Below are 144,179 nucleotides of genomic sequence, written 5' to 3'. Positions count from 1 at the left end.
TTTAAGAAACGTAAGATGGATTCCATCTGGCCTGGATGATTTACTGACTCTCAGAAGCAAGGTTTTACAAGCAAATACACTGCAGCAAGAATAGGCAGGTATGTATTAGTATATATGGACACTGAGACATGGGGAAAGGGTAGTGGTCAGACCATAGAAGATTATAGAATTAAGAAATAGGACTTCCTTCACAAATCTTTCTGGGGGCCAAGGCTTCCCCAAATTTTGGAGAGGGAGTTGTTGCTCATGTGGTGGGAGGCAGTTTCAGGTGAGGGTGGAAAGTTAACCTTCCAACTCATTCTAAGGTGACTGGGGGACAATTATTATCATTACTATTATTTATCAGTAGTAGTAATCCTAGTATATAATTTATATTTAACTGCCCAGAGCCTATGGGAATGGGATGGTATGCAAATATTAAACTGTTGAAAAACAGCTACAGCTTGGCCAACCCTCCGTATGAAGCATGGGTCTCATTTGCCTTGGAAATGGGGCTGCAGATAGCCCTAGGATTGCCCCTAGGAGCATTAAACGTAGTGCATTGCTACCATTGCATTGCATTGAACAAGAATGGGTCCCCCTACATTCAGCACCTTTTTGACCCACCCTTGACCCTAAATCTGTAGCTCCTCTGTGGTGCACATCTTTTTTGACTGGGTATTAAGTTTTGCCATCATCTTCTGTCCTAAAGCGATATGCACATGTGAATGGGTTGGAAATCTTCCAGAACACACCACTGGGAACTCAGATAAAAATGCGTATGATCCAAATTATCATCTGGTGTAAATGTGCATGGCTCTGTTTACAATTCTTCACCCCTGCTTTACATTGATGAATTTAGAAGCAATTAAATTATACAGCATTGGAACTATCATTGGTAAGCGATTTCAGGCATTGTAGAAAATGAGTCTAGAAGAAGAAGGGCAGTTTGAATATAAGAATCACAAAGGGGCTATCAAGGATGTTTTTTTTTTTTTTAATGAGGCATAGGTTTTGCGTTCAAAATCCACACAGCTTAAGGGTTTTTAACCTAGTCTAATACTGAGTCTGCAAAAAGATGATCAGCTTATTTTTATTATTGAAATTCATCATTAGTACTAAAATTGGCCTTTTTGTGGGAGGAGGATGGAATCCTCAAATTTCTGACATTTACTATGTAATAGTTTCTCTTAGCTAATATTCAACCAGAGGTATCACTTTAAATCTTATTTGTTTGCTGTGCTATCTTTGAAAGACATTGAGCATACTCAAGGTTACTCCATGAATCACTTGTGTCAACTGCTATATAAATAATACAGCTGCATTTTTAAAAAGACTTAAACAAAACCCTACTTGTCTCTGGAGCCATACTCTGAAAGGCTCTCTGAATGTATTTGCCTTGTGTTTAGAGGTGGGGAGGAATTATGATCATACAGTCCAGAACAAGGCCTTGAATCATCATTTCAACAGGACTTTCCATTTGAATTTTATGTAGTACTTTGCAGTGACTAGACATCTGATCAAGAAATATTTATGTAAGAGTAAATTCTAATCAGAAAAACCAGGGAGTGAAATCAAGTGTGGTCCAGAAAAGCCAAGACAATGGTACCAATCAGTGAACTGCCAACCTTGGTTAACCTGTGCAGTTGTCTTCAAAATTTTAAAGTCTATTTTGCCCCTTATTTTCTTTGTTGCACGAGCATGAAAATCAACCGATTCATCTAGATATTGTTGGCACTACTCAGATCAATGCATCCTCACTCTTTGCCACATGCAGGTGCCCCATGGCTGCAGGCTACAGGTGAGCATTGAGGGTCTCCCTTTTGGGTTGCAGGTACCCAGGTATCACCACCCAAATTTCCCCTGCTGCTGTCATGATCATGCACCCCCTGCCTAAATCTCCATTGCCCTGACACCTAAAGGAACTCTCTCACCATTCTAGCCTGCTGTATTCCCTGGCTTTACCTCTCAAAGACATTTTGGATAGGAAACCAGAGTATGGAGGCTAGAGCATCTTTAGCCAGTCTACCCTACTATAGTCTATGGCTTCTCTCTCAAAAATGCATTCTTGGGATAATAACCATGGACTACAGCAGCCCGGAGTAACAAAAACTGCCCAAGCTCTCTTATTTCTCATGGAGTAATGGGAGCTTGCATAGCCAAATCCCATGGAATGAGCATCACAGCAGAGATAAGGCTTACACCATCATCCCACCAGGATCCTGCTGAAGATCTTTCTGGAAAGGAAAGACAAGAGAAGGAGTCTGTGTGAGGTGAGAGAGTCTTGCCTGTTTATGGGATGAATGTCTCTGCATCAAAGACCATGTGTGTGTTTATGCAAGTGTGCATGCATGGGGGGGAAAGCCCAGACCCAACCCACTGCTGACTCTGCCCACCTGATGCCCAGCATGACACGAGGCCCTCGGAGGCCTTTGGAGACTGAAATGTTTGCTTTCCACAAATACTTAATCTCCAGTGAGGGCTCCACTCTCTGACCACGTTAGGACAGATCAGACAGAATCACTTCTTGGTTCATAGCCTAGTGACTAGGCTATGCTCAAAGCAGCCATTCTAAGCCCTTATCTACTGAGTGAGACCGTCCAAACCTGGAGCAATATCTGGCTCAGGAGTCTCTAGAGCAGGGGTCTCAAACTCAACTTACCTGGGGGCTGCTGGAAGTAGAGGCTGGGGGAGGCTGGGCCGCATCAAGTATTCCACCACCGCGGTGGTGGTGGTGGGCCGCTCATCCTGCGTCGCTCCCGGAGGCCGGCCCGGGCGCCGCCAGAGCTTTGAAGGCCGCAGGGCCCCTCCCCCGTGCCCCGCCCATCCCGGCAATTGGCCCGCGGGCCGCGAGTTTGAGACCCCTGCTCTAGAACCATCCTAGAGTTCATGGTGCACCTCATCCAGACCTGCTCACTGTACATCACACCCCAGAACTTGTGTAATACAGATTCATGTGTTAAGGAGCTAATTTGTTTCAGATCCTATTCTAGTGAAAAGAATTGGACTTGATTGCTCATTTCCCATGCCTTTGATCTTCTTGAGGAATTCATATTAATGACACAAGTTTATATTATTTTGTTAAATGATACAGGATTTAAGGCTCAATAGTGCTTTGATGTTGTTTGCTTGTGGTCTAAGCCCCTGCATATTCTATAAATGGAGACAGTTTCTGAATAGTTATGTTTTGCGTTTGTTTTCCTACTGAAATAAAGTTAACAAGCAACTCATAGCACAGGGTGGAACTGCAGATGTTAACGTTGTAAATAATCCTAAAAGACAAGAAAAATATTGCTTCTGACAAAAGAAGGAGAGATAGCGAGGAAACCCTTTTATACACTGAAGAGCCCTGAGTGTTGGACCACATTGCTTGCTTCACTGTTTTACTAAACTTGTTGATAATGAAAAATATCAGCCCCAATAATAGTTTCCTTAAAGCATGCCCTTTAACCCCTGGGTGGGTTTTTGATGTTGTTGTTCCTTTTCATTGTTGGCATGGCAACCAAGAGGCACTTACTGACAGATCAATGCGTGGCTACATCAACATAACATTTTCAGTCAAGTTCCCAGGAGCTTTCCTCCTAAATGTGTCATTTTGATTCAGATAACTAAATCAGGCTAAGCACTGCAATGATAATGGATGACTTGCCTCATTAGCTGGCTCCTGCTGTTTTACCCTGACAGGAAGTACCAGAGTGAATGTCTTGGCTCTTAGGAGAGAGAAATGGTTTCCATTATTTATTATTTTGGTGTGTTATTTTATCACGCCTTTCCCATTCAGCTGGCTAAATTGGTGCTCAAAAGACAGAATAGCAGAGAGAATGGGAAGCAGGGAGAGAAATACAATATGAACCTGGTGAAATTTTACTAACAGGAAATAGGGCTTAATGGATTGGCAAATATATTCAATGATGATGTGATTGTGTTCCAAGAAATAATCCATTAACCCGATCAGTCTACAGCTCACCGTTTAACCCAGCTTTGTTTCTGGCCACTTCTAAAAATTCTGTAGTTACACTCATATCCGAAGCAGCATCATTCTCCAGCAGGTCCAGATGTTTAAGGCTGTAGTCCCATAAAAGACTACTTGAGAGTAAGTTCCACTGTAGGAATGAGTGGACATGCACAGGTTTGCACTGCAATTCATGTATTAGATTAATTTATGCTCAGCACAGATGTTACATGAGTAATAAACCTTTACTTTAAAGCCACACAATCCACAGGTGTACCTAAAGAAGCCAAATACAAGAGGTGAGGCCATACCTTGTTCATTATTCCACAGTAGGAATACTTCAGTCTTGAAGGCACATCTGGTTGTAAAGGAGGCCCTATCTGTCCCTCTAGGATTCTCTACCATTCTCCTAGACCCACTCCCTTTCACCAAGCTACCAACAATTTAATGGTTCCTCAGTTGTTGCACTATTTCCCTCCATTCTGTTAGATGGAAATGCCTCTCCTCTCCTCTTTAGTCTTCTCCTCTCTTCAGATTAGTTATTGACAAATTTAAGAGATTTAAGCTAAACTGTGCTGGAATTTTCAGTAGTTTTACTTTTGCACCTGGCCCAGTCTATTTCTGGAACATGGCCTTCAAAACATTCTCCTGATAACCATGGGGCAAGTGTTTATTAATGATAACAAAAAGCTGTATCCTTAAAAGAATCTTCACATGGAAACCATCAAACAACCAGTATTTTGGCATATGTTCAGAAGATGATGACTTACCATGTAGTTAGCATATTTCATCTAATGTATAGTAAAGGTCTCCAGATACACTCTGCGATAAACACTGTTCTTCCAAACTTTAAGTTAGATGATTATCATAAACCTATTGAATCATTGTACGTTTCTAAATATTTTTAAGATGTTTGCTCATATACATTTTCAGCCTTCTTTAAGATAATCATGTTATATTCTTACAAGTACCCAAGATGCTAGCATGGAAAGGTGGCAAACCTATAAGAAAGAGGGGTCAAGAGAAAGGTAGAGCAAAGCCAATTAGGTAGCAAATCTAGGGCTGCCCCACTCACCCACCCATCTAGTGTCAACACAAGTAAGGACTATTGAAGAACAGGACAGTATAGGGGAAATTGCTAGAGATTGACACAGTGATACATGTAGAGCTGCTCACAGAAGCAGCAGTCCAGAGTGACATACAGAGAGAGAATGCAGGGCCACGGTCTGGCAATCATCCACCCACCCAACAGAGCAGTATATATATGGTTACTTTTCTATACCATATTGGTGGGCATCTCACTGGATATCATCATCATCATCATCATCATCATCATCATTATTCTCTATTTTAATCTCCATTTGGAGTGTTCAAACAATCTTTACATATTATCTAACAACCTTTACAACAGCCTTAGAAAGTCGGTCATTATTATTATCTCCATATATTCAAAGGGGGCTATGTATGCAAAATCCATGACTTTCCTATGGCCAGCTAATGAATTCATGGCAAAGAAGTGATCTGAATGTAGAATATCTCGACTCACATTCCCAACCACTGTGTTACTGAACTCATAACGACAGGCCTTTCTTCTGCTCATGTAACCTGCTTAAACTAGGGAAACTCACAGGAATATGACTTCAGTTGCATATATCCCAAAAACAGCTTTTTTGTAGTCCTCTCAAGGTTTCTGAGTGGGGATGGGTGAATCTTCAGGCTCAATCTTGTCAGTTCTTGCCAGAAAAGGTCTACATAAGTTTGCAAATATTTTTTCTCCTCACAGAAATTGTATATTGCTTCCATGAACATTTTTTCTAAACGTACACATTATTTATTCAATTTTAGACACATTTTTCCCATTGAGAAAAGTGGTGTTTCAAATTTTATTTATTTATTAAAAACTTTTGTATGCCATCCTATTATATAAAAACTCAGGATGGCTTACAATATTTAAAAGTACAATTAAAACAACAATTTCAATAATGAAACAGAACAAAACAATAAACCAAACAGAGCAAATAGCCACATTTGTTGTACACAACTTTTTATGTGTGTTCCTCCCACCCAACCTCATTGCAAGCCTTAGGAAAAAATTGCCATGCAAGTCTTTTTTTTTTTCAATTTACTTTTTTTTTTTCGCTTTATATCCTGCCTTTTTCCTACAAAGGGCTCAAGGCAGCTTACATCTCCTCCTCCATTTTATCCCCACAACAACAACCCTGTGAGGTAGGTTGGGCTGAGAGTCTGTGACTGGCCCAAAGTCACCCAGTTGGCTCCATGGCTGAGCGGGGACTCGAACCCAGATTGCCTGAGTCCCAGTCCCATGCTCTTAACCACTACACCACGCTGGCTCTCCAATTCTTGGGGGGAAAATGTGTACAAAATGGGTCTGTTGGGAAAGTTTGCACAAAACAGCATATATTCATTGGAAACAGGACAAAGGCACTCTAAGGTGAAATTTCTTGCAAAAAATACACATATTTGACAAAAGTGCCACACTAGAATGAACTATACATTGAAAAAATGAGAAACAAAAATTGACTTATTAATCCATTGTTAGGGTTAAAAGATGAGATAACTTCCAAGGACCAGATCCAAAGACAAAACTCCCTGAACAAATTATCAGGTCGCTTCCCACTGAATGGGTTCAGGTAACATGATAATCCAACTCAAGTGCTGAGTTTAGGTTGAATATGGGTTAAATCATGGATGTTTTCTGAACCCAACTATGCTAACAAATCATGAAGTTATAAACATGAAAAGAAGTCCATGAAAAGTCCATGAAAAGAAGCACACAGTTTATTGCTGGATTGTGAACGGCGTGTTCATCATTATTTGTTTTTTAGGCTGGGTTCAGACACCATGATAATCCATGGTTTAAGAACAACCTACACTTCAGGAACAATGCTCAAGCCACACTCAACCCTTCATATTTGAACCATTTATCTTTGAACCTTTCTCTGGTCTGAATGAGCTCCCACCACCCCCCATGAAAGTGGGTATAACCAGAGTGGGCTATAGGCCAGTTTGCTGAGATTTTTTCCCAGTTGGTTCATGCATGGCAATTTTGGAACAGGTCAAGGACCACACAGTTCCCTTTGTTCTAGAGCTAGGGAAGTTCCAGGTGGCTGTTCCGGGCTGACTGATCTATAGCATCCAGGAACTCTGAATCAATCCTATAGCACAAGGATGGGCAATGCATGGCCTACAGCCCTGCACCCCTTTGTCATCCTTGTCACACCCCTGCCCTCCACCATGCCCCTGAATTTTATACCAATCTATCACAAACAAAATGGTTCTCTATAGCAGTTATGGATTTCTAAAAGGGTTGAATTTAACTGGCACAGAAATATTTTTTCTCCTGGAGAATGCAGTGTTAGAAAAACTCACTCTTGCATCTAAAGTTTCATAAATCTTGTAGACTGTGAATGATCTCAGTTAAAATTATGGGAGGAATAAAATATGAATGAATAGCCCAAAGAGGACTAGTCCAAGGGGAGGTGGGGAGTGTTCTGAATCTGTTTATCAAAAGAGACAGAATTATTATAATAATGATTTAATAGGTATGACTCATGTCCCTGAATATTCAGCCATTTAAAAACTGTCTCCAGTACTTAGAATCAGCATGATAAGCCATTTTGTGCAGTGATCACAGGTATTTGATTCTAGGTGCTGTGATCTTTTGAAACAACTTTGAATGCTGTTAACACTCCACTTTAAAGCACTTGCTGAAGGGAGAGATTGGAAGGAAGCTCTGTTGCCAGTGCTGTCATTACCCTACCAAACAGGTGAAGGAAAATGTAACGTGGCATTTTCTGCCTGTGTTTCTATTTCACATTGTTTGCCACGTCCTTTAAGTACTAGTTACAAGCACGTATACAGGAAACATTATGCATAAGGATTCTGATGAGCATGACAGAATATACAAATAAAATGCAATACAACTGATTGGTGCGAAAAGCTGAGCCAGTCACACTGTGCCAGAAAGAGCAATGCTTGCCAACACCTTGGCCAGCCTTTTGGCATGTCGATGCCTTTACTCTGTGCTTCAGTTAACACAGTGTCAAGGCCTTCTTAGAAATCTTAGTCTTTCCATCCTTGTCTTGTCTTTTCTGGCTATCCTGGACTGGAGCTACACCAACATTTTATTGCCCGCTTGCGTCCTGGAGTACATAATGCTGTTTGTTTCCTGTCTCTGTTGTGTTGCCCCTCTCCTTTTATTCCAGAATTTTCCAGACCAGTTTTATTATGACTTTTCTCTTCTTGAGTATCTTGGACCAAAAGGTCCAAACATACAGCAATTAATACAGCAATTTCTGCCTGATTGCATTGACCACCAATACACTTCTGAGCACAATTTGAGATGCTGGTTTTAACCTATAAAGCCTGACACAGTTGGGGACTCAACACCTGCTGGAATGGCTCTTCCAACCTCCATCTACCCAGTCCCAATCTGTATCTGGGACTTCCTCTGCCTGCCATCTCCAAGAAAGGCCCAGAAAAGGGCAACAAGGAGAAGGGCCTTTTCAGTGGTGGCTCCCCAATTTGGAATGATCTCTCTGTTGAGGGCTGCCAGGCAACAACATTATAATCTTTTTGGCATCAGGTCAAAATTGCCCTCTGTTCCATGGCATTTAATGGGTTATGTTTGCTTTTTTAATTATAGTTTTTAAGATAAATGTTAAACTATATTTTGTATACTGCATTCTATTGTATTTGTATCTTTATTTTACCTTTTTTGTATTTTGATTAATTGGTGTGAAGCACTCAGAAAGATTCGGCTACTGAGTGGCATAGAAATTGATTGATTATGTTGCGGTTTGATTGTGGGGTATGTCATTATCAAGTCAAGTCAAGTTTTGTTGTGTTTATCCATAGGCCATTAGGAGATTTACAAAAGGGATAATAAGAAATTAAGAAAATTCTTTAAGAACAAATGTTAAAATTGGAAAAAAAAATAAAAGTAAAATACAAAATTAGTTTGATTGCTATCAGATAGCAACCCCCTTTGATGCCACACTTGATCTAATCTTCAGAGTGCCAATGAGGACAGAGACTCTAAAGGTACATAAGCATCATTGTCTGATAACATAAAAACATTCTTCTCAGATTCCAAATATGCATCAGTGGCAGATAAAATTCCAGCTGAAAATTTGTCCCTTGAAGCTGTATAAGGATAACACACAATGAGGAAAATTCTCAAATACAAGAGAACCATAAATACACAGACAATGTTCTGTTGAAGTGTGAGAATAACAACCAGCCAAAACAGCTGTTTGTATGGTTTGAAAGTGCAAAGCAGTGAAGGACCCTCCTAGCTTATAATTGGGGAAATTGGCTAAATAGTTAGCTCTAGAGTGCTCAAATCTGATTAATTTATACCAAGGAAGTGCTTTGGATTTTAAAATTAAAAAGCGATATGCCAATGAGTCTGAATCATAGATTCATTTCCTAAGTTGACGGCATACATTTGGGGCATACCATTCCATTTTATAAGCTAACTGAAAAACATTTTGGGTGCACTACCTCTGCTAAAAGCACAGAGGCCAAACATGGTTAAGATTACCTTTGGCGATTTTTCTTTGGATGCTTCCATCCACAGCACACAATGCGCAGCTACCAGGGACACTCCCTTCCCTGTGGTGAGCCCCAGTCTGTGTAGTGCGCCTTTCCCAGGAGATCCACCTGGTGTCTTCTCTATATACTTCTCGGTGCCACGTTAACAGCTTCTTCTTTAATCAAGCACTTAAATCTCTAATCTGCTGCTTGATCATTAATTCCACTACCAGCTTCTCAATGTTTCGAACATTCTGAATATTTCTCATGCCTAATGTATTGTTTTTGTTAATGCCTGGGGAATGTAGGAGTTGCAGGATGTTTTTCTGTCTAAACTTGCATTGAGTGCATCCTTAAAATCAGAGCGCGCGCTCTCTCTCTCTCTCTCTCTCTCTCTCTCTCTCTCTCTCTCTCTCTCTCTTTCTCTCTTTCTTTCACACTCATCATTCTGCCTTGACCATGTAAGTTTACAGTCTGTACAATCTCATCTCGCATTTAGTGTTAAACCTGGCCAGAATTCACAAGCAAGGGTAAAAGTAAGAATACAAAACAATGGAGCAAAAAGTTATCTAAATATTTTGCAGTGTCAAAGGAAAGTTTGATTTGGATGTTGGTCCTTAACTTTAGCCAGTTTCACCCAGTGTTCAGTTCCTTTGCCCAGTTTTCATACTAGCAATGTGTATGTGACCTTTTCTTCACTCTCCTTCAGAACAGGAACCAAGGCCAAGATATAAAACTAACTGAAAGATTTGGTTTCATTTTTATCATCTTTCCTCCATATTCCTCACATACACTTCAAACAATATAACAGTGCACAGAGTTAGAGAGAAAAGAGAAAATAAACCACTGATATAGATGGTAAAGCAAGGAAATACTTGTTTCATCAACTTACTTAATGAATACGCATGCCTTTATAATAGCCCATATCTGAGCATTCTGCGTGGCCCACAATATAAAAACAACACAACATTCTAAAATCAATAACATTAAATCAACATATTCAAATCGTATTAACAACATAATCCACATGTAAAGATAATATATCAAAATTAAAATATAATACAAAACATTAAATAAACAATGTTAACTAAAATTGACTAAAACCAAACATGGGGTCAATTTTAAAATCCATTGTTAAAATAAAATAAAAAAAAACCCCGATCAGGAAGTAACCGAGCCATGTGCAACCGTGGCTAGACTTTGTCTCTAAGGAATGGCCATAATTGGCAAATTAGCCCCAATTGGAAAAAGGTGCTCCTGGCCGCTGAGTCCATCTGAGACTCAAGGGAGAGTTTTGGCTCCAGGAGCACCCCCAAGTGTGGATCCTGTGTTTTAGGGGGACCATCACCCCATCCAGGGTGTGGGCCATTCAACCCATCTGACTGACCACCCACCAACAGTACTTCTCTCTTGTCGGACTGAGATTCATTTTATTGGCCCTCACCCAATCCATTATCAAGCTCAGGCACCCGTTCAGGGCAGATACCACCTCACCTGGATTTGATGTGAATAAAAGGTATAGCTGAGGAGCATCAGCATATTGCTGTGATTTCCGCCCAAACCTCCAGATTGACCTCCCCCAGCCGTTTCATGTGGATGCAAAAGAGCATGAGGGACATGGGGTCATGCTGCCCTTGTCTCTATCCCAACAAAGGTCATCCACAGGGCAACCAAGGTAGTCTATGTCCCCAACCCAGGCCTGAAACCCAATTGAAAAGGATCCAGATTATCCATTTCATCCAGAAGTGCTGCTTGGCCACCTGGAGCTGCTTGGCCACCATCAGCTCTAACACCTTGCTCAGAAAAGGGAGGTTCACCACAGGTATATAATTGGTAACAACCAATTGTTGTTCAGATCCAACTTTTTAAGAAGTAGTCTGCCTCTCTGCCTCTTAATGAGGCATTGATAGCCTCCTGGATTCAGGTGCGAACCGCTCCTTAAATATTCCAATTTACCATGAAGCACAAGGGTCAGGTAGGCAAGTACTAGGATGAGCAGCACCATCCACATCATCAGGCTGCAGAAACTGAAATTCATCCAGCAAAACAAGACCAAGGAATGGCACACTGGTAACTTCCCTTATAGAATCTAGCACAATTGTAGAGTCCAAATCACAATGGATCTGAACAATTTTATCTTTGAAGCACTGAGCAAATTTGTTACAATGAACTACTGAGGGTTCAATAATTTCTTTCAATGGTTATAATTTCAGCCCTCAAACTGCTTGGAATAGCTCAGTTGGATGGCACTGTAAAGCCACAATGGAGGAGGCAAAATATTATCTTCTTCTTTGCCGTGAAATAGGCTCAATAATGTGCTCTAAGCTGTGTTCGACCAGATTCATCACAAGATTTACTCCACCTGCATTCTAGCCATCTTCTCTCTCTCTCTCTCTCTCTCTCTCTCTCTCTCTCTCTTCATTGCCCTAAGTTGTGGTGTATAACAGGGGGCAGATCAAACTAGATAAACACATATTTCCATATTCAGTATTAGGTGGATCCAAGAGTGGCAGTAGCCCTTTCTGGGTGTTCTTCTTTCTGGTTTCCTTGGATGCCTGGAGAGAAAAGTATCCCAGCACTGCCCTCTTCATGGTTCTGGATAAAGTGTAGGACCTCCATGAGTACAGAAGTCTCTCCTATTCAGACCATCAGCTCTGCAGATGCAGAAGCATGTGAGCAGTGCCGTGGTGCTCCTCTCCTCGTGAGTTCAGTAAAACCAAGAAGAATGCTTTAGGACATCTGGGTTCACATAAGGGAAGAATAAGTGGTCAGAAATGGTCTGAAACTTACCAGATCATATGGTGGCCTACACATGGTCCACTGTGTATACATGGGCCTCCTTTCTACATATACAATGAAACTGTAAGGGGAGAACTTATGTAATGAGCACAAATTCAGGCTTGAGCTGGTGCAGTATAGCCGTGTTCCCTAACCATGTGTTAAGTTCACAACAACTTTGGGGAATGCACAAGTAGGGCTATACATTTTATATACAATGTTTCAAGCTTTCTCATTCTCCCCCTTCCCCTTCACATTACAGTTGCATTATTTTCATATTCAGCGCGCGCGCGCGCGCGCGCTCTCTCTCTCTCTCTCTCTCTCTCTCTCTCCCTTCCGCCCCCTCTCTCTGAAAGTTAAATATTTAATTCTGTAGCTCAATATCTAGGGGGAGGAGATGGCTGATAGGACATTGCTTGGTAACAACTTTTGAGAATCAACAAACATTGTACTAGCAAAAATTGACTGCCTTAACAAAGGAAGAATTATTATTCCTTTACCTATAAATTGTACTGAAATTTTTTTCTTCACCATTTATAAGCCCACACATTGCACTTAAATATAAATCCATGCTGAATGTTCCAGACTTACTGATTATACAAATATCAATATGATGATAGTTGGAAGAGAAGTCTGCAGTTGCATTGAGGGGCTGAGTTATATGAAATACATAGATACATAGAAACTAAGGCATCATCTATTTGAGATTATTATAATGCCATTTAGCCTAACATTCTTTATCAAACAAAATGTATAAGTAATAGTATTACCAAATCAAATACCTATTGGGAAATTAGTCTGTATCATTTTTTAAACAGAATGCTTGACATCATTTAAATTCTTGTAAGAATTCTTGTTTCCTTGAATTTTTGTAAGCAGAATGCAGGCCTTGATCCTACTCTGACCTCACTGGCTTCACTTGCCTATCCCAAAGCCTGTTATTTAGATACTGCAGCACTAGCTTCATTGGCATCTGTCTTATCCAAGCTAGTTTTAACGTTTGGACACTACCCATGACATTTTGACTCAGTTTGCACAGTTGTCGCAGCCTACTATGACTTGTTTATGACAGAATAGTTTGTGTCATGTGTCAGCATATGCTCAGCCTTAGTTGAATATTCAAGTCACAGCTATGGCTTGTCATATCATCTGAAACCAAGTGCTGTGTATTATGTGAGACCTAAACAACCCCCACATAACTCTAGAACAAGCCATGGGTTATGTGAGGGCTGTTTAACCCTCTCACAACCCATGGTGGCTGTATTTGGATGATATGAGAAGCAGCAACCATGACCTAAATGTAAGAAATCGCAGCAAGCACACACCTGCAGGCACCACAGCCCACCATGACTTAAAGAAGTGCTGCTTATTTGATCATGTGAACCAAGCCAATGTATCTAATTAAAGGATATTCCAAAAGAGCATATGCAGGGTTCTGATGCATTGGTGATTTCTCAGCTCCTTTTCTAATGCAGACCTTGTCCTTATTCTCCAAAAGCAATTCCTTGTCATGCGCGCGTGCTCGGATGAGATTCCCAGGCGCACATGATTCCCAGGCGCACAGATCAAGGGCTCTGGTGGGAACAATGGCTTAGGCTTAGAGGAAGGGGAGTTGATAGTTGTCCCAGTAGCAGCTCAGAGTTCTCACTCTGATATTGGAGTTGTTGAGACTAGTGAGATTCCAGATGGCCAACTCCCCCCGGTGAGCCGGCCCGAGCCAGCACTGGATCAAAGCACTTCAAGGACAACCACTGAGCCCCCTCCCATTCCTGATGGTGGGAAAGAAGCAGATGGAGAACAGGCTGGGGAGGGTTTCTCTGGAGATTTGGATGCTCGGGCCTGTCAACACACTCACTGGCTTGGCCAATTGGAAACACGATGGGAGGAACGGTGGTGTGCCTGCGTCCATAGCGCACCTCCCCCCAGAGACCAGCCCCGAATGGTTCATAAGGAAAGCTTGGGGTGACGAGGGTCACACTTTCTACTTTGAGTGTGTTTTGGAATGTGTGAATACTTTGTAGCTGTATGGAATAAAGACTCTTTTAACAATTATTGCAGTGCTTGCCTTCGTTGGGAAGAGATGCCTAGCTCAAGGCACTCCTGTAGATTAGCATGTCTTCTAGAGCAGCATGAGATGAGCTAAGTGGGATAAGGTGTGTGTGTGTGTGTGTGCACAACTGGCACATTAACATGGCAACACTTTCTTCTCATGCACGCCGGAAACAGCCCTCACCTCAGCATGTAAGAGGAACTGCACAGGTTGCTCACCAGACATGTCTTGGTTGCTGGCTCTCCATCTGTCTAGTGAGCCTAGGTACTCTTGCCTGGAATCTTTCTATGCATGTAACAAGCAATTCTGAATGCACCAGCAGAATGAACCTGGCTACACATGTAGTTCTCTTTATACCAGCCAACATTTTCGATACGTATTAAAGTTAAAGTGGGAAAATGCTTTTGGCCAACAAATCTGACATGTAATGCATAAAATGAATAAATCCCATCAGCCCCAGACAGCATAGCCAAATGCTGAGCAGTGGAAGTAGTGGCAAAAGCACCTGGATGACCTCAACTTGCCTGCCCCTGTGTAAGTGGAAGCAACCAAAGTTCTAGGCACCAAATTTATAAAACTGAGCAGCAAAACTTTATTATTTTGATTTATGCCCCTCTCTTACAACAAGTCGGGCTGCTTCTAAACAAGACTTCTAACACGTTATCCCTGATCTCTTTCACAGGACTTTTATGTTTGGACTAGGGTTCAAAAATTGCTCCCATTCATACCATTACCATAATTATTCCACTCCTTCTTGAACCAGTTATTTCATTCATTAAAAAGCCAATAGCTAAATTAAAAAATGGTTTGATGTTGGCTTCATTCTGGATAGAGAAATATTGCTTCCAATAATCTGCATGACAACAACATCTTTATGGAAGACCACAGCAGACAGATACCCTGTCCTTCCCCCCAGAATATATATTTTTATTCAATTTATATCCTGCCTTTTTCCTACAAAGGGCTCAAGGCAGCTTACATCTCCTCCATCTTATCCCCACAACAACAACCCTGTGAGGTAAGTTGGGCTGAGAGCCTGTGACTGGCCCAAAGTCACCCAGTTGGCTCCATGGCTGAGCGGGGACTAAAACCCAGATTGTCTGAGTCCCAGTCCCATGCTCTTAACCACTACACCACACTGGCTCTCTATAACTGAATTGATATTCTGATCAATTCATTTTTAAAAACTATGCATCAGCTTCAGCTGGTTTCATTTGACTTCAGCTGCTTTCCTTTTAGTGTGTGTTCAAATTTGTCAAGGATGTAGAAGCAAATCAGACCACTTCCATCAGAAATGGAGCTCCTTTCACAAATGGCCAAGACAACAGTCCAGCTCTATCAAGAGGATGGCTTTGTGGGTCTCAAATGCCCACACAGCAATGAAGTCCCACCTCAGAGTAGTTTTTCCACATTATTCATTCTCTCTTCACTTCCCAAATACATTCCTTTTTACACTTTTCCTATTTATCTGCATTGTTTGGAAAGATAATTTTTCATTAAAACCTTCCCCAGGTGCTAAGATTGTCTGATTGTTCAGTTACTCTCCAAGCATACTTCACAAGATCCTGCAGGATTTGGGAAAGTAAATCCAAAATGTCTTCTTTTAATCCCCCCACCCCACCCCACCCCGAGCTATCGGTTAAGTGCAGAAGGGCTTAAGAGCTCCTTAAGCACTTGGACAGCCTAAAGGAGTCAGCTAAGGTTTGGGATCTAATGAAACCCTATCAGTAACTCTTTGGGGGAGAGAACGTAGAAAAGAGGCCTCTTATGAGACAATCTCCTCTCCACCCCTCTCCAGTCCATCACAGAAAGAAATCAAAAGCTACTGAAATCTATATATAATCCACAGTATATTCAAACATTTGGATATAGAAAAATAATTTCCAAAAGAATATTTGAAAAAATCAAAAGCACCATAAAAGTTGTAAGTAGAAATCATGGAAATGGGTTATCAGTTATACAAGAAAAGGATCAGCACTTTTAAGCTGATGGAAAAGATGGCAAAGGAATTATTTGGTAGATATGTGCAAAATAATGAAAATACTTTTTTACTGTTTTACATAAGACTAGATGGAAAGAATTCAGATTTTTCAGTGTTCCAAAATATCCAATGACATTTCCTGCCTCATTTTAAGGGCAGCAGCAAAGGTATTGTTCTTTTCTTGACTCATACGAAAGTTTTAACATTGCTGACTGTTTTTTCTTCTCCCGTTTCACCTTCCTGATGCTTCTAGAACATTTGCCCCTCCTAGTTGTGTCATCATAACTTTCACCCACGTTGACTTTCAATGATTCTTCCTTTCTCTCTCTCCACACACAGCAGGGATTCGACCACTCTGTGCCCTTTATTTTCTACCGACTTTCATTACTGGGAAGGTTTATGTAGAAGTGGTCACTTTTTACTTTATTTACCATCAAACTTGTTCACCATGATATTGACTTCTACCTTTTAACTTACCTGGTACCTTGAGGACATGGGCTTTTTGCACAATAAGGCAACTGATAAATATTTACATAATAATAAAATAAGAAGAGCAAGATTTTTTTGATTCTATGAGCTGTGAAGATCGGAAAATGTGCTCATTTGGATCTATTTAGACATCTGCTTCTGTCATTGAAAAAGTCTGAGAAGTGGCAAATGTAGATGGAATGTATATGTGTCAATATGACTAACTGAAACATGATGTGCTACTTTGTGTAGTAAACAAAAGCTGGTAATATTTGTGGATTGGATGGGCTCTACCAAAAGAATATTGGGGAGGTTATTAAAGTTCAAGAGGTAGAGTAGTCAACTTTCTCACTGTCCAAAAGACAGGATAGTTTTATGAAGCAACGCCAAGGCTTTATGTCCTTCAGTCTGTCCTTCAGGAGCAGCACTGGAGAAAGCTGAACCTGAATTCCCCAATCAAGCTGTCGATGGGACTGCTCTTGCTGCAAGTACAGACCTTTATGGCCTTATGTCCCCATTTCCCAGGAAGGTGGGTTAGAGAACTTGTGAAGCGGACAGCATTCTAAGATCCACTGCAAGAGGCAGACACTGTCTTTTCCTCTCAGCTTGGGGAGAGCAATAAACATGCCACTCACCCAAGCATGTTGGGAGGCCTACAGAGCATTCCCTTGTCTATTTGTACATAAGGGAAGACATAGCTATGGGGACTTCTTTTGTCTGTTTATACTCTGCATTCTTATTGTGTCATTGTATTCAATAAACTGTCTTTCAGCTTCAGTTCCATTTCTTCCAAAGTATCCTCAGATCTAAAGTGAGCTGCCTTGGCTGGACCAAACCCGTGGGATAAAAACAACTGTCAACATGTCTGGATGGGGAGACTGTCTGACTTCTACTTCTTAAAATCTTGTCAATGACATGTGGTTTCTTTTTTTGATGGTTGCCATGTCCTCTATGCTAATACATACCTCCACATCATATTTCTTTTCTTCTGTTTATGCAGAATGCTTTTGCAAAAATCTCTTTTTCTACCATGACCATCCTTCTAGTGTGGAGATAACAACAAAGCAATCCAATCAAGAGATGGGTACCAGGTGGGAAATATCTATGAAAAATCCATGAAGATGCTATATTAAAAGAAAGGAAGGAGGAAAAATTATGCTACATCTATGGAGATGTTGATACCATTTTGCCTTATTTGACTTCAAAACTATGAAATTCACATAGCTCACATTTTTGCAAGTGTGTTTTGTAAAAAAAAAACCCAATACTTTTCCATGCCAATCAAACTTCCCTGTTTGAATGGTTTTCTTGTTCCATTATTTGGCACAAACAAACTTACTTCTAGAGTGTCTTATTCACATTTATGAATATTTATACAATAATCACATGTTATTCCAACTCCTCTCTCAGTTCTCAAGATTTCTCTGTGCTTAGCTACATGCCATGTGATTAGTTATCCTTTTCATTTCCATTTGAAGTACAGAGTGCAGCACTGGCATTTCTAGTTGCTGCCACACAATCGTTTTTGTTTTATTTTTTTCCTTTCTTTCTTGGAAAGAAAAGATAATTGTTTCAGTGGCTTTTTAAAAAAAAAGTATAATTATTATTCCATTCTGCTTTTGCCCCAGACAGGTCTCTAGGGCTACCATGAGGGGATAGTGACATTTGGCAAATCATCAGAAAGTTCTCCAACACAAATTCAGCTACAATAGATGGGAGCTAGGAATGAGGGCTCTCTTAACAGCAGCTTTTGATGCAAATTTACCTAATTTTCACATTCCTGAACCACTATGCAACATGAAATTTTGCTTTCATTCAGTATTTGTACTTCTTTGAATTTTGCCGGAAAGTCATCCATGCAAAAACAGCATACAAAATGTATTGATTAGAGAAGATGGCCTTCAAATTGTTTTTATTATTATTACATTTCTAAACCACTCATAGCTGAAGGTCTCTGCTTTACAATAATAATCATAGAATCATATGCTCAAGTCACCCATCCAGATTCTAACTAGGCCTGACCCTGCTTAACTTCCAAGATTAGGCAGGATCAGGCACTTCAGGCTATATGGAAGCTATGCTTGCAAAAATATATCTTAGGCAGATATGGATACAAAATTCCATATATTAGGACAAAAGTGCCCAAAAATGCTTATGGATTTCCATGTGAACTTTTTAAAAATTCCCAGTGTTTGGGACAAATTGAACATAAGGCTGGAGAAAGCCTCAAAGCTCATGATGAACTAAATATAAGATTGGAAAAATGAAAAACAGAGGAACCCCATCTGGCAGTTTTATTTGTCTCTAAGAACTACTCAGGACAAGCTTAATGCAATGGCCCTAGAAGTAGTTTAAATAAGGGTCATTTAAATGTTTGCCGTAAACTTGGTGTAAAGTAGGTAATAAATAACTGGATTGGTCGCTGATCACTTTTTTGCTGTTATAGTTATTTTTCTCCATTTTGTAATGGTAGGCCAAATGTTTCAGCAGCATTGTGAAAGTATCTTGCCTTGTTAGTTCTCTATATCTCTCAATATATGCCATATAACAGGTGTATCAATTTCATATAAAGAGAAACTGAGTCTCACTACTTTCCTATGTATTCTAAACGAATTCAGAACGTACAAAAATGGGTAACTGCTGTCTTTGTAAGCTCACTGTGCTGGAAGATAAAGTAATGTGTGGATCCTTTGTTAGGCAATAATTGGATGCAGCCACTCAGCTAGACAATAAGGAATGTTAGTAGCTTCACATAGTGAATAATTAAAATCTCTACTTGTCATTTAAATGCAACTGAGAAATGCTTTCCTACTGCCATTGCCCTCTTATTGGGCAATCTTTTATGAGTGGTAACTTCCTTACTGTTCGCAGCACTTTTAGGCCACCCTGTGAGGAACTGTTCCATATGACACAGACAGTGCAATGTAATTCACAGGGTGAAAGTAAGTTAGGTCTTGAAGAGATGCAGGGCTGTTACTGCCTGCATCTTTATCCTTGGTTTCTTGCAATGCCCAGGCAAGGCTTCTCTGAACTGCCACCCTCCAAATGTGTTGGACTACACCTCCCACCATTCCCAGCAAACAAGGCTGGTGACGATGCTGGCTGTGGGTGATGAGACTTGCTCTCCAACATATCTGTAGGGTGCCTTGTTGGGAAAACTGCACTAGTAAACAACGTGTGATGTGTGTTTCTACTCTTCCATCACATTTCCCTGGCTGTGTGGGGCAGGGAAAGAGACATCACGATAGCATGGCTTGTGTTCAGTTCTACAAGGTATTGCTGGAGATGCAAAATGTCACTGCTACTTTATGTCTGACCCTTATGGTCAACCAAGAATCCATCAATGTAGCTTAAAGGACATCATAGTTTGTAGTAGCCCGACTCCCTCCGTGTTAAGAAGTACCTTCATAGCATGATATTATATATATCTGAAGAATAAAGGACTGAATCCAGCAAAAGTCTTTTGTGGATGGAAAGGCTCCTTCCATGAGCAAGAGCCACTTGATCCAGTGGAGGTTTTCCACTGGTTGGACAGAGGTCAAGGTGATCTTTGCTAATTCTCTGTGCCCTGCAGTCTTCTATGTCCCAGGGGAACAAAAAGATTCTCCCAGGAGTTTTGGGAGCTTCCTAGGCACTAGGAGTTGAGGAGGAAAAGATAGGTTAAAAACTGCCTCCCCCTGGACCACTCACACACACACTTTTTTGCCATTCTGAGCAAATTTCTGCTTAGGGAAGCTTCTGCTGGATCCTATTCATCCTGTTATTCTTGGAAAAGCTGAAGTAGCGCTGCTGAGCAGGTCCTCACAGTTTCAGTACAATTCTTTAAACTGTTTAACAAGGATGTAGGGCCATTTGAAGAAATGTTGTTATATAAACAGTCTGCCTCCTGAAGTGATACGTCCCAGAAAATGCTTTGCCACATGATTTAGCTGTATGTGCAAACTGGTCCTGACGGAGTGTGAACATAATGAGTTCTAACCTGCAATCCAATAATCTGCACTATTTTACAATTGAGAATCTGTCTTTAACATGCCACACTATTTTCATCTAGAAATAAATTTGTTTTAAGTTAATTTTATCTTGTATGTGTGTTTTAAATTTTTCTTAACTTTTGTTAACTGCCTAGACAGCCTCAGCTATTGGGCAGGATAAAAATGGAAGGAAAGAAAGAAAATAAAGGTTCTTTTTATTGGCCTTCAGAAATAGTTCCAAGAGATGTTCAGTTTCATGTTCTTTGAAAATGTATCCTTTATAATATTTTCAACAAAGCAGCTATACAGAGATGCAAATGACTCCCTGTGCTATCCAGCAATATCGGGATCATCCAAGCTACTTAGTGATATCATTAAACAAACCGTTGGTGTCAGCAAGCCAGTGAATAAGTTCAATGTGTGAATCCTGAAGCATGAGCTCACAAAAGCTCAACAACATGACCTATCACTGTCTCCAGATGTCACATCTTAAGGAACATCTTGAACCACTTCTTCCCACTTAATAATGGTCTTCTACTTCATGGTCTAAATCCTTTGAGCATTCTCTTCAAACTTATGCCTATTTATCCACTAGTATTGTCCTCATAGATGGGTGTGCATGATAGATAGATAGATAGATAGATAGATAGATAGATAGATAGATAGATAGATCACATCAGAAGATTCTCATCCCCATGCAAGCTCTCATCCTTTGAAGAGGATATTCTGCCATGCCATGTTCACAAAGAGTTTTCATCCAGAACATTCTCGGCCAGATTCACAGGATCTGTAGAGACCTAGGCCATTATTCAGTGTGTCAGGATGAAGAAACTGAGCTAAAATGTTACACAAAGGTTTACAACATGGGGATATCAACATTTCCATGAGCTGGTCAAGACCTTAATAGTCTTTCTGTCCTTCTTTCATTAGAAATAGTTACATTGCTTCAAAACTGGCTGCCATTCCCTTTTAAATTGTGGTCCAGAATTTTTCAGGAAATTGTGTTTTCTGGTGATGACGATGCCACCCAGCAGTAAGGAATTTTTATTCCCTTGGACATTATTTGTCAGGGCCCTGCATGCTAATACTGGGCATCAATGGAGTGGGCAAAGAGTGAGGACCAAGGGTGGTAGTTATCTCAAGCAGTTATTGTAAAACTGCGAGAAGGTGATTTGAGTAGTCTGGGCATTCGCACAAGCTTTATGCATCTGTGTGTGTGCTCCATCTTTCTCTTCTCTCTCTGCCACCCCACTTTTCCTTCTTTCTTGGCCTGAATATGAAAGGAAAGCTTGGAAAAGCCTCTGTCTCCATACTCCATGCTCCTTGGTTGTCTCCACTCTGTAGCGATCCAGACTTTGGTGCTGCTCCTGCTGATAATCACAACCGAATCACCACTTGGGGCTGAGGTACAGCATTTCTTTCTAGTTCTAAAAAAGAAACGGAACCAACCTGTGACCACCTTGTCAACACATAACACCACACACACACACACACACACACACACACACAGTCCTGCAACCTTCTCTTGCCATGCAGAGTCCATGCTTTTGCCATCCTTACCACCTCTGTGAGAGACGAGCAATCCTGAAAAGAGGGGGATTCCACATAGTACTAACCTATTCCCCTCATACATCATCACCATCATCCTCACCACCACTATCACTGGCCTAATCCTATTTACCTCAGGATTAGGTAAATTACCTCATCATAGCGGAAATTGATTCCTCTGCCCATGCCACCCCCCGCCCTCACGAACTAAGCCTGGCCTAATGTTGCAGCCCTACACAACATATTGGGAAAAGCAGAGAACTGACCATCTGCAAACTTCATATGGTGAACTAATTAAATCTACCCAATATGCTGACCTTTGAGCATTCAGAGTTTCTCTCTCATATGCTGATTTTATTGGATTTTTAAACTTTTTGATTAAACATAAGTTCTCCATAGTCAATGTTGATACTGGCATAGAAAAGTCTGAAAAGCAATTCAAGAGTTTAAAGCATCTTTAAATGATGACCTAGCAAACATCAATCCTTAAAGTGTCACAATGAATGTGGAAATACGATGATTTGACAAGGAATTGATATTTAATTAAATAAATGATTATTAAGTGATTAAAACTTTTTTTCCTTTCCAAAACAATGACATATGTCTGGTGACATTTTCAAGGAAAAGAGGACTTCACATAAGTAATTAAAAACATTCAAATAAAATAGCTAAGCTTAGGAAGTAGAGGCTACTGCCACAACATTAGTTGACAGCACAATCCTAAGCATGTTTAAGTACTTATACCTTCTAAGTGTGCTAGTGTGTAACTGAGCTAGAAATTCCAAATTCACTTTTACTTTCACTTTTTTGGGCAAAACTAGGGAACTCTATGAAGGGACACATATACAGTCTGAACCTATGCAAAGGAAAGCTTCAACACTATATGCAACTACCTGAGATTCAATAGGACTTACTTCTGAGTAGGGTTGCCCAAAAATTTCATATATGTTCACACGACATGCAAACCTGTCCTATTTACAACCTAAAAGGTGTCAGCGTAGAAGGAGGGACAGATGGTTGACAGCTGTCCCACCTTCTGGTTCTACCCCCAGCTGGAGGGTTCCAGGTAGCCTTGTCAACCACCCCCCGGGCCTGATGGTGCTGCTGCTTAATGCCAGGTTGGTCCACAACAAATCATCCCTCATCCACAACTTGATTGTGGATGAGAGGGCCAACCTGGCTTGTATAACAGAGACCTGGGGGGTGGGGATGTCTTCCTTTCCCAAATGTGCCCGCCTGGATATCTGGTTCAGCACCATCCACGCCTGGAGGGAAGGGGAAGGGGGTTGCTTTGGTTTACCGAGCCTCCGTCTCCCTCACGGGGCTTCCAGTCCCCTCAAGGCCAGGTCTAGAGTGCATCTACTTGGTGTTGGGTGACCGAGACAGATTGGGGATTCTGTTGGTGTACCGTGCACCCTTCTGCCCAACAGACTCCCTGCCTGAGCTGACAGGGATCATCTTGGATTTGGTGTTGAGGACTCCCAGCATGTTGGTCCTGGGGGACTTCAGTCTCCATACCGAGACGGTTCTGACCGGGGTGGCTCAGGACTTCATGGCCTCCATGGCGGCCATGGGGCTGTCTCAACATGTTGTTGGCCCAACCCATGAACGTGGACACATTCTGGACCTGGTTTTCTCGATGGGGAAAGAAGAGGGTGATCTGAGGGTGAGGAATTTGTGTCTGACACCCCTGTCATGGTCAGATCACTTCCTTGTGAGGTTTGTGCTCGAGAGCGGCCTTTCCCTCAATTTTAATTGTTGACTTATTTATTGATTTTAACAATTCTGGCCAGGATGTTTCCGATTTTATATAATTGTACTATGATATGTACTTTTTATGTTGTAAGCCGCCCCGAAGCTTCAGCGAATGGGGGCAGCATAAAAGTATGCTAAATAAATAATAAATAAAATAAAACACAATTGCAAGCAGGAAAACATGTTCTGCAAAGATACTTTTAAATTATGGGAGCTGCATTCACAGGAAGACCAAATAGCAGTCAAAGCCTTGGATATAGAACAGTAGAAGTGTTGTTGGGAGTAAGAATGTTGGCCGTTTGGGGCGATCATTCCCATGGACTGCTGGCTGCATCCCAGATGACTGGGAACTGGAATGGGAACCAAATTGCAGTGAGATTGCGGAAGATGGGCTAGGTCAAGATTCTGAGGCAGAGGAGGCAGAGGTGATTATCCCAAGGTCAATGCTTCACGGAACCAGCCAGTTTCTGGGAACACCAAGACAAACATCCAGTGGGAGGACTCTCTGAGGATGAGGAATTAGCAGGTGCAGGCCAGGCCAGCCCCATGGTGAGGCGTCAGCAGAGGCAGGAGGCCCAACTGAATGAGCAGCACATTGAGAGGAGACCTGTTCGCCTTCAGAGAGCTCTTCTTGAGGGAATGGGGCCCAGGCTTGTTCCTAAGTAGAGTTTCTGGAGGTAAGCACTCAATTGGGTTCAAAAAACCACCCTGTGCATGCTCAGAGATCCGTTCTGGGTGATCTGGTGCCTCTTCCCTTACATGCCCTCAGGCCCCTTAAGATCTGCAGGAGAGGCTTTGCTCCGGGAGCCCTCTTTAAAGGATATAAAAAGAACAACTACCCAGAGCAGGGCCTTCTCGGCGGTGGCACCCAGATTATGCTCCCTGGAGTGGTGTGCCTGGTGCTGAGTTTATATTCTTTTTGGGGCCAGGTCAAAACCTTTTTATTTAATCACTATTTTAAAAAATTAGTATTATAATTGTGTCCAACAGTCGCTTCGATTTTGTCCTTTATGTAATTTTTTATTGAATTATGTTATCTATACTTGTGATTTTATTGTATTTCAATCTTATGGATTGTTCGCCATCCAGTGATGCCAAGGCATAAGGGGCAGCATACAAAAGTTTTAAATAAATAAATAAATTTGTATATGGGACCCATAAAGAAAGCTTCACAAGGAAAATGGTGTGTGGCTGGTGATTGCTCAAAGGAGAACCTTGGCTCACAACAGAGGTCGTGGATAGGACATTTTGGAGAGCTTTCATTCCTAGGGTTGCTATAAATCAGAGACAACTTGATGGCACGTAGCAGAAGCAACATAGACCCCTTACATGATGTCTGAAAAGGCACATTCCCACCCAGTCGGAACATAATTATTCTGAATGTGTCATCTTTTTGCTCTTGTTGTAAAGATGGCTAAGATAATGGATGTTAAGTTCCCTGGATAGTTATGAAACTTCCATGTTATTTCGATGATTGTCATCATGTATTTTCTCTTTGTGTCTACTCAGGCAGGGAGGAAGTTGTGGTGGTGGCTGCTGCTGTTGTTAAATTGTTTTTAAAGCTATTTTCTAGTTCTCTGGCAAGTTTGGAGAATGACAGCTGTTTACATTATATTTAATAGGGACAATGACACATGTATTCTTTCTTTCGTTTTGCTTCAGGGCATTTGGAATTACTCCTGAAGCATAAATTAGGAGAAGGACAATGTCAATTTTCATGAGTTTCCAGATACGCTTTACTTTCAAGAATAGTTTTTGATATTATATATTTTTACTCTACTTCCCCCACCCTGCCCCTGTTCCACCAGCTTTGTAGGTGTTTGAACTACATATATTATAGTCACTTTTAGAGGGTTTGTTATTCTACACCAGATATTTCTGATTTTTATTATTTATTTTTGTTTGGTATACTAATAGGTTTATACCAATACATGATAGAATTACTATTCTCAAGAGACTGGTTCTGATTTGATTGGCTGCCACTGTATATTGAATAGGCAATGAGGGATTTTTGCAACCTGATTATGTCTGGCAAGATATTCCTTATTTAATAAGATAAGCTATTAAAAGTTTATTTACCTTTGAATTTTCAAAACTTATAAATAGGATTAAAGGAAAGCAGGTATGTCTATGGTCTTGCCTTCAAAATATACTTTTGAGAATTATGGACAGTAATTAAGTAGTCTTAAATGGAACCATTTCAGCTGAGGTTTGGGCAGTGTTTTGGCATGGAAACAGCTTTGGTCTTGCTGCACAATGATTTGCATCAAGAGAAAGACAGAGGAGTGTAAACCCTGTTGATACACCTGGCTCCCTTAACAGTTTTCAATATGATGGACCATAATATCCTGCTGGGGAGGCTGTCTGAGCTGGGACTCCTTTGAGCAGCTCCACTCCTACCTGGAGGGTTGGTTCCAGGAGGTGGTGTTTGAGGAATATCACGCTGCCCCATGGATTCTTCAGCCTGCTATTCAGTCCCTACGTGAAAGTGTCAAGTGGGGCCATCTGGAGTTTTGGAGTTTGTTGCCCTCAATATGCTGATGAGAGCAATATTCCTTCTCCTGTTCATTTCCATCGGGCGAGAGTGTTGATAACTTACTTACACAAATGAGAAAGGAGTGCCAAAACATCATACAGCACAATCCACAATGACTGAAATTGGACCTAAGATGAATGGATCTGAGACAAAATTCCAGAACATGCTGTTCACCTGATTATTGATCAGGAACATTATGTATGCCTCCATTTTATATAAAGCGGAAACCATTATTCTTTTCCTGGCCACCTTGTTTCTCTAAATAACAGGAAATATGTAAACTATGTTCATGCAAATATGCCAATCCATTATTTTGCTACACATACAAACAGGCAGATGATATCAATAGTCATTATCAAATAACATGTATGACTAGTAGTGGGCATTTCTCACAATATGAATAAGTTCTCACACTGATTTGTTTTCAGCCCATTACTTGCTCTATACCTTTCTTTCAGGCACCTTTTCTTCTTCATTCTCTACCTTCATCTTGGAACTCCTTCTTCAGAGTCGGTCTCATGATTTTTCTTCTCTCTGGAGCCTGTATGAAGGTTTCATGTCAACCAAAGAGATACCCTTCTTCTCTTTCCTCAGAAACCACACAATTGTTTCCTGAGCAATTAAAATAGTTATGAACATTCTTTGTCATCACATCAGCCTAGTCCACCAGTTTCAAATGTTCACGGTCTCATGTGCAATACAAGTCTACGGGCTTCAGCGATACAGCTGTTCTACTCTGGCTGATCCACTGTCGGACTGCCTAGTCTTTCTGTTATCTTTAGACTGTGCTTAGTTTTAGAAAGGTGGTAAACATGTTTATGTTGACTTTTGATGTGTTTTTAATATGAAATAGAAGGTTCAGAGCCAGCTCTTTTTGGTTTTAAAATACTTTGAATCTTAATATCTTTTATTTTTACATTGCACTGGAATACCCCAGTTAAGTCCGGAAGCAGCGGGTTATAGATATTGCTTTCTAATCTTTCTGAATGCCATCACTGTGTGCCCTTAGAGCAAAAGTGGGCAACTGTGGGAGGTCCAGTGACCATCCCTCCATTTTGTCCCCCATGGGCTGCACTTGCAGAGCCTCTGCAACCCCTGCAGTGCAACACCACAATTTTTTAAAAGGAGAAAATTGATCATTTGCAACCGTCCTTTGGAGGCAAACATCTCTGCGATGCTGGATGGCCTTATGAGGCTTACATTTGGCAGGCTTGCAACCCTTTTGCAACCCACAGCAGCTACAGAGCACCAACGGGGACACATTGAACTTATGAACAAGCTACGTGTAGCACTTGCTGGCACTCCTGTGGATGACATTTTCCTAACAAAACTCAATTTGGAGACTCAGTAGCAAGTGTCATGTTGCCGGCGAGATCTGTGTTGCCTACCCTGCTCTAGAGTGCATATGACAACAGCAAGAAACAGGCGAGGAAACAGGGCTAAGAGCATTGCTGCATCGTGCTGTTACCCAAAGCAGGGCCACACAGCAAGCCAACGTCCTCATTGCTCAGTGGAGGCGGGTGTCTTCAGTGTCGGTCAGAAAGTGTATCCACTCTGGAATGAAGTCCAATTGTTAAGGAGCTGTCCATAGTGCTGAACAAATTTGAGGGAGGTGGTAGGGAAGTGGGGGGAGAGGGTGGAGTTTATCCCAAAAAGGAGCCACTGCAATGCCAAAGATCCCATTCTTTGTTATACTTTCTCATGCCTTCAGGAGACATCTTATAGCTTTCTGATGTATCGGAGCATCTTGACAGAGAATTAGACAAAACACAAATTATTTGTGGTGGGGGGGAATCTGATGCATCTTAAAGGCCATGGCTGTAAAAATTATTTGTCTGTGCCTCTGGTTTAGGGGCAGGCAATGTTATTGAAAATCATACTTTAAGGTGGTTCCTAATGTGTTCAAAAAGACTGCCAAATTATTGGTAAAAGGATAGTTTTGTATCCTTATTTATGACTATAAGCATTCACTTACAAGAACAAATCAACCTTTGCTTTTTTATTTGAACACTCTCATTTAAATAACCTTATGAAGCCCTTTAATGGAAAAATTCATGAAGATATTTTACCTTTCCCAATACTTGTCATAACAAAATTCATTAACAGCTAATGGAGAACAAAATGAAAGATGACTCCCAGTGTTGGCCTCCACTATGGTGTAAACTTCATGCCACAAGCATTCATTGTTAGGTACAAAAATGTCTCATTTTTATTTTTCTGGTAATCAGACCATCATGGACTAAGCATCCACTAAATTTAAGTTCTGTGACTAGTGTTAAAATACCTTTTCCATGTGGAGTCACAGCTGGAGTTCTCTATTTTGAGGTAGAAGCATACTTCCTTTCAAATTTATTTCAAAAGAAGGATGTTTGAGTTTGTGTGTAGCAAATTATAAGCTCTATGAGACATATCCTCACAATTTTCTTACTTCTTTGAGATAGCTGTAGTCAGATAGTAGGCTGAAATATATTTTAGTAAAGTATGTTTGCATTCTGCAAGCAAAGATCTATACTTTTAGAAGAAATTCCTCTCTCAAGTGCAAGTCCAAGTCACATTATCTGTCATCTATCTATCTATCTATCTATCTATCTATCTATCTATCTATCTATCTATCTATCTATCTCTATTATTATGGGACTAACCATATCAATAGAGAAAAATATTAAAACCAAACCTAAACACAAACACATAAAATCCATCACCAATACAGTAACATCAATCACTAGCAGAATTTACTAACTCCCATCAACTTTCGCTATATTTCAGAAGCCCATAAAACTAAGTACATGTATAACTGATGCTTAGTGCAAACAGTGTGGGTTGATTTTCCTTGTACTAGCATGGAAGCATTTCTTGTAAGGTGAATCATGTACAATACCCTTAACAGCTATGAATTATCCCATAGTCATACTTGTCCAATAATAAGAGTTTGTAGACTAAGCATGTATCACATTTCAGAGGTTGGCGTAGTCTAGCCTTTCAGGGTACAAGGCTTGAGTCCCCTCTTATCAGGAGAAGTATAACAGTGTGCTGTGTTCCAATATTTATGCTAATCAAAGTGTTTTCTGTTATATACACAAGTCAATCGTCCTGGCACTAGCACCATGGAAAGTGCCCAAACATTCTGTGAGTCAGCCAGTGAGTCAATATGCAGAAATGAGATAGCAATTTATATATAAGATTAGTTTCAAAGATAGGCATGGCTAGGCCCTGCCAAGGGCCTATGCCCCAGCTGGGGCCCATTCACAAAATACCCTGCAGTTGGAAAGCCCAGGGCCGGCACTGCTTCCAGACTGCCCCCTTGCCAATACCTGTCTGATCCTAATGAAGGCAGCATTTGTTTTGGGAGGGATCTTGCGCTCCAGAGGGCATTCTGTGATGGATGCGTTGCCTCAAACAGCTTCACAGCATCAAGACAAAATATAGCACTGAACAAGCACACCTTTCAATCCTTAATCTTCTGCTTCCCTGTACAGGGGGATTAATTTTTCAGAGCTAAGAGTTTGGCAAACAAGCTCTCCCCATCACCCACTTTCCTTTCCTGAACATCCTCCTAGCTTCAGAACCTAAACTGAGCTTAAGTTGCTTTGATAAAGAAATCTGGTTCTCAGCAATCTCCTGACAGGGGACCCTAGCAAGAAATGTGCTTGAAGACAGCTTTCCCTACCACCACCACTCCAGTGACCCCATCACACCCTGGAAAAGCAGATCTCCAAGTCATTTTGCTGAGATTCATACGTTTTGACCAAAATCTTGGTTTGATTGACAAACTACATTTAATTGCAAGTTGTAATCAGCTACTTTAATAGGATTATTTTGCTGGTAATTAATTCTGAAAAATGATAGCTTCAATAGGGTATCACTTCAGCAAATCTACTTTCCTAGCCGTCTTTTCTGCTGACTTTGTGACACCTTCATAAAACGCCTATGACAAGAGCCCTTTCTGCAATGGGAAAAGCTGTTACAGTTCAAAACAATGCTCAAAGTCTCTTAAAGTCAGCAAATGACAGCATTGCTGGTGAGGTAGCAGCAACCTTGGTTGATGCTGTGGTGGGTGGGCATTCAAGCTAAGGAATGCCTTCAGGTTGGTTTTATCATCTGCTGTTGCTACAGGCCTTCAAGTTATCTCTGACTTATGGCAATCCCATAAATGAGAGCCCTCCAAAATGTCCTGTCCTTGACAGCCCAGCTCCGCTCTTGCAATTTCAAGGTGTGGCTTCCTTCACATTTGTAAGAAGAGCAATCAAAAGGACAGAACCCCAAAGAGAGAACCTTTGAAGAAAGAAGTTCTGGTTGTCTGGCCTGTCGGTCTAGCCACATAGTTCATAGCACTGATAATTCCATTGAGAAGGTAAAGAAATTTATGTGCATGCACAGTGGAGAGGAGAGACTTCCACACGGATGCAGCTGTAAAACAGTTTGGTCAACCTGCACGCTGACTGTGCATGCACAGAATCTCATACCATACATATTCTGAGCTAGAGAAGTTCTTCTGGGGAAAAGGCACTCCTTTCATAATGCATCCAAGCAATACAAGCTAGGAAAACATGATATTCTGAATCAGGAAATGATGAACTGGAGTTGGAGTAGATGGCCTGGGAGACCCCTTCTGACTCATTCTGTTTCTATGTAATGCCAACATTGCCAGATACATCTACCTTTAAAAAAGTAAAGCCACTAGAGCAGAAAGACCCTGTGAGGATTATTTCCTAACAGTATTCACCATAATATGACAGTTGTAAAGGTGGAAAATGAAACTCCCACAAGAAGAGAGAGCTCTAGGAAAGCCAACCCCGAATCCTCTTGACTCAGCCACTTCCACCACACCCAACGTCCCCTCTGCACCTGGGCCCAGGGCTGCCCTGATGATTGAGCACCCAGTGAAGCTGCGATCACCCTGGAGCAAGTAAAATGCACAATGCAAAAAAAGGCCTTGCAGCCCAGTCCATTCACCCATGCCAAGTCCTCACTCTTCATCCAAGGCAGAACTAGAAGGAACAGGAAGAAATTGCAGGCAGCAGATGCCCTCTAATCACTGGGGGAAATGTCTTAACTAGAAGCACTGTTTGGCAGTGACTGTGAAATTCTCTGCCTTGAGAGATGGGAGACTCTCCTTTGGTGAGGTTGGATGATGGCCTGGGGGTAGCTGGGTACCTGCCTTGTAGGCCCTGGACTGAGCATGCTGCCAATGAGGTGACCCCTTCCAGCTCTTCAATTCTATGAGATAAAAGCAGCACAGTGCAGTTGGATGTGTGGAAAAGCTACTGGTTTTTGCCCATGCAATCAGAATGTGAGAGTCCAATGTTATCCAAAGGTTTCTGGCTCATAGAAAAGGAGATGCTGCCATTCAAGGTAGTCATTATGGGGCTAGGTGGTCTGTTGGTATAAGGGAACAATCCTATGTTTAAGCTTAAAGAAGCTGGCTGTGGTCAGCATAGCTGGACAACCAAGGAAGGCTTCAGGGACTCAAAAGGCCAGATGGGCAATGCTGAGAAACCCCCAGTCACCTGCACTCAGCTGACTTCAGCATCTTGCTAACTCATGGGTGAAAGTTGGCTGAATCATGGGGTCATTTCCTGGCTTCTACTTTTGAAGTAGGCCACAATTTGTTTTTGTTTTACTTTGTATTCAGCTGCAAATTGCACCCAAAATGTACACAAATTTCACTCTCTTTCTCCCTCTCTTTCTCTTTTTCTTAAAGGCAAATGGAAGTCCACTTTAAAAGGCTCATCACAGCTCAGAGTGAGTCAGCAACGGTGCTGGGTTGTGGACTGGATGAGCCCAGCTAATCTGCTAGACTTTGCTCCCTTACCAGCTTGCTCAGACGGGTCAGAAGGCCACCCCGCTCACCCCAGCATTATTTCCACTGGACCTTCTGGTCCCATTCTCTGCACATTCACCTATTACCAGATGTTCCTGCCATCAGGACAATATCTGGCCCTACTGCTGGCTGCCACCGCCAATCCACCTCCCTGTGCCTCTGCACACACATGTTTATTTACTTGGCAAGTAACTGTTGAATGGGAATAAGCTGGCTGGCTCTGTGCTGAAATGAACAGATCTCATCATTAATACTGTATCTCTCGTACTGTGTGTGATGCTGCTGCCGAGCAGTGCATTTGGGTGTAAATAAGAGGCATATGACCCATGGTGGCACAGAGATGAATGGCTCTGGCCCATCCAAAGGTACAGATGCTACCCACTAGATCAATAAGCAAATCCAGGAGGAAAGGCAGATGTTAGCAGAAGGCAGCAGCACTGGGCAGGGTTGCTGATGGTGGCAGGGGCAGCAGGAGTGGGGGAAGTTCATCTGTGGCCCCCAGACCCAGAGCCCACCAAAGATTGCTGCCAGGGTGAGTAATAGGAGCATGGGTGGAAACATATGTGGGTGAGAAGCCATTGTTTTATTTGGAAGTATAGAATTGGAATCACTCCAGTCAGTAGCAACCAGCAGATTCCTCATTAGGGTGGGATAAGTTCATAATATGAATGGTCACCAGGCATCACCAGCCTTCTACATTCTCCACTCCTGCTTTTCATGCCTCCCCTGATCTCTTTCCAGTAAAGCATTGCTAGGGAGACAGCAGGAGGGAGGGAGAGAATACTAAATGTGTTGTGTTAGATGAGGAGCTATTATAATAACTGACCTGGAATTGTAGGTCTACATTTGTTTCTTTCAAAATAAATATTAAGATAGCATAGGCTTTCCTGTGTTTGGTAAAAGGAAAAATGATTTCCCCAAACACTGAAAAAATCTAAGCAAGAGTCACACAAACACTTGAAAAGGAACATTTTTCTAAATTTATCCAGCATATTTGATTAATTTCTGGAGTGCAATTCCCAGTCCTGGTGGGGAGACAGCTGTCGAGAAACAGCAAGAAGGAAATGATGACTGTTTCTATGCTATGGAACATTTTTTAAGCCTCTTTTCCTAAAAGGACAGGAAAGAAGACCAGGAGAGCTTTTAATCCACTCTTGGCAATTTACTGTTTTATTTTGTCTTCTTATGAATAAAAAGAATGCTAAAATATTACAAGCAAGCAGTTTATTCAGTGATTCATTATGTTGCCCAGCGGGCAGAGAAATCAGCAAGAGCTCGGGCTCATTGGGTCTCTCCATATGCTTGTACAGAAAATAGCAACACGTACAGCTTGCGAAAATGCTGAATGCAGCAAATGTAAGGAGAGGCGGTGGGGGAGGGGACTGCAGAACCCAGCGGGAAGAAAATGGATCTTTTCCTTGACATGGAAAAGCAGGAAGAGAGCAAGCTGTAAACATTAGCGAATCTGTGACACACGCCTCAATCCCTGCATTGCAAGAGGAGGGGAGATAATTCTGCTATTGAGTACAAAATGGGGGTTCTCCCGTCCCTCTTTGATATGAGCACTTGGGCTGTCTTTTTTCTCCCCGTGGCATTTTTTAAAACTTTGAAATAAAGTTGTTTTTTTAAAGCAACAACAATGACAACGGATATGCTGATATAACAAGGCTGCTAAAGAAATAAAATTTGGTCATTTTGTTCCTAGTCTATCACTGATAGGTTTGTGGGAGAACTACAGTGAAATAGCCTAAGTAGAATCTCACTGATGAAAGAATGAAAATGCAAATTATCCTATAAGGAGTGTATGAGTGTGCATGTGCATAAGAAAGAGAAAGAAAAAGAGTCAGAAAAATATATACTTGCTTGGAATTTCATCAAATGTTTGAAGGATTTCCACATAGGACCTATTAGCTGTTCTGATAAGAATCTGCATGCATGTTTTTAATGTACAGATGGTTTATAGAAGTAATTGGATAGTGTACACACTGGAGTATTGCATGGGATTTTATTGGACCAGACAAGTTCATTGAGAGTAAAAGTAATGTGTGCCTTCCCTTCAAAAGTAGGAGAATGTGAGTATGTTTAGTTCTGTAAGTACCTACTATCTGGATTTGATGAGTTGGATTGTGGTAGATACAGAAGAGGTGGCTGGTTAATCATAAGACATTTGATGAATTAGCAGTGAGGCTTTCAAAGTTCCCAGGTACGTTTTTATTTGAGGTTGCTTCGTTTGCTTCTACTGCTGTCTCTGCTGGACCAAGTCATTAAACATAGTTGTCTTGCTAAGCTTCATCAGCTGCTAAACAGAGAAGCCACCAGATTCTTCCACAGATAAGTTTTTCCAGCAAACCTGGCTTTGCTAGCAATAACAAAACCTTGTCACAATGAATCAGGAAACCTACCAGAATGGAATCTGCCATTGGTTTGCCTTGGATTTCCATTCTTCGACAGTGCTTTAGGCATCACTGGCATGCATGTGAAGGGAACTTCCTCATATAAATAAAGTCCTAATGTAGTATAAAAGCCTAGAGGCTTCTGGAACCTGCTGGATTCTGGTACATGCACCCATAAAATTGCAATCTGTTGCATCAAATATAACTTGTGGAAAGGATGGCCATTGTTCACCAGACACATGGACACAAATCCAGATCTGATTACCCTTTTCCTGAACAGAACCAGATGATTCTACCCTCTAGCAATCGTTAACCACATTTGCAGGGCAAGAGGAAATTAAAATAAAAGAAGCACATAGTGAGGAGGAGAGCCTTTTTGAATGTACTGCTGGACACTGGTCCTAGAGACAGCTCAGATTCTTAATTCAAACCATAACTGATGCTAATCCTTGAAAAATCTGGTTTTAGAGGTACTGATACACAGCCATTCGGCATTATGAATGGTCTGTAAAGTTGTCTGGTGAAAATAAAGCAATATATTCTAGGGACTAATTATGGCTATTTTACAGTACATGTCCAATATGACAGCTTTGTGACATTTCAATATATGTCCTAAGTAGTGTCTCACCCAAAAAACAAACAAACAAACACCATCCACAAATTTAGATATTACTGGGTAATACTTGCAAATTACAATGACTAAGTTGGAGATTAAAACAAAGAGAGAGCTAAAGAGAAGAATGGTTTAAAGCCAGGGTCACATGAGCTGTCTTCAGGTCATGCAATGGGACTTCCACGTCTTATCTTCCTCCCTGGAGTCCCTGCATATTCCCAAATTTGCTCTGAGAGTTTCCCAACCCTCTGAAGCAGAATTGGATGGTCTGCAGAGGTGGTGATGCAGGTGGGAGAGGAAATTAATCCCACCAGCAGTGTTCATTCCAATAATTAACATATATTTTATATGCTGTCTGCAATGAAGAGGATCATTATTATCCTAGAGCAGGCTTTCCCAACATCAGATGTTGGACCATACCTCCCCTAATCCCATGCATGAAAGTTGTATTCCAACACATGTGGAAAGGACTAGGTAAAAGAAGTTTGTGCTAGAATAGGAACAGGATTATTATTGCTCTTTCTCTAGCAGGAGCTTGTTTGTCCGCTTGGGTTTTATGGTACCTAGCCAATCAGATTTGTCACCCTCTGATGTCACGGAAGGCCAAAGGAGCCAAATGCCTTACCACCACTGCAAATCTGTGTTTAAATCAGAGGGGAGGAAACATGACTCAGCCAGTGAAGCCATCAGTTCAAGTGTGCTAATAAAATATCACCCCTAGATACAGTAGCCCTATGGATATCTCACAGAGTGGGAGAAAGTTGTGCAGAAGACAATTAAAGCCCACTCACTTCTTATGTCAGCACCAGATTATTACTCCCTGTGCATCCAGGCCCTAAACCACTTGAGTTCTTGAGTTCTGGATACCTGAAGGAGCGTCTTCTTCCCTATGTGCCAGCCCACCCCTTGAGATCGAGGCAGAGGCCCTTCTCTGGGAACCCTCCTTGAAGGAAATCAGGAGGGTAGTTACCTGGAGAAGGGCCTTTTCAGTGGTGGCACCCTGAGGTTTGCCTGGAGCCATTGCTCTATTCTTTTCAGTGTCAGGTGAAGACCTTTTTGTTTTTCTGGTATTTTTACAATGAATTGGTTTTATCCTTGTTTTTATCACTATTTTAAGATGCAGTGTGCTGTGTGTTGTTGTTGATATGGTTTTTGTTCTTTGCTATCTTGTTCTTTGTAAGCCATCCAGAGACTTTTTTTAGTAATGGGACAGCATAGAAAAACTTTAAATAAATAAATAAAATATTTCAAGGGGGGCAGGGGGGGCAGAATCCTATTTTTTAAAAAAAGTTCCAACAAATTAATTTGAAATGAATATTGCATTAGGGACCTCTACTTAAATTTCAACAATCCATTTCACTTTATTACACATGTATAAAACTGGCGTATACCAAACAACCCCAGTAAACACAATATATAAAGCACATCCCATCCAATATTGTGTTGAAGTGCCTGATTTCAAAAGAGAGTTTCATAAAGGCCAGGTCTTGCTGCCATCTTTCAGTCTGAATATATCTGGAGATCTGCAGCTCCTTTAAATAAACAACATTACCTGATGAAATTTCTATTTAAGGGATTTCCTTTATTCATTACTAACAATTCTGTTGCTAGGAAGTTCTGAATCATGCACAATACAACACTGGAAAACCATCTCGCCCATCCTGAGCCTGGTTTCATTTGAAATGTATAACTACAGTGAACTTGTTTTGAATGTGTTGTACAATAAGAATAATCTGTGCTTAGTCAATGTATTTTGAATAAAATGTGTGGGCACATTTTCTTTCACTATCTCAATAAAACACTACGCTTTCTTTTTAATTCTGGGAACCTTTCCTTAAGATTGAACTGCTTTGCTATCAAAAAGGGTTGTGTAGTGGATAGATGTCAGGCTTACAGCAGACCTTAAATCCTTGCTCAGTCATTAATATTTTTATCTGAATCTGAGCCAATGACCCTCACTCCAGCAGGATTAGTTTATCATACCTTAAAGAAGAGATCGGGTATCCCCAGCATGCAGGCTGCTCATGGCAGGATTTCCATCTGGCCTGCCAACTTTTTCCCCAGGTCATCATCGTCTCAGGCTTGTTCTGAGGATAAAATAGTGTATGTGAAAGACTATTTTTATGCATTGCTGACGATTCTGTTGCTAGGAAGTTCTGAATCACATGCAGTGCAACACTGGGAAAGCATCTTGCTGACATGCTTCCAAAGTGAGGACTGCATGACCAGGTCACCTGAGGCACATAGATGTACAATCTGAACCATGATTCATTCACACCAACAGCCTGCAAGATTGTCATCACTATGTGCTCCCAGTTTTAGAACCCCCCCCCCAAATTTGAATGGGCCTGGATCCCATTCTGTGCCCCTTAGAGGCTCATAGGGGAAGCTGGTAGTACAGGATGGTAGAATGCTGTAAGAACAAAACAGGACCTTGGATAGCTCCAGGTATGCTGTGCTGACTGGAACTTTCCTAGTATAACAATAGAAAGCTGTTGGCTTGGTTCAGAGAATGGGATAACCCTCACTCAGAGGCTGAAGTAAGGGTTGAGTGTGGATTGTCATGTAACCATGAGTTGTTGTCAAAGCATAGCTTATATCTTTAAAGGCCAGCAATCATAACAAGTTTCAGTAACCAACCCAGAGATCAGAACCCACAATAAACCATGGATTCTCTTCATAGACTTTTCATTGTGAACAAGCCATGGTTCATTATTGCAGATGGATCCAGACAACATAATAATCACCTGTTATCAACCCAAAGTTTAACCACAACCCACATTCAAGTCACATTGCATCACTGACTGTAGTATGACTCATCAGGATGCTAAAAGTACCTGAAGCCTTTGGGGAGCTGACAAGGCCTGTAGGGTGCTCACCTCCAGCCCTCCAAAAGAAGCCAGATGGACTGCCCCAACACACACTGATTTTCTATCCTGGCACTTGTACAAGGCTGATGAGATGGAAGTTGTGACTTATGAAATAAACTTCACAGCAAGGCCCACCTGACTCCAGTTCTGTGGTCCTTGCAGCGTTATGTTAAGACTTTCCTTTCTGTCAAGGGTTTAAACTTTTCTAGTGAAATATTATGATCCTTATTTCATTTTATGAACTGTAAACTTCCCCAAAAGCTTCAGCTGTCAGGCAGTATAGAAATAAATTATTATCATTATCATTCTGCAAAATATTATGGACTTTTAGTTCTTTTTTACAGTATTTTATTTATTTATTTATTTAAAACATTTCTATGCCGCCCCCATCGCAACAAAGCCTCGAGGTGGCTCACAACAAAAACAAACAAAAGCATATAAAAAGTATACAATAAAAATGTTAAAACTCGGTGCATCTCAGCTTAAATTTTTAAAAAAAAAACCCTCCATAATAAATTAACAATTAAAATAAGTTTTAAATAAAAAGGTCTTAGCCTGGCGCCAAAAAACAAATAACGACGGTGCCAGGCAGACCTCTCTGGGGAGCGCATTCCATAGGTGGGGCGCCACCGCAGAGATAGCCCTCCTCCGGGTACTCACCCTCTTAATATCATTCACAGAGGGTTCCCGGAGAAGGGCATCTGTTGCTGATCTCAAGGGGTGGGAGGGCATATATGGACGCAAGCATTCCTTTAGATAACCAGGGCCCAAGCCATTGAGGACTTTATAGGTCATAACCAACACCTTGAATTGGGCCCGGACTTCAATCGGGAGCCAGTGGAGCTGACGGAGAACTAGGGTTATATGAGAACAACGCCCAGTCCCTGTCAGCAGCCTGGCAGCTCTATTCTGCACCAATTGAAGTATCCAGACCGTCTTCAAGGGTAGCCCCACATAGAGCGCATTGCAGAAGTCTAATTGGGAAGTTACCAACGTGTGTGTCACTGTCGCCAGGCAATCATTCTCCAGGAAGGGATGCAGCTGATGGATCAGCCGAAGCTGAAGGAAAGAGCTCCTCACCACCACCATCACCTGGGCTTCTAAAGACAGCTCAGGGATGAGGAGCACTCCTAAGCTGTGAACCCTGTCCCTCAGAGGGAGTGCAACCCCATTTAGGACAAGGCCCAAGTCCCTCATCCCTCATCCCAAGCCACCCACCAACAGGACCTCCGTCTTGTCTGGATTGAGCTTCAGTTTATTGGTCCTCATCCAGCCCATTACCTCAGCCAGGCACCGGTTCAGCACAGCCACTACCTCACCTGGATTGGTGGAAAATGAGAGGTAGAGCTGGGTATCAGCAGCATACTGATGATTCCGCAGCCCACACCTCCTGATGACCTCTCCCAGCGGTTTCATGTAGATGTTGAATAGCAAGCGGGACAAAATGGACCCCTGCGGAACTCCATGGCATAACTGCCATGGCACAGAGCCATAGTCCCCCAGCACCACCTTCTGAAATCGGCCATTGAGATAGGAGCGGAACCACCGCCACACGGTGTCTCCAACTCCCAATTCCGCCAGCCTATTCAGAAGGATACCATGGTCGATGGTATCGAAAGCCACTGAGAGGTCCGGGAGAACTAACAGGGATGCACTCCCCCTGTCTCTCTCCCTGCACAGGTCATTGTACAGGGCGACCAAGGCAGATTCAGTACCATACCCGGGTCTGAAGCCGGACTGAAATGGGTCCAGATAATCAGTTTCATCCAAGAATGCTTGGAGTTGTCCCACCAACACCTGCTCTAGCACCTTGCCCAGGAACGGGATGTTGGTCACTGGTCTATAATTGGCAGCCACCTCTGGATCCAGGGCTGCTTTCTTTAGGACTGGTCAGACTACCACCTCTTTTAAAGAGGACGGTACCCGACCATCTCTTAAAGAGGCATTGACCACCTCCAGGATCCAGGTGCCAATCCCATCCTTGGCTTTCTTAAGTAGCCAGGATGGGCATGGGTCTAGTAAGCAGGTGGTAGGGCGTACTTGTCCAAGCACCTTGTCCACATCATCAGGCTGCAACAACTGAAATTCATCCATTAATTGTGGACTCGATGGCGTCGTAGGCATCCCCTCAGTAGAATCTGGTTCAATAGAGTCAAGCTTGTGACTAATCTGAGCGATTTTCTCCCTGAAATGCCTGGCAAAGTTGTCACAGCGGGTCTTTGAGGGTGGTATGAGATCTTTCTTTGGGCCTGGATGTATCAGCCCTTGCACCACCCGAAAGAGCTCTGCCAGATGGCATTGTGAGAAGGCAATGGAAGCGGAGAATAATTTCTTCTTCGCCATCCTCACCACCACAGCATAGGCCTGATAATGGGCTCTTAAGTGTGTTCGGTCAGATTCACCCAGTGATCTCCTCCACCTACGCTCTAGATGTCTCCCAGCCTGCTTCATCACCCATAATTCAGGTGTATACCAGGGAGATGAATGGGCTCTGTCAGGTGGGAGAGGACGCTTGGGAGCAACCGTGTCAATAGGCCTGGGCATCTCCCCATTCCACAGTTCAACCAGGGCATCGACAGGATCACCAGCCTTGTCAACTGGAAAATCCCCCAGAGCTTTCAGGAATCCATCAAGATCCATCTGGTTCCGGGGGCGGACCAATACAATCTGGTCCACACCCTTACAGAGGGAAAGGCTGCTCTCGAGCTCAAACCTTATGAGGAAGTGATCTGACCATGACAAGGGCATCAAACTAGAGAAGGATGAGCTGTCCCCTGGCTCCCTGCAGATTGCCTTGGGAGTATCTGAGCTCCTCTCCTGCAATAGTTAGACACAAAAGGGCTTATTTCACAAGACAATCCAACTTTGGAAGGTCATCTCCCCCCCTCCCCCCCCTGGCCAGGACCTTGATCCCTCAGACAACCTCCTTACCAGCTTCCATATACACACTTCTTTTTAGTAAAGCAGAATTACCTTGCCTGTAGTAGCCAATGCAATAGCAAGGTGTGGAAAGTAAGTCTATGCTTGCCCGCTCTGCCTGGTGCCCTGGTGTGCTGCCATGTAGGGGAAAAAGGCAAAAGGCCAAGTGACTCTTGGAAGACTTCATTTCCCCACTGGCTACTGGGAAGCCTTTAGGAAAATCATACATACCAAGGATCAACAGGCCCTTTTTTCTGGTGCACAGCTTAGAAGCTTACCAGGGCACCAAGAAGGAAGGCAAGAACATACCGCAACCAGCACCTCTGTGAATCTGTTTTAAAGGTAAGGGAGGGAGGGGTTATAGGATTGGGTGCCCATTGGGTTTAGATTGATTTGGGATATTAAGGGTAGGGAGAAGACAGGGATGTATCTGCAGCTCAGCTTGAAATCTGAACCAGAGAAAAATTCAGTGACCACACATATCATCCCCCCCGCCTCTCCCTGATGAATGATCAGCACCCAAAGCTCTTTTCTGTGCCTGATCTCTGGATCCTTCAGCAGCATCTCGGATCATTGCTCTTGCTACCTGCTGACTGTAAAAGCCCAGATCACAAACATGTATTTGTGTCAATGAAGGCAGCACTGGCTGAAAAGTGTTAGGAAACACAGTTCTGACTCTTAATGGTTCAACCACCAACATCCATGCATAATGCATTTCCTACCTGCTATGGACACATCTCACACAGTAAAGAAACTTAAAATTCTTAAGGGGGCTGACCATAAATAGAAATATAATTTCAAGGCATTGATAACAGAACTGAAACACAAGAAAATTACGCCACACATTTCAAAATGAAGTATCATGCACTGATGTGCAGATAAAACTAGTGGGAGGTTTTCTGAAATGCACAGAGGTGAAGAGGTTACTGGCCAGTGTGTTTCTTATCTTTGCCTCTCTCTCCTTCCCTCCTTTCTTCAGTCAATGTCTTTTTTCATCCTTAGAAGGGGAGAAAGTGAGGTCAGACGAAAAAGTGGAGATAAAAGCATTGATGGTAGCCCCTTCTCTTGTTCTCGTCTTGTTGATAGAGGAAGTTTCAGAATTCCAGAGAGGAGAAAGAAGACCGCTTTCACTGTAATCCTGGATCCTATTAGTAATGACATTTTTTTCCCCATTGGCTTCATTGGAAATTTGATAACAAAGAGCTAACTTTATCTGGATCAGATCAACAGTGCTTACTGAAGGGTAGGCAGAAAGAAGATCTCCAGGTGTTCTGAACATGACGGCATGCCTAACCATTGTTCATGCTTGCAGGAGCTCCTGAAAAGTGTGGATAATTAGAAAGAGAGACACCCGTGCTGGTCCTCCAGATGTCCCAAGCATCTGGAGATCTACCTTCTGCCCTCCCCTGTTTTAGAGAACTAGCCACATACTCAGCCCACTGAGTGGGTGGGCAGTGAAGAAAAGAGATGACAAATGCTGAAGAGTGAAGAAGGTGCAGCAGAAGAATCCCAGGAGAGGAATCAGAAGCAGAGAGTGACAGAGAAGTTCTGGTAAACCTGAATTAGGAATATCCAAGCTATTTCCCACATCATGGTAGGGATCTGTCAATATTTGATTGGAGCATAATTGATTGATCGGTGATTTTTCCCCTTACTAAATTGATAAGGACACTTTACATTTTCTTAAGATTACAGTCTAAACAACACAGCTTACAGCCCTTTATAGGCCCTATCCTATGGCTTCTATTGTATCTTCACAGTGTAATCCAGATGACCTTTTCCAAACAGTTTGGGGTCTCCTGCACACTGGAACACCTAGTGAGTCCACTGAACTCTCGGTGCTTCACTGAGATGAATTTGTTCACCACTTTGATATAAAGTCACTCAGATGTGCTATGATTTGCACTCTACCATTAATTTAGCCCCATTGAGAGAGTGTCCAGAGTACCATCTTGTCCAGCTTTGATGGATGAATTTCAATTATCGCTGGTGGACTCTCCCATAAAGCTTATGCTATGGTGTTCCTCAGGTCTCTATACCATCCCCCATGCTGTTTAACATATACATGAAACCACTAAGAGAGGTCATTTGGAGAGGTGTGGGGGCTGAGGTGTCATCTGTGCAGCTTTACATATCTTTCCCATCCAACCCAGGTAAGGCAGTTTCAGCTCTGAATCACTGAAACAAAAAAACCTTTAGTTTCTAAGCATTTCAATAATTGATTTTATCTTTATAATGCTAGTGATATTGTTGTTTTAATCTATATGGTTTAAATCATTATCCCTCAGCTGCATACTGTTTTTGTTGTCTTGTTTCTTGTGTGTTTTAATTGATCAATTTTATTGTTATGGTGTGCTTTTTTCTTGTTGTAATCCTCTTAGAAGGTCCTCGGGCCCATATAGTGGAATACAAGTTAAATAAATAAATAAATAAATAAGTTATTCCTGCTTTTGGGCATCAGATTTCTAGCTTTGCTTCTGTGCTCAGCAGTCCTATACACATTTGCTCAGAATCAGGATGTTTACACATCTCTAGGAAATGGATTTAGGATCACAGCCTTTGAGAAGCAGGCTAACACTTTCAAGCCAGGTTTTTCTAAAGGTCCACGTTTTCTTAGCAGATACACATTGACACACATACAGAGAGAGAGAGAGAGGGAGCTGTTGAAAAGCTAGAACACACAAACCAATTAGCCATTCCCAGTAGTTGCTTTAAAGGTCTCTGCAATTATGTGCAATAAGCAATTCAACCCTGGTTTTCTCTGCTCACTCAGCCAAGGATATGATTATTACTGCATAAAATGGAAGCACCCTCAAGTTACCATTAGAACTGCAATCATCTGGAGTGAAGGGTTAAACTTTGCAACCTAAGTTATGAACCTGCTCCCAAAGGAGATTCATGGCAAGAATATTAAACCCTTCAGAGCACACTCACAAGCCGGTCTAGCAAAAATGATCAAAACTTCTTAAAGGTACCCCTTCAGCCTTCACAAATACCTGTGTAAAACAATAATTCAGAAGGTGGTGCCATGGATGAGGTAATGTTATTGCATTCAGATTAAATAAAATGGAAGGTAATAATAATCCATCCTCCCCGAAGCTTCAGATTAGAGGAGGAAAGGTGTTTGTAATTTTCACCTCTGACATTAACCTGCAAAGAGGCATTGCAGACACCTGCACGGGAATGATCATTGTTTCCATGGTGCCAGGCTCCATCACCTATTTTTAATAGTTTACACAACAAGATCAAGGGTGTCCCAGCTGTTACTGCTTTGGTTGCTAGGCAACCTTGAAATCAGAGTTCAAGAAGACAAAGAATCATGCCTGAAAAATTTCTCAAGTGTCTGCTTTCCCCCCTTCTTCTTTTCCAGTCTACATCATTTTTCAGTGTTTATAGTCAGATGTTGCATGTTCCGCCTTTTAAAATTCTGAGGACGGCTCAGCAGCAGTTGGCTCCATGCCTGACAGGCAAAGCTGCGGCCTGGGATGAGGGACAGTTAGCCAGTGTTTTAAACCACAAACAGCACAATGTTAGGTTACCAAACCTCTCTGACCCATAATAAAGGGGTATATAACATTTACATATTTTCCCAATCATACGAGACTGCGTTCTGGTCATGATCTGCCACTGGTGTGTAACAGAGTTTTGCATGACTGCACGATGAAATAACACCCAAATCAATGGACTGACTCTCTCTGCCTGCAAAGAATCACAATGCTCTCCTGTGCATTCGGGAATCTTAATGCCATCACCTGAGAGAGAGAGAGAGAGAGAGAGAGAGAGAGAGAGAGAGAGGGAGAGAGGGAGGGAGGGAGGGAGAGCACTAAAGAAAAGCCATCACACTTGCAAACAAAAAGTAGAATTTTGCCACCGAAATAATAAATAAAGGCACTCAGGTAAATCTGGGCTTTTGCTAGATCTCTGCTTGTTGGCACATACTTGTAATTTGTATATATTCTCTCACACACACACACACTTGGACAGCCTGATCAAGAAAGCAACCAAACCAACAAAACAAGAATGAACAAAACCCAAAAACAAAACACACAAAAACAAACAAAACCAACCTACCAAACAAATAAGATACAAAATAAAACAAAATAGGTCAGGCAGATATCTTTTTCAGCCCCAACCATCTCTCTCTCTCTCTCTCTCTCTCTCTCTCTCTCTCTCTCTCTCTCTCTCTGTGTGCGCGTGCGCGCATGTGTGCACGCACGCACCCGTGCTCATGCATTCCACACTGTCCACACTGGATAAGAGCGTTGTTCAACACATTTCTATTGACATGCATTAATATAAAAGGTAAAGGTTTCCCCTTGACGTTACATTCAGTCATGCCTGACTCTATGGGGTTGTGCTCATCTCCATTTCCTAGTCGAGGGAGCCAGCGTTTGTCCGCAGACAGTCTCCATGGTCATGTGGCCGGCATGACTAAACACCGAAGTGCACAGAACACTGTTACCTGCCCACCGAAGTGGTACTTTTTCATCTACTTGCATTTGCATGCTTTCGAACTGCAATGTTAGCAGGATCTGGGACGGAGCAACGGGAACTCACTCCATTGTGCAGATTCAAAACAGTGACCTTTCAATCAACCAGCCCAGCAGCACAGTGGTTTAAGCCACTGCGCCACCTGCAGTCCCCTGCATTAATATACCAACAATATAAATGAAACTCCTCAGGTGTCACGTAAAGACAAAAAGATTGCAGACTACATCTTAACAACTGGGAGGGGAAAGGGTGTCTTGCATCCTCCTCACACTCTTCTCTGGAATGGCCATTTCTCCCCTTAGTATTTGGGAAGGGAAAAAGCAGAGGAAGGCAGCTGTCCAGAAGAGATGGTGGAGATCCAAGTGTTTGATAGCAGCTTTTTATCACTCTCTTCCTGTTGGTGGGGAGCTTTCAGAAGCCTGAAAAGCAAGATCGCATCCCCCAGGCTCTCCATAATCTTGGATCCTATTAATAAAGACAAGTGTTTCATTGTTTTCAGTGGAAAGTTGATACCTGTTCAGGAGGAGGATGACCTTCTCAGGGATGGCCCCCAGTTGTGGCATGATCTCCCCACTGCTGCCTGCTTGGTGCCAACATGGTCATCTTCTTAGATTCAGATTAAAGCTGCCTGCTGTTCTCAGGCATTTGTGGAATATGGTGGACTAGGTTAGCTACTGTTATCTGGTGCAGTTTTATTGACGTTGTTCAGATGTGTAAACTGTTTTCAATTTTGTGTATTGGAACAGTACATTGTGTTTTATTGTATCTGTAATTTTTATTGCATCCATTTTAATTATTGTACTTTGATAAATTGTTCTGAACTACCCAGAGAGCCTCAGTTATTAGCCAGAACAAAAATTAAAATAAAATTACACACAGAGAGATGCACACATCTATATATAAATAGATAAAATGTGTGCTTTGAATAGCCCAGGGTCTCTTAAATCCAACATTAAAACAAAATAAAAACAGCAGTAAAAGACGTATCACAATACCAGTAATGCAATTATTTCTGAATATTGCTCACTGCTTCCTCCACGGAGCAAATCAGGCCTGAAGTCTGGCATGAGATAATGACATCTGATACTGCAGCACTCAGCCGCCTCCCCAGAAGGGAAGCTTTTCTCTCTACTGCTTTGGAAAAAGTAATATTTGTATGCCAATCTTCTCCTTCCTCTGCCTTCGTTCTTTTCCTATTTTTCTGACTTCTTTCAAGTAGGGATGTCTAAGAACTCTGAAAAGGATTCAAATGAATTCAGCCACACCTTCTTCAGTGGATTATCCTTTTGCAAGACAAGAGGATTCCACAGACTTGTGGACCACTTCTTTTTAAACTTTTGGGAGAAATATGTACAATTTCACATTTGCACAAATGCATGTGTCCACTATGCACGCTAGCACAAGTGGAACAAATTTCTCATATATCCTTAAAAATCATATTCCCTCAATGAGCATATGACAGAATGAAAGACACCTGACAACCCATGAAGCTCACACAGAACAGATTTAACAAAATCATCACACTCCCTACTCTCGGCGAGCTGGCCATCTTGCATCCAGAAGTGTGGTGTTGATACTTTTGACTCCTGCCTCCTTAGTCCAGTTGGGATTTCCACATATCTAGTTCGTATTTCTTGCGCTCCACTTTTCATTAGATTCCCCTTTCCACACCCTTCCTGTAACATGAACTATATTCCTGCCAGCCCTTCTGGCATGTTGTGCACAAAGTAATTGTATATTTCTGCAAAAAATAAATATTTGATTATTATGCTTCTTGTTTTGCTGCCAATTTTCCTTTTTAGGGAGCCCAGTTTCAGGTCTCTTGCCTTAGTACCTTGATTCCTACTATATCATTCACATCTTCAGCAGTTTCATTGTTACCTTATCATTACTGTTCTTGCGTTTGTACAGCTTTAGCATGCAATCCCATACAGGAAAGGTCCTACAACTCACAGGAATGCTGGGAGTTATAAGACTTATTTCTGTCTAAACTTGCGTAAGAGTGTGCTTTTCTTTGTTTACAGTTGGTGGATCTAAGGTTTGTAGTTACCCACCTTGGAAGTCATTTCCTGAAAGGCAAGGGTAGACACAAGTATTACGGGACTTGTGGAATGAATTTGCTTCTTCTGGAGGTGGCATGCAAACTCTACCTCTGTCTGCCATTGAGCCAGTCCTTCTAGTGTGCCTCCAGGTAATTTTGCCTGGCACTTATCCCAGGCTGTATGTGCTATAGGAACATTCTGGCAAACATTTCTGGGTAGCTTGCACAGTCCTATGTAGTAGCATCATAAGGTTTTCTTCCCAAGGTAGGCTTACATGAACTTCCTCTTCCTTCTCTCCATTTTATCCTCACAATAGCCCTATGAGGTAGGTTAGGCTGAGAGCAAGGGACTGGTCCTAGGTCATCCAGTGAACTCCAAGGCCAAGTGGGGATTAGGACCCAGATGTCCCAAGTCCCAAGCCAACACACTAACAACAGTGCCACACTGGCTTTCACCACACACGGGACTGAGCTTCCCATGAATGTCAGTAGCATCAAGAGACATTTAGCACTTTTTAATGCAGATGGAAAAGCTGCATTAATCCTATAAACAGAGGAGGAGGAAATTGTACATTTAAACATCGCACAGTACTTTCTCTCTTCTGGCTGCACAAAATTAGCCACTGGACCAAGAACAACTGATGTTGTTTTATATACTGCTTTTTTGTGTGTAATTACATCCAAATGCAGTGCAGCTACTCAGCTGTTCAACAGAACTTTCCTTCATCATCACCACTGTTATTAAGTGAGGGCCCCAGACTCATGGGCATGGTGAGATACAGCCAGTTTCTGCAGCATCTGCACTGAGAAAACTTCTTCACTGGGAACAGTATAATAAGTCAAACACTTTAAATTGCATTAGCCTGGAACTCGGAGTACAAGCTGTCAGCACAGATGCAACCATGAGGGATTTTATCCCTCCCTTTTAAATATCGCCTGCGTCTGTGCTTCATCAGTTTCGTTTTGTTTCTTGTGGTGTTGTCATCTTGTCCATTACAGTTTCAGACATCCTTTTGTTACTGACTGTACTACAGGATAACAGACATACGGTCAATTGGGAGTTTAATGGATATATTGTAAATTCATGCAATGAAAGTTTATGAGAAGAGAAACTGAGGTCTAGTTTAAATAATCAAGCCCCAGCCATTTCTTGCTTTATTAGTGCAAGAGAGGAATGAGGCTGTATGCTTATTTCCTACTTAATATGACATTTAGGGATTCGTAAGGGTTTCCGTCTTCTAGTTAATTCATTTGGTTTCCATTTTTTTCCTGTTCTCTCTCCAAGGAGATTAGGGTGGATTACCTGGGATTTTTCTCACTTTATCTGTACAATTGCCCTGTGAGGTAGGTCAGGCTTGGCTACCCCTTGGCCCAAGGTCAAGCAGTCTACTTCATCTGTGAGTTGGGTCTGAACCCAGCTTTTCCTGGGCCAAGCCTAGCTTTCTGCTGTTCCTACTGGTGTCCCAGATGATACTTCCTGCTGGGTGAAACAAAAACAGAAGAACTCCTTGCATCAGTTGGAGTCCTTTGATTCACTAGAGCTTTTGTGTGACTGAAGCAATCTTTCACAAGGCTTCTTTCTTCCATTCACACAATCTGGTCTGCAGGGTGTACAACTTAATGAGTACACAAGATAAAGATAATCATTAAAAGCCTTTTGAAATGTTACAGTACCACAACAGAAAAATGGGAGTTCTGGGGAAGCCTTTGTGCATAGATGCGTTTACAAGAAGCATTTTCAACTTGTTTTCATTTCTGACTTTCAAATCACAGATTGGGGCAGGGGGAAGGAGAGCTCCAGAGGGTGGGTGCCATGACTGGGAAGGCTTGCCTATGAACCACCAACAGCAACAGTTCATTTGGACATGGGATGACTTTGGAAGATCTCAGAAGTTGCCTGGATATATAAGGGAAGATGGTCAGCCAGGTCCCAAGTCATTCAGGACCTTAAATGTCAACAACAAAAACATGGCTGAGTATCTAATAAACAGCTAACAGAGATGGTGCTGCAGCTGCAAAGGGAGAAGATCATTTCCTACCACCCAGCAAGAAGATTCTGAGCAAGCCTCTTCTCAAAGAATAAAACCTTCTGTGTTCAGGTAAACAACAATGCTAATTTCAGTTTACCATGTCTTCATTCCTCAAGAACAAGAAGCAATATTAAAAATTATGAATCATGCCCATTTCCAAGAATCTTTCTCCGTGTTTTGTTCATGCAGCTTTGCACTGCTTCTCTTCATAATTGCTTCTTTCCTATACAATCTGGTCCAAGTGTTACAAAGAAGGAAAAGTCCTGTTATCATGAAACTAGTTGTAGTCTGCCAGTAGTTACAAACTTGGTATCTTCTTCATGCTTTGGAGAGCATTTAGTTTTTACTATTTCTTCCAGAATCATGGTTAAAAGAAAACACAACAATTAAGCAAGCCTGGTTGCTGATTTCCAATTTTATCTGCAGTTGGAAAATTAAAAACTGGAGATGGTCAACAGTATATTGGGACCAACTCTTCTTCTGAGACTCCCTGAAGCATCAGGTGATTCTTGTGGTAGACAGAATGTTCGGTCAGATTTTACAAAGTGTGTCAATTCTTATATTTAAAAATATTTTGATTATCCTCTTTCCTGTGGGCTTAGTTCCACTGTAAAATTTCAGATCAAGAACCTACTGTGGAGCTTTTAAGTTATCTACTCTAAATTTTTAAACTTAATTAACATGTATTTATTTTATTTTATTTCTATAACACCCAATAGCCAAGGCTTATTTATTTATGTATATCCCACCTTTTTTCTTTCTTTCAAGGCAGCTTACATAATTCTCCTCCCTCTCCTCTCCATTTTATCCTCCCCACAGCAACCCTGTGTGGTAGGTTTTGCTGAGAGTCTGTGACTGGTCCAAAGTCACCCAGTGAGTTCCATGGCTGAGTGGGGACTATAACGCAGATTGCCTGAGTCCCAGTCCCATGCTCTTAACCACCGCACTGCACTGGGTCCCTTGTTAAAAAAAGACACAGTTTTCACATGAACCAAACTCTGTGCTAGGCAAATTGGGGGGAAAGCCAATGGACAGGCAACAGGCAAACAAACAGTCAAGCACAGAGGTATCCATGCAGTATGGAATCAGTTTAAGACAGAAGGAGTCAAGGTACAGGCAATAGTCAAAGCCCAGTACCAGCAGGGAGAAAGGGCTGAGGTACAGCCAAGGTCAAAAACACAGGAGGGTGAGTAGTCAGGCAAAACTGCAATGCCAAAAGCAGGGCCAAGAAGGGGTCCAGAGGTCAGTAGTGTGGTCATATGTCCCTGCATCCTTTCAGTCACCGTGTTGCAGTCTGCCATTTGGATGAGTTAAACCCTTTGAGCTCTGACAGGGAGCTGGGAGGCTAGGCAAAGAGGCTCCTGGCATTTTATTGTCCTTGCTTTCTGACACGTAGACCGAGATGCATGCTAAATACCTTTCACCACCTGTCTTACTGAGTTCTTCAATGCTGCGCTAACAGGAAGCGCATCCTTGGAATCCATATTTAAGCTTTGACACTTGCCACTCCATAAGGAATGCACTACTCTAAGCAAATAAGAGTGCTGTGACTCTTACAGATGCTTTACCAGAGGCTGTGAATGCCGAGTTTGAGATGGAGCCTGCGGAAGCTTTAATCACTGCAAATGAATAAATTAGGGATATCACAGATGAATTAGCAGGAGGCTAATTGAAATACAGGTGGATTCGTTACAGGTATGTGCTAGGAAAATTTGCCCATAAGTTTTAACAACTTTTAGATAACATGCTGTCATTTCAATATATCACTTTCCAAACACACTGGCCATCTTTTCTGACACTATTATGAGCAAATGGCATGCGTGTGTTCACTGACTGATTAAGAATCACTTCGTTGCAATAAATGGGTGCTGGAGAAAGATGACTAGGGGAAATTAGCAGGCGTTTAAGCCATGAACATAGGCTGAGTGAATCGTTCAAATGTATATGCTCCCTGATACAGTCCTGCTTGATTCCCTAATCACATGGCTCAGTCACATTTGCAATGGCAGATGGAGTGGTGGGAGAGACTGGGACGTGGGAGATCAGGCTTCTAGTCCCCATGAAGTTCGTATCTCGGATCCCTACCAGCACACAACCAGTTTTTGCACCAAAACTTTACAAGGCGACACACGGAAAGGCCTAGCAACTTTGCTTGAAAACAGGGCACATGCTAATTTCAAAGAAATACTTGCACTTTTTTCAATCCCAGTGTGCCAATGAATTGCAATGGGAAATTCAACAGGGTAGCAGGAATACTATGAATGGCAGGAGTGTGCAACCAGACAGACTGGAATTAATAACTTATGGAACTTTATTTGGTTTTGTGAGTTTTGAGCAGTTCTGGGTGAATCATATGATAGATTTACTTATTCAATTATTTAATTCCATATCTATGCCACCCCTTAATACAAAAGTTCTCTGGGTGGCTTACAATTCTAGAGCATAAAAACATACATAAATGACAATAAAACAGTTATTAATCAGATAAAAAGATAAAACAAGAAAATAATAGAGTACATCAAATAAAATGTACTCAGGCACACCAGTAAATGCAACCAACAGATTAATCAAAATTAAATTAAGATTAAAAAATCCTTCCTCATCTCAATTCTTTCCCCAGTTTAAGTATGCAGATGAAGCAAAGGAAGGGGCAACACATGATCACATTAACCCAAAACATTGAACAAAATCTACTCTTGCATAGTTGTTTTGGTCTTTTTTGCTAGTAGGGTCTTCTAGGACTGGATTTTAGCTTGAAGTTTTCATAAAGCACTGGACACATGACATAGTTATTTGACAGTTGTGAATCTGATAACCACAAGATAAAATTTTAGATTTGCAGTTTTGTCTTAATTACTAGAGATCAGCATTCATAAATTAAGAATGCTGACATCTATTGCATGAACAGATGGTGAACAACTTGGTGTCCTATGGAAAATCTTCCTCTTAGATTTTCCAATTACACTAGGAAAAATATGTTAAGTTACTTTAAATTTAGAAAGCACATCAGCAGGAGGATCCATCAGGACACTAGCATTTCTCTAATTGCAGCTCTCCAGTGAAACAAAATATGCTAATTAATGTTATGGTTGCATGAATCTGATAAAGATAACATTCACTTTTATTCATCAGTTGACTTAAATGTTGTTATAGCAGGGTACTTGAAAAATGTAAACTCTCTTAAGATGAGTGATTTTGTTAAACAACCCAAACAGAACAATGATGTAGAAGCATAAGATATAGATGTGTAAAATGCCAGAGAAATTGGCACTGGACTCAGTGAGCTGGGATTTCTCACGATCTTTTCTATGGATTCCACAGCAGACCAGCTTTGTCATGTTGTGTGGAGCTGATGAGCTTAAGGATCTTTAAAAAAAATGCACATTTTTGTGCAAATTTAGCCAAATACAAAGCACTGATCAAAAATGTGCACATGCCCCTATAAAGCACGAAGATATATCTTTTGGAAATTGCACAATTTTTGATGGTGTGTGCATTTTCAGGAGTGCAAATGTACACAAATGTGAAGGTGTCCAAATACTTGAGTCTGCATATTGGTGACCTGTGGATACCCCAAAATCTGAAAAGTGCTGGTAGAACACCTTTCTCTGTTTGCAAATCCTTAGTGAGAACTTGAAGGGCATTTAAAGAAAATGGCAAGGTGCCATTTAGGGTTGCCATGTAAGAAAGATGACAATAAAGAATAAGAAGGCCATAATCCTATAACCATTTATCTGCTGTTAGGTTATAAGAGTGCCATCTAATGTATGTATCCTCAGAAGTAAATCCTATGGACTTCAATGGAACTTCTTTTCAGGTTAGTATATATAGGATTCCAGCCTACTGACAATGGTTTTAAGTCCCCAATAGAGAAATGCACAGAGCAGCTGCACATGAGGGGGAAAAGGCACAAAAAGGTGTACAAATTGACCCCCATGCTGCTTTTCTCTAAGAAAAATCAAAATTGATTTAATTTCAGGGAACATCTGGCACAAGGCTTGCAAAAAATGGGCAGGACCAGACCTTTCTCCCTGCTGAAGAATCCCTTGTCAAGGGGTCTACAATGTATGGCCCACTAACACCTGTCTAAAGCCTCTTAGCTTCTCTTTCAGTACTGTGCAGACTGCACACTGGAAATAATGATGGCCTTTGGTGCAGTTGCAAGTTTGTATTGCTGCAGTGCTTTGAGAATTGTAGGCTTCCCCCATCTGGTACCCATCAGATATTTGGACTACACCTACCATCAGCCCCAGTCAACACAGACAAGGATTGGACTGATGTGAGTTGCAGTCAAAGACATCTGGAGGATACCTTGATACACAGCAGCGTGCAACAAATTGTACTTGTCTGCCATGTACCTATTAAAGACGAGCACATAAAAAAGACAGATGGTAACCCTTCTGCACCACAAAAATAGCAGGAATTCAGACCCAGACATTTAAGAGCTAACACTCAAAGCCCTGAATGGTATTCTTGCTGGATGAACCTGTCAGTTTTGTTTCCTTCCACATTTTTAGCTCTCTCTCTCTCTCCCCGCTCCACCCAATTACAAAGAAATGTATAAATTAGAGAGAATCGATATCAAAACTCAAGCCTAACTGATTTCTTACCCATTCCCTCATGTCTGTACACCAAGTTTCTGTTAAAGGCAATTGATAGAATGTTGCAATGAATATTCATGTGTTCATATTCACAGGCTTTTTGTGGTAGGATCCTATCCCTAGACCTTTAGATATTTTTAATATGTCATTTGTTGTTGCAGGCATGTTAATGAAATTTGAGCCATAACAATGCATTGTTATTGAAGACACCATATTATTCAGAGTGGTTTATACCCTGCCTCTGGGACTGCCATAATGAGCATCCTTACTTCTGGATACTAATAAGTACATGCAGACCTGATCCAAGATGTATGGGGGGAAACTATATAGATATCCAGGTGTATACATATGTAAACTTTTCTCTGCTGATACAGATTGTATTCCTCTCCCAGTCACACATTGCAAAGGGAGTATTTTGTTTTTGTTTTTCCATTTACTAAAATTTTAACCATAGCTTGGAATATAGTGTTAAATGAACAGAAGATGTTAGAGGGGAGTAGTGGGGGAGACAAGCCAGCTCTTGTGTCTTTAATACAGTGATGCTGAACTCTTTACAGCTCAACAGTGGAATTCCTGTTTGGAGGAGTTCTCAGGAGCTACATTCCAGGGCTAGCTGGAGCCAAATACAAAGTGAACAGAAATACCAAGAATACCATTGTTTTTAACACTCAAAAATTTGCTGTCAGTAACTAAGTCTTGGTAGAAGCATTTCAACTCTTAGGAATGGGAAGAAAATGGCCCACCCCTAGGAACCCATAACTGGTGATCAGAGGAAGGAATGAAACTCCAAAGGAGTGGATTGGAAGCCCAGGGTGGTTGGATTTGGAACCCACACCTGAGATTCTTCACCCCAGATGGAACAGCACATTCTAATATTGAGATCAGCAGATGAAGCCTTTTACAGATGATGGGGAAAAGTGTGCCAATGTGAAAAGATCGGACTTTTGATAAAACTGTGGTTACAGAAGTTGGTGGAAAAGCTGACCAATGCTGCAACCTCGCTGCTGGGGAAAGGAAGGAGGGAACGTTCTACTGCACTTGCCATGTGCCATGAACCAAGCGATCATCTGCAAAGGTTCACCAACTAGTATCAGCTCACCATCTGTTCCACCAGTTGTGATTTACTTTCTTACAGGTTGTTTGACCAATAGCAAACCCTGACCAGAAGAGAAAAATAACCCTTAAGCCAATCAAACAAAACACACAGGCATAAATACAATGGATATAATTCAATCTTTGGCCCAATACCTAAAACACTTTCCTTTAAAAATACTGATATACAAACTGTTAAAAAGGGGGATGGCACTGAATTGAAATAACCTTTCCATGTCATTTCACCCAGTCTCAGTCACATACAGCTGCTTACACACATAAGAGCAGAAGCCAAAGGGAATGACTATGATCTAGGTTTCTCTCCACAATACTCCCTTGCTGGATACATTCTGAATCATTATTACTACAGCCATCTTGGGATGAGATGGAGTTACCTGGATTCTCCTTTTGTACCTTGCCCTCCATCCATTCTCTTTTTGTGCCTCTACAAATTCTGACCTAGCCCAAAACCATGGGCTGAGGGATATCCTGCTTCACCAGCAATCCATGAGCAGTATTCTATCCTGGAAAGCCTGTTGCACCAGCTGATGTGATTGGTGTTGCACTGGAGTTAGCCTAGCCCCCAAAATATAATTGGCATTAGCAGGATTGCTGAATAGGATACTGTCCTAAGGCAGAACTCCACAAATAGCTCTCTAAGTGGTCAGTTTAGCAAACAATTCTTCTGGATGTTAATCTCTAGTTTCTGTTGGATTCTGCCCTTTGTCCATCTTGAGGACTGGAACCCTACAATTTCTACTCTGAGCTGTTACCTGGATACTGTCACTGCTCTTGAATGACCGGGTTTGGCTTAGTATAGCCTTCCTCAACCATGTTGGCTGGAACTGATGGAAGCTGTATTCCATAGCATCAGTACCAGGTCAGGGAATTCTGGCTTAGCCACATCTTGTGCTGCAGAAATGTTGCAACTCACTATTCTCAGATGGCCATATGTATCTTCAAATTAAATGGAAATTATGTTCTGTTTCCAGGGTAGGTAACATAGTACCCATGGGCTCCAATGCACCCCAAGATAGTATTCTTGTGTGCCAAGGTTTTTGCATCCTAGTTTTGGTTTTTGCATTCAATGAAACATTATTTTCTTGGCAGCTATGGTAGCTGTGAAATTGGTTCATACTGGTGCAGAAAACTGACCTTAAAGATGTTTTTAGGATATCAAGCCTCAAACCCATCCCTGTCTTGTGCTTAGTCTTGTGGGTGGGGTACAAATGCATCACCCTCAGCAGCCATTTTGTAGTGGTGCCCCAGACAGTGTCTCAAATTGCCAAATGTGCCTATGGCCTGAACAGATTTTTCTTTCTATGATCCATACTGCCATTCCACAGATCATGACAACATACAGCCAGGATGAAGTTAAGGCACTAAGAAGAACGTTTTTGTGTTTGTGAGTATCTAGCATTTTCTTTTCCAATTGACATTCTATTTCATGTTGACTTTCAATTGATATTCATTGAGACAACTATCTACCAATCACCTTTCTATTTTATTTATACTTTGCTCATCACCATAGCATCTGAGTGCCTTACATAAATCAGCAAATGCATAATCATTTGGTGGATATTTATGCAAATGTATTATTCATTTTGCACATCCCTTCAATCTAACAGTTTATGTGTGTGCTAAAAAAAAGGTAATCGTCCTCATTAATTCTATGTGCTTTGCTGCTGCTCCCATTAATTAAAGAAACTGCTTTTTGTGTTTTATTTTTAACTTTTACTTTTCTTGATAACCAAATTTCAGCTGTAAAAATTAACAGGCATGATGACAGTATTATGACATTCCCAGCAAGGAAGCCATCTCATAAATGTAGTGAGTATTCTGTAATAAACTAAAAGACAATAATTTACAAATATTTTAATTTATTTAATATTCTCATATTTATCACAACGCCAAGCTACAAGGATCTGGAATGCAAGCTTTATAAATATCTTGCCAGTTCTGAGTTGCACTCACTGCTGCCAAAATGATCCAAGGCTTGATGCATTAGTAATACATGACTAATAATGGGCATAAGTGGCAAGACTGCTTCCAGAAAGCAAAGCAATTGTAAGAAGAAGCAGAAACCTTGAAGAGGATGTCTTGGCCAGTCCCAGTTGGTACATCTACTATAGACAAGATATGATATTTTCTCTGGTCTAATATATGCAAGTGCTTCATCTCAATGTAAAAGTGGTGGCATTAGTTCTTTAGGGAAAATGATATCTGGATTATTTATCACAACCAGCAGCTGTAGCATGTGGGTTGAAGCTCAGAGGATTAGAGAGGGAAGCCTGAGCTTCATTTAGACCCTGCAGTTAATGTAGAGGAGGAAGGTGTTTAAACCAAATCTTCTATTTTATTGGGAAGTCAAGTAAGAAGAGATGCATTCGTTTAAAGCTCAGCATTATTTCAACATTGTTCAGATGACAGTTGCACAGTGTACTCTTAGAGTCCACTGGTGTTTAAGTCCCATAACACTCCCAGGTAAATGAGTATATGATTGCAGCCTTCAAGATTTGTTCTCCCAAAATGTGCAGTGAAATAATCAAGCAACGCAACTCTGCCTTGAGAATGAGAAGAGCTGGAGTCTCGTGCACACAGAGAACTAAAATCTTGCTTCACTGGGATAGCACTGTGCTCTGAGGCAAATGCCTGGATGACCTTGGGCAGCAGCTAAAGCCCAGCTTAAAACACAGGGAATGGTGCCACCCTGCACTCTGTTTATGCCAAAAATGCACAACCGAACTCTGTCCAGGAACACAGGAATCAAGGTTAACTGCACCTACTCTAGAGAAAGCATGAATAGAAAAAGGTTGAGCATGAAAAGAAATGATTCCTCAATTCATTTTTATTTTACAGCATCATCCAATGTATGTTTCATTTACTTGGGTTGCATCCATTTGATTTTTCCATATATTTCTGTTTTTCATTAATGGGAAATATAGATGATCTGCTGCCGCTCATAATCTCCATGTTTTCCATCAATAGCATGGAATTTCCAGGCATTCCCCTTCCTCCACACACCATGTACAAGAGCTGCCAAATTTCATATTAGATGAATGGTCTACATTTTATGTTTGCAGATCTCTTCCAGGTTTTTTCCCCTCCTTTCTGAAACTTTTCATTTTTTTTTCAGCCCAATAGAAATGAATGAAATAATGGCTCAAATACATGAAAACTAATAAATCTTCATTTGGAATACATCTGTGTGAATTTCCCTTTGTTTTTATACTAATGAATGAAATGAATGGAACTCATTCATTTTATTTTCCAATTTGTTTTCTCAGGCCCTCCATTAGTACGTTGTTAAAGTAAGCCACATTAGGGGAGGGGTCGATACATGCATTTAGGCATGCGCCAAAAAGACACACTGCGCACAACAATTGCTGAGGGCAAAGAAATGGGGCCCACCTGAATCGAGATGGAGTCTGTACTCTTGGTGCATCGCCCACCAAAGCCCTAATTGCCACAAAGTTATTGGGCCAGGACATGTGAGATTTATCAAGGCACCGGAATGTCATGCACCGAACAAGTGCATTGCATAGCAAGAATGAAAAAGCAATCTACTGTAACAAAGAGCTCTGACAGCAAATTGACTCCTTATTAGTTTATTTACCTCAAGGAAAATGTCAGTGGCATTCAGCGACCCTATTCACAAATTAAAGGGGTATCATTATAGCAACACAACAACAAGAGTCGCCACAACCTGTGAACTTCTATCTGGAAAAAAGAGCATCAGAAAAACATGGAATGGGTTTGTACCGGTGTGTGCTCTTTTTTTATTTTTCATAAAAGACATCTGAAGAGAAATGGCTTTGGAAATATGCAATGAGTTTGCAAGACAAGAGATGGAGGTCAAAGGAGTAATCACATAAAAATTAAATCAAAGGCAGTGTACAAAAATACAGTCTGTTATAATGATGGCAGCACTCATTCTCACTTCCATTTTGGTAAGTGTCTCACGGCGCTGCAGTCCAATAACAGGCTGCAGATCAGAACATCACAGTTTGGTAAAACCAGAAGGGATCTAAAGGTCATAATCCTATCCATTAAATTAAATAAGAATTCTTCCTGTCCAACACCTATGAAACCCGTAAGTTCCATCCACTCTAGTTAATAGAATGGCATGAGGAGAGAATGAGACAGACTGTGTCAGAAACATCTACAAAAGTTCCTGTTTGTGACAGCAGTATTCAATGTCTAATCTATAAAATTGTCACTGAAGATAAAATAAGACTATAAGAAATGTTAGGTCAAGTGTTAGCTGGTAGTGAATCCGTTTAAAAGGATGGGAAGACTCTTTCATGCTTAAAACATTGTGGACAGCTTTGTGAAAGCTGAATGCTTTGTACTCTAAGGAACAAATGGTTAACTGACAGTATGCTGGCCGAAGCTGCCTCCAAGAAAGTCACCGGTCTCTTGGTGACCCTACACTTCCAAATTTTAATCCAGATATTGCAAAATGCCAGATCCTTCCCTTGTCATACAGAAAATATGCATGTATGCTCATGAAGGATGGAGATATTCTGTTATCTGTTTATGATTTTGCATGTAGCAAAGACAGTCTGTGGGTCAGCTCCAGGATGCAAACAGTGGACACCCTCAACTGGAATACCAGGGCCGGGGTGATGGAGGTAGGAGAACCATAGCCAGCAAGGAGACTCACACAGCACTGGCAAAACTAGGCACTATTGGGAAGCCTTTTATACAGCATCCAGTGGTTCCTAGCTGGTCTGCATGATTGGACTGGTCCTAATTCTGCAAGCACCTACAGCAGGGGTCTCAAACTCAACTTACCTGGGGGCCACTGGAAGTAGAGTCTGGGCGAGGCTGGGCCGCATCAAGTATTCCACCACCACGGTGGTGGTGGGCCGCTCATCCCGCGTCGCTCCCAGAGGCCAGCCCGGGTGCCACTGGTGCTTTGAAGGCCGCAGGGCCCCTCTCCCGTGCCCCGCCAGTCCCGGCAATTGGCCCGCGGGCTGCAAGTTCAAGACCCCTCACCCTACAGGTTTGATGCCAATCCTACAAGTATTTGCAGTCCCTATTAGTATTTGTATTCTCTATAAGGCTAACAGGGGGGACTGTATTTCTTTGCAGATCTTAACACAGTGTGCATTTGACTAGTCCCCACTCAGCCATAAAGTCCACTGAGTTACTTTGGGGCAGTCACTGCTTCTCAGCCCAATCTACAGCACAGGTTTGCTGTGAGGATAATGTGAGAGGAAGAGGACGATCATGTAAGCTGTCTTGAGTACCTTGAAGGACAAAGGTGAGACATACATATAATGAATACATAAAAATTTAATTGTCAATTATATATACATAGCTTCCCTATACTCAATGAAGCTTTGACCATACGTCACATTAACAGGTCACCTCACTGCCTTTGGGAAAGGGGTATGACAAAGCGACGGAGTGATCTGTGAGGTGATGGCCAAGGTGGCTGCTTGACCATCCCAGTGGCCAAAAGTCTGAGAGGAGAGGGACAGGCACCATCCCCATGTTGACCCAGAAAGACTGGATAAAGATTGTGATGGCCTTTGGTCATAATTTCCTTTTGCACCAAGCCATGATTCTAATTTCTCTTTGGTCCTTCCGGTTCAGCACAGGGCAGTCACGGGCTGGATGCATCCTCATGTCCTCTCTATGCTTAGACAAGCAATTGCCTCCTGGATACCTAGGCCTGTGTACCCTGAGCTTTCTTTCCTGCCCTTCTAATTTAATCTGAATGTACTCCTCAAGTGCATCTCTGAATATATCATTGTTGAAGGAAAAGGTTTGTCAAGTCTCACAAACTGCACTTGTGATGTATATTGTTACTCTTTCTAGTGAAACATTGATTAGATTTGACAAAGGAAGATAAAGTAGAAGTGTTGACACACTATACCCTGCACTGGATTATTCTGCATCTTGTTCATATGAGCTGACGACACCGACCCTCTTAGCTTTTTATTCAGCTCTTTCAAAACATCTCAGTCCAGAATGAAGGTTATCGTATATAGATATGGATATCTTAGGTGCCTACTAAAAAGAAGCATTGGGTCACAGATGATATGCTGCATGAAGGGAAAACATAAAATTTAAATTTTAAAAAAGAAAACTCTTTATGGGATGTCATATTTTATTCCCCTCCTTTTATGGGTTATCTTGGGGTCTATATCAGATACTGCAGCTCCTGTGGCCATTTTTTGTTGAGTATAATTGCTTCATGTTTGCCATGCAATACATGAGCAATGGTGGCTTGCCAGGGCTGGTAAGACACATTATTTTCCTGGGCCCTCCTACACCTCCCGCTTTAGATACCTCTGCATAGCTTTGCCCACATGTCCATCTGCCACAACTTTGCAGCTTGGCCAATCAGAGCCAGGGACTTCACCACTATCCCCACCCCTACTCCTGGTACATTATAATAAGCATCCCTATTTGCTTATGGCTTACTCACTGATGGCAGTTTGCTCCAGATCCCCTCCTGGCCACTCTGAGTAGATTCATAGAGATGTTAAGAACATTGGGAACAAGCTGAAAACCTGCAGAACTCCAGCTCAGTTGCCATGGAGCTCAGGAATAGTCACTCATGTTAGTCTCCAAAACTCCAGTTCCTCATGTAGGACTGGATATACTGCAACACAGTGGCTTGGTTCATATATCATGACAAACAATCCTGCACAGTTTCTGCAGTGCTCAGTTTTTTGTCTGAATGTGCCTGATAGGCAATCAAGAGGTTTCTACACTAGCATAGTTTCCATACTCCTCACTGAGTCCTCCGTCTGTTGGCACATATACCAGCAGTCACTGTGCCTTAAATTCAAATCCATGCTAGATGCCTGGAGCAGCTCCTGCAGCTGCCATTTTTTTCCAGGGGACTCTGTGGTAGTTGCATACTAGAACTGTGGAAACCATGGTGAAGCCAAAATAAAACCCCATACAAATAACAGTTTTTTCTTATTGTGGTTTCTAAAAACCGAATGTATCATGCTGAAATACCACAACAGAGTTTACATGACACAAAACACCACTCTGTGCAAGAAGCCACTGTGTCATGCCACGTGAACCCACCCATGTTTCCAGAGGCCGACCTCCAAAGATGCATCATGGTCAATGTTAATGAGAGAACAAGCAGAAATAGGGCTATACTCCCACTGTCTTCTTGATAAAGGTAACCCATTGTGTGACCAAAGCCAGCTCAGTCCTATTACAAGACTGGAAATTAAAATAATAGGAAATCGGATTCAGCATCACCAAAATCCTACAAGTGTGGCTGCAGTTGTCCCACCATGCTCTTCTCTGGTACCTCCTCCAAGGAAGGAGAGTTCACGACTATGGAGTAGTGGTCAAATGCCATTAGATCCAAAATAGATTTCTTAGGAGCAGCTGCACTGCTGCCTCTTTAATGGTGGCGCTGAGCACTCTTTCACATGAAGACACTTTGGCCACCCTGTGGATTGACCTGCTAACACCACCTCCCCCTGCTACCTCCTCTATGCCAAGAAGGGCAAACTCAAGAGGGCAGCACAGGGTTTGCATTGGCGAAAACAGCTTGGCCACATCATCAGGCACAGTGGCTCCGACTGATCTCACAAAGTTCAACAGATAGTGGCTTTGGACACCTCAGCTGGAAGTGTGCTAACCACAATGTCAAGTACACCATGAAGATAACTGATTGTGTCATTAAGACACAATGCAAAACATTCTCCCTCGGTCCCCGAGGAGGTCTGTTCACTGAAGAGAGTGCTAACTAGCCTTGAGGCTCCTGGAAGAGCTCCAGTACAGAGCACTGAACACAATTCACAGACAAAATGGAAAAGGGTTTTTTTTAATGTAATAGGCATGATTACATAGGTATTAGAGGTAATCATGTAATGTAATATGCATGATTATGTGCTCTAATGTGTGTTCACTCATCTTTATGTTGAGTCTTATACCATTTATGCAGTAGCCGTTGTTCAGGCAGTTTCACTTCCCTCATCTCATCCAAGGAGTGCCCGGGAGAGCATTTATGTATCACTGAGTCAATGGTCCTCAACAAGGCTAGTCCTACCTTTAGGCAGAGTGAGGCCCTCTCAGGCAGCAGATGTTGGAAGGTGGCAGAAAGGAGTTGGAGGAGCAAAGTGAGGTTTATGTGGCCTTCCCTGAGCCCCTCAGGGTAGTCTGCTTCCTTCCAATGCAATGGAGGAGTTTCTCCTGTTGTCAGTGTTGAAGAAATATTAATGTACCAGTCCAGTCAGCTTCCATATCTCGGAATAGGAAGGGTACCATTTTGTTGTTTGCTTCAGGAAGCAGAACTCCTTGCTTATAGTCATAGCTTACTGCATCTTGCCACTCACAGTGAGCCTTGGACCTCAGCTGGTTCACAAGCTCTCTTTTCCCTAGAAAAACCATAGCCTACTAAAGCAGACCTTCAGAGAGGGTTTCCCTGCCCTAGTGGAAAGCAATGGCATGAGTCCAAATTTCACCAGGAAATGGTCTAACTAGTACACAGGGCTTGCTTGCGTGCTTGCTTGGACTCCTTCCTCCTATTGTCAGGCCAGTCCCTTCACAGCTCAGAGCAAATGTGGAGGCAAATGTATGTCTTGGTCCATGTGCTGAGTGAACATCAAATTGAGGTTGTTGTGGAGACCATAAACCCAAAACCAGAGTTCCGGAGTGTAAGAAATGAACTTATCCAGAACCACCCTTCTGGATTCTGGGTGACTCAAGGCCATGCAATACCAATTCCATACGCAAGGTTATCTCCTTCCACTGATGCTGCTGGTTGTCATGCTGGACGGTAAACTTGCAGGATCCCTAGTCTGCCTGTAGGGTGCCACAGCCCACCATGTGCTGGAATAACCTCCTGGTGTGGGAGTTGGAGGTCCTATCCACGACTGGGACTCTGCCCTCAGGCTATGGTGGTGCTGCACTGAATGTTCAGGGGGCATGGCTGTGTCACATCAACTTTGCCCAGCTCAGCCACCCCACTCAGTAATACATGCCAGATGGGCCTTCCCATCCACAGTTCAATGGGGAAAGAGTACACATTCATTGCACATCAGGCTGGTGTTCAATGGTACTGCCACCTGTCAAGACAGCTCAGTGGATGAACCACCTGCTGCACGGGTGCTAGGGAAAGGGAACAGAAGAGGAACCATGAGGAAAGATGTACAGCCTCCTCTGTTCAGATGCCTCATCCTGCATTCATATTTCCTTCTGCCCCAGATCACTGGGATAGGCCTTCCCTGGGCCAAGCATCTCCTCCCCACACCAAAACTTCAAGCACTCCCCTAGCACTCGCATTCCTCAAGCATATTTTCAAGTCACGTGGGAGGGGAGTCAATGCCCCTGGACAAGGCATGAGTAAGAGGCATGGGAGAGAGTGAGCTGCTCCTTCAGCACCATGCAGGCCAGCCTAGAAGGCTGAGGACTGAGCCTTCTCACAGCTGCACACACATGGGAAATTCCATCAGAAATAGGAAACACGCTGCATAAGAAAAGGGTGCTTTATCAGATGCTCTGCTCCTCCGTGGGCTGTGTGGTAAAGAAGCCCCCCTAGACATGGGCCCCAGATCTTCTGAGCTACACCAGTTGCTTCCACCTGCCTCTCTAGAAGCCTGATTATTCCCTCTGAGCTCAGGAGCCTTACAGTTAGGAGGCGACTTTCGGATTCACTCCCTTAGCAGACTAAGAGGGTGTGTGCCGTGAAGACACAAACCTTCATGGAAGGCACTAGAAGAGGGATTGTCACCTCTCCTCCTACAGTCAATTCATTACTTTCATGAAGTCCACATTCCAAAATTGCCTCACAGCACCACTGCTACCACTTTACTGGATTCTGCCAGACTCTGCAGGGACCTGTCCCATCAATTGTTACTGGTCATTATATTTGTGCCCTGAGCCACTGTAGCCAAGAGGAAGAGCAAGTGCATTGGCTGCTCACTTATCTGATGGAGTGCCAGAGGCCTTCTTCATCTCTTGCTTCCCCCAAGGTGGCCCAAGACGCTTATCTTGGGAGAAAACCAAAGTGGGTTTGCTTGCAAGGGAATGAAGAAGATCAGTGTCTGAATCTGGGTCGAGGTAAGGTATGAGGTATGGCTTGCCAGCTTGCTTGTGTCTGACGGACCTCCTTGGCTCTGCAGTATTCTTTCTGAAATGTGTCTGGTTTTTGCAAGATCCATGCAGCCAGATTCTGTTGATACTGTTTAAAGTAAGATACTTTAAGCAGCTAGGACACCAATTCAGTGGGGGACCTTCTATACCAAGCAGGTGATCTGTCACTGAGCTTCAAGAATAATTTGCCTGAAGCATGACTGATATCTGCATCAGCATTTTAGAAACAAAAAAAAATAAATAAAAAATAATGTAATTTGCATACCAGTTTTCAGTGAAATAGTAGGGAAGAGCCATTGTCTCTATTCCTTCTAGCAACATAGTTATTTCCTTCTCTCCTTCCTTCCTTCTTTCTTTCCTTCCTTGCTTGCTTCCTTTGTTTAATTGTTATTAAAATAATTCAATGTTCTTGCAGATGTAGGCACCCAGAAAAAGGACAAGACACACCTTGACCAGCACTTCTTCCTATAAAATCCTTTTCATGGACGCCTGCTTACTTTGGATAAGTGTGGAGGCACTTAAAAATGGGTCATATTGTGCACAGCATTTTTTAAAAATAACACTTCATCTTTTCCTGGAAATGGCACAAAATAAGCCTTTCCATTCCAGAGCAACTAATTATTTCCATCACACTGTGTCGAAAGATGAAACTCCTTCAACTTCCGTGGTGTAATCTCCTGGCTGTGTGAGGTACTGTTTTCGGCTCCAGAGGCACAAAACTACTTTGGGATGAAGAGAATGGATTAAAACGTCCTTGTATAAAAGATGTCTCAATAGCCCCCAGTAGGATGCCTTGTACAAAACTGAAAACTGGAATAGAAAGATCACGGGAGGGTTGGACAGGACACTTGCTTGAAGCGAGATGTGAACCACACTCCCTGCTCCTTGAGCTCGGTGCGTTGTGCTAACAGCAGGCATCCGGGAGCTGAAGCAATAGATGGCGGTGCTGCGGAGGCCCAGCTTTTTCCCCTGCCATCTCTCATTATGCCTCTGTACATTATGAGCACTGCTTGAACTCTTGGCCCTGGCCAACAACAATGGGCATTCAAAACACAGACGCCTGACTGAGGTTCTGGCCTCCTGTTGTTATCAGCTGCTCTCTTGGCAGGCACAGAAAATGTTGTCTGTCTATAGCCGAGTTCATTACGATACTTGGTGTCAAGGATGTTCCGTTGTCTTTGAGCTACAGCAGGGAAAGCATTCCTGTTATCTACACTTTTAGCATGGCAGTGAGATGAGGCTAAGGGGGAGTGCTACAATTTACCAGAAGGCAAACCATAATTCAATTACAGCAGTGGGAATGATAAACAACAATGCAAGCCTGGGCTGCAAACATTTGTCATCGTTACCATGATTCTTGGAGTTCTGCTGGTGGTGTTGCTAGGAGTTGAGGCTGTGCACGTCATTAGGGAGTGTGTGATTGTCTCTTTAAAACCCTCCTTTTCCAGTCGGCATGCAACCTATATTGCAGGAACAGATAACATTTTGTACACCGGGTGTCAAATTCCTTTTGCAATGGGTACCTCCTAGACTCGGGCTGCCCAACCGTTTTTGGACCTGTGCACACTTTGGGGAATTTAAGAAATGCTGCCCACACCACCACAGATGCCTAATCTGTAAGCATCGATCTGTTGCATCTATGGATCTTGACTGCATCTTATTAAGCACAAAATTGGAAAAAAATCTGTATTGAGTCTGTTGGATTCCACAACAGCTTTTGAAGAAAGGATTATCTGAATCAGCTAATTGCTGGTAGTGCAATACAGTTAATGATGTATTTTGAACATGTATTTTGGAAATGTCCAATAGTTTCTTCTGTTTGGGAGGAGTTCATTACACAGAATATATATATATATATATATATATATATATATATATATATATATTGCAATAGTTGTTAATATTCACTGATGTGCACACTCTTTTAAATTATTTATCCGCTTCATAGAAATTAATAAACAGCCAGCACAAATGGATTCTCTCTACTCTTTCGACAGGTAAAAGACTGATATGACCAAATTGGAATGATAAACACTCACCAACTATATTTCAGTGGACTGAGATCCATATGATGCTTTTTTGATATGAATGAATAGTATGTTGATGACAACTTCAAATGCTCTTTGTTTGGATATGTGGTCTGCTTTTCTTGAAGTCTATGTATAGTTGCTGGACAGTGGTATGCATTTCATATAATCCATATGCACACACACAGGGGATGCCAAAAAATTTATACACATTTTAAGAGATGTTATCTATGGATTACTTTTTGAAGTTGAATAGAATTATGGTAGCAATGTATAGTATGACATTCACTCAAAAGAAGGGATTAAACCAATGAATGCTAGCATCACCATGCAACAATTTTTAATACCATTTTTCCTTTCTTAAAATGTGTATACATTTTTGGCACTTTCTGTGTGTGTGTGTCTACGAGGAAATATTTTGTAGGTAACATATGTACCTAAACCTTTTTACAGTATGGACTTTTACATTTTTGGGTGTTTTGTGATAAGAGAACTGTACTGTAAAATGTGGAAAAAGAGCAAACTCCAAAGAATACTGATTCAGATCTTATTTGCAAAAAATCCATCAAGCAGGTCCATGTCAAACAATTATGGACTGCAGTTGGTTGAATATCTTCCCTTCCCACTTCCTGTTCAGCATCATTTTTTACCTTTGCCTATAAGAGGCATAGAAGTTGGCATGAGGCTTTGCGGGCCATGCTGAGACTAATGGAAGTGAGCGGATTTGGAAAGTGAGACAAGAGAACCACTTCACTGATCTGCCTTATGAATAGACATTTAAGCTTAGTCATAGGATGCAAAAAAGGGGGAGATGGGCAATCCTGGGCAACATACTCTACCTGAGGTTGGATCCAGACTGGTCCAGGTGGACTCTGCAGCCCGTCCAGGCCCCTGAGAGTTCCACACAGAGAGCCAGGACTCTGCTGAAAGGGGTGAGTGATGAGCCGAGGGCAGATGCAAAGAAATCAGCTGGAGAGACCTCGCCTGAAGAGATTCATTCCTCCCGTGGAAGGCAGATGCTGGATCCAACCTCTTGGAATACAAGATGGATACAGATGCAAGGGGCATGAATATAAAACAGAGCATGGGACATGGCTAAAAATAGCACATATTGGCAGTATATCAAAGACAGAGCAAGACCATGAAATCAGTTTTTGTTACCAGTTTTTGTCATCAGGGAGTGCAAGCTGCTTACCCAGGTCAGGTTATTTATGCATCTCACCCTTGATCGTGTACTCTGACTGACAGAGGCTCTTGATCGCTCCCATCCCCTGCTTCCTGATCCCGTTAACAGGAGTTTCTGCAGTCACTGCCCCTGGGAGCTTCTGTGTGCAAAACGAGTTCTGTGCTGTGGAGTTACGGACTTGCTCCAATAGACTGTGCAAGCGTTCTTCCTCCAGAGAAGCTTAGGGGGCCTAGTTTTGGAGCAGGGCTCAGGCGATGCAGGGGATTCTAGTCTCTAAGGGGTGACTTTGGGACAGTCACTGACTCTAAGCCTGATCTAACTCACAAGGCTGTTGTGAGGACAAAATGGAAAGGAGGAGAGAGGTTATGTAAGCATCCTTGGGTTCCTTGCAGGAAAAATAGTGGGATATAAATATAATAGATGGATGGTAGATAGACAGACGGACGGACGGACCCATCCAGCCAGCCAGCCAGCCAGCCAGCCACCGACCGACCAGTCTCCATATCTGAAAAGACCAGAGGAGAAAGAAGGTTATGGGTTGTAGTAATTCTTCCCGTGAAGATGAATTCAAGAGTAGATGTGCTTGAATAAAATGATGGTGTGAGGAGCCCAACAATAACCAAATCAATCTGTACAGCAGAGAAGACAGAAGGAAAGTTGCCAATAGGCAGGTTGCTTAATACTCACTTTTACTCCTGGTGCCTCATCCCCTTCTGCAGAGGAGATGATAAGGTCACAATGTGGGCACCCTGAACCTCAGTGGCTGCTAAGCATGCAAAAGGCCCATGAGGATGTGCAGAACAGTCCTCAGTTGTGACAATTGTCATATTTATGAGGTCTGCCCTAATGCCAAAGCCACCCCTTTCCTATCTCCTCTTCACTAGCTTTTTCTGCTACAGATGCTATTCACTATCTCCCCAAAAGCATGCCTCCTGTAATTGTGTTCTCATACATGAGATTTCCCCATGTCTTACTATGGCTGAAATGTGTTTGAAGAAAGCACTTGAGACTCTGTCTCACATGGAGGAGCACAGCCTTCAGTCACTTCCAAAATTTCACACCCAAGGGTGAGATATATTCAAGTCCAGTGAGCAACACATCCCTCTGGCTGGTCCCTGGTGTAACCCTGACCCCAAATGCCAAAATTCAGCAGCAGGGCAGAAGAAATGAATGAATGAATGAATGAATGAATGAATGAATGAATGAATGAATGAAAATATTAAATCTGAGCAAAACTTTGTCTATTTTTAAATCTCCATAGTGGCTTGCTGGCAATATTCAGTGCCAACCCTTCCATTCTTCTAGTGCCACCACCATGCCTCTGAATTTCAGAGGCTTGGCAGCCACAGAGTGCAGCCTACATGGACATCAAGGGGATGGGGTGGGAAGTAGACAATAACCACCAAAGTTGCCTGCTTCTGATATAGGTATCACCTAAAGCATGAGTCTCACACAAAATTTCTTCTGTTATTTCCAAGGGCCTTTCCAGGATCCCTGTGAAAATGTTTGACTAGTCCCTTGTGTTGCCCTCAGTAACATCACTGTGTGATCAAACTGGACTGGCCTCATAGTATTCTTCTGACACAGTTCCATTCTCTGTGTGACTTCCAGTGAATAGGCTCTCTCACTTGACTAATCTAGGAGAAAGCGAGCAGTAACGTACATCAGAAACAATGGGAGTAAATAGGATCGAAAAAATATGAATGTTCATAAAATCTAAGCCACTTGTAGAAGAAACACCTTCCTCACCAAAAATTGCACCTGGAAATTGAAACCAGAGATTATTTTGTGCCGTTCCCATGGTGACATGAGTCAGTGCACCTGGATCTACCAAACATTATGCCTACATTGACTGGTTCAGTTTGCATGTTGTGAGTTGAGCTGATTGCTACTCTTGGCAAGTTTCCAGCTGGGCTGGGCTTCTTCTGAAGAAAAGGACCTTGAGACAGCCAAGATGGGAGCTTTGAGAGGCAAGGCGCAGGCCTTTGAAGAGCCTTCAACTATCCCCAGGGAACCTAACCGACCAGGAGAACAGAAATCTTTTGGAAGGCCTGAAGGGTCAGAGAAGAGGAGGAAGAAGTGTTGCCTTGCCCAGAGTCCAACCCCATGGTGAGGCATTAAGAGAGACAAGCTGCCCAGTTAGAGGGCTTCCACTGATCCAGCCTCCTGGCCCTACAACAACGGTAGCCTCCCTGATGGTAAAGTCCAGAGTTACTGAAAGGAAAGAGTTTTGGGGAGAAGTCCCTGCTTGGATTCAGCAGACATTCTTAGTATGCACAGAGGCTTATCCTCCAGCTTGCTAGGGGGCCTAGAGCATTACTTTGTCTTGCAGCTGTGAAGTACCAATAAACACTCTGTTTAGAGACTGTCAGGTGTTTGGAGCTCCGGGACAAGAGCAGGAGAACTGAGCTCACAACAGAACTCCAGATGCGCTTCCATATACTTCCAGTCTCATGCATAATATTTGACATTAACCTGTACTGGCCCTGCATTCATCTGCAATGTAGCTTGGAGACAAATTATGATACAAGTGCACTGGACTCAGTCGTGCATTGATCAATGCCATCCAAAATTTAATCTATTCACTGAGGCCCAAACAGCTGCCTAAGCATCTATCCTGAGGTAGAGGATTTTCCAGGTATGATTATTTAGGTATGCACATAGAGCCCCTTCATTCAAGGAGGAATCCTGAGAATCCTGGCTGTAGAAAAGCTGTGTGCAGCCTGAAATCCTGGCATACACTGGGTGAAGACATGGATTCCAGGGAATATGGCTGCCACATGCTGCAGGGCTGGTATAGCCACAAAATCCCTGTCGCTCATTATTTCAACATGTTGACCACATGCTATTTTGCATGGGAGGAGCATCAGAACCCTCCTTCCCTATCATGAACCATGTGCTGGATGCAGCCCAGAACTCAGATCCCGGTTGTGAGGTAAAGCTCAGTCTTGCGCTCTCAGCCTAGCTTGCTTCATGTCTTATTGTAAGGATAAAACAGGGGCGAGAATCCCATGATGTGTTGCCTGAGCCCATTGCAGGAATGGTAGGGAAAGGATGATACAACGAATGAAGACTGAAGTCTGGAAAGAATTCCTCAGGAGCTGCTCTAGGGAATTCTTACTCCAACGAATGTAGATGGATATGTGCAAGGAATATTTCAGCTAAATTGTGTGAGGAGGATTATCTGTAAATCCAACTATTAATAAAAAATGGAATAATGAAGATGACATTTGTTAATGCAACACTAACAACCTGTAGGTCACTCACACAAACTCTAGTGAGCTTCTCAAATGAAATGATCAAAACATGCTTTTCCAAAAGAAATGTGGCTGGATGAATTTGGGGTGACATCTGGCCAATGGAGGTACGAGTATGTTTATGTATGTACATGTTTATTCCTAAGGCTGCATATAAACATAAACTAATGAGCTGTCATCCTTTGAAGGAAGTGAGCATGCAACTATAACATAATTGAGGCAATCGGATCAAAGTCTGAAAGGAAGTAGATTCGTCTAAGGCTCGGGAGAAAGGCGTATGCTTCAGTCTCATATGGACCTAGTATATGTACGTAATTCCCTACAGCTGGGTTCCTTGCTAAGCTCACAGTCTTAATGAACTCAGGCTGGTCTCTGAAAATATCTCGACCAGCACTTCTAACAGAAATCAGGAGAATACATAACTCTGTTTCTAGCTAACACGAAATAACCTATTTCAGGGTTGTTGTGAGGAGAAATGGGCATGTCCACACTTTGGATAAGAGGTGCAATTAAAATGTAATAACAAAGCAAGATTATTGCTCCCTCACCTTGATTACCCAAACAATGCCTTCCCTATCCCTGCCTCTGACCTTTCTGCTGCCATTTGAGTGCCATCAATAACATTTTGATAAAACTTGTGAAGTACATATCTCTAGGTTGTTGACCAATTTCACTGAAAGCAACATCAGAGGGGATTTGGGGAAAGGCTTTTTAAAGTTTTTATAAATCTTGCAATACTTCCCAGGATGTTTTACACCTCTGTCATCACCCTCAAGCTTCCCTTTTGTGGCATTGCAATGTTCACCTTCTGTTTCTTCTAATGCTGGTTATTTCTACTCCCGTTTTTATTCCCACTGTTCCTCATCTGGCTTTCTGAAATCTTGAGAGCCCTTACCCACCAGAACAATGGTCAAGAGCAGCTTGCATACTAGGCGTGTGCCATAACTCCACTAGCCCCATCACTTATCTTGAGCAGAAACTATGGGGAAATTAGATAGTTGAGAGTCAGCATGGTACAGTGGTTAAGAAAGCTGGCCTGGTACTCTGGAGATCTGGGTTCTAGCCTCCACTCAGCCTAACCAACCCAACAGGGTTGCTGTTGAGAGGCAAGAATGGAAAGGAAAACTTTGTAAGCTGTCTTGGGTTCCTTGATAGAGGAGGAAAGTTGGGATATAAATGCAATGTTATAACAATAATGATGATTAGACTGATAGATAATAGATAGATCGAAAGATGGACGGACAGACAGATGGCTAGACAGTCAATCTCTAGACCAAAGACTCTCCTTTACCATTCCCACACATTTAGTCCTACAACTAAATGAGTTGGCAACCTCAGATTTTCTGGGGACAGTCCTCCCACTTCCATGAAATCTTTCAAGGGCCACATCCCTCCCACATCCCTTTCCTGGATTTTGGCAGGAAACCTCTGCTTTGTCCTTCCCCTTTTTGTGTTTTGTTTTTTGCCTCTGTTGCCACACCACCAATTTTGGACAGCAATAGTGGGGGTGGGGGGAGTGAGGCCCCAGAAAGGCCTGCGACTGCATGTAGCCTGGTGTTTAACATGAAAAAGAAGGGTTAAGATTAAATGTATAAATACAAAATAAAAGATAAAGCTGGAATGCGGAAGTTACAGAGTCTGTTAAAGTAGTTGCTGGAAAACAGCTTTACTCAGCCTTTCATTCTCCTTGAAATGAAGCTGAAGGTCTCCAGTCTGGCAGTCAGTCAAGGAAGTCAGAGTCTAGAGCCTTCAAACTTGTGGGCTGGATAAAGATGATTTCAAGGACCCCATTTCTCCTTCATTATTCATTCTCACATCTCTCCAGAGTATACTCTTGTTTCTTAACTGTTTTCTGTCAGACACTTCATAATTTTTCCTGCTGCAGCTCTTCAAGACAAAGACATTCCCCTGTAGCAATCCAACATGGGATTGTACTTAGAGAATCGCGCCCATTTATTCATATCCTCCTTTAATTCAGTGGGTCCTACATCACAAGATGTATGGCTTATAGGGAGAAGGAGGGGAAAACCATTGCTGTATCCTGGGCCCTAACTCAGCATCAACCCATCAAGGCCTCAGCCACCATGGCAGGCAGCTATCTTACAAAGTAGGCATTTGTGTTCTGCCGCTTAGCTGTTATCAGCCGTGCTGGCAAGGCTCTTCATTCAGTGTGGTTTCTTCCATGGCCTAGCAGCAACGGCCTATATATTTGGAAGTCTTCAGACCAGAGGTGGGAACCTTGTGGTCCTCCAGAACCTCGTGGCCTACAACCCCTATCAGTGCTATGATGAGCAATCATGGGGCGTATAAGCCAAAATATCTGGAGGATCCAGATGCTTTATTTGTTACATGAAAGATGTGGAAGCAACTATGCTGGCAGCAGCTGGTGCATGGCATCTAAAAGGTCCTCCTCTGGAGGCCTGCAGCAAATAAGGTGAGCCAAGTAAGCCGAGGGCCTTTGCAATGGTGGCAATCCAGCTGCAGAATGTCCTGCTTAGATAGGCTCACCTGGCACTTAGATTGTGGTCCTTTCAGGTGAAAACCTTTCTGAGCTTTTTGATCCTTTAGTTTAGTTTTGCTTTTTAAATGTGTAGTGTTATTTTTAGATCTTTACATAGGTTTTTACTCAGACTTAATTCTTAATGTTTTAATATTACATTTTAATGCTGCATTTTATTAGCCATTGGGTGGTTCAGAAATGTGATACATCATCATCATCAACAACAACAAAGGGTATCCAAAATTGTGCTTCACCCACAGAGATAAAATTGCTACCTCCACCATTGCAGCTTAAGATGATTCATTGCATGGAAATCCCAAGCTATCATTTATTAAACAGTAATCTCCCTCACAGCAGTAATTAAACACTTTCTTGGACTCATTGCCCATTTTCCTTTTCTCTTCTTTTCAGAATTATGTCTCATTCTTGCTCGGCCTCAAAGGGATCAAAAGTGGAGGGGTGAATGCACCAACTATACAATTGCCCTTTGATGGCTGCCCCAGCAAATTGAAAGTAACAGTAGCCGGCTGCATGCAATCTGACAGAAGTGCATTCAATAAATAAAGGCCCCTCTTTCCTCTTCTGTTTAATTGTAATGCATAAACATCTGGTGCTGATTTTAGTTAACACTGATTGCTTTTCAGTAAACAGCCGCTTCCCATGAAATCTTTATTTTTTTTTTTTTTTAAGTTCTAAACATTTCATTTTAAAATAGTACACAGGTCTCATTTTCTGCTGCAGTTGGTAAACACAGATTGGATGGATTCTGTTGTCCCTGTAATGACCATTTGTAATAGCATATAGACATGTATATTTCCCCTCCATCAGAATGAATTCCTTAATCTCTCGGTAATGCTGATGACTAAATGCACTGACTTAAGCATATGTAAATGTTATCATGATAACCAGATAATATATTTCAATTATTGTGGGGGTGTCTAACATTTTATTATAATAAGCTGGAAGTTTTGCTGCATGGAACTCTTTGAAACTCTCTCTTAGGCTGGTAACATCTGAATCATATTACAATAGGTCTAAGTTCAAACCATTGTTTGAAGGTTAGCAGGCAAATTATCCATGTGTAGAAGTCCCCAGTGCCTGAAGAGATGTTGCAGCCGTGTGTTGGGTTTAAGTGACGGAGCTGAGCCAAAACCATCTTCATTTTCATTTAAGTTCAAATTCCTTCTGTTCTTCCCTAATTATTTGGCAGTCCCACACACATATATACACACACTCTTCTCCATTAATGACCATATGGGCCCATAGAGTCTTCAGCCAAGCCTAAGAACTCTGAGTTTTCTTAATGCTACCTATTATTTTCAAAGTTTACATAGGAATGGATGAACCTGCCCACTTCAATTTCTCACCGGTTCTCATTTCTTTCAATCTTCAGTTTAATCAATGCAGAAGAATTTGAGATTTTTCTAAAATGAATTTCGCATAATATTCTCCCAATTAACACTTCTTTGTATGCAAGTCTGCCCAATATTCACACATTTTCCCTCTTTCCTTTGGGTTTCATGAAGCTCTCTCTGTCAGCTTGTAGCTTGTCCCTCATAGGGCTTAAGTGGGAACCAGATGGTCTTTCCACTCTGGACCATGGTTTGGGGGAAATATACATGAGACTCATACACATTGGGCCCTTCAGAGGTGAGGTGACATCAGGAGAGTGTCCACTTTAAAGACATTTCCTACTTTACTCCCAGGCCATTGCTTAAAAGGCCAACTTTTTATGTATTTACATGTATTAATCTCTTCTCTGTGGGTATTTGTCATGCCTGAAGTCCCGACAGAGACAGCACCTCACGAGGAGGTCTTGCACTTGGGACCCTGTATCCAAAAGCCAACCCCGCAACCTAGCTTGGGGATGGCTGAGCAGGTAGCCACACCTCCCCCTGACTCCCTGCCCATTGAGCAAACACCTGAGCCCTCATCAAAGCAAAAGACCCCTGAGGGAAAAGACACCGCCAGTTCCACTCAGGAAGGGTCAGAGCAGGCTGCCCCTCCTCCCTCTAACACTGAACTTCCTGTACACGAAGCAGAAGATGCAGGGGGCATGGTTGACTTTTCTCTAGCGACCAATTGCAGAATTCTAAGAAGATACGAGCAAAAGCAGAGACAGTTACATCAGAGGGAAGAAAGGCGGGATGAAGAGAGCTAGTTCCACGTGGGCTCGGGGAGAGACACCACTAGAGGGTTAACATCTGCATTTCAAGGACCTCAGCTAAAGAGCTTATCTATTAAGTTGTAAATCTTGTAGACAAGTAGCAATAAAGGACTCTAGTTTTATTGCTCGTGAACGTGTGGGTTGTTTACATGTTGAGGCTGGCAATAAGAGAATAGGCCTTCTCAGTGGTGACTTCCAGGTTTAATGAATGATCTGCACAATGAAGCCTACCTGCCACAAACTCTGCCATCTTTTTGGCACCAGGTTAAGATCACCTTCTTTTCCAGGTTTTCAACAGAATTTAATGGTTCCTAAGGGTATCAAATGGCATGTTGGAACATCGACATGTGTTCTTTTAACAGGCCTTGTGGCATTAAAATTGTTTTATCTGTCAAACTGTATTTTACATATTTGCATTTTATGATATTTTTATTGTTTTGTGTTTTAGGAATGTATTCATTTGTGATTAACTAACCTCTGATGTGGAAAGTAAAAGTACTTTGATAATCAAGCCAATCCTTTTCTCTTGATTATTCGGGTTGTGAGTTTATATTATATAATGGGATCTATATTTGGAAAAACAAAACATACCGCATCAAAGTTTTGATTCCAAGATCAGACAACATCACAGAAGCCTGGTTTCATATAAGTGTATATATTAGCTAAATTGGGAATATTAAGACACAACACAAACAATTGCAAAATATACACTGGTAAATTTTTCTAATGGGAACTACTTCTGAATAGGTATGTATAGGATGATGTTATAAATACAATGGTCTGTATTTATAGGAGGGCATACAAAAGCTTTAAATAAATAAAGTTTTGGTATTCTAATCATTTTTTCTTTGAACACACACATACACATTTTCTGAGTTTATTATGTACAGAATTGTTATGAGTGTTGGAAATAAATATAATTTTCTATTTAAATTCTAGTTATTAGAAAAATGATTGAGAATCTGCAAGAGCGAGGATAAATATCACTGACGTATCTGAGGAGTCTTCTGTCTTCAGTTGCATTAATGCACTTGGCCATAAAATTAGCTGGGTGAGTTTAGACCAGTCACTTACTCTCAGCCTAATTCACCATACAGGGATGTTGTTAGGGGGATAAAATGGAATGTAAGAAAACTGTGAAAGGTGCCTTGGCTTCCTTAAAACAGGAAAAAAGGTGGTGGTGCATCATCATCATTATCACTATTAGCCTATTAGCTAAGAATGACTGATAGATTTTGTTTGGTTTATCCATATTTTTGTCATTCTTACATTCATATTCATTATTTGTTCACAAAGTTGTATCCATGGTCATCCAAATGGTCACCTGTCCAGATCACTGTTCAGCAGATGACTTGGACCATTCTCTGAATGGATCTTAAAAGGGTGTGAGAGAAGAAATAATCTAGAATCCAGAAGCATATTTCATTTTCAGGCACTTCCTTGTGTTTAAATTGTTAATTTCTTCAATGTTAAAAAGTAAAAGAAAGTTGCTTTTATATCTACTTCCCTCTTGCTTCCATTGCTTAAATAGAATCTCACTTCATTTCCGATCTTGTTAAACATCTGAAATATGACAAATGGAACACTGATGAACAATGGCATCAAATAATGACAGTGGTGTCAAATGAACAATGACAGACTTTTGCTGATTACTTTTCAAGGGCTTTCTATGAGCACTGATTTCCCAAAGCATCCAGTGCCTAAGATGTTGCTACAATGCATGTTTTGTGTTATATATTATGTGAGCTGGAAGCTGGTGGGAAGTTTCTGATTCTCTGGATGGGGTTCTTGTGTAATCAAGGATACACACCCAGGAACCCTCTCCCTGTGTGTTGGACTAGAGCAGTGCTGATGACCCTATGGGACTCATCCTGAAGCGGCCACACAGAGCCCTCTCTGTCAGCATGCAAGCCAAGTCACTCCAGCATCCGAGCATCGGATAACAGTGCACACAGGGGCCATGCACATGCTCAGAAAGGAGTAGCGGGGCCAGGCAATGATGTCACAAGCCACAACTCATTAGCTGCGTCTTAGAAACATAGAAACATAGAAAACAGAGCGAGTCAGAAGGGGTCTCCCGGGCCATCTAGTCTGAACTCCGGCACCAGCCGGCTCCGCTCACGACATGCCCACCATGTGGACGTCCAGCCTATCCTTGAACACCCGCACCGATGGGGTCTTGTCTGAGCTTTCGCATGGCTGGTCAGTGTGCTGCCAAGGGGAGATAGACAGACAGACAGACAGACAGACAGACAGACAGACAGACAGACATTTGCTTGGACTGACTGTGAGTATATTTGCTTGGACTGGCTGTGAGTTTTAGTACATTCATTTTTATTGACACAAGACTTTAGCTTTGAGTCTTCCTATGAAAAATTGAAACTAAGTATGAGCCAAAGTTTGACAAATTATCTGAATGCATGCAAAAGCACACCAAATGCAAACTTTTCCCTTTCAATAAAAAGCTGTTTGTATCATTGAAAGCTCTGTTATTGTGTTTTTCTTTTAAGACAAAAGATGTTAATGTATGAGTTGTTTTTTTCTAAACTAAAACCTCAGTATTCAGGTTTTATTGCAGTGTTGGCACTTTGCGATAAATAAGTGGGTCTGGGGTTGTCGTTTGGGCACTTGGTCTCTAAAAGGTTCGCTATCACTGGACTAGAGTATTCATGATCCCTGACCACTGATGGTGTTGGCTGGGTCTGAAAGGAGCAGAAGTTCACCATATCTGGTGGACACAAAGTGGTCTACTTGCCTGATCTTAAAGGCGGTTCAGCTGTAGCCCTCAAGTCATTTGGGGATGATTCATCCCCACACATGCACAGCTGCATGAACAGGGGATGAGAGGAACCCCTGCATGACTCTCTTCACATGCTCACAGCTACAGCAGGGTCAATTGCTGGCACCTGGAGTGCTTTGGAAAAGCCTCCTTTGAAGCAGGAATAGGCAGGGCTGGATTCAATTTCAGAGCAGCTACCTGGGCCTATCCTGTAAGTAGAATGGCTTCCATGCAGCAGGTATGTGAGGAACAGGAGATGCTGCAAGCACAGGCAGCTCCCGCCTCCCACCCCTGACCTAGCAGCTGGCCTTGGAAAGGGTGGCATCAAGCAGCTGGCAACAACGGCATTTGTACTTCAACCTCAGCAGAAGGAGCCTGAGAAAACCTCAGGCTTGGAATTTCCCCCTTCATCTCCTCCAGCACAGTCACAAGGGCTGCATTTGCTTCTGATGCTTTCATTCTTGCATCTGAACTGGAACCAACTGTGGCTAAGTTCTAATTATGGCTTATTAATTTATTCATTTTTTATACTTCCCAACAGCCAAAGTTCTCTAGATGGTTCACAAAGCACATTAAAACAACAGATAAAGGATACATTATATTAAAACATAATCAATCATCACTAAAAGATTTCAATATGAAATCAGTTGACACCAAAGCATGGTCGATGATTCTGGTTTGCTTGGATAAACCCACCTTCCCCAAACTGCTGTCTTGCAGATGTGTTACTGCAACTTTCATTGTCCCCATGCTGAGAACTGTCATATAATACATCTGGAGAACATCAGATTGGAGAGGCTGCTCTATGGAACTCCCAGCAATGGCCAATGCCACATTTCTAAACCAGGACTAATTCCATTGGTGTAATTGTGTGGCCATTTGAAACATTTACTCTTGAAGAAGGCGGTATGAGAAGAGCACTGAGTTTTTTAGAGTGAAGGCACTGCCTAGAAGTCTTGTTTGCCCATGAAGATGACAATGTATTTCCAAGGTTACATGGCAACCACACTATCTCTAGGAAGGAGATTGAAAAACAAAAAGAAGCTGTGAAGCTGCAGCTGATGGAACTATAAATATAGGTAGAGCAGAAAGGAAGCAATGAGGAAGATGCCACAGCAGAGAGACGGTAAAGTTGGGAATTGGCTTGTGGTCATAGGAGGTGCAGAGAGATTTTCATATGCTCTCCTGAAAATCAGCAAAAAGAAATCAGCATTTCAGCTCAGCACAAAAGGCTTTGGTTCAAATCTCAGTTCAGCTTGCTCCTGTTCTCATTTGCAATCCGTTTTTTCTCCAGCTTGTTGGAATGGAAGCAATGCATCTTTTGTATGGAACAGTGCACATTTTACCCTATTTACTAAAGTATGAAATAGCAACGTTTCTAAGAGTGCATTTAAGTATGCATTTTTTTGGAAAAAATGCACACACACACACTTTAAAGTGTGTATTTTTAAAAGTGTACATTTCTTGAAGATGGTCACAACTTTGGGAATTTATGATTTCTTTCCACAAACATGCATTTCTGTTCCCATTCAGAACTGGGATCATGCATGAGGAATTTTCAAGTGATTTGTGGATTGAAATTAAACTCCAGTACTTCCCTATAAGAAATAGTTCCTCTATTCTCTTAAGGCAGGCATCTGTGCCACATGAAAATGCTTGTGGAAAAACTAAGAAGATGTGCCCTTCATGTAGACTTGGTTTTTCAAGTTTCATTTTCAAGGTGACCTTGAATGTGCTATTTAATCTTTCATATATTACTACCTGGATTATTACCCCTTTTGTTTGAGGATCTCCAAAAGTAAATGTTGAACTAAAACAAAAATGGATTTCTCGCATTTAAAAATCATACTGGCAAACATGGGCAGGTGTTGCCACCTTTGACAGATCAGGGCATCCTTTTGGCTCATGGAGAAGCTGATTCCAAAAGCTCCTCCATAATATGTGATCAGCAGAGTCAAAGCTGACAGTGCTGACATGCTGTTTAGCAGGAGAATCTCATGTTGGTTTATTTTATTGATTGATTATTACATTTAAACCTTCTTTCCAAGGAATCCAGGGCAGCCTTTTCCCAGGAACGCCATGCACTGCTGCACTCTCTGGCTCTGGGCTCTTTTTCCTTCAGTCTGGTAGGCAGAGAGGCAGAATGATCAGCAGTAGACCAGAAGCCCCCGCAGAAGAAGACAAAAGCATAAGAAAGCATGGGAACTTGCATGCCACTGTGGAGCTTGCCTTCTGTGATCCCTGTAGAAACATACCAGGGAACTTTTTAATAGGGCTCAAATTGTAACACAAAGCCATTGGAAGGATTTTGCTGTGCATGGAAACACAGGTCTTGTTCTCCTGTGCTCACAAAGTTTAATGAATGTGTGGAGGGGAGACTATTTCTTCTACCTTCCATCTAAGGTGGATTTTGCATTGTTCATGTTTTTATTTCTCAGACTCAACATGTTGTGCAGAGTCAGCCCTCAAGCCCACAACATCTAAGAGTTCAAATTGATGCTCTTGGAATGCCTTGCTTTGAATCATACAGCAAATAATGGAAGAATTCATTCCTGAGCCATGTCTGCTTCAGGCTGATCACTTTAGATTTCATATGAAAACATCAGATTGCACAAGTTCACACTCATATCATCTATTGCCATCAGGGAAGGACTGGCTGGCTGGCCGGCCATCCGGCTGGGCAGGTAGTGTTCCAGCCAGCATAACAGGGTTCAATCAAATCATTAGAAAGCACCAAAAGGCACAAGTGACTATGCAGTAATAACACATCTTTAAAACCAGGAAATCCCTCTGCAATTGCACCCACTTCAGCTGATCTGTATGGAGAAGTACTGTTCTCCTTTCAAGCTTTAATTTCTCCATATCCTGCCAGAGATGGTAGATACCCAAATAATTCTTGGCATGTGTCTTTTACTAGAGCATGGAAACTCCACCATGCATGGAAGAAGGGCCCACTGGATCAGATGGAAGGCCTGCCTGGTCCAACTCTCCATCCCCACAGCGGCCAGCCAGATGCTCAGAGGAAACCCACAGCAGGACTTGTGAGCACCACCAGCCTTCTGCTTATTTGCCCAGTGATTGGCTTAGAAAGGTTTACCATCCCTGATACTGCAGGACATATATCACTATTGCAACTAACAGCCATTGATAGCTTTGTCCTCCACCGATGTGCCTAATCTCCCTTTGAAGCTGTCTAAGTTAGTGGCCACCACTATATCTCATGGTAGCAAACTCCACAGTTCGACTATGCGCTGTGGAAAGATGCAGTTTTTATGGCCCAGAATGTCTACTCATTTTGTTTCAATAGGTAACCTTGGATTCTTGAATTAAGAGTGGGACTGTACCAAAACTTTCTCCCACATTTTTGGCCATTCTCCTTCAATAAAGCTTTCTGAAAGGAATTTGGGGATCAAGAAAATTCAGAAAAATTCTCAGGAGTTGGACTTGGATTTCTTGGCTTACGTTATGTAGGCAGTTCCCAAGGAGAGTCTCATTTTTCATTGTACAATCATTGCCCCAGCAGCCAGTAGCTCCCTCGGTTCCCATTCTTCCGCTATAGCCATGTGGAGACCTCACAAGGTAATTTCTCCACAGGGAGATCAGGAAGCACAGGCAGCCTGAGAGAATGCAGCTCCATGGAAAAAGGTGCCTTACAAAGGAAACACACACACAACCACCTTAGGTCACCTTGCAGTGATTAGGTAAGCTCAAAAACATAATAAAAAGTAACTTATAAAATGGCCTGAGAATGAGGCAGAACAATAGAAGCCTCTTTGTGGGGAAAGAACACTTCCAGGAAATTGGATGGCAGGTTTTGGCTCAGTCTTAGCTCTGCTTCTTTGGTGGAAGGCTCAGCACTGCCCCCTACACACCTATAACATAGTGAATGCAAAATACAGAGGCCAGGTTTGGTCTGGATTTCAGATGCTATGTTTATTTTCTACCTTTTATATTTAGTCTGAGTTGTTTGTTGCTTTGTGCTATATTGCATTCTAGCAGCATTTGTGGTTTTATGCTCTACATTATGCTTTCCGTTTTGTAATCTTCCTAGAAAAATCCTGCCATCAAGTGGATTTAAAATATAATAAATATGTTTAAAAACAGTGGTGCTAATGCAGAGCCTGGGGAAAGCGCCGCTGACATCCCTCAATTGCAAAAACGGTCCATATAATCCTGCTCTCTGCTTCCTGCTTTTTAATCTTTTACCAGGGTCCTTCCTCTTGTCCCATGGTATCTAGGAGTCTTTGATGTAGAAGCTTGTCAATGGGACCATTGTCAACAACTTGAGTGGGAAATGGAAGTTAGGGCTGTATGGAGTATAGAATCATAGAATAGTAGAGTTGGAGGGAGCCATGAAGGCCATCGAGTCCAACCTCCTGCAGGTGCAGGACACCACATTACACCATCCCACTGAGGTGACTGTCCAGTTTCTCCTTAAATGTCTCTAGTGTGAGAAAGCTCATGACCTCTCTAGCCAGCTGGTTCCACAGTCGTATTGCTCTAACAATGAGGAAACTTTTACTGATGTCCAGCCTGATTCTGGGTTGTTGCAACTTGAATTGCTTTTCTGTGTCCTACACTCTGGCATCAACAAGAAGAGATCTTGACCTTCCTCTTTGAGGTACTTATAGAGGGGTATCATGCCCCCTCCCTCAGTCTTCTATTCTCAAGGCTGAACATGCCCAGTTCTCTCAGTCTCTCCTCATAGGGCAGTGTTTCCAAACCCTGGATCATTTCTGTTGCCCTCCACTGAACCCTTTCTAATTTACCTACATCTTTCTGAAATCTTGGTGCCCAGAACTGGACACAGTATTCCAGGTGAGATCTCACTAGTGAGAAGTATAGAGGAAGTACTACTTAGATTTTCAGTAACCTGCTGCTCTGCATGTGTATGACTGAATGGGAGCCATTCTATTTACAAGGATTTGTCAAAGGTGTCAAGTTCTTGCTTTAACATACAGATGTTCAACCTCAGACCCACAGACCCACAGACCCAAGTCCACATGGGGTTCCAGGATATCTTCTGAGCATCCCCAGATGGTGAGCCACCATCCCTCGGGCTCCTCCCCCTTTCCTCTGACTGCCCATTTTTGGTAGCATCCTGGCTTTGTGCAGTCTTTATCCCACTCTGAAACATAAAATGCCTCTCCTAAGTCTTACTTATTGGCAGTAAAAACTTGCAACTATAGCAGGCAGTATTCGGGGTTGTGTTTGTTGGTTGGTTCCTTTGGGTAGGTTTGGCCACAGCCCTTTGCCTTCAGCCATACTCACCACTGGAATGCAGCCCCCAAATCTTCACTCAGATGGAACTTGGCCCTTAGGCTATGGGATGATCTCCATCCCTGATCAATATGCTGAATATTTTTACTTTTAGAAATGCTTTCCACTGATTTTCCAAGAAAAGATGTTAAGCTAACCAGCTTGTAATTACTTGAACTCCATCTGGATCCCATCTTTAAAAAATGATGTGACATTTGCATTTTCCCCATGCTCTGGCACAGAGGTCAGTCAGGAATATTCTTGGAAGATCGGCAATTTCACACTCAAGTTCTTTCGGAACTCTCAGATAGATACCACTGGGGACTGATTATGTGTTTGTTTTCAGTATTTGCCACAGTCTCCCTTCCTAAAATATCAGTATGGGCACAGGATTCTTCCCTTTTGTAGTGAGACTTGTTGCAAAAGAACTCATTCCACTCCTTTGCAATTTTTCTAACCTCCTTTGGGGCTCTTTTAACTCCCTTGTCAACCAACATCTCCCTGTATAGGTTTTTTTTTTTTTTTTCAGATGGACTTAAAAGTTGCTTTATTGCTGGCTCCCCAAATCCTTCATTGTCTCCTTGCATTCTTTTGGGGCATTTTTTTCCCTTTTGCATTTGGACAGAATGTCCATTTCCTGAAAGGAGCCTTCTTTTCTTAAATAGCTTATTTAACATGCCTTGTTAACCAGGCTGGCAAACGACTGGGCTTGGTGGCCCCTCCATAGAATCATATCATGGAATAGTACTGAACCGGTGCCTGGCCGAGGTAATGGGCTGGATGAGGGCCAATAAACTGAAGCTCAATCCAGACAAGACGGAGGTCCTGTTGGTTGGCGGTTCGGGCTTCGGAGAAGGTGATCTGAACCTTGTCCTGAACGGGGTTGCACTCCCTCCTAGGGACAAGGTCCGCAGCTTGGGAGTGCTCCTCGACCCGGAGCTTTCACTTGAAGCTCAGGTGACAACAGCGGCGAGGAGCGCTTTCCTCCAGCTTCGGCTGATTCATCAGCTGCGCCCCTACCTGGAGTACGACTGCCTTGCAACAGTGACTCATGCGCTGGTGACTTCCCGTCTTGACTTCTGTAACGCGCTCTACGTGGGGCTACCCTTGAAGACGGTCCGGATACTTCAATTGGTTCAGAATAGAGCTGCCAGGCTGCTGACGGGGACTGGACGTTATGTTCACATGACTCCAGTTCTCCGTCAGCTTCACTGGCTCCCCATTGAAGTCCGGGCCCAATTCAAGGTGTTGGTAATGACCTATAAAGCCCTAAACGGCTTGGGTCCTGGCTACCTGAAGGAGCGCTTACATCCATATTTGCCCAGTCACCCCCTGAGATCGGCGGGAGAGGCCCTTCTCCGGGAGCCCTCCGTGAGAGAAATTAGGAGGGTGGCTACTCGGAGAAGGGCTTTCTCAGCGGTGGCGCCTAAGTTATGGAATGCGCTCCCCAGAGAGGTCCGCCTGGCGCCGTCGTTATTTGTTTTTCGGCGCCAGGCTAAGACCTTTTTATTTAAGCAACATTTTAAATGCTAAATACAATTGAATTTTATCTGGCCAGGGTGGCTTATTTTATAATGTGTGTTTTAATTAAGATTATTTTATATGGCTATTTTAACTTATTGTTTTATCTATGTTGTAAGCCGCCCCGAGGCTTCGGCGAATGGGGCGGCATAAAAATGTTTTAATAAATAAATAAATAAATAAATAAATAAATAAATAAATAAATAGTATGGTGGGAAAGGGCCACGAAGGCTACTGGATCCAGTCCCCGGCTGGAGCAGGACACCAGTTATACCATCCCACTCAGATAGCTGTCTAGCTTGTTCTTGAATGCCTCTAATGTGGAAGAACACACAACCTCTCTTGGCAGCCAGTTCCACTGTCCTATTGCCCTTACAGTGAGGAAATTCTTCCTTGGATCTGGTTTGCACTTGGTGTACTGTAGTTTAAGTTTATTGTTCCATGTCCTACAACCTGGTATGAGTGAGAAGAGGGATTTTCCTTCTTCTTTGTGACAGCCTTTGAGGTCCTGTAGAGTGTTATCATGTCACCTCATAGTCTTCTTTTCTCAAGGCTGAACAAGTCCAGTTCTTTCAGCCTCTCATGGACTTATTTTGCAGGCCCTGTATCATCTAGGTTTCTCTCCTCTGAATCCTCTCCAGATTATCAGCATCCTTTTAAAAACTGGATGCCCAAAACTGAACACTGCATTCCAGGTGAGCTCTGACAAATGTGGGGTAAAGGAAATGAGTACTTCTCTTTTGCTGGAAGTGATACCTCTGTTTATCTATTTGAGGGACAGGGTTTGCAGCTTAGGAGTGCTCCTCGACCCTGAGCTGTCTTTAGAAGCCCAGGTGATGGCGGTGGCGAGGAGCGCTTTCCTTCAGCTTCGGCTGATCCATCAGCTGCGTCCCTTCCTGGAGAACGATTGCCTGGCGACAGTGACACATGCATTGGTAACTTCCCAATTAGATTTCTGCAATGCGCTCTACGTGGGGCTACCCTTGAAGACGGTCCGGATACTTCAATTGGTGCAGAATAGAGCTGCCAGGCTGCTGACGGGGACTGGGCGTTGTTCTCATATAACCCCAGTTCTCCGTCAGCTCCACTGGCTCCCGATTGAAGTCCCGGCCCAATTCATGGTGTTGGTTATGACCTATAAAGCCCTCAATGGCTTGGGCCCTGGGTATCTAAAGGAACGCTTGCGTCCATATATGCCCTCCCACCCCTTGAGATCAGCAACAGATGCCCTTCTCTGGGAACCCTCTGTGAATGATATTAGGAGGGTGAGTACCGGAGGAGGCGCCCCACCTATGGAATGCGCTCCCCAGAGAGGTCCGCCTGGCGCCGTCGTTATTTGTTTTTCGGCACCAGGCTAAGACCTTTTTATTTAAAACTTATTTTAATTGTTAATTTATTTGTAGGTGTCTTTTTTTAAAAAAAATTAAGCCGAAATGCACCGGGTTTTAATATTTTTATTGTATAATTTTTATATGCTTTTGTTCGTTTTTGTTGTGAGCCGCCCTGAGGCTTTGTTGCGATGGGGGCGGCATAGAAATGTTTTAAATAAATAAATAAATAAATAATTTATGTACCCCAAAATAGTGTTTGGCTTTTTGCAGCTGCATTACCCTGCTGGTTCATGTTTAGCTTGTAGTCTACAACAATTCCATGGGCCCTTTCACTCTCAGTACTGCTGAGCCAAGTATTCTCCATCTTGTATCAATACAGCTGCTTTTTTCCCCCCTTTGGCCTAGGTGGAGAACTTGGCATTTGTCCATGCTGAATTTCATTCTGTTGTTTTCCTTCCAGCGTTCAAGCTTGTCTAGATCCCCCTGGATCTTCTTTTTGTCTTCCAGGGTGTTAGCTATTCCACCCAGTTAAGTATTGTCTGCAAATTTAACTATCACTCCCTAGATTTCCTCATCAAGATCATTAAAAGATGTTGAAGAGTACTGGTCCAAGGACTGAACCCTGTGGTATTCCACTTTTAACTTCTCTCCAGGTTGAGAAGCTACCACTGATTATCATTCTCTGTGACCTGTTTTGCAGCCAGTTGCAGATCCACCTAATAGTAGTTCTGTCAAGTTAATTTATTTATTAGGATGTCATGGGGCACTTAGTCAAAGGCTTTACAAAACTCTAGGTAAATTATATCCAGTGCATTTCCTCTGTCCATTTGGGTGGTAACCCAGTTGAAGCATGAGATAGGAATAAGTCATGCCAAATAAATCCAAAGAAATTCATGTTGGCTTCTGTTTATCATTACATTTTCCTCAAGGTGCTGATTTTTTAATTGATTTGTTCCAGTAATTTTCAGGAATTGAAGTTAGACTGACTGGTCTATAGTTCCCCAGTTCGTCTTTCCTCCCTTTCTTGTAAATGGGGACCACATTAATTCTCCTCCAGTCATCTGGCACTTCTCCTGTTCTCCAGGATTTCTCAAATATTATATACAGTGGCTCAGAGAACTCTTGCACAAGTTCATTTAATGTTCTAGAATGGAGTTCATCAGATCCTGGAGATCTGAATGCCTCTATCTCTTCAAGGTGCCCCTTGGCCATGGTTGATTTTAGGCTGCCATCATTCCCTTTCATTTTGTGCTTCCTCCTCTGTAGGCAGGTTACCTTTTCTTTTTTGGGAGAAGACCGAGACAAATAGGACTTGAGCACCTCTGCTTTTTCCTTGTCATCTGTTATCTTTCTGCCATCCCTGATGAGCTGCTGTACACCCCTCTCTTTTGCTTGCCTTTTATTTTGTACATAGCTGTAGAAGGCTTTCTTATTATTTTTAGCACGCCTTGCTAGTCTCAGTTCTTAACTTGCTTTAGCCTTCCTGACTCCGTCCCTGCAAGTCTTTGCTGTTTGTACTCTTCTTTTGAGACTTGACCGCCTTTCCACTTCCTGCACATGTTGTTCTTACCTTTAAATGGTCTCCTAACTTTTTATGGAACCACAAGGGTTTGTTTTTTGGTCTTTTTTCTTTTTTTGCTGGTAGTTTTCTATTCTTTTTATTTGTTGGGATTATTTGTTGTGCCTTAAGTTTTTTTTTTTTTTTTTAAGATTTCCCATCCTTCGTGAGCTCCTCTCTTCTTTAGGATTTTGCCTATCACTGACTTAAATTTCTTAAAATTGGCTATTTTGAAGTCAAGGATATGAGTTTGGCTGCCACAGACATATGCCATTCTCTTAACAGAGAATTCAGGAATGGTGTGATCACTTTCACCAAGGCAATCTGTAGTTGTTAATCTAGCTACTAGATCATCTTTGTTGGTTATACTGGGGAAGTTGAAATTGCCCATGATGACTGTGTCATATTTTGTTGCCACACTGGCTTCATGTTTTTCAAAGATAATGTCTTTGTCTTCTCTTTGATCTGGTGGCTAGTAGCAGATGCCGAGGAACATGTTGCTTTAGTTTCTGGCTCCTCTGAGGTTGACCCAGAGGCATTTGATGTACCTAGCTTCTCCTCCTGTAATTCATTGTATATATAAGTATTCCTAACATATATAAGTGTTGCATATATAAGTATTCCTAACTATAGCATGTCTCCTCCTCCCCTTCTATTTTTCTTGAAGAGGTTGTACCCATCTATTGTTGAACTCCAACTATGAGTATCTTCCCACCAAGTTTCAGTAACTGCCACAAGGTCATAATTTCCTTCATGTACTTGTTTATGACCCATGCCCTGGGCACTGGTTAAGAACCATCACTGGAGTTATATAACCTAGTTTTGTTTCTGGGCTTTTTGTTTTTTCTGATACGTTGCTATTAGTTCTAAATAGAGATTTTAAAAATTTGCTGTGCAGTTTATTTCATTTCCTGTTTTCGTAGTGCCCTTCTGTAGGTCATCCTCCCCTGTGTGATTTAAGTCCTTCTAATGAGATTCTTGATTTTGTGTCAATGGACTTTGAGAGATGCAGCCCATCATTTGCCAGGAGTCCTTCTTCCAAGAAGTTTATCTTTTGGTCCCAGAAACCAAATTTCTCTCTTTGGCACCACTGCTTTAACTTGGAGTATTTTTCTTTCTCTACCATTTCCTCTACCTTTAACTGGCAGGATTTGAAAGAATACTATCTGGGCCCAGTGTCCTTAATTCTTCTCTCCAGAGCTTTTAAGTCTTGTGTAATTTCCTCTGTTTGGCTGTGTCATTTGTTCCCACATGGATGAGAAGGAAGGGGTCCTCATTGGTAGGTTTTATGAGTTGAGGCATCTATTGGTTATGGCATTGTTCTTGGCTCCGGGTAAACAGCACACCTGCTATTTTTCATGGTCAGTTCTGCATATGCATTTTTCCATTCCTCATAGTAGAGAGTCTTCCATTAGTAGGACTTTTCTTTTTGTTGTTACAAGCTTGGGAAGCATTTCTTATGCTAGTACCGTTGTGCTGTAAGCTTTGGTCTGAGTAGAGTCTCCCATGGGGAGCGTCTCATGGATAGAGTCTTCAGCCTCTTTACTGATTTCTGCAGAGTAATTGGCTTTTCCTCTAAGGCAGGCTGTTTTCACATTTCTTCCCTCAGTTCTTGGAAGCTGTTTGAGATATTCCCATTTCCTGGGCTGCAGTCTGTCTTTACTTTGCCGGTGACTGCCTCTTTTTCCCAGGGAGTTTTGGTATCCGCTTCATTGCTTATAGAGTTCACTGATTTAGATGGATGATGCCCCTCTAGTATCTTGAATTTTTTTTCTGTTCCATTTGAAGGTGCCTAATTCTATCTCACTTGCCCTCTTGCTTCTTCTAAGAGGGCAAATTGCCTGCATCTGTCACATTTAAAGTGGGGCAAAATGACAGAGAGAAGTACCTGCATCTTGCGCTGGTTACAACTCACTGCCACTAGATGGCTCTCTCTACACACTTTTTCTGGGTGGCTGCTTTTTCTGCTTGCTGTAGCAGAAACTCATGCTGGCTCCACATGGGAATTGAAGGCAGGATTCTTGGGTTTGGTCATAATTTTCATTTGAGGGGGTGGATGGGAGTGTATTATGGAAACATCTCTCTTGTCAGTGTGGTTCCAGGGGGTGTCTTTTCCTCATTTCCCCCTGGTGACCCACTCCAGTCCTGTGGTTCCCAGGACCACCTTAGAGAGGTAGCAGAAGAGACTGAGTCATTTGGACTTGACTCACTGGGTTCTTCATTTTTCTTGTTTTTTCATCAAGGGTATTGATGGCAGGTCCACTGTTACAGCGCAACTTCTGCTACTGGAATTTTGCTTAACCCTCAACTGTTCTGGGGAGATTTGACCCTCTTAACTTTTGCTCTCAACTTCCTTTTAACCAATCCCTTCAACTTTTTTTGCAGGTTTCCCCTTTTGGAATGAATTAGGATTGCTTTGGAACACCTTGGCAATTTCCTTGAAACTGAAATCTGATAGCACTGTAGCCATTGTTGTTAAGCGGTATCACAGAATCACAGAATAGTATAGAGTTGGAAGTGGCCAGACATCTAGCAGGAATTGGGCTTCCTGTAATGTAAGCCCCTTATTCCATGTTCTGCACTATGGGATGATGGAGAAGAGATCTTGTCCTTCCTCTTTGTGGCAGCCTTTCAAGGAGGGTGTAGGGTGCTACCATATCCCATCTCAGTCTTCTCTTCCCAAGGCTAAACATGCCCAGTTCTTTCCATCTCTCCTCATAGGGCTTTGTTTCCACCCCATGGATCATCCTTGTGGTCCTCCTCTGAACCCTGCCCAGCTTCTCTTTCTTAAACTTGTTTCAGGGCACAGTCATTTGGGCTCCCTTAGACATTTACTACTCGGTCTTGAGTGGAACATGTATCCAGAGTGTGTCAGGTTAACTGAACTCATGCATCAATTTTCTCCTTTGGATACCTCCCTGATTTTACTCTCCATCCCCTGATCACCTTGAGCATTTTGGTCAGGGGAACAGTAAAATATCCCCAGTAATAAATTACTCTGAATGCCTAGTAGTGCTACCCACAGTGACTCTGAGAAGGACTTGGGTCCTTCTGAGGCAGCTTGGGAACATAAACTGAGACACCCCCCTTCACTGAATATTGGAATGCCAGGGATACAAACCAATATCCACTGACTACGCCATCCTATTTTTGGAAAGGTACAAAGGATAGCAAGGCTAATAATTGAAAAGTGATAATTTTTGGTTGTAATAGGGCTTCAAATGAATAGAAGGGTATGCTCAAACCCAACAATCCTAATATATACATTGACTCTGTTATGAATAATGAAAAACCAATGCATACATGAATTGTTATCCACCAAGCTGGGCCTCATTCTTCAGATATTCTTATTCTTCTTTTGCCTTCCAGATGTTTAACAACTCCTGATTTTGCACTTCCATGGAAAGCAACTAAACCAAGGCATATGTACCTGGGTATAAGCCCCATCGAATGCCATGGTTGCATTCACATGTATCACTAAGCCATGCTTTTTTGGTTTCCCGGTGGTGTTTCTTGCATGGGTGAGGCTATCAGATGATTGCATGATTTCCATGCATGGTTTTCACTCTCCTACCTCAATCTTCCCATTGGTGGCACATAACCCATCAGCATCTGCGGCTAAAATTCAATCCCAGGGTGTACTCCTCCTGCCTACCTGCCTCTTCTCTCTTGATGTGCATATAGAGGCTGGATGGCTAGAGTGGCTCCTGCAATTGCCATTCTTTCCACCAGACTCTAAGGCTGCTGGGTGAAAATTGCGATTCTGGGTTCAGATGACCAAATAAGCCATGGTGAAGTACAGAAACTATGCAATAGACATGCTTCTCTCCATGGTCCCACAGAAATTCAACATAATCATGTGTCAAGTCCATGACAATGTTCAGACAACATGGCAGACCATCTCACAGTGGAAACCCCCAGGCTTGTCCTTATGTGTGAACCTCGCATGTGAGTCTTACTTTTGGATAAAGATGTACAGTATATGATTCCTCAAGGTCCTTGGCTAACCATTCAACATAGCTGATGAGTTGCATTTGGCTTGATGGGTCCAGGATAACTGTCCCTGTTAGGAAAATGGAACTCCCCAGACATGGCTGTGCTGGAAGGAAGGAATCATAGCTCAGTGGAAGAGCGGCTGCTTTGCATGCAGAAGGTTTCCAATTCAATCCCTGGCATCTCCAGCAGGAAAAGCATCTGTCCAAAACCCTGGAGAACTCTGCCTGTCGGCACCAACCTTACAGGGCTAGATGGACAGATGGCCTGAATCACTGCAGACAGTAAAGCAAGCCCTGGTTGCAGAAACTGGCGAGGTGGCTTTTGCTGAAAAATTAGCACAACATAAGCAATTGATCAGAGGAATAATCAAGCAGGATTTGTTCTGAGAAACCTGGTTCCCCTTCATTGCATACTTTAATGCTGAGGCTGGAAACCAATATCCACTGACTATGTAGTCCTATTTTTGGAAGGGTGTAATTCCTAGTAAGGCTAATAATTGAAAGTGATCAATTTGTGGCTGTAATTGAGCTTCAAATGAATAGAAGTGTGTGTTCAAAGACAACAGTCCTAAAATATATATTGACTCTGTTATGGGTAATGAAAAACAGGCTGTGCACCGTGAGTTTTTGTTGCTGCATCAGCGTTACCTTGTATTACTAAAACAGGATATTCGTTGTTTAAAGCACAAAATAGGGATAATGGTCTGACCGGTATAATTCAGCTGCCTACAACCCCACGATTCCTACAGCCATTCGAAGTGCCAAGCGATGGCTCCCTCGATGCTTGCAGGAAGGTCTTGCATGGAGGGAGAATTTCCCACCCCTCCAGCCTCCAAAACTGACCTAGTACGATGACAGGTGTGATCTGCCAGTGCTTCTTGGTACCAGAGGACCACATGAGGTGCCTTCCCAAGCCAGGGCAGCGGGCTTCTAGGCATCATTGTAATTCTGAAACAGCTCAGCCAATACAATCATCTGATATGCCTCATCTGACCTGTTAGCCCTGCGCCACCCCTGATGGAGCTGAGCCTAAGAGCCAAGGGGTCCTGATGGAGCAGGACTGCCCCACCTCTCCTCTCCTGCCACCCCATGCGCATCCCCCCTCTTTGGATCCCAAGCTGTGTTTAGATGAGAAGGAGCAAGACGAACCTCCTCTCCCACAGTCCTCACCCACCCTCCGTGATAAAATCCACTTGGGGGGAGGTTTTGAATAGAAAAACAGGCAGGTAGGAAAGCTGGGCCCCCCCACCCACCGTCTCGCCACTCACAGTCCCGGCTTCGCTCAGCTGCTTCTCATTAAATGAAAGTTAGAGGAGTTGCACACATTTGCATTGCAGCCCAGAGAATATCCAGATTTGGGGGGGTTTCCCAAAAAGCCCTGTCCCAACACGGATTACCTTTTGCTCATGGCTAAATTGGCACAAACCATCTCCATGTGAGTTTGTGCGCGCGCGTGTGTATTCTGCGCACTTGTGCGTTTGCTATCATTGAAAATCTGGAGAAGATGTCCCAGGTACCAATTTAAACATGTGAAGGGCAAACCTCAGTTCACAGCCCTTCCTCTCCATGGAGTTATTCTAGCAGGATATCAATGTCACTGAAGAGCCAAATCATTAACTCCTCTTCTGTCTTGTTTTTCCTTTTCTTTGCTTCTTCTTTCCACCATTATGACTTAGTGAGTTTAAGTTTCTTGGCGCATGGAGGGTGGATCCCTCACTTTTAAAACTTTAATCTACCTTTGTAACACAACCTAAAAAGCAGGGAAATTAAACGGCTGCTTGTTCGAGAAGAAAGAGCCAGCTTTATTTATCACTCAGTCCTACTTTACCTCCAGTGACCTAATTACAGCCCACACCAGAGGAGAAAGCTCTGGAGCCGCTGAAGGAGTGCTTCTGCCACCTAGTGGCCACCGCTCGCCAAGGACTGAACGTCAAATCCTTGAGGTTTTATGTTTTAATATGTCTCGCACACAAGTGTAGGTGACCTTCCCTAGTGTGCTTCTGTGAAGACTGAGGATATCTGCATTTTACAGTTCTCTGGCCTTTCATGGGCTCAGCATAAATACTTTACCCAGTGATATTTTTAAAGCGCGAGTGAAATCTATTCCTCTAGGAGGTAAGTGAGCATGTAAAGTAGATCACCACAGTGCCGTTGCATTTTAATCATGCTGCATCCCTTGAAAGAGGGAGAGGGAGAGGAGACTGACTCTCTTAGAGCCCAGTGGTAATATTAGGACATGGCTGAACAGAAAATGCAATGCACAAGCTGGAGGCAAACACTTTTGAAAGAAACCTCAGAGAGTTGAATTTTTAAAAATCCAAGCTTTCAAATACAAAATGGACTGTGTTATCATAGCCTAACCTGAATATTTTAATCTGAGCTCCAGAAGAAATAGATATAACCATTCTGGTGGTTTTTTTCAAATGTCCGTTTGCAGTGAGATTAACAAAGGCTGATCTTAAAAATGAAAATAGGCACTCCCTCAGCTGTATTTGCATTCTCGTGGGCAACAGTTTGGACAGCTTTAAAGGGGAATTGGATCAACTCATGAAGGATAAGCCTCTCAGGGGCTACTGGTCCGGGTGGCTACATGCCGCCTCCAGGGTGCTTGTGCACACCAGTTGCTGGGGGGCATGGCGGGGGGGGGGGATTGCTGATGCTCTCATTTGCCACCCGTGCATTTCCATGGGTTGGCTGCCATGTGAACAGAATGCTAGATGGACCCTTGGCCTGATCCAGCAATGCTGCTCCTATCTTCTCATTTAGTGACTCTGGACACATGTCAAAATCAAATGCGGATTTTCTTTACTAGAAGATTCATGCGCCTTTTAAAGGGGGAAGCAGGTATTCACCATTAGGGTGGACGATGGGAAGGATGCAACATTGCCCTAAAGCCCCAAGTGCAGGGACACAGAAGCAGTGTCATGTTTCATGAGTTTGAAGGGAGAAATCATTATATGGATCACAGGGATAAGCAATGCCAGGAGGCTCTTGGCTGACCCCGTACCTCCTAAAAGGTTTAATTGCTAACAAATGTCAAAACTTCAATGAAAATTCCTTCACAGTAGGAAACATAAGATAATTCTGGAATTTTAATATTGTAACTCCAAAACTACTGGGTGGAGTGTTGCAACGAGCTCCGCAGAATACATCCCACTAGCATTAGAAGGCAAGTCGAGCTAAGAAGAAATCCATGAACGCCCATGTGATACAGGGTGCACAACCGGCAACTTTCTCCCGCACCATCTGGAGCTCAAACAAAGGTTGCTGCAGGTGGCTCAGAAGAGCAGCATTTGCACAGGGCTCCATTCCTGGAGAACATCACATGAACTTGCTCACCAGGAACTTGGACTCACAGCTCTGACAAAGTGAACCACAGGCCAGGCAATCTAATAGATTCCCCATCCTCACACATCTCTAATGTGCAACATACAAATCCCATCCTTGTTACCATCAGTTACTGGTAAATGCTGGTATTTATCAAGACTCATCCAGATCTGTCCCAGATATACCATGCTGGTGAGACACCTCCAACCAACTGGTAACTCTCAAGAATTGTCCTGTACCAGGTGTCACTGGAGCAGCTGTGGTCTGAGCAAGGGTGCTTGCCATTTTGAGTGAAAGGTGGCCACATTTGTTTATTACACAGTCCTTTACATGCCCATTCAGAAGGGAGGACTATTGAGTTCAATGGGACTTATTCACAGGCCATAGATTGCTGCCTTATAGCCCACCTAATGGCCAGAATGGGTAATGTACAGCATTAATTAAAAGCATAAAATAGAAACTTGAAAATGATTTTTTAAAACCTACCAATATGCAAACAAATCAAGATAAAATGCAACCGGAAGGAAATAGTGAAAACAGTGCAGCATGAAAACAGAAGCCTAAAATACAAACAGCAGCTGAAGAAAAGTACTATCTTCTCAATGCACTAAAATAGTTCTTAAAATGCCTGAGTGAATCAGTTGGTCTTCACCTATTATAGGCACCAGTTGGACCTGCTGGGAGATAGCATTCCACAGATGGGATATGGATACTGGCTCCTCTTGCAACCACCTGGATTATATTCTTACTTCCAGGTTCCTGTAGCATTTGTGTGCTTAACTAAAGGATGAGAATGGGGCTAGCAACTATTCTTTCCCAGGGAGTGGTGTCGTCTACCCAGGAACACAATGGAATGAATTAAGTTATTGAAAATCTTGGCCAGCTATGTGAATTATCACAATTTTTCCAACATATTCATTGGAAGAGAACAAAAGAAGGAATAGATATCTGTAGGAAGAGGAGGGAAAGGGGGTAGTTTCCATCCCATTGGATGAGCCATCACCCTGATTCCAAGCTTTCATTTGTAAACAGCATATACATCAAAGTGTATTATAGACATCAAAGTGTATTATGGGCTCTAGGAGTTTTGCTGTATGTATATACATGCAGCTTTAAGAAGCACTGTAAGCTATAATTTCCCTTTTTTCCTGGAAATCTGGGTGTACAAACCTGCTAAAATGTACAAACTTCTTAAAGTTAGATAAAGATTTATACAATCTGAATTTGGGAGAAAGAAAACCTGACATTTTTGCCCATTCCTAATTTGGATGCATATATCTGGGCCCGTACTGACCCATGCTGAGCACTTCACATGCACTGGGTGAGGGTCGAGAATGCCACAAAACATTTTGCTTCCTGATGCAAAGCACAAGGGGACACCTTCCCTCTGTTCCAATGACAGAAGCCAACTGGACTGGCAGCTGTATCCTGTTTGGCCAGTGCTGATGGGACAGCATCTTCCACTGCTTCTGTGGACCACAGGTTAGCCAGGGGAGGGGGGCAGAAAAAGCCACAGGGCACAGCTTAGTGTTACAACAGCTGTGGGGATACTCCTACTTCTGCCCTTCCACACCTCCCAGTATCTTCCACCTCAGGTAACTTCTGCACTTTGCCTAATGGGATGTAGGTAGGTTCTTGATGAAATATTATCCTGTTGTCTGAACTGAGATAACAAACTATGGCAAATAACCCGCAGTTCACAGCACAACAACAAACCATGGGTTCTCTTCTTGGGTTATTTGTGGCTAATTGGTATACATGTCCATTCAGACAACTCGTTAACCCACATTTCAACAACAGCACCCAGTACAATGACAACCCACATTCAGTCCACATGCAGGCCTTGAGTATGGGTTATGATGCAGGCCGAACCCATCCATCATTCCCTTCATATATGGCTTTCCCATCAAATGCTCTGTATTGTGCTTTGCTGTAGCTCTGTATGAATCATTGGTTAAAACTTCCAGCAACCTATCAATGTAACTTCCCAAATCGCTGAATAGGCCTTGTATGTTATATCTCTTTTTATAATATGTTAGTATGTGAATGCCAAGTACTGATGACAATGTACTAAAATACATTTCATGAATTAAATTAAAACCTACACTGGCAAAGTACAGCTGGTGCAAATAACATAAAAATGCAGATTGTTGCCTTCATCTGCAGTCAAATGTAATAAGAAAACATTTCACTACAACAGCTGTAGTGTCAGAAATATATCAAGGGATCTTATCTGAAAACTTATCATATTCCCTTTTTTCCCAAGGTTCTTTGTTGGGGGTATTGATTCAATCCATATAGAAGTATGTTTTCTTCAAAACAAATTCTGTCTACTTGTTCTGAAACTCCCAGAGAGCTTCAGCTATTGGGCAGTAAGGAAATGAAATGAAATAAGTACATAAATAATACTTTCTATTGAGCTATGTAATGTGAGAAGATGTGGAAAAGACTTGGAGTTTTATTACCGAGTAGCCATCTCTTAGGTCAATCAGTCACAGATGCCACATTGAACAAACTATTTCACATGCATCATGATTCCAGTCTGCACATGTGTATCTTATGTGTCTCAGAGCTTGCAGCTTCTAGCTATTTATGTTCTTTAGGCATGGGTGAGATTTCAGTTCGTTTTTACTAAGAACTTCCAAAGATTTTCTCAAACAGACTAGAAAGCACTTGCAATTTTACATGTCGCTCAGTGTGGGCGGGCCACTGAACCTGACAGATCTTTTCAAGTAAAGGGCTTTGAGTGCCTAGCTCTTAAAAGTCTGCGTTTAAATCTCTCCAACTTGTTCAAAGCCATATTAGAGCAAAATTAGAGCTGCCACCACTTGTGTGACGGTCTCCTCATCTTTAATAGTGTCCCAGCAGAGAACTACAACATCATTCTCTGTAGGGCAGAAATATTGAGCATTAAATCTTAAACCTACTGAATTTGGCCTGTGTCGGTGGGTCTAGCACAGATAGGTGAAAATTTTGTTTCCTTTGTTGGGTGATAATAAACAGGATAGAAAGAACTTGTGATGTATACATATATGTGTCTGTCTCTCCTTCTGTCTATCTATCTCAAATTAGCATCAAAACAAAAATTACAGAAACCACCCCAAGAGGTGACAGAGGCCATTGGTTGGTACAGAGATGATGGTGGTGATGGTGATGGTGATGACAGAAACCTCTATGATCATGAGTCATGCATTTGTGATTTCCAGATGTTAGGGACAAACAACAAAGGATGAGCTTCTGAATCACCCATAGGGACATCCTATAGCTGGAAAAGCATCTTGGGAAAGGAGCCCTAGGAGTCAGATGAGCCAACATTCAATCAAGGAGGAAGAAAGTTACCTTGCCCTTGTGCTTTTATACACAGTTCAAACAGCCGAGCTTTTTACGAATTGTTACAAAAGACAATGCGGTAAAGTTCAACATGGCAATGAAAGGCTAACAACTGGTAATGGCACAGGCAGACACTTTGACTAATGCGATAAACATGATGTGGCAGTGTGAGACAGCTGTTCACCTCCTGGCCTCCTTCTGTGAGAAAGGAGATTTCCTCCTTTATTTTGTGTATGGCGAGACACAGTTTTGAGCTTGGCTCTTGCAGCAGTGTGGCCCCAGAATGGTCCAGAAAACTGCAGAATGGCAATATGAAGACCCATTGGTGTCATTATATCAGGACGGAGGAGTGGGCCATGGCTATGCCCTGAAGAAATGTTTAGGGAAATAGTGACCTATTATTTTTATTTATTTATGTCATTTCTATGCCATCTAAAAGCTGAAGCTTTCTGGGCAGTTCACAAGCAGTTCATAAAAACAATACAACATATGTGACAGCAGCTGCTAAGTTAGGGTCAGATGATAATAATAATGATATTAATAGATATTCTTAGACGCCTCTCTCCCTCTCTCTTCTCACACACACACATTCACACACACAAAGACTCAGTGCAAATTATAACAGAACGAAAGCATGCAAAACTGAAAACAGCCCTTGGAATTATCCATTAAAATACAGCACTCGATAAAACAACTAAAACATCAGTGACAACCATAAACAATTTGACATATGCATTAAACAGGCCATCAACTTCTTGGAAACAGTGCTAGCATGGAAGCATGACAAGTGTCTCTGGCATAGTTACATTAGAACTTATGAGTGACTAGCTCATTACCTTTGTATAAGACCAAAGGAAATAATGGACTTCTTAAGCAGTAGGGGAAAATAGCATGAACAGTTGAGATTCATAAACATCTTTTTCAATGACTCCTGCAAGAGAGAACCTATACAGAGATGTGTAACTCTATCAGGTTCTCTCAGTTTTAACTCACTTCATGCTGAGGTCTTCCGAGAAGGAAGAGGAGCCAAACCACTGCCTCCCGGAAACGGTGGCTCACAAAGTGTGCACCCCTTCTAATTCACAGCGCATCGATGTGCAAAACCCAGTGGTCCATGAGGGATGTGCTTCTCCCAAGTCCTGCTTCCCTTCGTTCTGATGGTAACATTTTGAAACTAAACTTTATCACCAGCATTTGACCCTAGGAGGTCTAGTCACTGGAAAGATGCCACCTTCCTATCATCAAAGGGAAGAAGAGAAGAGCAAGAAGTATGATGTGTGGCTGAAGAGGGAATGCTTACGAATGCAGGGAGCAGAGCGGCAGTGTGGGGTCAGCCCACTTTCTATATTTGCGGAAAGGAAGTAGTGAGTCAGTGGATATAAAAGGGGAGTAACACCAAGAGCTTGAAGGTTTGTTGTGTCTCTAACCATGATTGATTCCTATATATAGGTCGAGACAGAGACAGACAGAGAGCACCCAAGAGATGGCCCAAGGGGTTGAGATGGCCCAGTGCAACCAAGACTACTCGGCATCTCCAGTGGCAGTGAGGGGACCCCATAAGGAAAAGTCTCTGCGTGAAGAACGCTTTCTGTCTCCAGGGACTGCAGAAGCACTTGGGATCCCCCTCCATGCTTGGCCTGTCATCGTAACACCGGCATGTTGTCAGTGCGCAATAACAGAAAAATCTCACTCAGGGGACACTTCTATGGCCTATGCCCTCAGTGCACTTTACTCAGAGGTGTACATGCATCCTCTGCTGAGAAAGAAATGTGGTGGAAATCTCCACCACTGTTTCACCTTACACCAGATTTTGTTTTAATCTAAACAGCCATTTTCAGCCATCTAGATTAAGCACTGCAGAGAGGGAAGGAAGGGGGCTGGGAAACTGCAGGGGCTGGTGTGAGCCTCCTCCTCCTCCTCCTCTCTAATCCCCCCTCAGCACATTCCCTTTCCCCCTCTTGAGGCCCAATCACAATCGGGCAGAGCAGCCTTGCTGTGAGAGGCAAAGGGTCCCAGATCTGAGGTGGCAGGAAGCCATCAGAAGACACCCTCACTTAAATTCATGCGATTATCACAGGCAGAGTCCATTGTATACCATGTCAGGAGTTCTCTGAAGATAACTTGGGAGGTTCTCATAAGCACAGCAATTAGGTAAGCAATGCAGTGCTTAAGGTGAAAATCCCATCACTTTGAGTTAATACGGTAGGGATATATTTAAATAAGTAGACACAATCTAATCATTGCAGTCAAAGAAAATGCTGATTTATGTTCAGATTGAAATTCAAAACAGATACATTTTCATGAAAATGTATATTAATGTGCTCGTTATATCTGAGTTTTTGAGCAAAACTGTTTTCAGTTTTTTTGTCTGATTGATCAATCCATAATGCTCCCTTTTATGCTGCCTGGGTGCATTTTGAACAGAATATACCTCCCAGGGCTTTAAATTTCACACAACAATACCATAAAAGATATTGCTGTTATTTTCTCATTTTGTTCACATCACTATTCTAACCATCGGTATATTTTTTCCACTGACTATAATTGCAGGAAAAAAGCATTGCATTTCAAAACTGAATTGAAATATGTAATATTAAATAGTGGCAGACAGTTGGAACATAATGGAAGCAAACCTCATTCTGAGTAGCTCAGACTACATAATATTATTGAACAAGGAGCTGCTCTGGGCTCTTAGTAAATGAATCCAATTGTGGAATGCCATCTTGGTTTTGGCCTTTGGAAACCTAAGAACCTCCACACCAGGTTGCATCTATGCTCTGTTGAAACACATCTTGACTGCGGAAAACAGTCGTGCTGATTCAAAAGTGATGTGTGATGATAACATTACCTCTGTGCTATGGATAATCTGCAGCTCTCCAATTTGGTGAACTGACTGGAGATGGTTTGGTTATAGGGCAGCACAGAAATAATAAATAAATAAAATCTAATTCTGGTGTGTTTCGAATTAGGTTTGATGACCAACGCAGCATGATCCCGGGAGATGGCTGGAAATAAGCCTAAGGCCCATTTGCCCCACCCCTGAGCATGTGCTGGGGTGACTTGCAGGACTATGCTTGACAGCACTGCTTGCTGTGTTTTGCAAGCCCAGCCAGGGTGGCTTGTTGCTCTGGATAACAAGCCACCGAGAGCCTTTCAGCGGCCCCTGGGTTCTGGCGACTCGTATCCCATGGCAACAAGCCACACTGGACAGGTTTCTGCCACACACAGTACTGCCAAGAGTGATTTTCCAAATTCCCCCAACACATGACCAGCCCATGTCCTGGGCAGGTGGTGGGGGGAGCAAGAAATAAGCTACCACAGCTTATTTTGTCTCTGAGATTCGTGCTACCTGAAAGATATTTCTACTCCTCTGTCCAATGCAATTTCTATTTCTTGAACTGATCTAGTGGTGATGACATCACTGGAGACACACAAAGCCAGTTCAGAGAGAGGATTGTGCTTCCTACACTATAGTGAAGGATGTGAGCACATAGCCATCTCGTGAATGGGTGTTGCAGAAAGAAAGCACAGCTGCCACTGATTTGCAATTTAAAACCTTCGTCTCCAGTTAGGCCCCTTTCCAAAAAAGACAGAAAAGGTTAGGTTCTGCAGCAGGCAAAAGTGTCGACTCCCAGCAAATCTTGGTTCAGACCTGTTATTTAATACAAGTAGATCGCACAGATGAGATTATATGGGATTTAAATTATATGTACAGAAGTTATATCAAGGTGCACAAGGTGTCATGAAAATAGTGAAATAGGCCATATTAAAGCAATTGTTGCTGCTAAGTGATGGAAGGCATGCTAACAATATGAAAGAAGCTGCTATTTCTCATTTGTGTTGAAACAGATTTAAACATGGACAATCACAGTTTGAACTGAAGTAAGCTTTATTTCATTCTATTAATTTCCTTTTTTAAATCTTTCAAAATTCTACTAACCATGCAGAAAAATTAATTGACGAGGAATGTTTAAGTAGTGCTCAAAAAATGCCAGGACTCTACAGATTTAGGCTGTGTATGTTGGTTGTCCACATGAGTGAATGTCCCTCCATGTTAGAATCTAGGTGTCAGAGAAAAAATTTCTAATCTAGCTTTCTCCCTAATATGTGAGTTTTATATGGGCAGGATATTTTTTCCCCGATGGGGAGCCATTCAACCTTGCAGAATCCCACCTATGGACTGGCACACAGACCAAAAAGTCTTTTATCAAGCAATCTGTTCATGGTGTGACCTTCATTTCAAGGATACGGCAAAACCTGCCATAGGCAGTTCAACCATCCTGAATTCTGCAAATATGTTTTGTTCCCAATCAGCAGCAAAACACTCAACGCCCATTTACCACTTTTGAGGTTTTCTTAAAACACTTCCTTGAATGATGTCATTAAATCATTGGAAAGAACACTCTCATTTTTAAAAGGTTTTACCAATTCACGTGCAGGTCACTATGTGATACGGTCCCCTATTTTTTGGCTCAGGTACTTTGTAGTTTGTTTGAATACTTAGGTTGCAAAGAGCTGTGGCTTGTGAATAACAGAGTAACAACACCAGACAAATCACAGGTCTGGGTACCAGAAGGGCAACAGAATTATCCAGATTATCCATTCATCATGCCTGGCCTGCAAATGGAACGATTCCATATGGGAGAGTTCCATCTGCAAGTCATGCATATCTGTGGATTGTCAAAGTTTGTTTGACAAGGTGGAAAAGCCACAAACTAGCCAATATCCTTCTGCTACTTTTAACTCACATAAATCTTATTTCAACATATTTAGAATGAAACACCGACATAATGTTTCCTGTGAAAGTGTGCAGGTTTGTTTTACATTGTGTTCCCCTTAGATTTTTTTATGACAGCTTTAAACCTGTTCAAATGTATTGTACAGGTACCCACTGGAGTTTCAACCATTCCTGAGACCGGGGGGGGGGGGGGGGGGGGGCTCACAAATACACATTTATTACTTGATAACAGTGTAAATGGACCGTCAAAGCTTTACAGCCTCAGACACAGTGCTCTCACATGTTACATGCCCTTTCTTGGGAATTCCAGGAAGCATATTGGGCCAAGACAGAAGATCATGGAACCACCAGAGAAACCTGGACTGCTGCAAGGTGAAGGGAATAAAACCTCTCAAGCACCAGCTCACACAGTTGAGATAAGTAGCCCAATGCCCTCCTCTTGAAAACAGTCACTGCAACGGGAGCAAAGACTTTTGTAAAACTGCGTACAGAAGGAAAGATTGGTATGGCCCTAAGAAAAGTAATCCTATAATCCTAAAAGTTATATGTGTCATTGTATTGGGATTGTTCCTCCCTGTAGTGTATCACCAATGCATAGGAACATATATTCACCACACCACAGTAAGAGACCATACACAGCACCAAAACACCCAACTGCAATCCTTGATGGATACATCAGAATCTTGATGATTATGTCAGAATTGCTTTGCTGCATTTTACACATGTGCATTGCAATTTCACGTGAATCTCTAGTATTCTCACACAAGATGCCAGCTCATTGTTCTGGGGGCAGGCCAGGCCCAGATCTTTTGCTGCCTGAGGCATGGCACTTCCCACTAAATGCTGCTTGAGGGGCACGCTTCCTGATACAAAAACTCCCCATCCCTGGCAGTTAAAGCACCAGGGTAGCCGAGTCAGCAAGCAACCCTGTCCTCCACACCTTGAGAAATAGAGGCAACGGAACCCAGAGGCTTACACAGAAACATAGAAACAGAGCGAGTCGGAAGAGACCTCCCGGGCCATCTAGTCTGACCCCGGCTCCAGCCAGCTTCACTCACGACATGCCCACCATGTTGTGTGACATGCCTGCCATGTACATGCACCTTCTCCCTAGAATAAAGGGCAGGGGTTGCAGTCTCTTCCACCACACTTTGCACTGGGTATTTATCTAGAGGGCCATTTTCAGGCATCTAATAAGGCACTGGGAAGGGGAGGGAAGAAGGAAGGGACACGAAGAGGAATCATCGCAAGCCCATGGCTACAGCCTTGCCGTCACACACACACACCTTTCCCCCTCTGGAGATTAATTGCAACTGCTCAGGGACAGCCAGTTCTGCACTCCTTGCAAGGGTGAGCCGGGTAGAGCCTGACCTTTGCCATCGTTGTTCCAAGACTGCAGGATCTTGGAGCTGGGATAACCCTGCGGCCTCTGGACAATGTCAGGAGGCCATAGGATCATGTCCTAAATAAATAAGATTTGCCATCCTTTCAGGATACTCAAAACCTTCGTCTGGGGCAGCCAGTCTTCAGGCCAAATCGGGCTAATTTCCAGGAGAACCAGATTTCTCCTTTGGCTTCATTCATTCTGCTGGTCCGGTGTGAATCTGAAAGACTTCCCTTTTCTCAGCATTCACTGAGTCAACAGGGCTTGACATTGCTGGCCCTGGGCCAGAAGAAAATTAGTTGGACTGACCGTTTGATACAATTGATCCCCCAGCAAAAACATTTACTTTCCATGACTCAATATTCTGATTGGAGAAAGAGACCCGAAATATATGCTCCATTTTCACTCCTTTGAAAAATGGGTTCCCTCTCATTTCATGTGTTTCTTATCTGTTACTAGACTATATCTGCATGCCTTTTCCTTACATGGAACTTCTATCTGTGTCATGATTTTCCTCGCATTTGAGGAGGCTCTCCGAGAACCATGTGACTACCTCCATGTTCTTTCCAGGCTTTTGGGGAGGGAGACAGTGAGCCAAGTGATCCAGCCCTGAACCAGTGCTTGGCAATATCAAGTCTAAACAGTATAAACAGTGGTAAGAATAATCATCAAAAGAAAGAATCCGTAATTACCTTGGAAGCCCTGTATAGTTTGGGACCCAGGTCTCCTGTGCTCCTGTTTCAGCCTGATACAATTTTAGAGGCTGTGCTTCAAATCAGCTTCCATCTAAGATAGCCACCTCTTCTTCCCTCTGATGGTCCTTTTACAGAGACCAACCAAAACCTTTTGCTGCCTGAGGCAAAGGACAAGATGGCATCTCTCCATTTTATGCGCAGGAGCTTGTAAGCGTGGCAGTGGTACAGCATCACTCATCATACAGAGGGTATCAGTGGGTATAGCTGAGCTGGCCTCAGGAGGAACAGCACTCCCACCCACCCGCTGCCTGAGGCAGCCCTGAGAATTATGGCATTCCTCTCTACAAAACTCTGCCTTGTGTAAATATTGGTTTATAGCCAATGGTGTCCATCCAATTGGTTTATAGCCAATGGTATCCATCCACCAACAAAACAGACACCACTGCTGGAATAGTGCTGGAGGCATGCACCCAAATCTGCTCCAGATGTGTCTTCTTCCTGCATCCAACCCACCTGAAAGGCATCAAGCATGAGCAGATACCTGCATGCATGACATTGAATGCAGCCTATTATTCTCTTCGAGAGAGGCTGTTCCAGGCTGGCTGATACACTATTGTTTGTTTTTAGTTTATATATTTTTAGTATTTGCATATGCTATCTTTCCATAAAGCTCCCTGCACATTTTGCTGAAGGTGAGTATCTACAGAGAAGTGGGAAACATGTGAGCTCAGGGCTCATCATTGCCTTCCATGGGCCATCTGGTCATCCCCCCAACTCTGCAAAAGAATTTGGCATCCCTGCAAGCCCAAAGGAAGTGGTGTTGTGCTGGAAAACAAGGCATGCAAGGGAAACATGCTCCAATGTGCTGAGATTGCCACATGCAATCCTGTGCATGCATTGTAGGGCCTGTTAGTGTCTGGCATACACAGGATTGTACCGCAAATGAATATAAACTGGAATGCATCATTAGCCCGCTACAAGAATCTGCATTCAACTCCAAGGTAAAAAGTCATTCCTCAGGCAGGCAAATTTTCTTCTCCTGGATTTTTAAGAAATATGCAGGAAAATCCTGCATAATTTATTTTCTTTCCATAGCTATCTCATGAAATGCAGTATTCTTATTAAATGTGAAATGAGAAACTATTCATTACACTAGGAACTAATGTTATGGCACTTTTGGAGGAACAGAAGCATTGCAAGTGCAGTTCCTCAAAGATATTTATTTTTGCAGAGAAACTGCCTTTCTACAGGAATAGACAGGCAGTTTCTACCATGTACTTTGGAGATGGTGTTCTAGACAACCATTTTTAAACATGGCCTTTTGCAGTCATATGAGATGTCATGCTATGGTAATCTGTGGATTGTTTGTAGACTCACCAGCCACTGAGATCATGAGCCCTTAACTATACATCCTATGAAAGGTTCCCCTTTTGACCTCTCTTGGGTTTGTAGGGATTTAATTAACCTGTCTCCTCTAATTTTCCAACAAGAACCCAGACCTTAAAAGAATCTGAAGATAGACTAAGGGAAGAGCTTCAACCAAGTGATCAGAGGTCTGAAGTTGGCTTCTTCAGCCATTAAGGGGCTACTCCACTAATACAGGTGAAAATGACTTGAGAGAGAGTCATAGTCATTTACAAAGCATCCAGCCCAAGAATATGAACTGTCAGCCCACCATTCCCTTTGTAGAGCCTTCCCATTGGGCCCACCAGCCTCTCTTCTCCAGCCTCACCCACTTGTGAAAGCTCAGCAATGCACCTTCCTTCCAACTGCATCATCCTATGGTTTGGCAGAAATCTATACCAGCTGCAGTCTGTCCACAGCGCCTTGTCTTCTTGCTATCATGCTTCATATAGCTATGTCTTCCCTTGGTAACCAGGAAAGAGGGGGCTTGGGAGAGAATGCAAAATGGCTAGAGACTTTACAGCCATAAGCTACAGCAAGAGAGATAGGAATATCAACAGATGATTGCATTTTTTAAAAAATTATTTTTGTTTTTAAAAAATCAAGTGAGGAAATGGATGCCATGCTTGGAGGAAGGGACAGAAGAAAATGTTTTCCTTCCAGTGTGGTGTGGTATGAAAGCTGGAATGTTTCTGCAAATGATCTGCAAACACAGGAGAAGCCTCTGTAAGTAGGCAGCATTGTTTTATTCTAAGAATAAATGTATGAATGGTGGTAGCTTCTTCAAAGAGTAGTGACAAAAAGAGGCAGCCTATTTTAACACCTAGACACAAATCTAATTTGGCTTACCAAGTTCCTTCCAGAAGAAAGGTGAGAACTCTCAGAAGGACTTAAGGGACATCATAGTGTTACTGACATTATATTTATTTCTAGAAAACATTTCTAGCCCATTTAGTATCATCCCGAAAACATGAGATTGAAGGACAGGAACTTTGTGTACACAATAACTTCATATTTATAGGCTGTGTAAGAATGAAGAATCATGTGCAACTATACGAAAGAAATACCAACATTGTTAATTACCTTGTGCAAACTGGGCACATGGCCCCACTACTCCACCTTGTAAATATTAGCCAAAATGATTGAATAAACCAGACTGAATCCAGAAAGGGGAGGGCTTGGTGAGCTTAACAAGTTATAAACAGATAGGTTAAACAAAACTGCTACAAAAAGACTGGTGCAAATAGCAGTCCCTTAGTTATGCAGCAACAAAAATAAAACAACAGTGCAGATCAGGCCAGGCTTATAACAGAATGAAACCAATACTACTATATGACATACTGAACATTCTAATTGTTTTATTTATGAAAATATGCTAAAAAATGAAAATTATTTGACTTCACCTGGCTTCTAGGCATCTCCCGCCCACCACACCCCACTGTACCCAGAGCTGCTAAATTGCTCTGCACCCTTTTAATCTAGCTTTTTAAAACCTGTAGGAACAAACTGAGCACTTACATTTTTTTATGGCATGACTATTGTCATTAGTATTCCAAAGCCAAAACAATCATACCTGGGTGAATGGCCTTTGATTCTATAAACATATACACAAACTATTATTCTTTTTCTCATACAAAATGGTTATTTGTTTGTGTATTAGCTTCCATCAAGTATCCATAGTAATAGTGATGCCAAAGCAACATGCTGTTTATCTTCTTCATATTTGCTTTGTTTCCATGTTGGAGCTTGTGCAATTAAATAGTCTCTGTAACATAAGCTGATTTCCTTTATTGCACACTTGTAGTGTATGTTGCCATGGAACTCTTGCCAGGAATGGAAAGGTGAAGAGGATTAAGCAAATGCTATAAAATATATCAAAATAGATTGCATAAACAATTATTGTGCTCTAGGAAATAAATGATTGTGTGATTAGAGGCAGCTGTGGAATATTGCCCTAACTGGATATGTTAGACTAGGTAGACTTTGCAGATTTGATTATCGGTAAATGTTCTCTTTTTTCATCTTTAGGGGAACATTATGTATTATTCCTGCATTCTATAGGTAAACCCACTAAAAGCTAAAAGGTATCTGTTAGATTAATAGTAATCTTCCATGATTATTTTCATTTCTGTGATAGTGAAGTAGAAATACTAACATCACGTTATCATGCTAAAATTGCATTTTTATGAGTATTCATGTAATCTTGATTACAGTTTATAGGTGTCTCATTGTAGTTTTACTTAACAAACTAACAGGTTAACAGGAGCCAAACAAAAGAACTGTAATGTTCGTTGATGAGTGGAATTCTTTCCATACAGAGAATAGACATGTATGAGAATTTATTGGATACACCTTCAATCAGCATATGAATGTATTTTGATGGGCAAAGCTCACATACTCCCAAATATGTGATTGCATTTGCAAATTTTGTGCAATAGAAAAATGTGCCCTTTCAAAATGTGCATTTTGAAAGAATCAAGTGCATTTTCTTTCTTTAGTCAATGGGGGCAGTAAACAGTTGGATTCACAGGTTAAAAATTGCACACCAAAATGTGCACTTTTCCTGTTTATGTAATCATAGAAAGCTTGCATATGGGAACAAGACAGAATGAACCTCAAGGTGGAACTTAAGAGACTGTCCATGAGTTTGAGCCTCACTGATTCTTCTATCCCTTACAATTTTTAAAGAATCACTTAAGAATGTTTACATAGAGGGACGTCCCACTGAATTCAGTGAGATGAATTCCATAGTAAGTGTGCCTAGAATTACAACCCTCATTTTTGGAATCTGTGTTCCACTTTTGAAAGTAGTTCTGTTCAGCTAATGGACATACCAGAGAAACAATTTACATGAGCATTTGTGAACTGGTGTGCAAATCAGCAAAATTTGACTTCACCAAAGTTCTCCAAATTCTATCACAAAGCTCATTCTGACTTAAGTCTCTGTCAGCTTGCAGGCCAAGCCAGGGCAGGAGCGGGGGGTGGGGGTGATTATGAAAAACTGCACATATTTGTGCATGTTTTCCAAATGTATAGTTTTGTGCATCTTTGAATATAAATTTTCCCATTAATTAAAGCATGTCTCTGTGCACTTTTTCTTGCAGATTTTATGATGTATGCATGCTGTTTAATGCATTTTTGGACCATGAATGACATCACAAGCTTGGTGATGTACAGGCATTGACCACAGTTAGGTATGAGTCCATGATCAGTCTAGAAAGTATGAACTGGGTAAATCCAGATTTAGAAATCCAAAATGAATTCTCCTACATGTCTGAATTTCACACAGGTGCTTGGAATTAGCTAGGCTGGGAGCAGACACAGAGCTAAAAGTATAACAATGTTGCTTGGCAGAACCAGGCAAAGAAATTAGGAGGGTCGGTACTCGGAGGAGGGCTTTCTCTGCGGTGGCGCCCAATCTATGGAATGCGCTCCCCAGAGAGGTCAGCCTGGCACCGTCGTTACTTGTTTTTCGGTGCCAGGTGAAGACCTTTTTATTTAAACGTCATTTTAATTGTTAACAATATTTACTTATTTATCTGGCCAGGGCGACTTCTTTTCTTTTATAACTTTTCTTTTATAACTTCTTTTATATCGTTTATATTTCTTATTTATTTTATATTATTAATTTTAATTTTATATTGTTATTTTTGTATTGTATTGTATTTTATTGTGTTGTAAGCCGCCCCGAGGCTTCGGCAAGGGGCGGCATAGAAATGTTCTACTAATAATAATAATAAATAATAATCTCACTTTTTTCTGCAGCTTTTCAGTATACTCTGTCTTGTAACATCTATTTACTTACAATTGTAAAAGTAACCATGAATCTCTCATTCTAACTGATCTAGAAGAAACTAAACTCTGTACCATTGCTGGTGACCTCAGAGCTCAGGGACATGGGAGCACTTAACAAGTCAACTTCAATAATACTATAGTGGTGATGAATATTTTCTGTATATGTCATTGCAGAAATTCATAAGCACTGATACACAGAAAATGTGCTGAATTGCTGTGTTCTTTGTTACTTCTATGGAGCTGATTGGAAAAATTGAGGCACTGCATCTTAGTGTACAAAGGCTGAGCCTCAAGCAGGGCTTTTTTTTTGTCATAGAACGCACCAGAACAGCATTCTGGCACCTCTTTTGGACGGATTTTTCCAAGTGATTGTGAATTCCCTGTTGGGCGTAGTAGATCGACAGCAAAAATCATTAACATAGTGCCTGCGGGCTGCCTGTGTGTCGGCGCTGATTGTCGGCACTGATTGTGAGTGCGCTGCTCGGCTTGGGATGCTGCTCAGCTTGGGATCGGTTGTGCGGTTGCGCGCTGAGCGCTTACTGCCGGCGGCGACCATTGTGTAAAAGTGTGACCCCAATACATGAGTTCTGGCACCTTCTTCTTCTTCTTCTTCTTCTTCTTTTTTTTTTTTTTTTACAATAAAGCACTGGCCTGAACTATAAGTAATACTATTTCAGTGCTAAAGTCTTGTCCTTCAAGGAGTGGCTAAAGTTCTCAACTTCTCTCCTACTGAATTTTCAAGGTCTCCATTCTCCATTCTAGTCTAGCCGGAGGTCAGACTAGATGGCCCGGGAGACCCCTTCTGACTCGCTCTGTTTCTATGTTTCTATGTTTCAATTGTTTCCTTTGCCTCCCAAGAAGTAGTTTGGAGCAAAGCAAGGGACTTCAGAGACATCTTCAATGGACTGAAATACCACCCAGTTTCTATGGGTCCAACCCATGGAATCTGCTGTGGACCATCTTTTCTGAGTTGCACAGATTCCACAGAGTTGCAAAACCTTGTTTTAAAACTTTCTAGACACAAATTTGATTGTACAAAAATATGGAAATTGCTGTAAAATAGATGACTCCCTGAAATTGTTAAAAAAGAAACTGCTACAATTTTACATGTCTCTTTCTGGCCTATCTTCTGCCTCAGCCTCTGAAGAGATATCATTTGGTTTCATTTGGTTTGGTTCAGTGTGGTTCAGTTCAGCTTGGTTTACAGCAAGGCCACATTCCCTGAGCCAAGTCCTAAGATAATCTACTGCAGATTTTTTCACCATTCTGAAAGGCCGAATGTCTCTCTTGAAGCTTAGTTGGAGGCAGCAAGCAAGCTAAAACATAACGGCATCTTGCTTACATCACTTTTGTCTTCAGCTCCACCAAATCCTGGAATGTGTCACCAAGAGTTTTTCTGAAATGGAACCACTCAAGCTGAAAGAGTTTCCCTTTGCTGCAGATGGTGTTCACAGGGAGGATCCCCGTCTTACATCTTTACGTGCTCAAATCAATCTGTGAGGCTGACCTAGCACTGTGCCATTTTGAAAAGAGACATTGGCAATCCTGGATCCAACTCATACCTGTTGCCATTCCGGAATCAGGATGGATGTTGGCATTCTAACTCGGAGAGAAAAAGGCTGAGTCTCTCATACCAGAAATTCCCAGTTTGTGGTTAAACTATTGAATTATATTTAACTACACGAATGTATTATTTTGACATGTGGAGCTCCTTTCAGCTTTAGAAACTTCACAAAGTACAGATGGATTTTTTTCCTGTTGCCAAGCCTTTTGAAACAAAATGATTAGAATTAACAAACAGGTCACAACCTTGGCAACTATCCAGTATAATCTGCCACTGTTCCTGTTGCCATGGAAACCAATGATTGTGAAAGTTCTTTCAGTACAATCTATATTTTATGCATAAGAGATTAACACATTTAAAATAAGAATTGGCTAACCAACTCTGTTCTCCAGAACTATACAAGAGGTTTCTTCTTCATTTTTAAGATGTGTTATCCACACTTGTTTTCTTCTGTTTCAGCCAGCCAATGCAGAGAATATGAGAAAAGATATATTGCATTCACGGATACTGCCATAGCACAGGATGCTGGCAACCATGGGCAAAACATGAGTTAATATTTATGTTTCCCTTTTGAGAAAAACAAAACACCAAAGCAGTGCTGTTTTAAAAGTGGACCCCAGGGGGAAGCTGATAGGGAAGCATCTGATTTGGATGAAATCATCGGTAGGACATGAAGATGAAAAAGTTTCTGATTTTCTGGATCCTGCAGAAGAGGAAATAGGAGATGATAATTTGATGAAACACAATATGGAGTCAAAGAGATCCCTAAGTACCAAAAGAGAAGTTGCACGTGCCAGTGACTCCGGGAGAAGAAATCTATCTATAGGTATTTCTGTGCAAATGATAAGAGCCTCCAAGCCAAAGTAGGAAAGTGCAAATTCTTGGTTTTAAAGGAGGACATAGATAAAGTGAGCACTATGGAAACATGGTGAAATGGAAAGAGCCAGTGCTATGCGATCATTTTTGGTGTGAACTCGCTATGGCAGACAGGGAAATGTGTGCTGTACATCAAAGCAGGCATTCTGTCCAGCAGGCATGAATTATAAAAGGTGCAGACTCTTCCACAGAATCACAGTGGGTGTCGATACCTGGCTACAAAACTAATTTGGTCGTAGGAACATGCTCTCATTCCCCAGACCAGAATACTCAGGGTGATCATGAAATGGAAAACAAAACCAGGAAGGCCTCCAAAAAGGAAGCGTTGTAATAATGGGTGATTTGAACTACTCCTACTTTGACTGGATAAATGCACATTCCAGTTCTGAAGGGATTAAATTCCTCAAAGTCCTAAATGACTGTGCCCTAGAAAAGCAGTTCATGGAGCAAACTAGAGCAGAAGCAATCCTGCATTCAATCCTAGCTAGGGTTGACCAGGACACAACACATGGTGTAAATATTGTTAAATCAATTGGAAACACTGGTGACAATGATACCAGATTTAATGTGCTTTTAAGGGGCAGATCACCAAGGAGGTTCAATACAATCACATTTCACTTAAAAAAATGAATTTTCTCTAAAAAAAAGGGGGTGGTGGTAAAAGGAACGTTGAAAGGGAAAATGAGGGTCGACTGCCTTCAAAATGCTTGGAGATTACTCAATAGTGCAATAATAACAGTTCAGATAGTATGTATACAACAAGTTAAGAGATGTGGTACACAGTCCAGGGGTCACCAGCATAATTACAAGCAATGTCACAAACTATTATAGTAAAGAATGGTTCCTTCAGAAAACAGAAGTGTTGCCCAAATGAGGAAAGCAAAAGCTTGCACAGGAGAGATGCAAGCAGGCACTAAAAGAGTTTCCAAAAATAAACATTTAAGAAGCAAATTGCTAGCAACATAAAGCCTAACAATAAAGAATTATTTAAATATATCAGAAGCAGGAATCTAGCTAGAGAGACAGTTGGATCACTGCATGATCGTGGTGTTAAAGGGATACTGAAGGAAGATAAGGAGATTGCAGAGAAGCTGAATGAATTATTTTCATCTGTCTTCACAACAACAGATATGTGACAGATACCTGAGCCTGAACTGATGTTTGCAGGTGTGGACTTTAAGGAGCTAAGGTAGTTAGTGGTGACAAAAGATGAAAGTCTCAACTTCACTGACAAACTGATAATAAATCAGACCAAGATGGTATCTACCCTAGAGTTCTTAAAGAACTCAGGTACGAATTTTTTGTCCTTCTTACAAAGATATGTAAGATGTTCCTTAGATCAGCTAGAATATCAGAGAACTGAAGAATGGACAATGTAAAACCAATTTTTGAAAGAATTCAGAGAATCATGGGCTGGTTAGCTTAATATCTTTTCTGGGTAACTTGGTTGAAAGCATTATTTAAAAGAATTGGGAACATCATTTTAATTGTTAAAAATATTTGCTTATTTATCTGGCCAGGGCGACGTCTTTTATATTGCTATTTATTTTATATTGTTAATTTTATATTGTTATTTTTGTATTTTATTGTATTTTATTGTGTTGTAAGCCGCCCCGAGGCTTCGGCAAGGGGCGGCATAGAAATGTTTTAATAAATAAATAAATATAGAGAGAAGTCCTGCAGAAAAAGAATCAACATGGCCACTGTAAAGGTAAATCCAGTTTCACTGACATTTTAAAGATCTTTGAATGAATCAATAGACTCATGGACGGGGGTTATTCAGTAGACTTTGTTTATGTGGACTTCTGAAAGGCTTTTGACAAAGTCATTCAGCAAAGAGTATTCAGCAAACAGAGCAGTCATGAAATAATTGGTGAGGTTCTCTTATGGAGCAGTTTGCATTTGGTCGAAGAAAAAAAGTAAAGAGTGGGAATTGATAGTAATTGATAGTAATGGGAGGATTAAACAGTGGTGTCCCACAGTGATCTGTATTAGGGACAGTGCTTGTCGGCTTATTCGTAAATGATCAGGAATTATCGCTGAAGTAGCTGAGGATGTAGATAGCACCAAACTATTCAGTATAAGCATCCCTTTCACAGGCTGAAAAGTTGGATGGATGGCATTTGGAAAGCCATGGAAGGAACTAACTTAGGGACAGATGGATTAGACTGTTTCAAGTCTATGTCAGGTTCATTTGTAAATCCATTTTATCCAATTTGCTTCAATGGGCATTTTAAAAGCACTAAAAATATATGTAAATATAATTATATTTAATAATTTAATTGATTTAAGTATCAGCTAATTGATATTTATGTGAATGTATTTTGTAATATTTATATAAATATTAATGTAATGTTAATATGTTATCAATGGTAATTATCAATAACAACAATTATTATTAGTATTATCAATATTGGTGTTACATTTTACATAAATATTAATGTAGTATTTTGCATGAATATTTTAGATACATATATATTTTACAGAAAATATTTTCTCAAATGTATTTTTAATTTGTTTTATCCTAAAATATTCATTTTGATAAAATGTGTGAGCTGAGAACTGCATTGCACAATTTAGACTGGTACAAAATCTCTATCTGGGTGCAAGTGTTAGTTTGTGGGACACAGGTCAGGTCAGTTCATTTCTAAAGGCAGATCAAACAAAATCCTCAAGCATCTTTAGGATAGCAGACAGCTGACAGCAAGGGCACTCCAAAGTTCAGCAGTCACCATTCTCTAAAACGAACTGGAAATCTCTAGAGCTGCCTTCTCCAATCTGGTGACCTCCAGATGCTTCCAGCTACAATTCCCAGCATTCCTGGGCGTTGGCCATGCTGGCTGGGGTGGACAGAAGTTGAGGCCATGTACATCTGGTGGGAACCAAGTTGAAAAATGTTGCAGTAGATGGAGGACGGGAAGTGTTGCCTTCACCCCAGCTGGCTTCACGACAGTGTTATGTCATGACAGGACTTGGTCATGAATCTAGTCACTGAAGGTTATTCTTCTTAGTCTCAATCTAGGGACTTGTGCAGGAAAAAACAGTACTAGCACCTGGAGCAGTACCACCAGGATCATGAAGTGTTGTGTTTAGGGATAAATCTACTGCTTGTGCACATTGGCAGTCAGGTGAAAACAGAGCATTCCAAGGATGGGAAAAGAATTAGGTCAGAAATACTGTAGTAACTAGGCTTCCTGGAATCCCTCCCTCTTCTGTTCATGGGCTTCCTCTCATGCTCAGCCCTGTCTTAGAAAGTGAGCCAAGCCAAGAGGAAGTCCAGAAGCACTTGTAAAAGTCCAGGTGCGCAGCAGGCAAACTTCTTTCATGGCACATGGAGCAGGAACCAAGGCCACATTTCATGTGTATGGAAGAGAGACGCCGCTTGCACAACAGCTGTGTGGAGTTTAATTCCTGGTGAGTGCCATGGCCCGCGTCTGGAGAGCTAGTGGATTCCAGGCCTAGAATGGATTCCTCACACACCTGCTCGATCCAAAGCCCTGCGAGACCACAATCATGTACATATCTGCCTGGGAATGAGCGCCCATTAATCTCAGACAGCTTTATTCTGCATCTTGCAAACAAACAAAAAAGATTAGCATTTCAAAAGGGAGAGGGAGGGAGGGAAAAGAGGAAAGTAGTTTCATAAAATGCCCATATGTTAGATTATGTGTACAGATGCAAGTTTACAAATTGGAGTGATTTAAATAGAAACACCATAAAGATCACCATGATGGAATCACTGGCATGCCCACTGAGTGAGCTGCTGCCCACGGGCCCTCTCCTGATGGGCAGCTTCCCAGCTTCTGTTGTCTTCCTTTGATTCTCCACGAAACAGATTTGGACAGGGGAGTCCTTCAGGTAGGCAACTGTCCTGAGTGCCCTTCAGGTGTAGCAGGGGTGCAGAATCTCGGGCCCAGGGGCCAAAGCCTTCCACAGTCCTACTCCATCTCCCCAGAATTCCCCAAATGGCCACCATCCCACTTCTGGCCTCCTCCCCTTTCCCCAACCACAAATCCTTTGGTGGTTTCCTGCCTTTTTGTGCAGGTCTTTGGACCACTCTGGAATGCATCTCTAAGACAAGGCAGGAACAGCTTGTAAACTGCAAGATGCCGGCATGGTTTTGTACTGCTCCTTTGCTTTCTGCTCACATGCCACTAGGTGATGCTCACTGAGAGCTCCTCCAAAATTGACTCTGGCCCAGGGGAATGTAAAGCCCATGGCCACCCTAACTGCACATTTAAATCCCATTGGCCAGTGGAAGTTAAATGACTATGGTTATATTCCCTCATCAGCACAGCTGTTACCCTGCCTCTCATTATATGACGCAATACTTTTATGAAATGCGTGCATTTCATCTGAGTACAAAAGCAACCCTTTCTTGTTGTCACAAGCCAGTCTTGCTACAGCTATTTTCTAGTTTGCTGTACCTTTATTAATGGCTGATTTATTTTACTGGCACAGAATAAAAGATACTGCTCAAAAATGAAATAATTTTAATAAGTTTTTTTCTTCAAACATCTTGATAGCAAAGGTGGCTATTTCAAAGAAATATCTTTCAGAAGAAGGAAATATCGTCCCAGATTTTTTTTTTTTAAGTCAAAGGTGATTTGGATCAGATATATTTTTCCAGTGCTGAATGCTACAGTGGCTTCTTGAAATGGGCTTATCACTTCTCAAAAGCTTTTCATAACTGTCCCTGTCACTCAAGGAAATATAGCACTAATGTGACATTTGACTGAGTGTGTGGCACCCGATTTTATTTCACTGGTATCTCTGACACTGAGTCTATATAACCAAACTTTGTATTGCTCCTCAGACCTAACAGCACAGTGGCTGTCACAGAAAAGCACCGCCTTTCACATAAAGGATGGGTAAAAAGAAAAATATTGCAGCTTAATTCAGGGAGAAAGGGGGCATTCCAAATATGCTGCAAGGGTGGCTGCATGACAATTTCATCCTGCTATTTATTCTAGGTATTTTAGAGCACCCAGGGCAGGAGATTTAAAAGCATGTTGGGTCATGTTCATGGGCAGACTTTTTTTTTTTTATTTATAGTGCGATTTATATCCTGCCTTTTTCCGACAAAGGGCTCAAGGCAGCTTACATCCTCCCCCTCCTCCACCTTATCCCCACAACAACAACCCTGTGAGGTAAGTTGGGCTGAGAGGCTGTGACTGGCCCAAAGTCACCCAGTTGGCTCCATGGCCAAGCAGGGACTAGAACCCGGATCCTCTGAGTCCCAGTCCCATGCTCTTAACCACTACGCCACACTGCAAGATCCTCTCTCAAGATTGCACCCTAAACACAACATACATTGTTGAAAAATATCATTGAGTAACATGCATAAACATTTTAAAATTTCATTTCATCCTAGCAGATATAGGGCAGTTTACAAAAGGCACACAACTCAGAATATGCCACCAGTGATACACAACACACATACACTTTTTTAAAGGGGGGATATAAAAGGAGCAGAACAAACTGAACACAAACCAGCATCACACTTTAAAATGCCTGACCAACAGGTAGATCTTTACATAGTACCATAATGCTAACAGTGAGTGTGGTGTAGGCCTAGTCTCAGCAAAGCCAGGTGCTAGCCTTCACTCAGCCGTGAAGCCTGGGTTGTAGGCACCCATGAAAGGCTTTGGGCCAGTCAGTGACTCTCGGCCTAACTTATCCACAGGATCGTTGGAAGGATAAACTAGAATGGAGGAAGACCAAATAAGCCACCTTGGGTTCCTTGAAAGAGGAAAACGTTGGTGTAAATGTAATTAATAGTATAATGTTTGTATTAGCAGGGTACTCAGTCATAAGAATCATCCAACAGTGTTCAGCCCAACATCCCCAAATCCCCTTCAGGTCTTTCTGCTCAACATGGGGCATGGGACATGAGAGAGACAGCTGGTATAAGAACACAAGAGCCTAAGAAGAGCTGTGCTGGGTGACAATAACATTGCCCTGGGACTCATTAGTTTTGGAGCCAAGTACTGTAACCCACTGTGCTTCTGGGAAAGACTTGGACTTTTTGGGTTGTGAGTCTACTGGATGCTATGGTGAATTTCTTTGCCAAAGGAATGACTCCTCTAGCACGTCCACTGGTTCTTTCCTTCTCACCAGCTTTCTCTATTATTCCATTGATCAAGATTCTCCTATAAAATCAGGGTGCATCCCCACATCCCAAGCATACTTTATGCCAGGGATAAGGAACCTCTTCCAGCCCAAATTCCACATTCAATTTTGACAAAGTTCTAAGGAGTCACAGTCCAATGACAAATGGCAAAGGGGACACAGTCAAAAAAGCCTCCAAAATGCCATCATATTTTAGCTTAAAGCTGTTCCTACTAGTAACTAAGCCTTTGGAGGGACATTTCCACCTTTTACATGTGGAGAAACCTGCACACACGCTTGGAAACCATCAAATACTTGATAAAAGAAAAAGGGGGGGGAGTAGGAGGAAGGGGCAATGGCCATCTAATGTACTCAAGGGGGCTGGAGTGGAACCATTGGAGGGCCCAGGTGCCCCATCTCTGTTTTATGCTGAAAGGAATTCTTTTATTGCCTCTATGAGAGCAACTGCAGCAATCAGCCCCTTTCGCATCTTTAACATGCTCAAGACCAAGGCACATGGGCCCAAATGTGCGAGTTGAAAATCTAGAGTGTTTAAACTATAGCTCGGCACATCAGAAGCACTTTGGTGATTGTTTTACCCTATGCACAGTCTATAGTGCAGCACATTTACCAGACCACCAAAAAAAAAAAGTGTGGCAGATGCAGCCTGCAATCATTGGAGATTAATTCCGAAGCACAGCTGTTTTGCCCTGAGTGTGTTGTAAGGACAGGCCCATGTTATGAACAAATCCACTTAACCCACAGTCATTTGGCCACATCTACTAGCTGTGTTTATTGGCACTGAATAACCTTGCCTCCCAAATCATGAGTTCAGGCAGTCCCCAGTTTTAAGTACGCAAATGTTTTCTGCTCATTCTGTGTCGTTATGCTGTTGCACGCCTTTTCCACCAGATGGTAGGCAATAAAAGGAAGAAACAAAACACAAGCTCATCAGCCGATGTATATTTAACAGCCATCAAGCTACATTCAATGAACTGCCACTATGAAGCAAGGCATATATTCCTTCCTCATTGCTGCACTGAAAAAGAGCACTATTTGAACATGTCTACAAATATAGAGGAAGACCCTCAAATCAATCACCTCAAGAGAGACATACAAGGGAGAAAAGCTACCCCACACTTTAAAGATAATTCTAGTCATTGTAATGCCCTGTTAAGTTCTGTTGCTTACAACGGAGAGTTAAACACTTAGGAAAGCAATTTTATGCACTCTGAGCAAATCTTCCTTTGAGGTTCTTGAATGTGGATAGCGGCAAATAGGTACCTATTTGAGGATGCAAGGTCTTGGCACATAGATAGGCATTGGTACTGGCTGCCATCCCCAAGAGTAAAATGTCCAAGTTACCTCCGTTCTTAAGAGTTTGGGAACAACTGAACAAAGGTCCCCGAAAGGTGCCCTGTGTAATTCTCTGCAGCCCCCTTGTGTCTTTATTATTATTATTATTATTATTATTATTATTATTATTATTATTATTATTATTATAACATTTCTATGCCGCCCCTTGCCGAAGCCTCTTTAGGGAGGGACAATTAAGCTGCCGTTTTGCTTAGGACATTGCATGCAAGCTGTATGTTGAAACAGTCTGACATGACCCAAAATGTGGCACATCCCCTTGTGAGCCTCCACCCTTTCACCCCCAAAGTGCACAATCTGTGTTTTTGTGAAAAGAGGGTAAACTCTTACGAATCCAGAGAATATAGAATGGGGAAAAGGGTGCCCAGATTCTGAGTGCATTATGATAAGCAGTTTAGAGAAGCAGATCAGTAAAGATACGGGCTAGCTAGTACAGACCAGACGGTGCAAGCTGCCTCTCTGGTTCCTTAAAGACCCATCATGAGCATGGAAAAGTTTTCCTGATACCTGTGCCAAGTCTTCCCCCTTTTATTGGTGAAAAACTGCACCTGAGCACCTGTACTGGAGAAACCATGCGCAATCTCTCCTGTTCCTGGAAAACAAAGATCCAGACAAAACAAAACTTCCCTTTCCAGTGGAGTATTTCTCTTCAGGCCCCTCCCCACTTGCTTTGGTGGAGATTTCAGAAGAACCTGCTGTTTGCCCTGTAAAGGCTCTTTCTCAACTCTGAGATAGATTTTAGGAGATTCGTGTTATTCAGGCCTCAAGGCAGTTTGCTATTCAACAGATGGGTTAAGTGGCGGCCCTTGGCATGCAGATGGCCTCAGGCAACTCATCTTCATTGCATTGCCAAAACCAGGTGAGCTGACCTTCCACTTCTGCAGAGATCTGTAGCTGCTTGCAAAAGCGAGGACTTCCTCTCCTAGACCAGGGTAAGGAGGAGTCAGTATGATCAAGCTAAGGGGGCCACTCCAGGCTCACCACTCTCCACCCACAAGAGCAGTGGAAAGTGGTCAGGGGCTGAGAGGCAGTTTGATCCATTGGATGTGTGAGCTCTCCCTCCCCACCCCATGGAAAAGCCCCACCACACCTGTGTCCTCCCTTCCTGAGGTCAGACTCTGACTTTGGAGGAGGGAGCCACTCTGAAGTTCTTCACAGTGGCTGGTAGGGCCTTTCATGGGGAGGGGATCTGCAGTGACGTCTCCTCTCCTGAGGTCAGAGTTGGAGGGGCAAACCCATTACAGTCTATGGCCCAGGGTTGCTGTCTTGGAGCCACTGGATTGTTCCCGGAACGTCTCCTATCGAATGCTCAGGATTTTAACAGATTTACTTTCTTCTGACTCCTATCTATCATTGCCAAAATGCATAGTTTTAACAATTCCTTTAAGGGAAAAACATTTAGTAAGACTTCTTAGTGAACTAGATAAATGAAATTATCTCCTCGGTGCATAGATTTCTTTTCCTGCCTTGTTAGCACTGTCTAAACCATGAAGCATCATTTAGCTGCAAAAACCAATTATAATTCCAGTCTGGATACATTTTATAATATCCTAGAAGTCTTTTTTTTCACCTTAGCACATTTTAAACCACAGTGTATATGCATTATTCATATTGGCAGTCTTGTAGGCAGTTTTTTTATTAAATTTTATCATAATCATAGTTATTACCACAGCCTTGGCAGTTTCGAGGATTCTTCAAGGCTGTTACCTTGAAAGATTTCAATCAAATGTATAAAAGATGCAAATCAATTTCCCTCATAAAATTAAACTGCACCATCCAACTCTCCTCTCCCCACCGCCACTCCACCCTTATGGCAAAATTGATTGACAACATCTCCCTGAGAGCATCACCCGATATCTTAAAAATACTGGGCAATGACACATCGCAGACTCTAGGTCATGCAAGTTGAATTCTCCCACACTTATTTCCATGCTGTGGCTACAGTTCAACATTTGCATTATCTCATCCCATAGAGAGAATAGGGAGAAATTCATGAGCAGAAAGCTTTTTCTTGGAACAGCCTTTTTTGTTTGTTTGCTTCTTTTTTCTTTTTTTGGCACAGCAGCCCAGAAGTCAAATGCAAATTAAAGGGACAGAAGAGGTCAAAGATGCTTCCAGAGGGGATCAGAGGTATAAGTCCATGTCAAATAGAATTGAAAGACTCAGCTGTGCAGACACAAATTTCCAAGGGCATAAAAACAAGGACATAGTCTGTTTTTTATTAAACCCTCATCCGAACATTACCAACCAGTCCCACTCTGCAGGAAGCAAGTTGCACTGCCTTCAATAGGACTTATTCCTCAGCTATTTTCAGAGGTAAGTCCTACTAAAAGCTTAGATCCCCCTCTGAGTTTTGTAATTTCTTCTGCAAAACAACTTGGACTTAGGAGGTGTGACAAATAAGCAGGCCATCTTGTTGATTGCAGTCAGCAATCTAAGTCCTGTTATGACATTTCTGCACTGCCCATAGCTGAAGCTCTCTGAGTCGTTTATAACAATAATCATAGAACCTACACTCATGTCTCTCATCCAGATTTCAATCAAGCTGGACCCTGCTTAGCTTCCAAGATTATGCAGGATCAGGCACTTCAGGCTATGTGGAAGCTTTGCATCACAAATTATCTCTGTTGTCCACACTTCTGTCAGAGCAAATATCTTACTTACTTACTTATTTACTTACTTACTAACTAACTAACTAACTAACAGCTTTTCTAGGTCATCCACTACAAGCATCTTGGGATGGCTTACAAGTATGGCTTACAAGTATGACAGCCCATCTATCTAAAATTGGCATTATTTATGTTGTAATTCTTCAAGCATCTCTATTTCCTTTAACACTGATTAATATCACTGACGAGCTACTATTAAATTTCCCACATGTACCATAACTGCACCTTCTGCATACGTAAATCCTTTGCAGCAGAAACACTGAAGGCATAGCATTTATACACATGTATGAGATTCTTCCCTGTTAATGTCTTTTCCTTTGTACATTAGATGTTGAAGATGTTGGTAGTACAGGAACAAATAGGCAATTTATCTGTTCCTTTGTTGCTATTTTCTGTATCCTGCTTTTAAGAAATTCATTTCCTGTGATGCAAACTCTGCATGGAAAGTGTTTTCAAAAACGTCCCTCCAGGCATTTTTTCTGACTATCACACAGTAAAGTAATCCAATTTGACAGCAAGAAATTTGCAATTTAAGATTGCATACAATGCATGTTTCTCTATCACGGAGCACATTGTGGGGTGTGGTGAGGGAGGGAGAAATGGAAAGGAAAATTCATGGTAGTCCCGGGGGGACTCTGCCTATTCTCCTGAAAATCCATTAGACACAGGATGCTGCTAAGTTAATAGGTGTTTAGCCAACCTGTTGTTACTGGATTGATGAAAACATCACTGAAAGAAGTGAAAAGCTTTTTCTCAGAAAGGCTAACCCACAGAGTTTTCCTGCTAATAAACATCACAGGGCAAGTTATCTTCCAGTTCAAATGAACTTGGGACCCCGCCAAAGACCTGCTTTTGAATAACTTCCAACAGGACATGCAAGAGATGTCCATGGCCAATGGTGTCACCTTGACCCTTGCCTTATCTTAATTTGGCCCCAGTTAGTCCTGACAGTAGAATATAATTCAAGCATACACATTTATGCATGTTAGCTTGTATATCAGCCTAAGGTGATCCATAGTGCCCTGTGCCACTAAGGCCACTTGTGCCTGAAATGACAACGATGGACTCAAAGACACACTCAAGCTGCACGCATGATCTTTCTGGGGCACTGCAGCTCGTTCACGTTTACATCCAACCTTTCCAAGGAGCTGGGGGTGGTTGAAGTGGTGAATGCTCCATGTTAGCATCACAACTACCCCTGTAAGGAAAGTTGGCCTGAGAGGTCATGGCTGATCCAAGGTCACTCTCCACATTCCATAGTGGGATTTTCCATGGTCCAGCTCCATCAGTCTAGCCAAAACTCCACCTTGGCTTTCAGGTAACAGTCACTGAAAAATAATTATGAAACTCATCTGAACATAAAAATGCCATCCAGTTTCTATTGAAAATCTGATGCTAGTTTTCAACTAAAAAATGCTTCAAACAGTGCACAGGACCCATCATGGCACACGCTGTGCACTTGGCTCTGCAGATATTGGGGTTGAAGCAGAGAATACAAAGTCTATTGGACAACTCAGTCTCGTCCTGCAGAGCTATCCATCATCTGAACATAGCTCAGGTGGCACCAGATTCAGTGATCCAAAAAGGCCAAAACAGAAGGATTATCTGGGAAGAGTAGGAGCCAAGTTCTCTCATCTTTATTCCTTTCATTTCTATACCACCCCAAAGCTGAGGCTCCCTGGGCTCTTTACAGCCAGCACATGCTTTTTTTCTCCAGCAGAACAACCATAGGCTGCAAGGTATGCTGCCAAGAAAGAAGGCATTCCACCAGAAAGCTTTCCCAACTGGCTCCCTCGCTGCATGAGGAATTTGAGCGCCTGAGTAAACTTTAGCCTTTACAGAATAAAAAAGGGCAGCCGGTTTCAAGGGTCCTTCAGCAAGTCCTGGTTTCAGCAGGCATCCTTCTAGGGGTAGACCCCTGTCTTCCACACCTTCTGCAGCTGCTGTCAATTACTTGCCCTTCTCGCTGTGCTCAGTCAATCCCAACTCACAAGGTATGTGGAAGTTAGTGATCCTAACGCTCACCCCATTACTGTTTTCCCACTGAGAGTTGGTAGGTAAAAAGGCAACAGCAGCCAGAGAAAGAGTGGCAGGACCTGCAGTCTCTTCCTCCAGGGTGTCAGCATTGATCACTACTCCATAATGGTGGCCGATAATGTCAGTTTTCATCTGAAATGGATAGCTGAAATTGATTGGAGAGTGTGTGTGTGTGTGTGTCTGTGTTCCCTGTGAGGCTGAGTGAAAATAAGGCTCAGAACCCTAAAGAACCTGAAAACTAAACAAACTTTTAGAAGAATATAAGAAGAGCTGTGCTGCCTTGGACCAAGGGTCCATCAAGCCCAGCATTCTGTTCACAGAGTAGCCAATCAGTATCTTGCATGAAATTCACAATCTGAACATGAGTGCAACAGCAGCTTCCCACCCATGAGCAACAAGTTTACCATGTAGGTAGCATATAGCCATCATAAATAGTAGGCACAGTCTGAGTTCATATAATGCAACAAGCAAGCCTGTGTGGTTACCATGGTTTGCAGTTTGGGGGTTTTTTAAATCATAATTCATCTGACAGATAATCAAGCATATTCTACATTATCATGGTTCCCATCTTTCCCACTCGGTCTTTCCACTGTTGGCACATATCCCATCAGCTACCTGAAATTCATTTCCAAGGTGCCTGCCTCTTCCTCACTGATCTGCCCATACAGCCTGGATGGCTGCATGGTTCCAGCAGGTGCTACGCTTTCCAGGCAACCTTGTGGTAGTTGCATACCATGACTGTGGAAACCATGATGCAAGTTCTGGATGTCATGAGAAGCCACAGTGAAGCGTGGAAACCATAGAATAGACCATTTCTCTGTCTGTGGTTTATAAAGACCACCTATCACACTGAAATGCCATGACAGGGTTCAGACAACACAATAGTTCAAGAAGGGTAAAAAAACCACCATGGCTTGGCATGTCATGCGGACCTGTCCTATACCTTGCTTGATGATCTCTCTTTGCAACCTCCTTGAATAATGCATCTGTCTTCATCATGAGACACTGGAGAGTTGTCAGGACACCAGTGGTGTAATGAAAGGGTGTACAGGACGTTCCAGGAATTTTTTTCAAGCAGAACCTATCATGTCATGTGCCAGAACCCCAAGCTAAAAGGATGGATCCCCTTTGCCCAGAGAAATGAACAAACTGATATCAAGGCTTTCAAGTGTTACTATAGTTTGTGACCAGTTGACAAAAAAGAAGTAAAAAATGAGGAACACAATCAATCAGATGCTCAATATTACTTTATATTTCTCTGATGGGTTTTCTATCTAATGCTAGCTGTTTAAATGGTAATACTTTGCAAGATAGTTTGAATATCTAACTAAAAGCTAAAGGCTGCATTTCTGCTGACTGCATATCTTTTGCTGGTGCTTAATGTGTTTTGCAAGTAGAAACTATTTAGTCAGAAGTAAGCATCAGTAAGCTCAATGGAGCTTACACCCAGGTAACTATACATAGGATTGCAGTCATACCCCATAAACTTAAATGTGAGATTTTATTAGAGGCATGTTTGCTTGTTTGGATATCTATGCTTTATGATGAGTTTCTAAGCAGAGCATCTCATTTGAGTATAAATAATAGAAAAAACAGTACATGTTTATACAAAACAACCCATTGGAGACATAACTATGGAATCTCCTTGTAACAAGGCTATGGAAACATCTACACCACTTCCAAACAAAACGCCTTCAAGCCTTGCAGACAGACAGCCTTCCAGATACAGCTGCCTCTTCCCTACGTACTGGGACAGCCCAGGTGCTGTGAAGGAGGTACTGAACATGAAGGAGGAAGAGCAAGCATTTGGGTTAAATCCAACATTGTATGAGTGGATTTCCGCTCATGCAATTGAACTTACCTTTCTCTTCCTCCTACCAGAAGCTCTCCAGACAATTGGCCAACCCTCTAAAGCAGATCTGGGAACACAGGGGGCTGCAAGGGGAGGGAACATTCAGTCACCCAGTGGCCTCCATTCAGCTGATAAAGAGCCACGGTTGGATTCAGCCCCTCACTTACTGACTTCCCCATATGTCCACCTCTCCCTATACCATTAAAACCTGACCACTCCACTAGCATTGTATGTTTATCCCATTGTGCACATATCTCTGATTGTTTTATTTATTTGATTTACATCCTGCCAGTTTCTCTTAAAGAACTCAAATGGCTTACATAATTCTCCTCCTACTTTCCGTCTTATCCCCACAACACCAACCCTGTGAGGGAGGTTGGGCTGATCAACTGTGACTGGCCCAAAGTCAGCAGTTGGCTCCATGGCCAGGGAGGGACTAGAACCCAGATTGCCTGAGTCCCAGTCTTCACCACTACACCACACTGGATCTCGCCTTGAACTTCCCACCTGGTTCCTGCAGACACAAATGGTATAATCAGTACAGATCATAGCCAGCACTGGGACAGCGTGAAAGGATAAGTATTCAGGAGCTCAGCTAAGAAACTGGTGACTGTGACTGCTCTACCTTTTGCAGGAGGGAACGAGATGGAGCAACCCTATGCTGAGCAATACATCTGTTGTCAAGGTTTATTGTCTTAAGTGTCCAATTCGCCTGAGGTTTTGGACTGGATGACAGCTCATCATAGAGTCTCTTATTACCTCAATATCTTGAATTTCAATTGCCGATGTTACACCTTTTCCATTACCACATCAAATTTTATTAATGGTAATATTTTCAGATAGCCCATGAACATCATTTTTCTGTATCCTGTCATATTTCAGTAGTGGAGTAACCTATCCTGAGCATCAAATTTCATTTTTTGTCAGCTTTCATTAGGCCAGAGTACCATTCCCAGATGGCCTGGCCATCAAATTCCTGTATCCATCAGAATTTATTACGCATCTCCAGAATGTGGTGCGAGATTGGGCACACCTAAACAGTTCTGAAGGGGTAGCATTTTCCCCTGGGAAAGCTATCAAGGTTCATATTTCTGTTTATTTCAACACCCCGATACTGAGTACACTGTGTGTTTGGATTTCTTTTCAGTAGATAAGGTTTATACTTCAAACTCGCCCAATATATATAGGCTAAACTCAGATCAAGAAAAAATAACTTACCAACTCTCTTCAAAACTAAGGACAAACTTCTTGGTTTGTGAAAGCAGAAGTGTACTACAGACCATTACCCTTTGACAAACTAGGAATAACTAATGTTCCGCTTAATTACAAAGCCTTAATGAAACACTGTGTAGCTTTCCAAACTTTCCCAACTTTCCAAACTGAAATGCTTACTTTTCTTGGCTACATATGATGGGGAAAATCCAGCAGGGTGCTTGCACCTCTGCCAAATTTGTTGTACAAGTGGGAGATCCCATTGCTTCCACTGCAAATGTAAGATCCACGGCAGACTCAACCACAATTTAACACTTCCCAGAGGAAACTCTAAAACTAGCAGCAATTTCATGACTCAGTTGAATGGGTTGGCAGAAGTTCCTTATCGGAGCTCTGCTGGCCAGGCCTGTTCCAGAAATGCTTTTTCATTCATTCGTAGTTGTCCCAGAAGTGATCGATCTTTATTCCTCAAGGAGTGGACAGAAACTTGTGAAGGATAAGAGAATTGGTGGAGCCATAAACACCCCACTGAATTCTGCCCAATGTTTCCAGAAATGCACTGGTAGACACTCTGGTATTAGCCTCAAAGTAGGCCCATTGCTACTGGGTTTCTACCAAAAGCCAGTGATAATTTTTAAGGGCACTATTTCTGACCTGTGAAAAAAATGACTGAGCTTTCCAATTTTTCCCTTTCTATCTCAAGCTATGATGGGAAAAGAATGGGGGATTTAACACAGGATTATCCAGACTATTAGACATCCTTGGTATCATTTGCTTCCTGATGGGAGTAGAGCAAGCAAGTTAAACCCCCTAAGTCCATTGCCAGGATATGGCTACACAGAGCATTGTCCCCCTAAGGGGAGGAAAGCCCTCGCCTTTGCTTCAAGGTTCATATACAGGGCATTGTATTTCATCTATGACACATGTGGGCACAGGCTGCACCCAATCCTTGAAAGCCTTTAAGGCAGCTTACCAGGATCCCCAAGGGTCCCCTTCTTCAGCCTCTGATTTACTGATGATTGAATGTGGCAACTGATGCTGCAGTCCCTGCTGTGTCTACTAGCTTGGGTGTCATTAGTATTGTTCGCACCCTGTCACATGTCTTTGTGCTTTGCCATTCTTCCAATAGAGCCTGAAGACCAACTGCAGGCAGAGAGCATGCAACCAACTTGCTCAGGGGAATTACAGCCCTGCCTTCTCTCACTGCCATGCGGATGAGTGATATGATGGTCAGATGGTTTACTCAGTCCTTCTCAGGTCTTTCTCCACTTGTGCTCATACTTTCTTCACTATTATGTCAGTAACCTTGGAATAAATGGCTTCTAGCAGGGTGCATCCATTCCTGGCACAACACGAGAGAGATGGCGAATTGGGCAGCCTCAGCAGCACCTGCTCAGCCAAGAGAAAAACAGTTGGTGATTTGCTGCGAAATGAAACTATAGGGTACCCCATCAAAATGTGGCAGCAAATGGCATCCTTGAAATTCAGTGGCCAATCACTGTATATGCCCAGCATATACTCTTGTTGTTGCACTGCCATTGGTTTGTGTTAGCAAATCGCTGGGATTAGGACTCTAACAGTACTGGAAATAGCCTAGAAAAAAAGGAGCCTGAGAGATATTCCACAATGGGCAGGTTCACATGACATGACAAACCACAGCTGTTTCTTGCACAGGGCAGTCTGCCATATTGTCAGAACCCCTCTTGTGGTTTTTAGAAACCACAATAACAAACAGTGGGCTGTTCTATGGTTTTCCATGCTTTGTTATATTTTCTCTGATTTGATTGTTATGATGGCTTTCACAGCACCATCACAGAGTTCCCCAGAAAGAGCAGCAGCTACCACAGGAGCTGCTCCTTCCATCCAATGAGGGATTCATTTTCAAGTCTGGTGGATAATGGGAGCAGCAGGTGGACTGTGTGAGGAGTGTGGAAACCATGCTAGCATAGAGGCCAGTTAATCGTCTGTCAGGGACAACCAGGCAAAAAGCCAAACCAAACCAAACCCAAAAACCTGCGCACAGGATTGCTTGTCATGCTGCATGAACCTAGCCAATGACTTGGGTCAGCAGCCTATATTCTAGAGTTCAACAAGGGATGGAGAACCAACATCAACAGAACATTCCATAGAGAAACTAGAAAGAGATGGGATCCCTAAAAGCCCAGAATGTTGCCTCACATTTTTCTCCTCTCTTTTATTTTCTTTTTTCTATTTTTATTTGTAGCCTGGAGGGGTTGCTGCTTTCCTGACAGAAGTCACCCACAATACACGCACTGAGATTGCTTTTTTCAAAGATATCCCTGCGCCAGCTGCAAGTCATGCAGCTCCTACAACACGGAGTTGGGCCCTGGCCGGCCTGCTTCCCTTGTTGCCATCAAAGATTCCCGTGGCCCTTGCAAGCCCAAGTCCTGAATTTGAACACGCTGCCTCATGGCTGCCTAGAATGAGAACTGCCAGAGCAGCCGTTTTTTATGCATCTTACACCGTAAGGGGTTTATAATCCGAACTGATCGTTGAAATTCTCAGTAAGTAGAATATTCTATATTTGCATATGTGAGGGATTCCTTAAGATTCTTGATTTCCTGCTTCACAATTCCTATTAAAAGCTGACATGACTAACAACATCATTTTCAGAGCTAAATCTCTTGTCATTTTACCCTTGAATGACTGATATCTCTTTATATCTGCTATGAATATTATAATAGAAGGAAAAATTAAGGCACAGTGTGGAATCAAAAAAGTCCAGTTTATTATAACGAGACTTCATAGCAATTCATCAGTCTTCAAACACTAATCAGGTTTTAAGTTATTACAAAATTAATAATAGAACACATCATTTGGACTTTCTGTGCTTTTTTCATGAACAAAGATGAGTGGGATTTTTCTATGTAATTTTCAAACTGCCAGTCTCCACTTTTTGCATCAATTACCATCACAAGTAGGAAATGGCATGGCTGTTTAAAGTTTATGAGAAGCGCAGAACAAATGCGTTCTTAATTCCCACATCTGCTTGTTAGTAGCTGCCAGTTTCTTTGGATGATTCGTCCACGTGCGAGGCAGGCTAAGGTCAGCTTAAGGAGGTGCAAGTGCTTGCCAAGGATCTGAGATGCAGGCTTGTCCCTGGGTCTTCTTCCCACCTCATACTGTGGGCCTTTTGGAGGTACCTGGTAGACATCTTGGGCAAACAGCAGTGTGAACATGGAAACAAATTTGTCTTGCATTTAGTTACATACGTATGTGTCTAGGGCAGTGGTGGCGAACCTATGGCACGTGTGCCACAGCAGGCACACAGGGCCCTCTCTGCCAGCATGCGAGCCAAGTCGCCCCTGCATCACCCCAGCAGCTGAGCATCGGATAACAGTGCGCAAAGGGGCCATGCGCATGCTCAGAAAGGAGTAGCGGCACCAGGCGATGATGTCACGAGCCGAGACTCATTAGCTGCGACTTGTTCGAGCTTTTGCCTTGCCGGTCAGTGCGCTGTCAAGGATATATATATATTTGCTTGGACTGGCTGGGAGTTTTAATACATTTGTTTGTATAAACACAAGATTTTAGCTTTGAGTTTTCTTAATTCCTAAGATTTAGCGAAGCGATGTTCTAATTCAGAGACTGAGATTCTTTTAATGTTGTCCTGTCCCCCTGGCATACTTGAATCTGCAGCATCATATTTAGCTGTTTTTTTCTAAACTAAAACCTCAGTATTCAAGGTTTTACTGCAGTGTTGGCACTTTGCAATAAATAAGTGGGTTTTGGGTTGCAGTTTGGGTGCTCATTCTCCAAAAGGTTCGCCATCAGTGGTCTAGGATTTAGTCCTCATCACTCAGAGTTAATGTTAATGTTTCCAAATCTAAATTATTCTTGCTCCCACAAGGTGATGATCCACAAACACCATAAGCAGCAAACTAAAGCGTGTTCCCTGAAGAAGTCTTATTAATGCGAAATCTCACACTCCAATGGCTTATGCCATAGCTACATTTGATTTATTTATGCACTTAATATCCTGGCATTTTCCTACATAGAATCCAAGGCATAACCTTCCTCCTCTCCTCCATTTTTTCTTCACAACAACCCTGTAAGAGAGTTTCAGCTGAGAGTCAGTGGCTGACCCAGTGAGTTCACAGCTAAATATGGACTGGAACCCAATCTCAGTCCAACTTGCTCTCTGCGTGGGGTTATATGGTTTGTGAAAGGTAGAAAGCAGATTGGCTGTAGCCACTTCTCCCATAACTCAATGGGTAGGACTTACATTCTGTGTCCTTCTGCTCGGTAGGCTCTGCATTGGTGAGCAACAGTGCCAGTTGTATTTGTTTCCTGCTTAATAAAGTTATTCTACTGTTCCCCAGAAGTGTGGTACATAGTCCACAAAGAGGTGTGCAGTCACAGAAGAAACCCATAAAAGATAGCTGCATGCATGACGCATCTTTGAGTTCCAAGGATTTGGGGAGTTGTACTTGAGTCAAGTGCTGAAAAGATTATGTTTGAGTTCCTGTCCTCCAATTCACAGGGTCGAGGCGGGGCGGGGGGGGAGGGAGAAGTGGGATTACCTTTTCTTAGATCTTTCTGGAGAAAAGTTTTAGTGTGTTTATGTAGTGAGAACTATCATTGCATTGTTATTTTAAAAATCAATTTTGAAAATTGATTAGTAGAATGCTAAGGGGTAGAGTTTGGCATTCACTCATTTACCTTAGCTATGAAGCCTGCAGCTGCCCAGATTCCCATGCCACAATTCAAGCCCACATAATGTGGTACCTCTTCCCGTGAAGCCTTTTTTTCTTGCTTAGATCAGGCAGCTGAGAACATTACAGTGCAATCGAAGGATATGTATTTTTTTTAATCACCTTATATTAAATTTAACTCAAAAATGCTCCCAAAAGAAATTCTAAAACACCTTGAAAATGAGGCAGAAAAACAGAAGTTTATTTTTGTGGGGGCACAGAAATCAAGGCATTTGAGGACTGATTTCAATAAATGGTTGCAGCAGATGTGTCACTAAACTTCTGTGAAATTTCTTTATGAATTCACAGGCCATTCAGTTCACAAAGAATTTTATTGTCTTTTTTCAAAGTCGGGTGGGGCTTTATTAGAAGGTGGCATTTCTATAAGGCTTATTTAGTGTCTAGGCTGTGTTTGGAAATTTACAAGTATATCATAATGGTGCCTGCATAATATGGCTATGATATACCTGTACTTTTGCAAACATGGCCTAGGTTTTAAATAAGTATTGTATAAATGCCACCTTCCAGCAAGTGTGGAGTAATTAGCTCATCTATCTGGCATAGGAAACCAGGGAGAAATCAAGAACAGAATTGCAACAGTTCAGAACCTAACATTAATCATCAATAGAATCCAGAACAGCTTGTAAGTGTCTTTCTCATCCTATTTTAAATCACACCTTGCCCCCAAAGCCTTACCCCACCTCATGCCCTTCTTGAGACGTTAATGTCCTTTCTACCTGGAAGAGCTAACATAATTGGATCCTTTGCAATGTCTGAAATGTTAGGCTACCAGTGAAGGAACAAAAACACTCCTCAGAAGCATCAGATAATATATTTGTACATCTAATGTCGTGGATGCACAATACCCACAAGGAATGTACTTATATCTATGCTTCTACATAATGAATAGCAGTGAAATGTTTCCATAGTCATTAAATCTATTTCAATCATTAACTGGTCCTATGAAATACTTCAGCTCATTGTTCTGTCCATTTATGCCATGTCAGTAATGAATAATCCATCTCCCAAGATTTGAGCCTAATTCTAAACTGCAGATAACAAACATAGCAAGCGGCTTCTCTATGCACAAAGGCCAATTCTTTGCAAACTGCACCTGAGGTCATTAAATGAAATGGCAAATGCACACCTATCCTCCAATTTGGCAGAGTAGTTAAGCCTTGGGTTGCTTTTGATGTTACGACAATCCTCCTCAGACTACAGCCATCCACACCAAAATTCTCAAGACCAAATTTTGATTTACTTAGACCACTCAGAAGTTATACATAAGGAAATATTAGTCTGATGCTTTGCACATTTTGGTGAAAAGAGGATCTTCATCATATAGTTCATGCTTCATATAGTTCATGCCAGCCGCGGTCCCATCCCGAAAGCACTCCTTCCCTCCCTCCTCGCGGCCCTCTCCCAGCTGGGGGAGCCGCCCTGCACTCTCCTCCCTGGCCTCCCTCTCCCATTCCCACTCCCAGAGCTGGGTGAGTGCCTGCGAGGGGACCTTCCTCCAGCTCCGAAGTGGGGCAGCAGTGAGGAGCTGGGAAGACCTCGAGCCTCATGGCTCCCCCTCATGTCATGCTCTCCCTTTCGGCGGGCAGCACAGCATCATCTTGGGCTTCTGCTGCAGCCCGAGCAAGCAGAGCAAACATTTTTATTTTTAATTAATTTTTAATTTTAATTATTTTTAATTTTAATTATTATATTTTAATTAAATTAAATTAAATTAAATTATTTTTAATTTATTTTAATTATAATTTTTCAGACTATAGTCTGCCCCCCCCCCAACAGTCTGAGGGACAGTGAAAAGACCCCCTGTTAGACGACTTAGTTTTTATTATTGAGGAACCCTTGGTAACAATGTCCAAACTTTTACAAAAGATTGAAGAATATGGCGATGTGACTGGGATGAAAATAAACAGAGAGATGACGAAATTGTTAGTGAAAAATCTCACATTGGAGCAGAGAAAAACTCTGGTGGGACAAGTAGATCTTCAAATTGTTAATAAGGTTAAATATTTGGGAATTTTCCTTACAGCTTAATGCACTACATTGAAAGAAGATAATTATGACAAATTATTTATAGGAAAATCTGGAAAAATGGGCTAATTTGCAATTTCCCTTGCTGGGAAGAATAGCACTAGCTAAAATGAATATATTACCAAAGCTTTTGTTTTTATTCCAAACGATTCCCATAAAAATTGACAAAAAATTCCTTGACGATTTAAATACCCAAATCTCGATATTTATATGGAAAAAGAAGAAACCAAGGATTAAATTAAAAATACTCCAGGAGGCCAAAGGGAATGGGGGTTTTGGTCTTCCTGATTGGATGTTGTATTATCAAGCTTCTGTCTTAATGTGGCTAAAAGAATGGGTAACTTTGAGAAATAAGAGAATCTTGTATCTTGAAGGGCATGACTTGCAAATGGGTTGGCACGCTTATATGTGGTATGAAAAGTGTAAGGTACATGGTTGTTTTTCAAATCATTATATCAGGAAATCATTAATGTCAGTGTGGGAAAAGTTAAAGACAAAACTGTATACTAAACTACTAAGATGGCTTTCACCTGTGGAAGCTCTTGTATATCCAAATGCACTGAATTTTGATACGATTGTGAGATATGATGATATTCTGGATAATGATGGAGGATTGAAATTGAATCAAGAAATACAAGAGCAAGGAATTAATATTTCTTGGTGGCACAAGGTTCAAATGCAATCGAGATATGTTAAAGACTATTTAATGTGGGGTTTTTATAAGGAGTTAACAACATTTGATCACGTGATTCTTAAATCAGATGATAAAATGATTAAAAGATTGTATAACTTCCTCCTGGATAGGAAAATGGAAGATGAACAGGTTAAGGAAACTATGATAACGTGTGCACAAAATTTTGGATACAATATTGAGTTAAAGAAATGGCAAAAGCTGTGGGAAAGAAATATTAAAGTAACATTAGCAACCTCATATAAAGAAAACCTGTATAAAATGTTTTATAGATTGTATTTGTTGCCATCTAGGTTAGCTAAGATGTTTCCAAATATGTCAAATAGATGTTGGAAATGTAAACATAAACCGGGTACTTTTTATCATATGTGGTGGACCTGTGATAAGGCAAAAAAGTACTGGATTAAAATACACAAATGGCTTGAGGAAATGTGACAAAAACCTCTAATATTTAAACCTGAAGTTTTCTTATTAGGAATTGTATCTGATGATGTTGGTAATCAAGCAATGTATTTGATTCTGCATGTAACTACTGCGGCGATTATTGCATTTGCTCAACACTGGAAGAGTGAAGAGCCTCCTACCAATGAACTGATTCTAAAGAAGATCTTGGATTGTGCCGAAATGGACAGATTGACTTTGTCTCTGAAGTAGAAAGAAGATACAGACTTCTATTAAACCTGGGATTCTTTCTGTTATTGGTTATAGAAATGGGACTATGCATAGATTTAAATATGTTTATGGATTACCATAAGAAGAAAAAATATGGGGGGCTTACCCAGTAGGTCTGATGTTTTTGATGATTGATGATTTTTTAGGGTTTTTTTCTGTTAGATTTGTTAACTAGTAGAAAATAAGAATAAAACTTATTAAAAAAAAGACTCCCTGTTTAAAAAGTTTGAGGACCCCTGCCGCAGACGGTGACTAAAGCCAAGAAATTAAAAGATGCTTGCTCCTTGGGAGGAAAGCTAGGGCAAATCTAGACAGCATACTAAAAAGCAGAGATATCACTCTGCCAACAAAAGTGTATATAGTCAAGGGTATGGTTTTCCCACTTGCAATACACGGCTGTGAAAGTTGGACCATAAGGAAGGCTGAGCGGCAAAAAATTGAGGCCTTCGAATTGTGGTGCTGGAGGAGACTCCTGCGAGTCCCTTGGACTGCAAGGCGATCAAACCGGTCAGTCCTAGAGGAGATCAACCCTGACTGCTCTTTAGAAGGCCAGATCCTGAAGATGAAACTCAAATACTTTGGCCACCTAATGAGAAGGAAGGACTTCCTGGAGAAGAGCCTAATGCTGGGAACAATAGATGGCAAAAGAAGAAGGGGATGGCAGAGACTGAGGTGGCTAGATGGAGTCACTGAAGCAGTCGGCGTGAACTTAGGTGGACTCCAGGGGATGGTGGAGGACAGGAAGGCCTGGAGGAATGTTGTCCATGCGGTCGAGATGGGTCGGACACGACTTTGCAAGTAACATAACATACAGTTCACATCACAGAGTTTGGAAGAATGACACTCATTCGACATTTCAATGCAAACTTGTCTGATTTGCATTTTCCAAACCAGTGTGTGAACCGAAGCACAGTTACATTTTTCTCCATTTCTCAGTGCAGTTCTCTAATCCAAAATGGGAACAGTACGTGCATTTTCATGTGGAGTGTTTTAAAAATGCAAATGGAGAACTAGGATGAATTAAAGTTAAGACTAGAAAAAGGGAGCCAGAGCAAAATCCAGACTGAGAGATTCTTCCATGCTTACCCCAAACCTGAGCATGAAGTTAGAGAATCCCTCGCTTTCTTTGAAGCTCCGCTATGAACTTGACCACATTCTGCCATGCGGATGTCATGTGAAAGGGTCTGATTTTGCTCCACCCACAGTAGCCTTTAAATGCAGGAGGGGGAATGTAGTCCCAGGCCTAATCCAATGGATTGAAGGTTCACATCCAGCCTCCCTCCCTAGCCCCAGCCACTCACATGCAGGTTTTCTCCAGTTTGGAAAAGACTGTACTTGATAAAGCTACGGATGGATGCAGTGGAGGGTAAAATCCCATTCCTCGTATAATCCAGCCCTTCATGCAGCTCAACCCCGTTCCACCTCTTGCTGCCCACTCTCCGTGCCTCTTTTTAGCCTTGCCATTCTGCCCTGCCTCCTGACCAAGCACTCCCCAATTTCTCCATGTCTCCAGCAAGGCTCTTCCACGCACTTGGCCCTTCTGCAGTTGAGGACAACCCAAGTGTTGCCAACTTTCAGTGGTCTGACTTCTGCAGGTGTCCTGCAGAAGGTGACAGGTTGCAAGGTGACTGGCCAGAAGCAAGGAAGAAGGCTGTTCTCCGTTTGGCTTGAGAACATTTCCCAACAACTCTGCCCCTGCCTGCCAGGCTGCACTGGGCTCAGCCACTGGGCACGGCCAGGCTCCAGGACCTACCCTGACTGGCACTGGTAAGTGAGGGATCTCGCTCAGCTTTGGCACAGGTCAGCTGGGCTGCATGAGAAGGACCCTTCTCAGAGTGATCCCCAGTTGCTAGATTTGAACTCAGCTCTGCTCTGTTCATGCTTTGAACTTCTACTTCTTCAGCCTGATCCTGCAGGCATCTTATACCCCATAAGGGTTCATGTAGATGAGCCAAAACCAGTGAAGGACACCAGCCTGCTCTCACAAGGCGGTTATTCCTTGAACCATGGGTGTGTGCTAGAAATTATTGTTATTGCTGTTGTTGTCGTTGTTGCATTATATTGCCTTTTTGCTCTTGTGAACAACCCAAGGTAGCTGACATAGCTCTGTTTTATCCTCACAGCAACAAACTTGTGAGGTAGGTTAGGCTGACAGTGAGTGACTGGGCCAAGGTTACCCAGTGAGCTTCTTGCCCAAGTGGAGATTTGAACCCGGATCCAATGCCCCTGCCACCACACCAGCTCTCACTGGAGATACAAAAAGCAGGTGCTATATTCTGGTGAACTTTTCTGCCCCCCCCCCCCCCCCGACTCTTTGTGAAGAAAAAACAATGGCACTTAATGTGGAAACAAGAAAATAAGGGCACTCATACTCCTGGCTGGTCTCATCAGGCATTAATTTTGTTGAAATCAAATATGCATGGACTGGCACTAACGGAGATGGTTATCGTACTGAGATGGCAGTTTGCATTAACCAGAATTAATTCAACATCAAGCCAGAGTACTAATATGCTTTGGTATGTGATGTGATGATTGCATTCTGCCCATTATTTTGTTTTGCTACACAGCCTTCAGGCCAAAAGAGCCTCTTAGTAAGAGATGTTACTATAAAAGCATATTTAGCAGCTCGAATGGCTGTTCATTGTTAGGCACAAAGGGACACTTCTGAATCTTAAAAGCCCCTCTCTCTCGCCCCAAACACACACATCTGAATCAGTGACCCTGTGTCCCCATTAAAGTAAAATGAATGATAAATGAATGATGCAGTATACAAAGTGATACCTGTTAAAATTTTGGACCTTAGGGTACAATCATATTACAGAAATGTTTATTCTTGCTGTGTATATACTAATTTGGGTAGAAATTATTTGAAGGCTTGAAGAGTCAAGAGACGAAGGAAACCGAATTCCTGTGAGTCGCCATTCAAACATTCACCACAAGATGGCTCACGAGGGGTAGGAAATGCTGCTCAACTTATTTCACTCAGTACGAAATAGCAAAGCAAATGTTCTCTTTGGGTTGCTACCCAGGGCAGTTTGTGCTGATTTACTTCTGCAATAGCATGTCTGGTACTCTGGCTATCTCATCATGACCTCTTCCCAATCCCTGTTTACAACAGATTTGCTCATCTCTGCTCCTCAAACCCAGGGCGCAATTCTTGTTGTTCTTGTTATCCAACAGACTGTTTAGGATTAGCAGGACTGACTGCATGCTAAGGCCAGAAGTAGGCAGCATGTTGGCTGATGTATGGTCCTCACTGGATTTGATCAGATACTGCCTTCCCCTGCTTTCACTGCCCAAATTCAGGGGCTGCAGAAACAGGAAGGCTTCTGGGCCTCTTTCAGAGTAGGAAGGGAGAGTTTCAAAAGCAGGGGAAAGCTAGCTATTTGGAACTTACTCCTCGCTCTTTAAGCTAGCAGCCACCAATTGTATTGCCCTATAATGCCCCTTGCTGATAATACCACATAAAGTGCAGATAGTCTCTGGTACATTGTGGGGGCAATAACATAAAGTAGCATGGGAAGGACATGCACTTTTCTGGCTTAGACATGGGACTTTTCCCCATGAAGCTTTTAGCCCACCACTTTACTGAGGCTTCTGCAGCTGGATTCTTTGCAGGATTAAGAATGACTCCTTTTCACATGTTTCTCACACTGGGGAGATACTTTATCAGCCTTCCTGTATTATTTATTACATGACCACTAGGTGGCACTATAGTATAGCAGAACTGCAAAACTGTAGCAGCTTCTCATTTTGGTTCATCCTGCCCTTTGGGATAATACTATACTTGCCTCCCTATAGAAAAGAAAGCTGCAAAAATGCTTGGAAAGCATGGAGAGGGTCCTGGAAGAGGATGACAAGTTTCCCCGGAACAGACATTCACTCAATATTAATCTTGACCCAACGCTGTGAACATGTTCAGTCACACTCCAGTATCTTCTCTCCAAGAATCCTTTTTTTTTTTTAAATAATAATCCATGGTGGGACCCAAAAGGGGTGAGGAAAAATGGTGGCACACCAACAAGATCACAAGAACTGGACGAGGTTTTTGTGGCTCTTGCTAGGCAGCTTTTCAGCTATTTCTTACAAACAAAGATGAACTGGCCCTGCCAAGTTTAGATGACACAAAAAGCCACCATGGGTATTAAAAGTCCTAAAACAAGCCGTGGGTTCTCAGGGTAGCTTGTTCTTAAAAATAAGGCACACTCGGAAACTGTGCCAACTTCTCACAGCAAGACATCCTACCACAGCTGATCAGAGTCTGAACTAGGTCCTGTGTGATACAAGGTAGCACTGATGAAGATGCTTAAATAAGTTCTGTTTCTAATTCACCACTATCATTTTTTCCCTGACATGTGAGAAAGCATGGGACTGTTCCCAGACAGCTGTCCATGCTTCACGGCCACCACAGAGGCATTTCTGTTATTTATTTTTTTTTTATTTAAAACATTTCTATGCCGCCCCATTCGCCGAAGCCTCGGGGCGGCTCACAACATAAATTTAAAATATAATACATTCAAATATACAACAAAATTAACAATATAAAATAAGTCGCCCTGGCCAGATAAAATAAGCAAATAATATTAACAATTAAAATGACATTTAAATAAAAAGGTCTTCGCCTAGCGCCGAAAAACAAATAACAACAGCGCCAGGCGGACCTCTCTGGGGAGTGCATTCCATAGATTGGGTGCCACCGCAGAGAAAGCCCTCCTCCGAGTACCTACCCTCCTAATTTCTTTCACGGAGGGTTCCCGGAGAAGGGCTGCTCCCGCAGATCTCAAGGGGCGGGCGGGCGTAAATGGATATAAGCGCTCCTTCAGGTAACCAGGACCCAAGCCGTTTAGGGCTTTATAGGTCATCACCAATACCTTGAATTGGGCCCAGACTTCAATGGGAAGCCAGTGAAGCTGACAGAGGACTGGAGTCACGTGCACATAATGCCCAGTCCCCGTCAGCAGCCTGATAGCTCTATTTTTAACCAATTGAAGTATCCGGACCATCTTCAAGGGTAGCCCCACATAGAGCGCGTTACAGAAGTCAAGGCGGGAAGTCACCAGCACGTGTGTCACTGTCTTCAGGCAGTTGTACTCCAGGTAGGGGCGCAGCTGATGGATCAGCCGAAGCTGAAGGAAAGCGCTCCTCGCCACTGCTGTCACCTGAGCTTCCAATGAAAGCTCTGGGTCGAGGAGCACTCCCAGGCTGCGGACCTTGTCCCTAAGAGGGAGTGCAACCCCATTCAGGACTAGGTCAAATCCACCCTCTCCGAAGCCCGATCCGCCAACCAACAGGACCTCCGTCTTGTCTGGATTGAGTTTCAGTTTATTGGCCCTCATCCAGCCCATTACCTCAGCCAGGCACCGGTTCAGTACAGCCACTGCCTCACCTGGATTGGTGGAAAACGAGAAGTAGAGCTGGGTATCATCAGCGTACTGATGATTCTGCAGCCCACACCTCCTGATGACCTCTCCCAGCGGTTTCATGTAGATGTTAAACAGCAAAGGGGACAAAATGGACCCCTGCAGTACTCCATGGCATAGCTGCCATGGCGCAGAGCCAGTCCCCCAGCACCACCTTCTGGAATCGGCCATTGAGATAGGAGCGGAACCACTGCAAAGCAGTGCCTCCGACCCCCAATCCCGCTAGCCTATCCAGAAGGATACCATGGTCGATGGTATCGAAAGCCGCTGAGAGGTCCAGGAGAACCAACAGGGACGCACTCCCCCTGTCCTTCTCCCTGCACAGGTCATCGTACAGGGCGACCAAGGCAGATGCAGTACTGTACCCGGGTCTGAAGCCGGACTGAAATGGGTCCAGATAATCAGTTTCATCCAAGAGAGCTTGGAGTTGTCCCGCCACCACCCGCTCTAACACCTTGCCCAGAAACAGGATGTTGGCCACTGGTCTATAATTAGTGGCCATCTCTGGATCCAGTGACGCTTTCTTCAGGACCGGTCATATTACCGCCTCCTTTAAAGGGGCAGGCACTTGACCCTCCCTCAGAGAAGCGTTAACCACTTCCAAGATCCAGATCCCAATCCCGTGCTTGGAATTATTTATTAACCAAGACGGGCAAGGGTCCAATAGGCAAGTGGTGGGACGTACTCGTCCAAGCACCTTGTCCACATCATCAGGCCGCAATAACTGAAATTCATCCAATAATTCTGGACCAGACGGCAGCATTGGTGTCTCCCCAGAATCCTCTGATTCACTAGTGGTGTCTAGCTCGTGACGAATCTGAGCGATTTCCTCCCTGAAATGCATGGCAAAATCATCACAGCGGGCCTTTGAGGGTGGAACCAGATCTTTCTTAGGACCTGGACGAACCAGGCCTTGCACCACACAAAAAGGCTCCGCTGGACGGCATTTTGAGGAGGCAATGGAAACGGGAAAAAAACCTCTTTTTCGCCGCCCTCACCACCACAGCATAGGCCCAATAATGGGCTTTCAAGTGTGTTCGGTCAGATTCATCCCGTGATCTCCTCCACCTACACTCCTCCACCTACACTCCCAACCTGCTTCATCGCCCGCAATTCAGGTGTATACCAAGGGGAAGAGCGGGCTCTGCCCAGTGGGAGA

The sequence above is a fragment of the Varanus komodoensis genome, unplaced genomic scaffold (assembly GCF_004798865.1).
Source record: "Varanus komodoensis strain SLA01 unplaced genomic scaffold, ASM479886v1 scaffold1, whole genome shotgun sequence".
NCBI classification, from domain to species: Eukaryota; Metazoa; Chordata; class Lepidosauria; order Squamata; family Varanidae; genus Varanus; species Varanus komodoensis.
This window is presented reverse-complemented; position numbering follows the sequence as displayed.